This window comes from Sander vitreus, chromosome 8 (genome assembly GCF_031162955.1).
Source record: "Sander vitreus isolate 19-12246 chromosome 8, sanVit1, whole genome shotgun sequence".
Classification (NCBI taxonomy): domain Eukaryota; kingdom Metazoa; phylum Chordata; class Actinopteri; order Perciformes; family Percidae; genus Sander; species Sander vitreus.
In genome coordinates this window covers 33,427,333-33,541,842 of record NC_135862.1, presented here as the reverse complement: position 1 = coordinate 33,541,842, position 114,510 = coordinate 33,427,333, and the positions used below count along the sequence as shown (strand labels likewise).

General features: G+C 40.7%; 4 protein-coding genes across 5 annotated transcripts; all 4 read right to left on the bottom strand.

Moving 5' to 3' along the window:
- Nucleotides 1–8,384: 8,384 nt before the first annotated feature.
- Nucleotides 8,385–16,682, bottom strand: ndufa9a (NADH:ubiquinone oxidoreductase subunit A9a). The gene is made up of 11 exons (XM_078257881.1): nt 16,576–16,682; nt 15,340–15,513; nt 13,830–13,927; nt 13,268–13,359; nt 12,955–13,096; nt 12,701–12,803; nt 12,407–12,477; nt 10,096–10,172; nt 8,931–9,026; nt 8,761–8,827; nt 8,385–8,661 (listed from the first exon to the last, which is right to left on the bottom strand). The coding sequence occupies exons 1-11, from the start codon at nt 16,628–16,630 to the stop codon at nt 8,491–8,493; spliced, it is 1,146 nt and encodes a 381-aa protein (XP_078114007.1). The 5' UTR covers nt 16,631–16,682; the 3' UTR covers nt 8,385–8,490.
- A 942-nt stretch (nt 16,683–17,624) lies between these two features.
- Nucleotides 17,625–37,751, bottom strand: dyrk4 (dual-specificity tyrosine-(Y)-phosphorylation regulated kinase 4). The gene is made up of 15 exons (XM_078258069.1): nt 37,641–37,751; nt 37,063–37,371; nt 28,396–28,479; nt 26,658–26,810; nt 26,141–26,291; nt 25,740–25,903; nt 23,726–23,862; nt 22,638–22,778; nt 21,685–21,823; nt 21,361–21,442; nt 20,581–20,753; nt 20,385–20,445; nt 20,041–20,170; nt 19,779–19,915; nt 17,625–19,492 (listed from the first exon to the last, which is right to left on the bottom strand). Exons 1-15 carry the CDS (start codon nt 37,749–37,751, stop codon nt 19,230–19,232), a joined length of 2,235 nt encoding a protein of 744 aa, XP_078114195.1. The 3' UTR covers nt 17,625–19,229.
- A 19,718-nt stretch (nt 37,752–57,469) lies between these two features.
- On the bottom strand, nt 57,470–72,125 carry wfdc1 (WAP four-disulfide core domain 1). Of its 2 annotated transcripts, none has more exons than XR_013502424.1 (7): nt 71,604–72,125; nt 60,751–60,946; nt 60,496–60,579; nt 59,577–59,717; nt 59,001–59,060; nt 58,857–58,916; nt 57,470–58,755 (listed from the first exon to the last, which is right to left on the bottom strand). XR_013502424.1 is itself a non-coding variant. In XM_078257880.1 (7 exons), the coding sequence occupies exons 1-6, from the start codon at nt 71,697–71,699 to the stop codon at nt 58,858–58,860; spliced, it is 627 nt and encodes a 208-aa protein (XP_078114006.1). In that variant the 5' UTR covers nt 71,700–72,124; the 3' UTR covers nt 57,470–58,755; nt 58,857. The 2 variants fall into 2 exon arrangements, 1 of the variants encoding a protein (XP_078114006.1); XM_078257880.1 differs by having other exon boundaries at nt 59,010–59,060; nt 71,604–72,124.
- Nucleotides 72,126–83,279: 11,154 nt separating this feature from the next.
- LOC144521618 (monocarboxylate transporter 2) lies at nt 83,280–106,990 on the bottom strand. Its single transcript, XM_078256178.1, has 7 exons — nt 106,907–106,990; nt 93,185–93,326; nt 90,934–91,191; nt 88,842–88,985; nt 88,036–88,754; nt 86,803–87,043; nt 83,280–83,587 (listed from the first exon to the last, which is right to left on the bottom strand). Exons 3-7 carry the CDS (start codon nt 91,181–91,183, stop codon nt 83,385–83,387), a joined length of 1,557 nt encoding a protein of 518 aa, XP_078112304.1. The 5' UTR covers nt 91,184–91,191; nt 93,185–93,326; nt 106,907–106,990; the 3' UTR covers nt 83,280–83,384.
- Nucleotides 106,991–114,510: the final 7,520 nt, after the last annotated feature.

The following is a 114,510-nucleotide window of genomic DNA, read 5'->3' as shown; positions in this document are numbered from 1 at the left end:
TTTTCATGCCACTTTCTACTTCTACTCCGCTACATTTCAGAGGGAAAACGTGTACTTTTTACTCCACTACATTCATCTGACAGCTTTAGTTACTAGTTACTTTACAAATTAAGATTTTTACCCACAAAACACATGTAGCTTCTAAAATATGATGCTTTATTATAAATTTAACTACACAAAAATATATAGGCCTACAAGTAGAGTTGAAATGATTAGCCGATTAAACACAGAACAGTTTGGATCGTTTCCTGTTTCTGAAATGTGAGGATTGAGTACTTTTACTTTTAATACATTAAGTACATTTTCCTGATGATACTTACATACTTTTACTTAAGTACCATTTTCAATGCAGGACTTTTACTTGTAATAGAGTATTTCTACAGTGTGGTATTAGTACTTTTACTTAAAGGTGCTGTAGGTAAGCCTTATAAAACTATCTTTCTGTCATATCTGCTGAAACTGACCCTATGTTCCAGTAGAACTACATGAAGCAGGTCATTTAAAAATAAATCCAGCTCCTCTGGCTCCACCTACAGCCTGTAGTGAGATTTGCAAAAATCCACCGCTCCCTGTTCAGATGCACCAATCAGGGCCGGGGGGGGTGTCTAACTGTGTGTCAGTCACTGCTCATGCACACACATTCATTCTCCCTTGTGGGGGGAGGGGCTTAGGAGACCGTTTTGGGCTTCAGCGGAAAGGGGGGGGGGAGGGACTGAGAAGTTGTCGATGTTCAAATTTTTTGGCTAAGTCCTGGATCTTCACAATCCTACCTACAGCACCTTTAAGTAAGGTGCCATAGGTAAGGATCTGGATACTTCTTCCACCACTGAATATAGGCTATATATATTAGCAACAAGTCAATGTAATATTTGTGACATTAACAACACAGTACTTAGTAAATGAATGCTCAAATACTAACACAAGCAATTGTTTAAGCAGGCTTGACATCAAGTATGAACGCTAACAAAGAAATAGAGGTTAGATCTTGTATTTGTCGCAGTCTGTGCTATGGGTTTGTGGTTCTGTGTCTTATTCTGGATAAAGGGTGCTATTATGTGACAGTTATCATGTCATGTTGAATACGTGTATTTCTGGCTAAATATTGCATTGGCACAGTTATTTACATAATTCGAAATGCAACTAAATTCAAATTTCACAATATTGTTTATGATTTATTAGATTTGCTGCATGTTAAACACTGGTAGTCAGTTCATAGTAACATCCGTAGGACAGAGAAGACATTAAATTGGGGTACATACAAGGCAAAGGTCACAAAATAATCAAACCCTCTTTCAAAATAGTTAAACCCATATGAACAAAAGTTCAAAAGAAATGGAAACTTAATACAATACATTATTAACATAAACAATATACACAAATCTAAACTATTTTAATGTTGCTATGGGACAAAGTGAGACTAGCCTCCAATCAAATGCCATGTATGTAGATATTATGTTTATATAGTGGATCGATACAAATAACACAACACCTCAACAGGCCACAACTGGGCAAAAATTAAATGATGCTTGTTAATCACTATACCAAAAATAAATAACAAATATATACACTCTTTGTAGTGCAAAAAAACGTAAGTGGCCTGATCTTTATACTTGTGCGCTGGTGTGCGCGTTGAGCCAGCATGTGTGTGTGTGTGTGTGTGTAGTAGGTGATAGAGCGAGGAAAAGTGAGAGAGTGACGGCGATTAGCTTTCGAACGAGTACCGACTAGAGTCATATAGTGAGAGAAACAAAGTGTCTCACAGACCCTAAAGCTAATGCTCGTCATGCTGACTCTGCCAAGTCCCTCTGAAAATCTCAGATTTTCATTAAAGACAAAGCCAATTAGAAATATACGTATGTATTATAAATATAAATTGCTCCAGTGCTTAAATTGCTTTCTAACATGTATTATCTGTGCTTTTTATGGCAAGTATTTACTACACCATAAACTAATAATGTTTAGCAATTCTTGTAAATGAACCTCTTTCTCTGCAACCAACACAACGCCATCAGCATACAACAACAACATGTATGTGGTCTTTCAGCTACACTCTTGCGTGTGCATGAGTTTGCAATAAAAATGTCTTCCTCTTCAATTACTTTCGATTACAGATCTTTAATATAATAAGTTTACTTCATTACCAATCCGTTGTTATGCGATTACAAAGCCAGAACTTTACACTCGTCGTTTAACTCTTTTTTTAAATTGCTTCTGAATTGATACTCATCCGGCTTATTTAGGATCTTTTGAATCCTGTCCAGTTTCCTCCTCACAATCTCTCGATCTGTGACTCGCTCTGTAAAAGATATGCCTGTTCTCCAACTCACGATCATGTAAATTATGATGTAGATTAAAAGGTCTTCAGTTATTATAGCTCCTCACACTGTCTTCATTGTGCTTTCACAAAAAGGATTACATAAGTTATTCTGTCTCTTCTCTATAGGCAGCAGCTTTACAGATACGTTGTACAATAAAGCAGATCTTAGCTTAAAGATACCATTGGGTGATTCTCGTGAAATTAGACTTATGAGGTGTCATGAAGCATTTTGATGATAAAAGTAAATGCTATCAAAATAAGAAGAATACAGTTAGAAACATCTCTTCATGTACTATTTTGCACATGCTTTCAAATTACATCATAAATTCCAATTATTTTTTTTTTCTTCCCACATTTAAGGGGAAATTTGTCATTACCGCAACGTGTCCATGACTGGATTTGGGTTCTTTGAGATGAAAATATTAATAATTAAAAAATATAAAAAAGAAAAAGCTTCAGTGCATGTTAAACTATAAAGATTTACAATAAAGAAACATGTGGTATTTGGTGATCATTGGTAAATGTATTGACAATAATAAGGAATATAAATGTGTCCAAGACCAATTTTCTCATCCTCCACAACAATTTTCAATCATTGTTTAAGTCCTCAAGGAACTAACATTTTTAAGGAATTTTGTTGGAAGGGACATAATTGACTGTGGCACTCAAGATGGCTACCAGGTAAGCAGTTCTTATTTTTTCTCTCCAAGTAAAAGTTAAAATTTTGTTTGTCATAGTACCGACACGACTTTTTAGTTCTCATTACTGAAACATGAGTTTGTGAAGTTTTAAAAAATGTTACCATTTTAATTTTTTTATTACTATATACCCCATAATGGTTTAAATATAAAAAGTGCGGGAAAGTTTAGCTAACCCTCATTTAGCTTTCACAGTTAGCAAGAATGTTTAAGGTCACTCATCCTCCGCAACACCATTATCATTCACCGCAACAATTGAAGGCCTGTTGCGGTGGAGAGACACAATGTTTCGGTAATGAGAAACAGACTTATGAAGGAGGGACATGCACTATAACTTTTGCTCATTTCAATATAACTTGATATTTGCCTTAAACACTTCTTGAACAGAGTGCGTAAACAAAATAGCTATTACAACCCCCCCAGCAGGGGTCACTAATTTTTCATTTTTATGTAGTGCTTCCACAAAAAGCAGTATGAATGCAGTATAGGCCACCTACTATACATGGAATATTATTTAATATTAAATAGTTTTACTGTGAAACAATGTATTTCTATGTCTTTTTACAAAATGTTACATTCAAGATGGCTATTGTGTATTTTGTTACAGGCAAGCATCAGTTGAAAAGAAAAGGGCATCAGCGAAAGACAGGCTGGCAAAGCATAGAGAGAAAATATACAGCAATCCAGTGTTACTTGAGGAGTACAGAAGAAAGGAGAGAGAGAGGTCAGGGGACAGGGTGATAATAGGGAAAAAATATAACTTGGAATTCATTGATCTGACCAACACTTGCACTCCCACTCCCATACAGACACGCGCACAGAAACACAAGTACACACACAGACATACATGCATGTGCGTACATGCGCGCGCACACACACACACACACACACACACACACACACACACACACGCAAACGTGAAGGCTGACCTAATTGTACATTATATATTGTATACACACGCACTCTTTCACACACAGACATGCATGCCCATGTGTGTGCGTACATACATACACACAAACACACGCACACTGATGCTGACATGCAAACACTCACACACACTCTTTCACACACATCACACACACAGACATGCATGCATGTGCGTGCGTACATACACACACACACACACACACACACACACACACACACACACACACACACACACACACACACACACACACACACACACACACACCATTCCTAAATGAACAATTGTGTGCAATTATGATCATAGTCCAAAGTTTGTATATATCAGTGCTTACTTATTTCTCCTTTCATTAATTTTTCCTTTTCCAGGTATCGGAAACGTAAGGAAAATGGTCAAATTAAGACTACTCAGGACCTCACAAGTAGACAGCATGAGAGAAAAAAAAATAAAATGGAGGAAAAATTCAGCAAAATATTACAGAAAAAAAAAGCAAGAGCAAGCACTTCTAGATCTAACCCCAGCATCTTCATTAAGTGAGGCAGAAAATTCCTTTGCAAATGAAGAAAATAACAGACAGGAACTGGACATAAATAATGAAAATCTGAACAGAACACCAACAGAAGAAAGTTTAGACCTGACAGGGCCAATGGAGGCATCCACCCCCCAGAGAACACGGCCATTCATTAGAAAAAGAGAGCGGGCATCAAAGACTGTGGCCAAATTAAGAGCAAAGCTAAGGTATGCTGAAGAGAAACTTGGGGCAAAGACAACACAACTGCTGACACTAAACAGAAAAATTAGAAGGCTGGCGGCTAATAGACCAAAAAGTGCAATGCCAAGGCTACCAGCAAATATTTCACAGAGGATCAGGATCAGAGAGGCTAAAAAGGGACTGCCGATCAATAGCAAGCGGCAACAACTTGGCAAGGTTGTCACCATGTTCCTACATCGGGATGATGTCTCAACTGTCATAAATGGCAAGGCTGGAGAGATTCGTCGCAAGGGACAAATTTATAGAAAAAGAGCACTCACAGACACCTTGGCAAAACTCCATCGACGCTTCCTTGCTGAACATCCTGAGCAAACCGTGTCCAAAGCTCAGTTCTTTAGATTGAGGCCATTTTGGATTATTAGGCCTAAAGTTAAAGACAGAGAGACGTGTGCATGTAAAATGCACGAGAACATTGACTTTAAAATAAAAAGAATGCAACAACTGGGAATCATTGAAACATCAAGCCCAGAGGACCTTGTGCAGTCCAGTGTGTGTGACACTGGCAACATGTCCTGCATGTATGCCAGATGTCAAAAATGCATTGAAAAGACCTTTCCCACATCCTTAGATCATCTCACTCAGGGGAACACTGTCATCTGGCAAGAGTGGATCACAATGTCTGTCACTGTAACAAAGACCCTCAAGGATGGATCTACAGAGGAAAGGCAGACGAAGAAAACAGTCCTCGAAAAGCGTACCTCATCCATTGAGCGTTTGCTGGCCCTAACAACAGAACACCTCCCAGATTTTGCCATTCACATGTTTAATGTCAAGCACCAATATTTGACATTGAAAGCAATGAAAGATACCCTGACAGATGATGCTGTTGCTGTGCATGTGGATTACAGCGAAAATTACAGCTGCAAATATGCCAAAAAAATCAAGGACACCCATTTTGGAACTGGGAATGATCAGGTAACCCTCCATACCGGGGTACTCTATCTCAGTAGGGGCAGAGTGGAAGCCTTTGCATCCCTCTCAGTCTGCCTACAGCACGATGCAGTGGCAACCTGGGCTCATCTTGACCCAGTGCTGAGATACATACGAGGAAAGTATCCTGAAGCCCACAACCTACATTTCATTTCAGATGGCCCAACTTCCCAGTATAGAAACAAAACATCTTTCTATCTAGCCTCCACTGTGCCCTTTATGCATGGATTTCAATGGGTGACCTGGAACTATACTGAGGCAATCAATGTGTGATACTCCAATTCATCTTTGTCTTTTTGAATTCCACCCTAAAAGCTGACATCAACAAAACCGGGAGTCATAAACACACGGGAGGTGTCATGCTTTTGTGGAAAAAATTGCCAGTGCTTTTCTGCAAATTGCCACATGTTCTCTGAGGGAAGAGATGAGGACCCTGACAGAACCGAAGCCACCAATTCTGATGCTGGACACCTTCTAAACCTGGATTTCGTGAGAATCACCCCATTGCTTACCATATGCAAGTCAAGTTAATTTATTTATAGAGCACATTTAAAACCAACCTATGCTGAACAAAGTGCAGCTTAAATGACTATCAGTTTACAGTTTAATGCCTATAATTAAAATCAACAAAATAGCATGATTTAATGAGGCTGACATAAGAACAGAGTCAACACACTGCTTTTAAGGGGAACTACAACATCTACATATAGCCTAATAGTACCTTGCTGACTTGAGGGTGGACAAAGTATACCAGTATTTACTTTGCCTACAAGCATGTTCAACTTCCTTGATTTTAATAATGTTTGGTTTTACAACATGAAAATATCTAATCAATGATAACCTGGAGCATATGTGGGTCAGTCTTTATTACCTGCAATACTTATATACAGTACTTTACTGGAACTATCATTGTACACATATTACACTTAAGATTATGGTCCTCTCGGCAGTCACTGTTCCACTTATGTATTATTTTTAAAGTATAGTTTTTATTTTATTGTGCATTATTTAGCTTTTTACTTGTATTGTTTGCTCATTTTTGTGATTGATGTGACTTGGCTGCTGTTGCACTGCAATTTTCTTTAGGGATGAATTAAGTACTTTATTAGCTTTATACATCTGAACACTTAATTTCTTAACTGATCAGGCTCTGTCAGCTACTTGTAAGTACTGTTACATTTACTAATTGTATTCAAGTCTAAACCTAAATTTGACCTCTCCAGGAAATGTTAAAGTGCGAGAGCACGATTTTCTCCCATCCTGGAATTCTGTGTGGATTAGCCAGACCCTCCTCCGCTGCGCAGCGTGTGGATGGTCTGGCAAAGCGAGACTATGCTTTATGTTATCTATTATCAAATGTCGGCATTGGCTCTACTCCGAGGCCCAGAGTTTCAAACTAAGTTATTTCATTGATGACCACCTACCCAACTAATGCATATGTCATCCCATTAGCATCAGGGTCTCTGACACTGTAAAAACTACTGAAAAACTGGCTACTGAAATACTGGCCCGCTGTAGGGTGTCCGGTAAGAACTTGAACCAGAGATGTTTGACTTTGAGATCCAGGAAGATTTATTTATGACTTCAACATGAAGTTAACGATGAAGCGTTGCATGTGAAGTTGGATGTGGTTCTGAGATATAAGCAAATAATAATACACATTAGTAAGCATTTGACTTACTATGAACATTATTTACCAAACTAAATGTTATAGCCACCAGCATATAACAAGAAACAATACTAAGAATTACATTCATTTCTCAGTAATAATTAACATAAATGTAACATATTGCTCAGTAACACAGACTGAGAATAAGCCACATCTATTATCCATGACGGAGCAAACAGTGTAATATACCTTTAATGGTTATGCACGTGGCTCTACAACGCTAGTGACGAATGATTAGTTACTTCAGGACATGGGCAGATTTTTTTTTTTACAGTTGGCACTGTATTGGTCTTGCAACATTCCTGGTGTCAAATGCAGACACTACCTTCAGTTAGGCACCTTACACAGATTCAGCTACTTAGCTTCACTTTAGGTTGTACTGGCAAGGATGGCTTCATTGTAAACAACCTCACAAAGTGAGACTGTTACTGTCATGAACACACACATGGCCTCAGGATTATGTCATACCTCGCGAGCGCGATAAAACATGCTCAAGAGCAAATTATATAATTTCATACGTGCAGATATTACTCTTTGCACACCAATTCAACAATTGAGAGAAGGTTGAGAACAGGCAGCTGCGAGCGTGAAACAAAACAAACGGAGAGGGAAAGAACGGCACCTGCACGTATAAAACGAAGCAGCAAGCGTACAGAGCAGCCACCGTGTATGCCCTCCAGAGCGATTTCTCTTAATACATCCATGATCTACCCCAGTTCATGGAAATTAAAAATTTCAAGCCAAAAGTAATACTTGGAATTGATGGTGGTGGTAAATATTATTTTGATAATGAACTAAACACGTTACACACTGGACCTTTAAGGATTCACTGTTCCACATGTATGTTTAACATTAAAACATGTTTAAATAATGTAATAACATCCATTCATGTATATACATCTGACTCAGTTTAATATGCAACTCAATTTTATACAGTACACTGCATGTAGTAGGGTCCCTACTCCATTCAACAAAAAAATGTTGAAGACCCCTGCTCTAGAGGGACTGTAATGGTAAAGTTCATTTCTAATAAAAACAATATGCAACAAACAAGAAAAACCCTCAAGACAAACCTTAGAGGATATCTTTTTTTAATATATGTACAGAATATAGTTAAAGACCAATTAAGGACAATCAGAGGTACCGACATCCTCTGGCTGCCCTGGTGTTGTTGGTAGTTTAATAGTTGACGGTCTTGGCTGGCTTTGTCTCATCCAGGTCAGCTTCCAGGTAACGGAATCGGCGATGGCGACGCAGAATCTCAATTGCCTTTTGTTCTACAGTGGAAGGAGTGATACCAAGATCCTCCAGACCAGGAAGTCCTGGGTACTTCAGGTCGGTTGTGTGAAACTGGAAAATAAAAGTGCAGCACAGAATTAGTGTGCAACAGCTGGTGGCACAAACCCTCAAGTTTCAAGTGACAGTATATCAAGATCTTGGTTGTCTTACCCTGTCAACTTTGTCTGCAGTTGTCCAGGGCTCAAATGGGTTCATTGCGAAAAACTTAGCAGCAAGGCTGAAAGTAAAAATCAGACACTATCACGTGATTGTACAGTCACGAGACCTAGTGGCTCTGTAGGGGAGATTTTGTAAAATAAACCCAACCCTGACGCACTTACTGATAGAGTGGGCGGGGCAGGGGGTAGGGCATAAAAGGTCTGTGTGCCACTGCGTAGATGTACTCTACCAGGTCATGAAGGAGGTAACGGTTGGGACTAGACGACAAGGGAAAAGAGGACAAAAACAATTTAAGAAGGAGAGCCCTCATCAAGAAAATCTGTGCTCAAACGCCCACAAATACAGGGCATGGACAACATATGTTGACACAAGGTTTCCTATCCTTTAATAGGCCATTTCTGTGCAGGCACTGCATGCAAACAAGGTAATCTCTAGCTTTCACTTACATGCATCCTTGTCTAAAGTTAACACCTCTCTTTCCAAACTTAAAACTTTTACTAATGAAAAGGATTCCAATATTTGTTTTGTAAAATTAAAATAGTACGACTGTTAAATACACATTTCTGAACATGTCTTTTTTAGTGCACTGCTGCCATTCAGGTAGCCTGGCTGACACCAGACCCTTCTCAGTTGTAACTGAGAGTGGGTCTGGGGACGGTTCATTCACAGCTCATTTCCAAAGGGGCGTCACCAACGGACGCCGCTCAAATGCCTCTGGGCGCAATTGGATAGTCCTTCAACCAATCAGACCAACGATCCCGGTGACGTAGCAGCGACAGCGGCATCAACGGGTTGCTGCGCTTCGGTGGCCGTCATGTTGAATGTAAACAAAAAGCTGCTCGCCGTCGCTGCTATAGCGCAGCCTCAACGGTTGTGATTGGTGCCTCGATTTGGAAGAATTGGAAATGGGCTTGAATGGGCTCTTGGCCAGACGGACTTGCAGAGCAAATCTCAAATTTGCCGGAAGTTGGTCAGGGTTTTCCCAGGCTGCTATTTAGGCCCTGGCCGTGTTTTTTTTTGCACTATACACCAAAGACAAAACCCTTAACCTTTCTTGTAAGTTGACTTAAATTACAACTTTTTTTCTTGTGGACAAACTTTTAAGACTGCAAATGAAGCGCAATGCTTTGCCCTGTAATGTACTTCTGTAATTCAGTAAATTGCACCCAGGACTTCTTGCTGAGTATAAATTATGGTGATTATGGCTGATTGAGCTATACATTTAAATGTATACATGATTTGTGTTACCCATTTTCAAATGTCAGCATTTGCTCTACTCCAAGGCACAGCATTTCAAACAAAGTTATTTCATTGCTGACCACATACCCAACTAATGCATACGTCTTTCCATTAGCATCAGGGTCTCTGACAGCATTGATAATGGCCTTGGCCACATCCACCACCTGAGGGAGAAAAGAAATGGTTTAGTTGGCTTCATGTGATAAGCACATTCATTGAGTAGTTATTCAGCGTGCATTGTTTCCTTTAGACAAACACCAAAAGAATTAAAATAATGTATTGCCATTTGTCCAACTATGTCCGTCTGCTTGGTGCATTCACTTATTCTAAATATATACTTGAAACTATTAGCATAGAAAACATGCACATTGTGGCAGACTTTCCTTTGCGGTTTTGTTGAGTATTTATTAAAACTATTAAACAATTGCGTAATGGAAATAAGATAAATTGGTAAGTCTGGTATAGTCAGAGTTGTGTTAATATATTTAGTGTTTTTTTTAAATTACATATAAATAATTATTTGGGTTCATGTGATAAGCACATTCAGTGAGTAGAGTTATTCAGCGTGCATTGTTTCCTTTAGACAAATTGGAAACTGGAGTTAATCAGACAACCAGTTTGTTTTAAAGTACTAGGTTTGTCACTATTCTCCAAATTCACGATTCGGTTTGACTTGATTTAAGGTCACGATTTGATTCAATAAACATTTTTTTTTATAAAAAAAATCAGCAGTGACGGCAATGCCACATCAATAGCGACTAGATGGCAGAAGGGTGCTTTACAACAACAGTTTGAGTTTATCCGAGTTTACAAGGTGCACTTAAATGCACCATGAGTTTAACGAGGTGCATCTGAACACACCATGAAGTCCCTTCAGAGCCCACATGCTTTACCGTTTGTCGTCGGGGCTTGGCAAAATGTCACACCAGTTACTTCAGGACATGGGCGGATTTTTTTCTTCAAAAAAAGTTGGCACTGTATTTGGTCTTGCAACATTCCTGATGGATGGAAAATTCCTGGTGTCAAATGCAGACGCTACCTTCAGTTAGGCACCTTACACAGATTCAGCTACTTAGCTTCACTTTAGGTTGTACTGGCAAGGATGGCTTCATGTAAACAACCTCACAAAGTGAGAGAATGTTACGGTCATATCACGTGAGCGCAATAAAACAAGCTAACGAGCGAAATTATATCATTTCATACATGCAGATGTTACTCTTTGCGCACCAATTCAACAATTGAGAGTTGAACAGGCAGCTGTGAGCGTGAAACAAAACAGGGAGAGGGAAAGAATGGCACCTGCTAGGGGTGGGGGAAATCGATACAGCATAGTATCGTGATCATTTCCATTGCAATACTGTATCGATTCACTGAGCGCTAAGTATCAATCTTTTATTATTATATGTGTTGGTCAGTTTGTCTGCTCTACAATCCCATTTTTGCAGCAATACAATTGAAGTGAGATGAACAAACAGAGAAATTTATCTTTTAGATAAAACTGATGTTGACAATGTTTTCAAATGGAAAAATTTGAAGTTGGAAAAAGTGCAGTGCACGCCCGGCACACAGAGAGAGAGAGAGAGAGAGAGAGAGAGAGAGAGAGAGAGAGAGAGTCCCTACCAGCTCCTACCGCAGAAAGTTTTTCTTGGTTTGTGTGAAGTGAGTGGTGATGAACAAAAGACTCAGCAGCCATTGCCTTGAGTTTACAGCTAATTAGCCGAAAGACAAAACAAATAGTTATCTTCTGTCTGTTGCTAACATGCATGAGCTACTAGCTTATGTAATAAGTTACGTTAGCTAAGGTTTAGCTGAGGCATCATGGCCCTACAGACTAATGTAGCTACTGTACTTAATGGACACTCCAGGTGAACAGCTACAGTAAAATCGGTGTCTAATAACATCTTCGTGCCTGCGCTTCTCTCTGATGCTCCAAAACGGATGTTGCAGGCAACAGAAGCATCGCTGCACGTGATGCTAGTAAACATTTCACTTCACAGCAGGTAACGTTAGCCTACCGTTGGCTAGTAGCTGGATTAAACACGGTTAAAACGCTGACAGCTAACGTTAAACGGTGTAAATTGTGACTGTATTTCACTGTAGAGGCTTCCAACACCGGGACGTAACAGTCTGCTGTGCAGCTGCTGTTGTCAGAAAAACAACACAAAACAAAACAACAGTGCGTTAACTTACTTACAGTACTAACTGGTAATTTAAGCCTTGTGGTGCGACTGTGTGTTTTGTGTTTTTTTTTTTCTCTCCAAGTAGCGGTTCAGGCACCGGCACCGTTTTAAAAGCATCAATTTAGCACTGGTATCGGAACACTAAGTTTCAGAAAATATTTCTGGAAGTTTCAAGTTATTATAATATTAGAATAGTTGCCTCCTTTCAACAAACTTACATGAACAGGCTGCTTCACAGTCTTCTTCCCCAGGGATATGAGTGGAACAGCATTGCCAAACCAGCGCATGTCTGACAAAAGGATTAAAGCCACACATTATCAAAGGGAACATTTTCCTTACTGTGGAACAAGTCAGTTGGAGCGTCCACTTAATGCACATCACCAAACCACTGAAAAGGGTTGCAGTAACATTCACCTACGTGTCACATTCTTATCAGCCAGAGACCGACACGTTGGCATACTCGTTGATTACAGTCTGTAACTGGTTTTAACGGACAAAAACAACTGTCTTACTTGCATAATAGTTGAAGAATCTGTCCTCACGCCCAAAGATCTCAGAGGGCTTCATGATAATTGCATCAGGAAACTCATCTCTCACTGCTGCCTCTCCTACAGCCTATGGTAAAGGGACATTTTACACAATGATCAACTACAATAATACAGGTTAACGTTCACTGGCTTAAACAGTATACCGTCCAACAGAAACACTGATACACTAGTTTGACTAGAGTAAGAGAGATGTGCAGTGTGGGAAAGCAGCTTTCTACCTTGTTCCTCAGGTATTTGGACGGGCTGCGTATGTCAGCATTGAGGTGAGACATGTGGACAAACTTTGTGATGCCGGCCTCTCTGGCTGCCTTGGCAATCTGCTGAGGGATGGTCACGAAGACGTCGTCATAGCGATAGTTGCTGTAAACAAAAAGAGGAGAAATACTTGCATGTCAATGCTTGCTTACAATTTACATGCCCATTCGGCAAAGTCACCTATACCTCATCTCCAAGCAAGCTTCAAATTCTATTCCAATATCATTTAACATGTAATCAGATGCTTTAGGACATTGTTTCAGCATACATGTGTACCTTGTCTCCCACTCTCTGCCCACTAGGTTAATGACAACATTAGAGTGCTCCAAAGCCCGTTTGATGGATTCTTTGTTCCTGGCATCCCACTCCTGCAACAAGACAGAACAGAGACAACACATTTGCATTTCACTTAAAAGGTAGGATTTGTAACGTTTTCTAATATACTTTTTGAAATGGTCTTTACAACCCGACAGCTATAAATACCTTATAGGCTCTGAAAAAGGAATGAAAAAGATCCATCATCTGTAGCTACTGTAATCCTGTAAAAACTCTGACCAATCAAACCGAATGGGCCGTTCGTGCTCCACTCTGCTCTAAAACTAAGCAGAGCCTTGCTTTGAAGTGGCGAGGCAGTGGCGCTCGTGCATGTCCGAGTATGTGTGTGGGGGGGGGGAGCACCCAGGGGAGGGGTTAGACGGAGCCCAGAGGAGATGCTACTTTCAAATCTTGCTAGCTTCTCAACCTTAACAACCCTGCCTTTAAGGCTCTGAATTGATTATTTATATTAGGTATGCGGTTTAAAGATTCTAACATTGCAAGATCTCTGCATGCATCTTACCATGAAAATGATCTGTCCAAGATCACCCATGGGCCTGAGGTACATGATGTCATACTGATCACAGCGGTGAGGGAGTACAATCTGAGAACCAATCCGACCTGCAAATGATCAGTTAATAAACACATACCATCACATCTTTGTGTCATGAGTTTACAAAAGGAGCACACATGGGTCACTTGTATAGGTAACTTATTTGATAGCAATAATACATTAAACAAATTTCAACTTATAAATGAACTGCAGTGATGGACCCCAGAACATTTGCATGTGTCTTAGAGGCTATATTTGTGTTTAAATGTTTGGCTGGGTATCAATAAGTAAAATAAAACCTTGTGGGGGGAAAAATACCAAGCAGCTCATGTCAGCTATTGAGTTTTAAAACCACTATCTTCACATACCCATCCTGTTCTGGATACTGTCTCCTACATTTACTGTCATGATTTAAACAGGCTGTTCAGATTCCCCTTGGGTAACCTGCTCATAAATATCATTGTATTTCTGTACCCCATCATTTACTGAATGCAAGTCAAACAACTCTAGAGTAGGACCTCCTTAATGGAATAACATGTTGACATCTCAGGCCCTGTTTACACGATGACGCTCGCGGGTGAAACCGAAAAAATATTTTATCAGATGTGCCTTTCGTTTATACAGCGACGGCGTTTTTGGGGCTTAAAAAATGCAAAAAAGTGAAACCACCCTCCAGAGTGGAAATCTTAAAAACGCTCCACCGTCGCGTTCCCGACTAAAGGGTAAAAACGCAAAAGTCTGAAGACAGCGTTGTGGAGAGAGACGTGAAAAAAAGGCGTCCAGGTAGTCTGATGTTATGGAGTAGGCTACAGAAATGATAGGCTCTTGTTATCTATAAGATTTTCAATGTAATGGCTCAATATTTAAATGATTTTGACAATGTGGATAAGGTTGTTATAGTTCGATGACCATATGTAGGCTGTTCATTTGAGCCAGAGGAGGCTACAATGTTGAGGAGGATCTGCTTCACCCTCCTCTGCCCGCTGCCTCTCGCTCTCGAGCCGCGGCTGAAGGGCTGCGAGGCTCAGGATATTGGTAGTGCTCCCGTGGGTGCTGTGCTGTGGCTTTTCACCGTCGACTGTGCCGGTCATCATCAGACAAACATGCAACTCCACCTCCTCGTCTTTCCAGACAAGCTTTTGTTGTTCGCTTCGACTTGTTTTGGTTTGGTGCTACTAAAGAGAGAAGTAGAAGGAAGGTGTTGTGTGGCAGTGCCACCTAGCCGCCTGGCATGCATACGCAACGCCACTTTTGCATTTTCTCTTCAGATCGTTTCCGTCTAAACATAGCCTCAGACAACATTACAATATATAATTGTTTTCATTGCTGAGATGAGATCTTATGTGGGATATCGGGACACAGGATGTGATGTTTACAAGCACAAACTAAAAAAAAAACAACACAGGTTTGCTGAATGTTAAGTCAATATTAGTGTGCATATAACTTTACATCAGTATTTACGCTATCTTTTTCAACTCACCCAGCCTGTTGACCACGTATCGACCCAGAAAACCTGTGGCACCAAACACTGTTGCCGCTATTCCACTGGAGGACGAGCGTCCTCCTTTCCCTTTGGGGATGACAGCATGGTGGAGCTTCCTCTGCGGGACTGTGGTGATGGAGGCAGCTGACAGTACAGCAGAGGAGCAGCTACCTATTAAGATGAGAGGAACAAGACGGCCTTAGATTCACATCAAGCGGTTTGATTGCCTAAAACTAATTCAAGCAATAAAACCTGTCTTCATGATGGCTATAATAGTCGTTGAAACTGTTTTATAGAGGTTTGTGGAGCTCTTTAATTGTATGGCATTACACTTAGCGGTGTTACTAATGCCCACTGTAATGTAACCTAATAGGTATAAATAAATGGGGTGGACAGGTATTAGAAATCTTTCAGCGTAACAGTGCATTGTACTGTAGTGGTACTTTATATTTCTTGCTTTGCACACATTGTGTGTTTCTCTCTCTCTCTAGCTGTAGACTGGGAAACTACTGTATGCACTGACCAGATAAAAATCAACAACACATAAGCAAGAAAGCCTCTTGAAAGGCTGCATGTTTCCTTAGAATAATAACATTATTAACAGGAACTTTAGACTGTTGTGGACGAATACTAAGTTATATAATAAAGAAAATCAGTTGATGTGAACCATATAGCCGAAAGGAACTAACGCTAGCTCAGTGTCACTGTGTCAGCCGTATATTATTGTCAGCATCTTCGCTGTAAAACAACAGGTCAGTTAGCTACTCATCCAAAGCCGTTGATGTAGCTATTTCCTGAGTAACAACCTATCGTGACGTTAAGGTAACGTTACCAATGTTTATAAAAACAGCAAAAAAAATTTTTTGAGCCACTAGCTAACGTTATAACAGACGTCAGGTCAATGCAACGTAAGCCAACTGGAAACTGGAAAGCTCATCCTATTGTCCTTCATTTATTAACGCTAATCCACAAAGTGATGCGGGGGGTTATATGGCCAGGTAACTTAGCTGGTAATATTTTAATTATTCAAATATCCAAACGTGAGCTAACTTACTAGCTAGCTAGCTAGCTAGCTAAAGCCCCGAGCCTGTTAGCAAGGTCACTCGAGCCGAGTGTGTGGTCTAACTGTGAGCCCGGGTTAGCATGACACATATGTAAAGATCTGAAATCACAACATTATACTCTAAGATGGTAGAGTCATTATCAAATTCTTACTGTTTTGACAGTACTCACTTGAAATCTTTGGAAGGACACTCACAGGACGGCTAACCAGCGCTAAGGTCGCCATCTTTCCGACTACGGCATACCGTTCGGGTCAAAATACTCAAACGTCATTTTCGTTTTACGGCAGTGGTACGCTGACAATCATCGTTGAGCTGTAGCGTAGCGCACACTTAACAAAAAAAGCTCGTGGTCCTGACAATACAAAACGTATCCAAAAAAATGATGTCAACATGCAGACACAAGTCTAAGAAATACAACCTCAAGTTTAACAATGAAAAAGGTTTTCAAATAAAAATGTCTAATTATCATAGTCAATGGGCAACATACATGTTATAGAAGTCCTCAGAGGACGTCTGGAATTTAGGTATTTCTATCACACATGAAGTTGTTAGGAGATCATACACTGTAAAAATAATGATTTCTGTCTCCCAGTCTCTTTTTCAGCCAAAATTGTATCTGACTGACCCCACACTATGGAGTCTGGAGTGTGCCACTTGAGGCTATGTATAAGCCATAGCAATAGAAGGCCTACCATTGCAATCATATCTTCTTATCTTATATAAATTATAATAAATAGATGTATTGATTTTAAATAAGCATTCATGATGCACCGAATAACTCAAAGTAATAAGGGCTCAAGCCACTCCTGCCACTACCTGTCCCAGGGACAGTGTCCCTGCACAAAGCAGTCAGTGGTAGCACTGTGCCACATAGGTAACAACCGGCCAACCAGAGCTCCTGTTGCTGGCACACAAAAACAGTTATGTTTAATTGTGTTTATAAAATTCATAGTCGAAATCATTTTACAATTCTAACTTAGAATGAAATGATCTATTTATCAGTTACTTACTGTATGTAGCAACAGGATGTTAAAACGATTAGCCTACTACTGTACACCTTACAACTAAAGGGTACGGTTTTAAACTGCATGTAGTCTGTGGTCTGATTCAGAATTGAACAATGTGCCAACGATGCCTCAGTATCATTTCAAGTAGAATCATGAAAACACAAACACAAAAACGAGGATACAAATTATGAAATATGAAAGCATATGCTCTTTGAAACAACCTTTTATTTAATCATAAAAACTACAGTACAGTAACTTTTCTTATTTCAGCTACAATCCCCCCTCTCGGGATCTCTTGTTGCTTAGCTGATAGATAGTAAGGGCACAGGTCTATATTAGATTAAAATTCGATCTCTGTTGACGACTAAAGACCTAAATCATTTAAAAAAAGATGTTTAATAATGAAACAATTGTTTCATCATGTTCTGTCACATCAGATAAGACATCATTTTGTCAAATAAAAGGGAACCTGGCAGGGTAGTATGTTTGACAGGTAAGAAGAATCCAGTGGTTTCTAATTCAGGTGTACACACACAATAGTAAAGTGCAAGATGTTTAATACTGCAAGGCACAAACTATCAATAACAGGATTGTCTTTTTGTTTCTAATATATAAAAAAATGTTTTGAATACCACAGACATACAAAATATTTTCAACAAGTAAAACCTTGTCTAAACCCTCAACAAATATCTGAAATATTTTCTTAAAATATGTTCTGTATTACACATACTTAGGAAATGACAGCAGAAATATATACAATACATTCTATTACAAATACATATTTTATGATTGTTGAATTAAATTGTGAAACAAATATGCAACAGGATCAAACATATTCCACAATAAATACGCGAAACCATTAATAATCTATATTTCATCAACTACATTCTACGATTAAAAAGAACATGACAATTATTTCTTTAACATGATTAAAAAAAACCATCTTTTTGGCTCAGCCTTTATTGCACACACTTCTTAAATATATTTTACCATTATGAAAGAAATGCTAAATTGTGTAAAAGAATAAAATGCAAAAACAAAGATTGATCAATGTTATACACATGCACTCTTTAAAGTCACCTACTTTGGTTTTTAACATGAAGACTGAGAAAAGTAAAAGTATTTATGGTCTTACCTGTTTATTAAAGATTTCAATGCCCAGCAAAGATTGGGTTCAATAACTAAAACAGGAGACAGCGACTTGCAAAAAGTTGATGCTGTACTATGAATTAGGTTTCCAACCATTTGATCTAAATGCAACATGTGCATTCCTATGTGGCAGACAGCTTGGTGTCTTAATCGTGACGCATTTAAACAGAATGCCTGCAACTGCACCTTAAGTCCTTTATAAAAAAAAAAAGAACAACTGGTTGATGGACTTAACTGTCATACAAACTCAAAGTTCCACAGAATAAAAGAAAACACTATGACTGTATACTTAAAACAATAAATAGAAGATGTCCCTCTTTGCAGCAGTGTATCTCCTCCATACATCCATATATTCTGTTCAGAGAATGTGGGAACGGGTTGGTTTCCTACCTGTCCGTAGAAAACATCAACTCGGACTATTCTCGGACTTCTCTAACATGTTGTTTTATGACATCATGTCGACACAGAAGCAACACGGCAGTGTTTGTAATAAATGAGAACATGAAGGATCTTTACATTTATTGTGTGTGCAGGGACAAACAAATGCGACTTTCTCTCAGTGGTCCATTCACTTCTACTTCCACCAACTCAATCTCTCTCAGGTGGGGAGTGGGACACTGAGCCGGAACACTTGCCACTTGAACGCAGCACGATTCCCTTTTGACTGTTACATGATGGGGGGCAAACACTGAGACGGCCCCTGGCTGTCTTTCCTCTCTGTGCCCACTTCCTCTTGAGGCTTGATGATGATGTGAACAGGCCTCTCTCTACCTCCTTCTTGCTGCTTGGTATCCTCATTCTCACACACCTCCTTCTCCGCGGAGGCCCCGATGGGCCGCAAACGCTCGGTAGGGGCCATCGTTGTTCCTGTGGCTGAACCCTCTCTCTCCAGCTTGTCAGTTGTGCTGCTCTCTGAGCTTACTTTCTCCACTGTACCATGGAAACAAACAACATTACATGTCAGCTCAAGATGAATACAAAACAACTCTGCCGATACGTCTGCTGCTATAGCATCAGATCATAGTTGCTGAGTGTGAGCAGAATGTACCCATTCAATCTGAACTGTACAGATTTGTAAGGCAAGTCTTTGCTCTATTTTAGCTGTTTGCTGTATTCATAATTCTTACTTTTCCTTCAAAATGCTGTGGGTATTGTGGATAATGTGGGTATTATCTGAAGTATATAGTGTGGCTGATGAATCGGACAGTACTCTTACCAGGCTTGCTGGTCAAACTGTCGGAGGCCTTCTTCACTGTGGGCCTGGCTCTCGGCCGGACTTTATTGAAATTCCCCTCCAGGATCCACTCATGCTGTAACCCCTCATCTGGAGTCATACGTTTGGTTGGATCCCAACTGAAAACACACACAGAAAAAAAATGTAAGTCTGCAAATGCAGATTTTGTATTTGATCTTTAATTAAGTACCACTGAAGCATACTTGATAAAAAGTCGTTTGAAAGATGTTTAGGGTGAACATACGTGAGGCAGCGTTTGATGAAGTCTAAGAACAAAGCATCATTCGTTTTCAAAGCAGCTGACAGCTCCTTGGAGTTGGGTCTCCTCTTCTTCCCCTTACTGTTAGTGATGTTCCTGGGATTTCCTTTTGAGTCTGCACACAATGGTCAAACAGTACTGATTTACTGTCTTAGCACATTGTTCCTATAGCGTATAACACCGTCTGCAACGTACTGGCCTAGTTATTCATTTATCTTACGATACCATTGAGAAAATGCTATAGTCTACATTGTTTGTTGTGCAACATATCAAATATCCACCAAAATAAGATATAAAAAAAACGTCTGAAACTGAAGATAAATTCTCACCAAAGAACAACCTCCTCCTCGATGCTGATTGAACAAAATCATTAGGAGGCATCCCAAGAACCTGTGAATCAAAAACACCAGGACACCTTAACACACAGAAGCAACTCAACATCCCATATTGGAAAATTGTTATGCCTTCACATTTTGTGAGATTTTCAAAAATATATGTGGACACACAATTATTTCCATGTCACACCTCCATTATGCAGGAGATCTGCTCCACTTCGCTCTCTCCTGGAAAGAGAGGATAGCCTGTGTAGAGTTCAGCAAGGATGCAACCCAGACTCCACATGTCGATGGCCATGCTGTAGGGGTGACCCAGGATAACCTCTGGAGAGCGGTAGAAGCGACTCTGGATGTAGGTGTACACTAATGGAAAAGACAGAAGAGACCGTGAGGGAGGTCTCAGGATAGAATATGGAAGACAGAAGTTCTGTGGACCATTTCTATCAATATCCCAACATGGTTAAAAGAAGGACTGGGACAATATGCTGTTGTCCCGATTCAATTCCTTCACTCTACATGGGTGCCGATTCCATTTGTATTGCTATTTTCATTCATTGTGATTCTAGAAGTATTGCGATGCAAAAGTATTGAGTATTGCGATTTTCTTTTTCTTCTTTACCAAAAACAAATGGAGACAATATATCATGAGACAATCCTAAAAATTAATTGTTTTCTAAAAATAATACACATCACATGTCAGTCAGTGAGTCTGACATTTATGTCATTTGTAAATAAGCACATAACATGCATTTTCTGCTTTCTGTCTGTTTTGCTGGAAATGGAAATGATGTAGTCGCCGTTGACGGTACCGTATAAACAGAAAATACTGAGGCGAATCATTGGTATAAAAAAAATAAGATTTTAAAAATCGTCGTGAAAAAATCACGATACATACATGACGCAGTTTTCCCCCCACCCATAGTAAAAGGTATAGTTACATTATTCATTTTGTTGAGTTTCATTCTCTTACCTCTTTGTTGTTCATAACAGCTTGATCCAAAGTCAACCACCTTGATGTTCCCTGGCCCTCTCTGAGACAGAAGGATGTTTTCCTGTTCACAAGTAGAAGCACAAACACTTTTATATAATGCTGCTGCAATACTATACTGCTCCACAAGGTGGAGCAAAATTCACACTGTTGTTCTGGGGACTTCTTTTTTTTGCAGTTCAATTCATCAGCAGCAGGACAGTGATTCAGTCGAAAGGTGTTGCCCACGTCAGGTTTTGTTGACTATATTTTAAATCGTTTTTCATATTCTATATCACAAGAATAAGTATAAGAATAAGTCAGTACCGGTTTGAGGTCACAGTGGATTATCTTTTCCCTGTGCAGCATCTGCAGGCACCTGAGAAGAGCGTGGGTGAAGCGGCGGATGAGAGCGAGACTGAAGCCCTGGAAGTTGTTTTTTTTGATGAGCTCGTACAAGTTCACCCTAACGAGAGAAAAATAAAATGGGATGTGTGTTTTTTTTTTCACCTTTACAATACTGTTACATTTTTCTTTTTCTATTTACAGTATGTACTTTGCCCGTTACATAGCACAGTGAGCTCAATGCGGATTCACTTATAAAAAGATGCACCACATGAAGAACTTCTTCCTGTTCCACAAATAAATGCTCTGGGAAAAAAAGGCGGCTAAGTTTGATGTCACTCTACACTACCCTTAATAAAACATCCACTGACTGTCAAGCGCACACTCAAATAATCTGTGACAGCCATTCAGAGGGAGACAGAGACGCAGAATGTGTCCTCCTGCTATTTCGTGCTACTTGTAATAAGCATAAACTTCTTTAGACTGTGTAACGGGAGCTTTCACACCATGAAGCAAGAAGGGGTAAGAGATAGGGCCCCAATCAAGGCCTTAACTAAAGGATTCAGTGTCTGTAATGTTAGACAAGGTGGCAGTCCAAGACGGCCTTGAAAGGTCATTCAGCCTGAGTGATACATAGAACTATCTCCCTTCAAATATATAAGATATCAGTGGCCATACACGCTAAAACATAGATAGCTTTAAGGTACACAGGTGATCACTTAACTCCTAATTGATTGCGGTCACGCAGTGTCAGAATGAATAGAGACAATGATCTAACCGTGCTGTTGTACCTTGGGGAAGGTGGCTAACCTTGAATACCTTTGATTAAGAGATGAATTATTCAGTAATGTCTTTATAGTCTCCTGTCAAACTAACTTCTGAACATGCAGGGCAGCTTGCTTGCCTGCATGCAGAATGCGATTGAGCGTACTTACCCGAGAAGCTCAAAGGAGATGCAGAGGTGATTCCGGAAGTAAAAGTACTCCTTCATGTGGATGACATTGTGGAGGTTGTCTTTGTCTTTCCTCTTTATCACATCCAGGATCTTCAGCTCAACCAGAGCTTGGTGATGAAACCTACAAACACATGACATAACAGGAGGTGTTAGATTGAACTGAAATTCAGAAAATAGCACCTGTGATTTCAACACCATGCATTTCTGATTTTCCAGGTATTGCAGGGCTAGAATAAATATGTGTACAGTATGTATTCCCTTTCTGATTTCTGACATGCCGCAATGGCGATAAATAGGACTCCTTGGTCATTTTTGATTTATTATATGAACATTTTCTGCTGTTGATTTGTTTTTTGTCACATCAATCCCTCGTATCATCTTCCTGTCGACCATGCACTTGTTGTCCTCCGGTTTGGTTTGCCTGTTTATAAAGTAGCCTATTAATCAATTAGCGTATGGAACCATCCATGTTATTTTTGGGAAATTTGGTTAAAAGAAACCCCTATTTCTGATATAGAATCTTTGAAAACGGGTAAATCCTTGGATATTTCTTCATGTCAACCATACACAATCCTCCCCAGGGACAGATAAGATCGGCTAACGCAGTGCAGAGTTCTCCTGGGGCATTGCTCTGGCAGTTTGCACCATTTGTTTTCTGCATTATTGAAGTGCTCCTGCATCTAACCTACGGGACCCGGACAGACGCTGCCACACTGTGATCTTTAGTGACTAAGAACAGGTAAGATAACACCACGGGGTGCCGACTTCTATCAAGCTAAATCAGGAACTCAGCGGTTTGGCAGACTTCTAAAATGTAAAGTGATCATGACGCAGGCATGTGGGAAAACCTCACAACAGGGAATCAGATCTCAAATAATTGCCAAAAATGGACTCCTCCAATGTGAGAAATAACTTGTTCTATAAAGTATTTTAGTGAGGTACAGTGTTGTCTAAATGAAAGAGTAATACAGGATGTATTTTATAAAATATTTAAGATATTTTCCAGGAAAGGTTCAATCGCAGGTGACTTGGACAGAGTGAAATGCAATGTGTTTTGTGCAATTGTACCTTTTCTTATTGCGTATCATCTTAATGGCTACGAGTTCGTTGTTCTTGTGGTCCAGACATTTCAGGACTTGCCCAAAGGAGCCTTTCCCAATCACTTCAAGCACTTCAAACCTGTAGCCAATGTGGTCATGCAGCACCTGGAAAAGCAAGAGGAAGAGCACTGTGGATATTAAAGCAGACTTCACGTATGCTTTTACTGAAATAAAAATGTCCATCACTCAGCAAAATTAACTATATTATGAATACATCCACACATTGCGATTTTGTAATTTACAGAATTGTAATCTATAATTGCTACTTAATGATTATAGATGTTATTTACTCAATGACACTACAGTTGTTAGGCTAATCCTAACCCTGTACTTTGCTGTAACTGGCAGTTCAAGCCTGTGACAATGAGCCTCAACAGAGACATTCAAGTCTAAACAATGGTCAGTCACTCAGCCTTAATCAGCTCTGCCTGTCAGTCGCCTGACAGTTCAGCCTGTTGACACAGGCTTTGATGACCTCAGTTCAGTTTATTGTGTACAGTATTAAACAATGAAGTCAAACCGGGAGCGTGCCTATGTTCCCACGGCCCTATGTTCCCTACATTTCTAAGAAGTCTTTTTTTCACTGAAAATTAGGCCCTATGTTCCCACAGTCTTATGTTGCCACATTTCTAAGATTTTTTTCAAAATTAGGCCCTATGTTCCCACAGTTCCCACATTTCTAAGATTTTTTTTCCAAAATTAGGCCCTATGTTCCCACATTTCCTTTTTCATAAAATTGTATCAGATTTGACCCCCCTTTCTCCCAATTTGGTAGCCAATTACACCCAACCTATTATCCAGTTACAATGGACTACAGATGGAATGTAACCCTAACCCTCACCCTAACAGAGGGCCTAATCTTAGAAAAGAAAAGGAACATAGGGCTGACCCCATCAACCAACAGATGGCGGGTTCACGTCTGCAGCTGCTGGATTAAGGTCATATGAAGGCAGCTCAGGCAGCTTGAAAGCCTGCGTATGTGTGTGTGTGTGTGTGTCTGTCTTCACACATTTTCAGGTCACGTTCTTACTTTTTTTTCAATTATTTCATTTATATGTCTCTGCACAATTGCACACATGTAGATGTGCATTTAAATTGGGCTGACATGAACTCTGAATTACCATGGGGGCTTTTATAGAACTATCAGGGTTTTTTTTATGATAAACAAAAATGTTCTCATGATTGACAGCACTGCTGACCACATTACGAATGATACCCTACATTTTAAGATTTCATTCTTCCATACCTGTAGCTACAGTGTGAGTGTGCGTTTTTTTTTTCTAGCACTTACTTAACCAACTTTCTTCAAATTAGCTAGAGTACAAAATTATAGTAAAGACTTAGTCAGCTTTATTTTTCATAAATAAACTAAAAAATATAAAGTTTTAATAATGGACAATGTTTCGGTACTGGACCATCTTCAGGCAAATGGTTTTACATCCTGAGATGCCATAATTTTGTAGGGGCACCAATCAAAAACTTCCACATAAAATCAGGCATAAATACACAACATTCATTCACATACCCATTACTATAGACAGAGCTTAAATATCAATACAGCCCCTCTATAGTAACCTGTATCCTACTCACCTGTCTCAAGTATTTTTCTGTACTGATCAAAGCTGACTTCAGCAACTGTTTAGCAAACTCTTTGTCGGTGCGTTTAAGTGCCTCTGGGACATGTTAACATCTAAGACGTTGTAGATGTTAGGAGTTGCAAAACAGCAAACTTTTTCAGTCGAAGATGCTTACATATATCTCTTACATATATCTTTTCCATGATGTTTGATTGAAATGTGTGTGCCAGGCTTGGGTTTCAACCAGAAAGCTTGTATATGTACTGCTTTTTGGCTTCAATAAATAAAAAAATAAAAAAAGCACCTGCCATAAGTAATGAGGAAGACTTTTCTAAAAGGTCTCTGCTTGTTACTGCTTACAAAAAAACAGACTTCATTTTCATAGTGACAAGCCACCCGTCTTACCCTGACGTAGCTTCCATGCTCGTCATCGTATCCAGAGTTCTGCGGTGTTCCTTGGGAACCCTCGATCTTCTGAGAGCCCTGACCAAGGAACCAGATCTCTGCGTAGTCCATGATTTCCTCCTGCTCAAACTCCGTCAGCCGGTCCTGGAAGTTCTTCAGTGCCTCTGCAGCAGGAAGTAAGAGGAGGAGGGTGGGATGAGTCACGATCATATTGATTACACCCCTGCCAAGAGCAGAGGATTGTGAACGATCGACTTAAATGTCAGAACGCTATTTTTACCGCATCAAAATTGTTACTTAGTTACATGCCTTGTCTTGAAAAAACGCCCTTTAAAGATTCAAAATGTGAAATAACATCACTGTTATCCTGTTGTATTGTATTGTTATCCAGGATTACATACCTAGGGGAGACATGGGTAACCTTTGCCCCTCATAGGCCTTCTCTTTCTCCAGCTTGTTGCTGATAATCTTGCTGTTGCGGGAGACAGACACTTTATCCATTGTTGCACCAAACCGCATGCTGAACTGCTGGGCGGGCTTCGGCCTCTCATCCTGTACAACACACACACACACACACACACACACACACACACACACACACACACACACACACACACACACACACACACACACACACACACACACACACACACACACACACACAGAGGAAGCAGAGTCCCTTTGTAATTATAAGCAAAGAAAAGATAAAGTAACACAACAAAGTACAGCTTGGCCTTCATAATGTTTTCACAGTGGGCCGTGTCCCTGGAACTACTAGTTTTGAGTTAAATAAGCTACTGTTGAGAAATATAGATGCTTACATTTTTTTCCTCCCATCAGAAACATCACAAAGCATTATGATTCAGAACTAGCTGCCACTGTAGGATATTACAGGCTGCTGGTGTACAAGAGCCTCACCGGGTGTGTCTGATAGTTGTTTTGGACCCCTTTGTTGGCGATTTGGGGCAGGATGTTGTCTGACGGCTGATGTTGGTTTTTGGCATTGCTGACCACCACCTGGACCACCGGTGGCTCAAGCTGAGGTAGGGTCCCTACACCAGGGCCAAACTTCTGTAAATCAGAGGGATTGTTTTAGTTTTCCAGCCTTGATTAAATAAATGAATGTTAGAAACACCAAAACATACTTTTTTTTTTTAACAGTGACAAAAATAAGATAGAGTCGGATGATGGAGGAAGATATTTCTGTCTGGTTTTTTAAACTCCAAAATGTATAGCAATGTGACTAAAGACTTCGATGAAGGCAAACTGCAGTATATTTGGCAAAAAAAGAGACTATTCAGAAACATCAACAAAGACATTGTCCACCTTCCACAGCTAGAAGGCTTTTAAGATCTTTATTTCTGCTGGGAATAACCCACTGTGCAGCACATCCACAAAAACAAAAGCATCTGTAGAGAGTGGGCCAGTACTGTAAGTGTGAAGTCTAAAGGGATTATTCTTTTTACAGTGCAGCTACAAGCTTGTTACATCCCCTTTTCATTTTTTCATGAGTATGTGTCTGTGTCGGGCTGCAGCTCCTCCTGCAGTTTTGGTTTTATGTTCTCAGCTAGCGGTCTACATCCCTTCCACATGCATTTCATCTGCAGAGGCTCAGGTGACCAGGACCCCCAGCAGGTAGTGGCTGGAATTACTGATCAGGTTGAGAATGAAATGGGGACAAAGCCTGTGACGCTGGGTCCTGACAGAGTCTGTCTGCCTGGTTCTGTGGGGGAGGTGAAGAACAGCAACCTGCTTTTCACTGGCTGCCATCCTGCTTGCTCTGAGAGCACGTTTACATGTGTCGCTACCTTGCAAGGCTCTGCCCTGGCAATGATGGGCAAAGTTAGACCTCTGTCCTATGCCAAGCTCTCTGGGAAAAATGAGATATCCTACGGACGTGTATCAGCATCAAGAGGGGTATTATAGAGTATATTTAGGACACATTTTCACTTACTGGGCTGCAGTTTCACCCAAATTTCATGGAAGAAATTCAAAACAGAGCTGCCCCTACACCTTGCATGCTATCATGTAGCCCTCCGAAATGTACTGTATTGGCAACATAATAAATTCTTTGATATTAATTATTAACAGCATTCCAGGAAAAAAAGCTTTCCTATCCACGCCGTAGATATTTCTGATATTTCATCTCACGTGTTTAGAGCTGCAGCAGGATCTGCCAACTTGGTTATGACGCATAGAGATAGGGCTAAATATAGTTGCAGGCACTTGCCACAAAAGGGCAAAGGAAGTAAACGCAGCTAGGTGACTGTACATAACCATGCTGCTTTAATAAGATGCACTTGTATAAATGAAAATCAGTGATGCGTTACACATGACCACATGTGCAGACAGATGTGTACAGTCACATCCATGTTTTTCTAACTAGGAAATACATGTCAATATAGATGACTTGAATTGGGAAGCTTGCCACAGTCTCTATGATGCATGTCACAGCCTTGTATGTCTAATAGGATTCTGGTGTAGCTCACTGCATGTGTGAAAAGAGAAAAAAAAGAAGAAAAGGATGAATAATGTCACTCAAGCAATGATTCCAGTACACCTCAAATAACTCAAACACTAAGGGAAAAGATGCCAGTTGATACATGTGGGTAAAGGGCTCAGCTGCTGCAGCATCTAGCAGGGGGGAAGCGCTGACCTGTGAGCAAGGTCGGTTTGTTCCAAGACGGTTGCCTTCTGCTGGGAGTCTGTGAGGGTGAGGGAAGGCCTCCGGTCGTGATGTCTGTGGAAGGAATGACAGCAATTCATAAAATGCGCTAAAAGATGAGAAAAAAAAAGCTTTGGTCACAAATGCACATTTTTATGCATAACAACATGATCTCCGATGTGAGATTTAGGAATCCTTTGACACCATGAGAGATGGATTAAAGCAGTCATAAATAATAACAAATAATTCCAATTGAGTAGCTTCCTGTGTTCATGCTGCCTGGACCCCCAATCTCAAAAACACACAGCCTGTGGACAGCTGAGCGAGATTGCAGCGAGACAACCAGAAATAAGGCACCTTAGGTACCAAAAATAGCTTACTTCTGCAAAAAAAAACAGCAACAGTAATTTCTGTATACCTGCTGGGTTGTGCAGGTGTGTGAACATGTGCACATCCATGTGCCTGGCAGCGGTTGTACACACGCATCCCAGACTGTGCACACTGGAAATCCACTTGCCCCAATGTGTTAAAGGGAATCTTTAAATGTTGTAATAAAGCAAACGTTCCTGATTTCTAAAAAAAAAGTGTCACATGCATTTGGAATGATTGTGCACGATTCTCTCTGACCCCAAGCCAGCTTACACGTGTCTTAGTAATTAGCGGGTAAGAGTGCAGCTGTGTTGGGCGACAACATATGGGTGAAATAAAGCTTAGCCCCGTGTGGGTATACGTGCTAAACTCCCTCTGTCAGCCTGGCAGTCAGAGAGGGAGGGAGGGAGTGGGTGGTTGAGACAGGATGGGTGGGGTGTTGTCCACAGGTGCTGGATAGGAAACAGCTTCCCAATCATAACCTTGCACTAAAACTTTTAATTGAGAAGCAAAAGCAACATCAGCTGTCACGACAGCATCGTCTGCAGGAGGAGGATGAGGAGGATGACACACTGAACTGACTTCGTAAAATTGTACTGGTCACTGGATACAAGTAAACACATCCTGCATACACTCACTGGCTTTGCCATTCACAATACAGTTGATATAATTCTTCAGTAAGACAGGCACACAAGACATAGCCAAAGAACGGTATGACACAATAATGTGGTCATGTTACAATCTCAGGAGCACAGTGAGTGACACCAGGAGCCATAGGTCACTGTGACAGATTGGCTTCTAAAACATCACCTGTAAAGGTCTGCTCTAAGCCTGACTAATGAACACTTAGCCCAGTTGAAACCAGGTGACATCATTGCACGTGCCCAAGTGCACACTTTTCTGTATGTTGCACATCTCCTATTATTGATGATTCAAAACAGCAGGGGTAAAATAGTTGTCAATTTCGCTATATGTGCCTAAAAACCAGGTTTGCACAAGAAAGTGAAAGACATATTGTAATACTTCAAACACAGTGTTGGATATAATTTCACTGTATGATAAATTGTCTTTCCTGTGTAGACATAATTGCACACTCAAATGAAACACACATAAAAGAGGGCATTTGCTCCTAACGTGCCAACGAGTTTAAATGACGTTACAGAAATAGATGAATGGAAGTGAAGACGAGAAACAGAAGTCAGGAGCAATGCCGACTCTGTTTCTGCGTGACTGGGGGTCTTTGCTGGAGATCACGGTCATCACAGCAGGGGTGTGAGAGCAGCTTTGGGTCCTCAAGGGTCAGTTGGTCAGAGTGTCAGCAAAGCAATAAAACTGAGGAGTAACTGAGGGTAAACATCAACAGGCTGTAAAACTGGGCCTACTCACACTGTCAGCTATCAGACATTTACAGTCCTTTTCCAAAGGATAATCACGCTGCCCTGTCGTTTTCATTGCACAAAACAGGCTGGCATCAAATGTGACAGGAAGATCACTGATCAATCCATGTGATCAAAATGACTGTTATATGTTAGGATAATTGGTTTGTCAAAGCAAACAATCAATTATTATTAATTGTTGTTACTAAAAACAGTAAAAAAAAAGAAGGAAAAAACGGAAAACAAAAAAGACGGTGAGGGTTAAATTTACAACACTTTCCATGTAAGGTGTGAAAAAATACACCAGAACGCATATAGACTTACAGAATCTGTCAGCACAACAAACACTGAAGTAAGTAGGCTAAACAACGACTGAAATAGAAATGGATCAGATCTTTCACCAGAACTTGGCATGCGGTCTGGAGACAGGGGCCGGATTACAAAATAAGCATTCAAGTGGGATAGAGGAGAAATGGAAATAATTCCAAAGTGAGAATGACTTCACATTCTTGGCATGGATCAATACACATACATAAACAAATGTACAGTAAATGGTAGACTTTCATTTGAGTTTATCATTGTAAATGGATACCTGTGAAATGGGTTTTCCCAAAATGGAATTAGCCTGGAATGAAGCCCTGTATCTGGGCAAAAGAAATTCTTATTCCATAGAAAAGCATTTCCGCAAGTTCACTATAGAGGAATATTAAAGTGATACTATGGGAGATAAAGTATGATAATAACAATATTAAAACTCTCTTGTTGATTGGATAAGCAGACCAGCCCTGCCATTATTAGAAAATCATAGATACACTCTGATTGACCATACATTGCTTTCAAATGGACAAGAGTATACATACAGTACAATTACCCACGGGAAATAGCTATTTAACCAACCGACCAACTTGCCAACAAATCAAAGCGCCTCACCTTGTTATTTATTTCTGGCAACATGCTGTGTTGTAAGTGTCAGCCTTTACAGCTGCTTGGCAATGCAAAGACAAACACAGAGGAGAGATTACAAAATCCAAGAAAGAGTCATTGTATCCAACTCTGTTAGTCCAGCTTCAAAACCAAGACGCACTTTCCACAACTTCGTGAAGAGGACTGAATCAACACTGATGAGTACAATCCTGATGACTGATCAGATCCACCGAGCCAAACCTGCCGTACTCCTGGTTTTGTTTGCTTTTACGCGCACAAGCTGTCGTCAGAGAGGAGATTAGTGAGCGAGACAAGCTGGTGAGGGTCTGTGCGTCTTGACGCGTACACCGCTAAGACATGAGGCAGCCACCTGTTCAGGTTTCTGCCGCTGACAGCCGGGGCTTTCCCGATATAGATTTGTTTATTATCCGTTTGCTGTCGTCCACCTACACCACGCTGTGTGACTGATGCGCTCTCCAACACCGACGCTGTACACAGAAAGGGTTCACATATAGGCTACACCGACGCACGCATGTCGTGGCCACACTCAATTTACAGTAACTGTTATGTAGACTGCTCTCTCTCTCAAACGGAGATCCAGAGATCCTCTGCTATGTATAAATGGTGTCATGGCCCATGCAGTCTCACTGTCGTTCTGGAAATCTAATCTTTTTTTCCGTCATTGGAAAAAAATCGGACAATTTCGTTTCCAGCGAAGCTCACTTGTTTCAATTGTTTTATATCGAAAGATCCGCAATGTATACTATCAAAGGGAAACAGAATATAAGATGGGCCACTCAACAAAATATCGAAGATGTATTAAGTTGGACTGCATTGGAAACAAGTTACATTATATCACTTGATTACAGTTTTTGCCCATTGCTTAGGCTACACACTAAAACGCTTAGACCAAAGCCTCAATACCTAAACTTCTTGTAGCATTCCTTAAACACAGTGTAACCACAGCTTTAACACATTGTCAAATTTACACTTTGTTTGCAATTCTTTAACACACTTACACACGTTTTCTTACATTAGAACCTTTGTTCAAAAACGAAATCCCCTGTTGTCATTGGGAAAACACTCTGTTCAAAATGCAAAACTCATCTGGCAATTGTAGGCACTTACATACAGACCTGAAAACACTTGTACAGAAAACAGAACACCAATTGAGTCTGAGCCTTAGGACTACAGATAGGCCTCAGGGAAACCATTTTGAGAACTTTGCAAGCATGGACGCAATGGGAGTCAGAGTAAGAGGAGGACAAAGAGAGAGAGAGGAGTCAGACGTGGAAGAGACATCGCCTCTGATGTTGACGAGGTCTTGTGGTCAGATCCCCACCACACACACACACACACACACACACACACACACACACACACACACACACACACACACACACACACACACACACACACAAAACAAGTATATGTATTTTTTTCCAAATAGCAATTTACAGTATCCAGTAATAGTTGCTAATAGTGCTAAATTTGATGATTTGTGATTCTATTTTTCTTTATTTCTGTAAGAATGTTTGGTTTTTTGTAAAACTCTTGTTTGATTACTGCAGAAATTCTACTTTTGAGTTTTACAGAAGACTGAGTCTGAGAAAATGACAATAAAAATAGAACCCCAAAGACTGCAGTGTTTTCTATAAAGCCCATCAGTGTGTTGCTGGTGATATGAAAGAGTAATTCAAATGGTGCTTGTGTGTATGGTTTTGTTGCAAGAATTTCATTTTTAGAAAGGAGTGTTAAGTTTTGATTCATTTTGGCAGAGATGTGAGTTGTTAATCTCCAAGTGCTGTCTGATTGGCTTGTGTGTAGAGTTCTGACGTAATGAGCCAAATTCTGCAAAAAGTGTGTAAGCAATAGGCAAAAACTGTAACAGATTTTATTTGTTAGGCTTTCCTTTCTACGGTGGCCCTGAAGTGCAAATCACAACAGTAAATAGAAAAACGCAACAGCAAATCATAAAACACAACGGCAAATAGGAAAACAAAACGGCAAATAGGAAAACACGACAGCAAATAGGAAAACATTTCAACAAATCATAAAACACAACAGCAAATAGGAAAACACGACAGCATATATGAAACAATTTGCTAGATAGGCCCTACCTTTTCCGGTAGAAGTTAACGCCGTTGTGTTTTATGATTTGTTGAAGTGTTTTCCTATTTGCTGTCGTGTTTTCCTATTTGCTGTCATGTTTTCCTATTTGCTGTCGTGTTTTCCTATTTGCTGTCATGTTTTATGATTTGCTGTCATGTTTTATGATTTGCTGTTGCGTTTTTCTATTTGTCATTGTGATTTGCACTTCAGGGCCACCGTACCTTTCTCTTATAGAATTCCTTATAGCTCCATTTTAGTAAACTATGTGCCAGGGCTCCCAAACTTAGGCTATTATTGTCAAAGAAAATAGATTTCTTTCACTCCCCTTTTGCTAAGATGTTGTGCTTATATAATAATAATGAAATAGAATAATTCCTAATTAAAAAAGAGAGATGGCAGCTTCCCTTGTTTCACAATGACTAATCACTAAACCACTGCAGGCAACAGCTCAGTTGCTCCATGCCTTGAGGAGCAAAGGTAGCCTACTGTCCAGGAGCTGAATATGATTAGATGTCAGCTGTTATGCAACAGTAATCAGCCTCAGCACAGGATGAATTGCTATCGTAGAAGCTGCACCTGCCCTCTTTATTCCACTGTCCCAAGGGCTTAATTTGGAGATCTCCACTTCTGAGCAAAATGGAAATTTTGAGCATTTCAAACACTTCATTTTCTGCATTCTGGTGAATTTGCCAGACAGTTTCTGTAACAATTTGTGCCTTTTCTGCACCAAGTGTAAATGTAAATGGTGCAAATGTCTTTATTTATGTAAAGGAAATTATAATAGGTTTTTTTGGGGGGTTGCATTGGCCACTTTTGATTATTGGCCAGTGCAACCCCCCCTGTAAATTACACAAAAGGTGGAAAGAGTACACACATATTCTCCTTAAGTAATAGTACTATTACTTTGCTGACATTTTAATTAGCCTACAAGTAAAATTACTGGTATAAAAATCTACTCAAGTAAAAGAAAAAAGTAGCTCATTTAAAATGTACTCAGAGTAAAAGTTACTTAATTATTTTTTAACAGCGATTGGGAAGGTATACTTTTTTAATTTATACTTATTACATATCTTATTTATACGTATGCTTACTTAATTAAATCCCAGTCTTTCGTGATTTGAAAAGTTTGTTGACAGATCCTTTGCCAAAGCAACATTAGAGACCTTTTTAATTAATTTTTTTTTTTTACTCAGTAAGGAATGTGATTTCAAATGGAGCAAAGTTCAATACTTCAAACAAAACAAAAGTAACAGTAAAGGTACAGAATTTAAAAAGTACATTAAGAAGCAGGGATGCACCAAATCCAGGATTCAGCTTCTGATTGGGCTGAATATTGGGCTTTTTGACGGGGTTGGGTTTCTGCTGAACCGTAGAATTCTTTTCCACCGAACCGAACCCTACGCTTGCACTACGCGCGCTACGCTGGTCGACGTAATGACGCCGCCGTTGATTACGGGAAGGTGTTTACGTAGGTGGAGCGTTCAATGCAGTAGGCTGTGAGAAAGTGAAAATGGAACTGGTGAGCAGAAAAAGTGTTGTTTGGCAGTACTTTCAGTCAAAAGAAGGCCATTCAAGTCCAGCTACGTGTTCAATCTGCAATACTGATTTGTCTCGTGGTGGCGAGGACCCTAAACAATACACAACATCACCGCTGTTACAACATCTGGTATGAAACATCCGAAAGTATATGAGTTGTGCATGAAGGAATCTACAGACAGCAGCCAGAATGCAGCAACTTCAGGTACGGCAAAGGAAGGACAGAAAAGGACAAACATACACTGCTGTGGACGTTGTTTACTTCATTAATGTGTTTACTGTGTTAATGGACTGAGGATGGGAGGAGGATTCGGTATTCGGTTTCGGATTCGGCAGAATCTTAACCAGTGGATTCGGTATTCGTACTTAATAAAAAGTAAACAAGTAAACAAACATGGTAATTCATTACGTTCCATCTCTGCTCCTAATCTATTCCCTTATTCCCTAACCTGTTGTTGCATTTAACAAGTTAACCATACAATAAAAACACAGTTAAATCACTGGAGCTAGATTAGACATCTGCAGCTAACAAGAATGCAAGATTCTATGATTGTAGGACTGTGATCGGCCCCTGCTGGTGGAGTGGCCCTTCTGGAGAATGGGGGAACAGGGGGATGCAAGATGGGTACAGGGTCAGAGATGGGAGGCTCCTTTAAATCTGGCCTCATTAATAACAACAAGGGCTGCAGCAGGAGGCATTCATCTTATACAACCTAGATTACAACCGAAGCTGATTAACTTCATCAATACATAGTTGTTGTTGTTGTTATTGTTGTTGTTGTTGTTGTTGTTACCGCCCTCACCGTGTCAGCCATTGTAATATGTGTTTAGCAGCACGGACAGCAGGATCTACATGTGAACAAATGAACAACACACCACCGTGTTTGTGTGTGTGTGTGTGTGTGTGTGTGTGAGCAGAGAAAACTGTTCTGTTTAACACCCTAACAATAAGATAAATAATCCAGAACAAAAACTTTTTAAAAATAGCACCATTAATAAAAAGCAGTCCTAAATCATTTGTCTTAAACGGATCTTTACCATGTCATGTGATATGCTACTTCAGTACACAACAAACACATATTACTGGGACCACTACAGATGAACATTAAATATCTATATTCACATTTTAGACACCACCGTTGACTATCGCTGTAACAATTTAGCCACAATTAAGCACAGTGACCATACTTGGCCCAGCCATATACTAGGTTTTGACCTAGTATTGTTAACCTTTAGACAGAGCCAGGCTAACAGTTTCCAGTCTTCATGCTAAACTAAGCAGACCAGCCGCTGGCTGTAGCTTCACATTTAGCATTTAGATATGAGAGTGGTATCAATGTTAACAGGAAAACGAATAAGCATATCTCCCAAAACTGTCAAACTATTCCTTTAATATCGAAAAATGCAAATGAAAAGTGCAAGTCATCCTCAAGCTCTAAACTGTTATACAGTATCTTCAGTATAGGAGCGATCAAATAGCCCTACATCATCAAACCGCAGGCAAGTCAGCCACTGTAAACCTCGCCATAGTTCACCTGGGGGAGTCATTATGCAGTGCATATTTTGTCACCCAGGTGACAACGCAATGGTAAGCAAAACAATGCAGCTACAGTATATCTCTATGGCAATCAAAAAGAAAGCGCCACACTTACCCTAAAACATCAACCCTAACCCTGACAAAACCTAAAAACAGGAGGACTGTGCTACCAGTAAGCCATTCTGAAAATAGAGACTTAAGTGCTCTGAACAGGAAATAAAAAAGAGGAAGAAAGACAGAGTGCTGGCATGTAGATATGTTTTGGGTGTGGGTGGTTGCCTGACGTCCCGTCTTGACTCTGTTGCTTCCGAACCTACCTCCGGTTGGACCCTCCTGTTTCTGCCCCAGCAGCAGCCCAGGAGGAGGCTAAAACAACAGCAGGCAGGTGAGGTCCCGTCTTCCCTCATAACACATCTCCCCCATGCTGCCACAACCACACCCTGAAGCCCACCTCAGCCTGTAGACACCATTTCCAGCTGGAGGGGAGGAAGTTTTTCAGCAGGTCAGAGATCAGATAGAAATCCTCAGAAGCAAAATGAAGGATGATGATGATGATGCCAGGCCTGCATTCCCTCCTGCTTTTAGTCTAGAAACTATAAGTCATGGTGTTCCTCCTTAACTCCATATGACAAAATAACAGAGCTTTGATACTGCAAAGTTCAGTAACGCTCACTTTCCATTGTCTTCTGTAGGTGTGTACAAAATCCTGAACATATGAATGACGTCTTAACTTCCTGTGGTTCTTCACAACTCTCCCACACACACACACTCTGGACTCTGCATCTCATATTCATATAAAGTTACGTTCTGGTTGGTTGAGACCTTGGCGCCCTCGTTGTTTTCCTCCTTGTCAGCTTCCTCCAAACTATTTATCTTTGCTCCGGGATACAGGCAGAGTAGAGAGGCAGGCTGCAGACAGACAGTGAGAGGATGCTGTTGCTTTGTGCTGTTGATATAATCGAGGAGGGAGTGCTCTCTGTCTTTGCAGCTACCAGTGACGTATGGATGGGACTCCACAAGGGACCCATCTTGAGCCGGAGACACAGCAGCAGGGGCCCGGCACTTTGCTTCCTGTAAAGGAGGCCTCTGGGAGTGCAGGTTGGGGGGAGGCTCCTGTAGATGCAGATCCCATCATCCTCAGACAGGGAGGAGGTGTAATAATGGGCCTCCCATGTGGTTCAACATACGTCTGAAACTTTCCTCCGCCTTCTCACTTGCTTCTGTATCTTAGAGACATCGCCACAGGGGCTGTCAATCCCCCCTCCCCCTCCCCATCCATCTCCTCTACAGTTCTCCACCTGCTTTGTGCTGCCACCAGCCCCTGTGGGCTGCTACAGTCTTGCTGACAAATAGTGTGTAGGTGAAATCTTATCCCACCACACCCTGGCTGCCCCTAGCCTCCTGCCTTCTGCACACAGCAGCTGGGAACTGCAGAGTCCACCGCGGGACAGGACACAGTGGCTGAGTATGAGCTTTATACTGCAGGTAGTCATAGGGGAGCAAAGTGTTGTAATTACCTCTCTGCATCTCTTTGTTCATTTTTAATGATTAAATGATTTACTGGAGGAGTTAAAGGGTGATTAAGTACCAACTCTCTACCTCAAGTAAGTTCACTTTAAATGTTGTCAAACCAAAGGGCATGTCCTCTTAGTGACCAGAACATAAATTCTGCCCCTCTACCAAAAATAAAATCTGTTCATCGCCTTGTTTTGGTGACAGGAAAAATGTTGCTATTTCTGTAGCATGAAGCACCAGGCTACTGTATTCCATTACTGCACTGTCAGCCATTCTTGATGCTTATATTGAGAGTGCTAGCTGCTGTATCTCTTTCTTCCTACATTTCTTTGGGTTATTCATTTTCAACATTTATTTTTTTGGCTCTAATCCCAATGGTAGCAGAATCTGTTGGCCTCCTGGCCAACACCTTTCTCACGTGTTTGAACCATCAGGTCAGATCCGGGTAGAGTGGACAGCCGGTGGTTGGACAAGCTACACCAGGCCAGATGAGACCAAGTCAAAACAGGGCCAAATGACCTCCGCTTAGAGGACCATAACCTGGTGCCTTACAATCTGTTGGGCCAGGCTAATTGCTGCCAGGTGCCAGACGAGGCAAAGTAAAGCGAGGTGAGCTGCCAGCCAAAACAGACAGTATCAGCGTCTCCTTCCATTTGGCAGAGAGGAGCGTGGGTTTGACCTGTCTGGCAGGTGCACTGCAGCATCTGCAGTTTTAGCTTCTCAGTGACAGCCTGTCACCATGTGAGATATGGGTCGAGTTCACAAGTTGACACAAGCGCACACACATAGACACACTCTCAGATGCACAGACACTTATAGGCTCAATGTGGCTTACATATGACATGGTAATGGTGCTTGGCAATAGAAATCGGCCAGGAAGGGCCGATTAACAACAGTGTTTTCAGCTAATGTTTCTGCTATTTATGAATGATAATTAAGTGGGCAAAGACTTGAAGGACCCTTTAATCACATGTGACATAAAGTCATGTTTGAGGTCAATTCTCTGTCTGTTTAACAAATTGTGCAAATGTATATACCACATAAATCCAAAACTTAAACCTTTTGCTATAAATTGGTTATTATATGAAGACTAGGGAGTTTCAATGCCACATGGATTCATATTTGCACAGGGACGAATGACAGTGTATTAAAAGAACATCCGATGAGCTGTTGTTATTACAAAGTAATTACAATCAAGTCAAGTTCTGAATGTTTGTCTGATTATTATCCTCATTCTCTATCAAAAGGACTGAGGGATTTTTTGATTTAGAGTTTGTGTGTGTGTGTGCATCCGTGCGTGCGTGCGATTGTAATGGACACAGCTGAAAATTAAGCGGGGCTTAGGCCAAGCCAAATCCCATTAGTGATTTGGAGAGGCTCACTCCACCTTGATGAAGAGGGTGAGTCAAAAAACAAACTCCTTAATTCATTTTGTGTCCAGCAACAGTAGCACAAGCCACTGTTTGATTGTAGCAAAGCTCTGTCAAGGTCTAAATGGGCTAATGTTTGCTGGGTATAGCTTCAGCAAGGAACATTCTATATATATACACTTTGTGGGGTGTCGGCTTTTCAGTGATATGTAAATGTAGCCACCGTGTTAGAGCAGAGGGTGACAGCAAGTTGCTATACCTGCATGGTTATTATGATGGCTCACTACACCCCTTGATAAAATGTAGATTGCAAACAATCAAAATGCCATTATAAAATCATACAATTATCACCTCTATAGTTATTTTGTACCATTGCTACTAGCAACCAAGTAGGGCTGGGCTATAAAGGTGATCTCAATCAGGTAGTTGAAATGATTTGTCGGACAACGGAACATTAATTGACAACTATTTTGATAGTCAAGTAATTGTTTCAGTCCTTTTTAAAACATTTTTTTTTTCTGTTTTATATATTGTGGTAAACTGAATATCTTTGTATTTTAGTTTGAGTTAGTCGGACAAAATGTATTACATGTAAGAAACTCTATGTGTGTTAAAGAAAGAAATCATAACTAATTTAGCATGTATCCTTAATTTGGAAAACAGAAATTTGCGGACAAATAACATCATTATTCATTATCTCAATATGATACTGTTCAAGTCAATAAGTAACACAGCATTATTGCATAGTCTTGATTACATTAAAAACGATTTGTTTGTACTTCTTACTTAGAACCTTTGCCTGCAATGACATTGTTTCTGTCACATATACTGACATGAATACTTTTCCCCATAATATATAACCACTTTTGTGTATTTGTGTGTTTGGGTGGGGGGGGTTGATGGAGGTTAAGTTTGACCTAATATTTCATATTTGTGTCAACTGTGCCAGCCCGTAGACACCACTTTCATACAGAGTACACATAATCCTCCCGTGCTTCAAAAAACATGACACATCACTTCAGGCACTGTAATAACCACAAACAGACAGATACAAGAGCTTCCTGTCTGTTTTCTTTGTCAGACAGAGACCCAGACTGTCACAAACATTGCTAGAATTATAGCTCACCACAGGCCTCGTTCCCTGGCCTAGTTCAGCAGATGATTGGACCGTGGTGATATTTTAAACAATAGCCTTTGTTAAAGGTGCTGTAGGTAGGATTGTGAAGATCCAGGACTTAGCCCAAAAATTTTAACATTGACAACTTCTCAGTCCCTCCCCCCTTTCCGCTGAAGCCCAAAACGGTCTCCTAAGCGCCTCCCACCATAAGGGAGAATGAATGCGTGTGCATGAGCAGTGATTGACACGCAGTTAGACACCCCCCCGGCCCTGATTGGTGCATCTGAACAGGGAGCGGTGGATTTTTGCAAATCTCACTACAGGCTATAGGTGGTGTCAGAGGAGCTGGATTTTTTTTTAAGTTACCTGCTTCATGTAGTTCTACTGGAACATAGGGGCAGTTTCAGCAAATATAACAGAAAGTTAGTTTTATAAGTCTTACCTACTGCACCTTTAAATGTCCCCAACTGTGAGTGACTCTGACAAATGAATCCCTTACTTTTGAGACTTATCTTAAAGTGGCTATGTGTAACTTTCAGACTGTGTTGATTCTAGCGGCCGCTTTGGACAAAAGCAGCAGTGTTTTTACCACACCTGCTGAGCTTTACGCTGCTTTATTGCCACTGTAGATTACTGAGTTAGCATTACCGGGAGGTCATATAGTCGCAATGAATGTTTTGCTCAACCAGAAAATAATTCATTTAGAGAATAAGTTTCAGATGCATGGTTGCATTTCAAGTGTTGCATACGGTAACTTAGCCAACTTCGGATGTCTCATGAGCTAAACCGGGTAACGTTATCACTGTCACTGTGTCAGGAGCCTAAGCATTAGGAGTTTGTTGAAGCAACCAATAATCTTAATAATAACTTATTTTAATGAAACCCACAGATGCTAACAAGTAACAGTACGGGGGGACAAGGGAAAAGAAAATAGTAAGCCAACACAAACACGGACTAAAAGGACTAAAACGTTCGCGCTTAATGGAAGGGGGATGTAATTATATGTCGGCTACTGACGTACAACCACATTGCGCATTGTAAAGTTATTTATTAATGAAATAGACATGTTACATATCTGAGGGCCAATTTGGGGTCGGTTTTGAATAATTTACAATCCCGTAATTGTCTCCATCTGTTAAAAGCCTAACCGAGTAGGACTCACGTTATCGCCATTGTCTTTCACTTTCCCTTTTATCTTTTAGTTGTTCATTAGTCATTGTTCATCAGTCTTCATTTAATTTCCTTCTTTTCTGTGATGGTCCTGCCCCAGTATTAGCCATAACTACAACAGATAACTTTTAAAATAAGATTAAAATATAATTAGGCCTATATAAAGAAATCTCCTGCTTCCTTTTACCTGGCTCAGCTGGCTGGATACGCTAACACAGGCTTTTCCGGTGTTACAAAGAAATCTGTAACCCATCAGAATGTGTTACTGTAGCGCCATCTACCTGCTGTAAATCATTCTGTGACTCGCGGAACAAATCAGACCCGGGCGGAGGCCTTACTAAAAACTATATAAAAATAGCATTCTTTTCACTGTTAGTCGTGTTTGCTGTTACAGGTCATTTAAGATCATTGTATGAAAAATGACATACATTACATATAGTCACTTTAAATACAGACAAACCTAATCCTGTGCTCCATAACTATAATATATACAAACAAACCTCTTTCACACAGCCACTGTATTCATAGTTCTGTCCTCAAATCAGTCAGTACTCTGGAAACTCTATTCGTACCGTTTGCAATCTCTCCATCCAAGACGCAGCCATCAAAGAAACATGACCTGAAAAAATGTCACTGATACAGCGTTTTCTTTTGCCCTTGTCTTGATTGAATTTGTTTTTGCAAAGCATTTCTCCAATATAAAGTGAGAGCTTTCTGTGTGTATGACCCTGGCATTAACATTTGAAATTAGAGCATGCAGGTAAGGCAATGGCTTTACGGTGTTGTATATAGATAGAATGGCTGTTATAAGAAAAGTCCAAACTTCCTAAAACTCTTTTGTATAAGGATTCAGTAAAGTAACACAGGAATGTACACACTTGGTACAAGAGGACATGCAATTCTTACTTTCATTATTCCCATATATCCATATATTCTGTTAATTCCACAAGCATGGCAATACATAGAAATGTCTACATAGTAATACCGTGAGGAGTTCACTGATGTCCTGACCATAACAATTGTTGGCATCCCAGTTTTGCATAGTTGCAATTGTTCTGTTCAAATCCCAAGAGAAAATATAAAAAAAGTGTCAATAATCATCATCTCATAAACGTGTTAACAGGCAAGAGGCGGCTTCAACTGCTCCCAATACAACCTCTACTTGAAACAGCATCGTCTATACTTTTCAGAGCAACATAATCAGCTGTCGTTCTCTCCAAATTTCTCAGCTATGGAATCCTTACCTCATTTATCATTCTTTCATCTAAGATCTGCTGCTTCCCATTCCTGGAATGAGACCCGACCCAGGGCCCCATATTCTGGCTCTGCTCTCCCCACAGAACCTTACTGTTATTTCAATACAGCCGATCAGGTGAAATAACTGGCACACTTGCTAGACAGCTGAGACAGGTGTGGCGTTAAACTTGCACAGGTGCAGGTGTGTATGAGATTTCTCAAGCCTGTGCGTTTACCTTCATAATCAAAATGTGTGTGTGTGTGTGTGTGTCACACAGGTTTTTAGTGCTTGATATGCTTACAACACTGCAGGCTTTAGCCCCTATCATGTGCAGTGCAGGTGTTGACCTGAATGCCCCAGACTCTGCCCTGCCAGGTCTGAGAACCTGAGGATGTGACCTGTGTGAGTGATGATGGCCTGGCATCTCTGGGGCCAAAACCAAAACCTCTCGGCAACACAAGTCACCACATCTCATTTTCCATTTATAACTTTTCAAGAATCTGCCCCCTCTCTTTTTACTTTCTTCAAATCTTCCTGCCATTGCTAAAACCAGCTAAAACAGCCAGTCCCTGCCTGTACCCCACCCTTCTGCCCTCTGAAACTGTTTGCCCTACAGGGGTGATGGGCAGAGGTGAGCTTTGTCACCCAGGTAACATGAGCGTTGTCCAGCCTTCTTTTGACCCCATAAGCACTGACTCTCCTGTCACCTTCCACAGCAACCTTGCAAGGTGATCCGCTTTTGTCACCACCTGAATACAACAGACCACATACAGGTCCGAGCAAGACTGACACAGACAATACACTGCCTTCAAACTGTAACAATTAGCGCAAATTGCAGGATTTAATCTGATGACATGTTTGGCAAAAACTCTTGTTGTCTTTGGGTGCCAAATACACCAGGCTATTTGATTCCACGCAGTGTCATCAAAACACAGTGGACAGGTAGAGTCTGTAAAAGAGATCCCGTCTAAGATTCTAATGGCTTTATTATCCAAGGCTCAGGTGTAATCTTCCCAGCTGGCATTCAGGCCTTTCTCATTTAACAGATGCTACAGGTATATACTGACACACTCTGGCCTGTGAGACCGACACAGCCATGACTACAAGGTGAATTCATTTGGGATCACCTTTATGTAAGACAATTATCAGTCTTTATGATTGAAGAATCATTTTAGAATAATTGTTTATACAACACACTTTAAACACCACAAGCTCTGGTGGATGTAACATTACAGATCTCAACAAGTCTAATATAATATGAATAGATATCAAATATGATTACATAAGGTTAATTGTGCAGTCACAGTCAATATTAAATCAAACTGCTTCTGGATTTGATTCATCTACAATTGTCTGACAGCCGGCAAATTGATTGATTGTTTATCCTTCTATTCCTTTTTCTAAACAATATATATTTCACAAAACAACAGGGCTCATTGTATTTATGCTATTATTGTTTCTGGTATTACTGGTCATTTTAGTTGCAGCATTTGCTGGTTTAGACACAGTGCTGGTAATGTTCGCAAATTGACTGCAACATAATCATGTATGAAGGAATCAGCGAGCCTAACAAGGTACCAACAACCAATCCTCTTATATAACAATATTTAATATATATAGACTTCACACATTATTACACAACAATGCTCCAGAGCCTGTGGAGATGGAAGGAGAGGGTGTGACGGGGGAGGACGTTGGCATACCCTGTTTAGCAGCTCTGCACTGCATGACTCACCGTTAAAGGAAAACAGACGCTTCATGCAACCAAGCCAGGCACTCATTAACAAAACTCCCCGGGTGGCTGTTTACCCAACATTCTTTGTAAATCAAATTAATGTTTATCAGACTTGGGGAGTGTCTCAGTCAAGCTGTCCTCTTTGGAGCACACGATCACCATGGAAACCTGCAGCTGTTACTTGGCAGCACAAGTAGGCTCAGCCTTGATAGTTTAAAGGCGAAATGCAGCCCAGGCTTTCACAGTCCTGTGTGCACCTGTGGGAGGGATAACAGTCATCCACAGCAGAGAGGATGCTGCTCTGCCTGGCTCTATTATGATGCTACATGGAGATAGAGAAGCATGAGCCACGTGACGGCCCTGACAAACAAGCCAGAAGCCTTTCTGTTGGTACACGTGAATGCTTGCAAACACGCAACTTAAACTGCACACACGACATATACAGACATAGACACATATAGTAAACTAAAACGGAAATGAGCAGTGAAAAATAGTTTTAGTAAACTGAAACTAAATAAAAACTAAAACCTTCAAGAAAACTAAACTGAAGCTATTAAAAAAACCTAATAAAAATAAAATAAAAATGAATGTAAATCATTCGGGTTTTTTTTTTAAGCTATAATATATGACTACTGAAAAAAGTAAAGAGCATGAATTTCCATCCCTCTCTGAACCACAGAAATAGAATGGACTTGACATGAGATGGCGCTGTGTGTGAAGATTAAACATTAAACACTATGGCTGTCCTCCAACCATGTATATTTTTTTATGCATATGTACAGTGCTCAGCATAATTGAATACACCCATGCTCAAGTTGACTAAAAAGAGGAATTAAAAAAATCATCTTTTGGAAATTGATCTTAATGCCTTAATTAAAAAAATGAGGAAAAATCCAACCTTTAAGGACACCAATTTTCTTTGTGAATGAATAATGTATCATAAATAAATAAATGTTCTTCCTTAAAATACAGGGGGCATAAGTATAGACACCCCTATGTTAAATTCCCATAGAGGCAGGCAGATGTTTATTTTTAAAGGCCAGTTATTTCATGGATCCAGGATACTATGATCCTGATAATGTTCCTTTGGCCCCCACATCATCACATACCCTTCACCATACCCCCACATCATCACATACCCTTCACCATACCTAGAGATTGGCATGGTTTTATTTCAGTTAGCCTAATAGCTGGTTTGATTTGCATTGAGAGATGATTTTATGGAAAGTACCCCATGCCAATCTCTAGGTATGGTGAAGGGTATGTGATGATGTGGGGGGGGCTATTTTAATTCCAAAGGCCAAGGGAACTTTATCAGGATGCATAGTATCCTGGACCCATGAAATAACTGGCCTTTAAAAATAAAAATCTGCCTGCCTCTATGGGAATTTAACATAGGGGTGTACTGACTTATGCCCCCTGTATTTTAAGGAAGAACATTTATTTATTTACGATACATTATTCATTCACAAAGAAAATTGGTGTCCTTAAAGATTGGATTTTTCCTCATTTTTTTAAATTAAGGCATTAAGATCAATTTCCAAAAGATGATTATTGTATTCCTCTTTTTAGTCAACTTAGCATGGGTGTATTCACTTATGCTGAGCACTGTAGCTACATACTTCTGAGACATTATACCTGGCCCTAACAAAAACAAACTAAAACTAAAACTAAATATATAAAAACTAAAAGTTTCTGAAAAACTGAAACTAAACTAAAACTAGCAAACACACTCTGAAAACTAACTAAAACAAAACGAAAATGAAATCTAAAAGTCAAAACTAAAATCATATAACAACTGAAGTGAACATTCTTAAAGTATTATAATCTCGATGCACACACATGCAGAGTAAGTAAGAATATGTAAAGAGGAGATTAGAAAGGATAGCATCATATTGGTTATAATATAATTCATACATAGCGTGTGGCAGTGTGAACCCTGTGCTCGGTGACACCGATATCAGCGTGTAATTCAGCTCTAAATGGCCGCCTTTAATTCAGAGGGTCCGGTGTCAACACAGGACAAAGATGTGATGAAAAACCCTATCAGGGGCAGGGTTCATCAGAATAATGGGATGGCACACTCCCTATTTCACAGTCGGTGGGGGTAAAGGCTAGGTCAGGTGCACGGGTCTGCCCTGATAAACAATACTCTAAAGCAAGTCATGAAGTTAGTGCAAAAAAAATAATCAAAGTCATGATCTGAGTGTGGTGACATTGTTTTTATATACAGTAGGGCTCCAAGTAGAGCTTGATTAAAAGATTAGTCGGTCGACAGCAAATGAATGTGCAGCTTTTATGATTATCAATTCATTCATTTTTTAAAGCAAAAACACCAACCCTCCTCTGGTTCCATCTTCTCCAGTGTACTTCTCTTTGTAAACTGAACATATTTGGGGTTTTGGACTGTTGAAGACATCACCTTGTGTTCTGAAAAAATGTGATAGACATTTTTCACTATATGCTAACATTTTACATACCAAACTATTGATAGATGAAAGAAATTGAGATTGAGAAAAATAATCAGCAGATTAAAAACTTTGGTAACACTTTACTTGAAGGTATCGACATAAGAGTGACATGACACTGTCATGACACATGACACAATCATGACACATGAACCCTAACCCCTCTAACCCTTCCCAAACCTTTTCTGCAGGGCCCCCCTTTTGCAGATGAAAATATTTTCAAGCCCCCTGCACAGGGATGGTCAATGAGAAACAATGTGATTTGGCTGGGATATTAGCAGTTGGCTCCTATATACCAATTGTGGCCACCACTACTATTTTCTTGCCTTTTGGTAATTGTGGTAAGGCTTCATCGTCTGCTTTACATTTACCTGGCAGTCCTTTCACAAACCTGTCGATTCTTTGCTAGCAGTGCAGCAAACCATGAATTATTTATCTATAATTAGTTTAGCCCAGTTTGGGAACCACTGCACTACAGTATTAATATTATGGCATTAAATCTTCGAGATTAGTCTTCAGCGAGTTGATGAATACCCAAAAATAAGTCCCAATACCCCAAAATAAGTCATGTATGTCCAGACAGTATAATGTACCACTTTATTGGAAGGATCTGAAAGCATTTTCTGATATAAAAGAAGGCTTAAATGTCAAAGGTGGACTTCAGTAGTGAGTCATATCGTGTAAAAGCTACAAAACATTAAAAAACACACTGCCTACTACAGTCTCAGGCCATTTCACATCTTAAAGGGGTGCGGTGCATCTGCTGAGAGCAGCTGCTTGCGTCTGTATTTTGCAATGACGCAAATGCTCTCTTTTGATATCCTAAATAAAAAAAGAGAAAATCTTTTGAACTGACACTCACAGTGTAAACCCTAATAGCTTCAAATGATGCCTCAGACACAGGTCTTTCCAATTTCTCACTGATGTTCAGAGATTTTCAGCGTTCTTATCTTGAGTGTCTTTTGGCTTAACAATCTGTTGGCAGTGCCATTGCTAATCAATAATGATATCTATGTGTGTGTGTGTGTGTGTGTGTGTGTATGGGGGGGATTTTTTAAAGTGCTGTGATAAAAGCAAATACAAGGACAATGATGGAATTAGGCATTCAAAAGTTGGCCAACGCACCCTGCAGTATATGCAATACTCTACATGTGAGACAGAACAATAAACTTGTTTTAGATTCTATATTTTACTGACAATGGCTATGATGCATATTAGTGCTGTGACTCATCCTCTTCACACACACACACACACACACACGTATACACACACACACACACACACACACACACACACACACACACACACACACACACACACACTCACACGTATACACACACACACACACACACACACAAAAACGCACGCACGCATGCACGCACGCACGCATGCACGCACGCACACACACAAATGGAAGCTATTCATTAATTTCTGTTATTTGAATCTGATGTCCCTCATGCAGCATATTCATATGTTATCGACATTGTGTTTCCTCCCAATTCATCTATTTCCTCAGAGCCTCTAGTTTAAGGTTCCTGGGCACTCACATTTCAGAGGATATCACATGGGCAACAAACACAAACTCACTGGTTAACTGTTACAGTAATCTGTCACAACAGCTTCTGGTGTCTTTCTACTGTTGTTCCGTTGAGAGTGTCCTGACCTATGGGATACTCGTATGGTATGGCAACAGCTCTGCAGCTGACAAAAAAGCTTTGCAAAGAGTCATAAAAACGGCAGAGAAAATCCCCAACACACATTTGCCCACTTTGGAAGACATCTACACCTCCCGAAGCCTGCGTAAGGACTCACATCACCCAGCACATGAACTGTTTGAATCCTCCCCTCAGGGAAGAGATAGAGGTCCATCGGACCACAAGATTGATGAGCAGTTTTCATCCAAAAGCCATTACCACACTGAACTCTGCTCTGAAACGTATAGACACAACTGTGCAATATGCAAAAGTATTACATTTGTATTTATTATTACAACTGGTGCAATACATACAACTGTTTTACTCTTAACTTTTTACGTAATGCATATGCATATGTTGACAATTGTGTATGTGAGTTGCATGTGACATAAAGGTATATGTTTTAGCACTGTCTCAGGTAGTGCACCTGAATCACACTGTATGTATCATGCAATGAAAATAAAATTATCTTATCTTATCTTATCTTATAAACATAGCTTGAATAAACCCTAAGCCCAGGAAGCTTTGGAGTGAGACGACCAGCAGGGCCCTGTAAAATGTTCAACATCGGAGAGATTTAGTCATTTCTGCTCCACTGGCTCGTCCGCCCTCAAGGCAAAGAGGTCCACACTGTATTGAAAGTTGAATCAAGAGTAAGTGGAAAGGTGTCCTGTGGGAGCTCAGTGAGGGAGGTCCTATCTAAACCAATGGTTCCCCCACAGCCTTGTTAGATGAACTCAGGTGCCCCTTCACCAATTCCTAGTGTGTTCCAAATGTATAACACTGTTCATTATATAAAAGTGGATATTGTTGACAACTGAACTGTCAATATTTAGGTTGGTTTGGTCAGCAATCGTACTACTACTACTACTACTACTTGGGAGTAAAGCTCAATGTTTAAACTGTTTAGTCAGCAGTTTTAGCTAAATATATTTCAGCCACTTACGCAATACTTTTAGCTATTTATTTCCACCATTTATTCCTTACTTTTAGCTGACTATTTGAACTGTTTGGTCAATACTTTTGGCTAACCATTGTAGCCGCTTATGCGTTACTTTTAGCTTTCTATTGATTTATTTCTTCATTTGTGTATTCATTACATTCAGCTACCTGTTTAAGGGGACTACGGGTGGAAAATAGCAATTGTGCTACAGCCTGGTTCAATGCATCTCTCCTTGTTCTTATACAAGGTTAATGTTTAATTGTGCATTGTCCCTGCTTAAATAAACATTACATTACATTAGAAGCAGAAGTACTCCCTGGGATACAAGTACCCCTGGTTGGGAATCACTGCTACTAAACCCTCCACGCAGGAAGGGAGGGGGTGAATCAGTCCACTGCTGCGTGAATGCGTCCTTATATAGGGCAGAGCTAAAAGTTGTGGAACTCTCCAGGAAGAGGAGCTGACGTGCTGTCAGCGCAGATGACCTCATACATAAAGTTACATACGATACAGTATTTGACCTTATAATGACTCAGGGTTGGGTCGTTTTGCTCTCCAAACATTTGCGAATAAACAGGGCTCCTGGGTCAGATGGCTCAGTGGTGCAGGCCAAGAACATCACAAGGCAGAGTATGTTCCCTAATAAATCACTTTTGCTGAGTGCACACAATCACCTAAATAACATTTATTTAATGGGCTGCAGATCAACACAGGGTGTAGAATTGTTGGGAGGCACACACACGGCCACCACAATAATTTATAGCGATATACTGAAGTGGTCAGGCTTGCAAGAAGAAAAAAAACACAAGCATATCAACGACTTAGTAAGCACATGATACATCTATCAGGAATGAATCGCTATCCTCCTACCTTGATCAGCAGTGGAAAGGTGCCTTTTCTCTCCTTTAATAGCTTCCCCAGCTTATTTTTGGAGCCAATTCTGTCCAAAGGAAAAATCTAAGTTTAATATAATGGCACATACTGTAAGGCCTGAATGCATGCACGGAAAGTATTCTTTAATGATGTCAATACTCATTGCTTCAGAGTTCAAAAATAAAATCTCTTGTAAAAAAGCAGCTAATGTTGTCCTTGCTGCCCTTGACCCTGACTGAGATGAGAAGCGTATCAAAAAGCACAATGTTTAGATGACATGAATTTGTGAGCTGTTTTCACTTATAGACAGTCACAGCTGTAAGGCCAAGAGCCGTTTCAATTGGTGCAGCCTTTTGCATAAGCTACACTGACACCTTCTGGGCACATGCTTGATTTGTATAATATTAAAAACATTGAGCTGGGCCTGTTTTAAGGAGGTGTCAAGTCAGTCAGACAGTTTCCGGCGCTCAACTACCAATAGGGTCAAGTGTCTCAACAAGTAAGCCAACACCCGAAGATAAATAACTTTTAATTTCATTTCCTTTATTTTATTAATAAAAGACAACGCACATGAATCAACATTTCTGTAAATGTGCCAGTGTCAGCCAGCCGGCTAATTTTCAACTGTAGTCCTTTGGGCAGATGCTTTGAGACCAGAGCAACAGAAAACAGCAAGCCATTAGCACAGGTTAAAATGTACAGACAGAAGTCTATTAGATGCCATAAAGACAGCTAGAGCAATAAAAATAAGCTTTCTCAAGAAGCCATGCAGAGCGACAGGAAGCAGCAAGACATTAGTAAACATATAAAGTTACACATCAACAGTATCCACATTCAGGACATGAAGCCATGTAAGTAACAAAACACAGACAAGCAACACAGATTATAGCCATTTTCTTGACCCATGCAACCATGCAAAGCATGAGCAATGACACAAAAAAAAAGAAAATACATCACTGAGATGCATAATGGAGATCTTGATACAATAGCCTATTAAAAGTTGCAGTGCAGGTAATAAGATGGTGAAATAGTTAAAGTACAAGTTGTAGTGAATGGAAAGCTACCTGACGAAAAGTAAACACATCTAACTAATAGACATATTAGGCTACATGAATTTGACTACCAGTGGTGTAGTCTACGTGATACGCAGGTATACGCAGTAGACCCACTAAGAAAGCTCCAGGATTTCCATATACCCACTTAAAAATGCGCAATGACACACAACAACACACTTTCCATTATATATTTGATGTATTTAGAATTGTCATCTGTGGTTGTTTTTTTATTTTTATCTTTGCATAGGCTAAATAAAGGTATTTCCACAGTAAATTGGTTCATAAAATGCATCACAATGCAGGAAATGAAGTCTTTGACGCTCGAAATGTACCTGGTGGAGGGCACCCAGACCCCCCCAATATGATATGCACCCCCCCCAAAAAGTCTCATTCTGGCCCATATATATACATATACGGTACAGTATACCCACTACTACACATTACACTACACCACTGTTGACTACTAAATGAATATTAGAATAAAGACTATAGAGAATACTGCAAAGATATTGTGTGTAACAAAAACTAAAATACGAACATTTGACTTGTCCACAAACTTACAGGACAACGTCGCACTTACCTTTTTTCTGATGATTTGTTCGGCGCGCTCATGGTGAAATAAATAAAGGTTGCAGCGATGAAGCGCTCACGCGCGACATGCCCAATACGTAGTTTGAAGTCCCCGACCCGGTGCTGACACACAGCTGACACTGACAGCCTGTGTGCTGCGGTACGTTACTACCCCCGGCTTATCCAAAACACAATGGCTGTTTTCGCCACACTAAATAGACTACTCACTGACTATTTGATTCTCCCTTATTTATTTTTTCTGACGCAGCTTTTTAGGCAGGTGCGCGTGTAAGAGAGAGGGGAGAGAACGCGAGACAAAGGGAGAGACAGACACCCACTGGGCTATACATTTCCCACATACTGTAGGTGTAGCATTGCATTAACATTAACCCTCCTGTTGGTCAAATGGAACCTATTTTTAAAAAGTTTCAGAAATTTGGGTTTCTTGCCACCAAATTGTCAAAGAAACTAACGTGGATGATTCCATACAACCATTACTCTTCACAGGTAAAATAAATGACCAGTTCACTACTTTGATTGAATATGGGTGTTTTATTTAATTTGATAGCATTTAAAAAAAAAAACTGGAAAAAAATCGACAAAACATAAAAAAAATCGTTGAAAGAAATCGACAAAAACGTCGGAAAAAGGTGACAAAAAACTTGGAAAAAAAATCGACAAAAACATCGGGGAAAGTGACAAGTGTCAAAAGAACAACAAAAGGTTGAAAAAAAGTTTTCATTTAAAATTTTGACCGGAAAAAAAGAAAAGTTGCGTGGTCTACGGGAAGACAACACAAGGGTTAACAAACCATTATCTGACTGAATCAAGCTTCATTTTACATCTGGAATGCGAACTTCTAGATATAATAGATGCTCAAACATATAGCCTAGGCTACGAGATGTTCTCTTAAAAAGGTAATGTCAAAAAATATATATAAGTTCATGTAGATGTTGAAAATGTTGCCATTTTGTCTTTTGTTTTCAAATGTATTTCCTGTACTGCAGGGGATAAAGTAAGAAATAGAAAACTGAAGGTCCCATGGCATGAAAATTTCACTTTATGAGGTTTTTTTTAACATTAATATGAGTTCCCCCAGCCTGCCTATGGTCCCCCAGTGGCTAGAAATGGTGATAGGTGTAAACCGAGCCCTGGGTATCCTGCTCTGCCTTTGAGAAAATGAAAGCTCAGATGGGCCGATCTGGAATCTTCTCCTTATGACGTCATAAGGGGCAAAGTTACCTCCCCTTTCTCTGCTTTGCCCGCCCAGAGAATTTGGCCCCCCCATGAGAAAGAGAGAGACACCATGGCTTGAAAACAAGCAGTTGGTCAAGGCCAAACCCCCACCCTCCACCTTGCCCCCCTCTCTTCTCCTCAATAGCATTTAAAGCTACAGACACAGAAATGGCACATACTAAGGAAAGCTCATTGTGGGACTGGCTCTAGTGGCTGAAATTCTGCACCAAGGCTGAATTTCGGGAAAGAGACTTCAGATACAGTATTAGGGGACCACTAAGGCCTATATAAAAGAGACTTCAGATACAGTATTAGGGGACCACTAAGGTCTATATAAAAGAGACTTCAGATACAGTATTAGGGGACCACTAAGGCCTATATAAAAGAGACTTCAGATACAATATTAGAGGACCACTAAGACCTATATAAAAGAGACTTCAGATACAGTATTAGGGGACCACTAAGGTCTATATAAAAGAGACTTCAGATACAGTATTAGGGGACCACTAAGGTCTATATAAAAGAGACTTCAGATACAGTATTAGGGGACCACTAAGGCCTATATAAAAGAGACTTCAGATACAGTATTAGGGGACCACTAAGGCCTATATAAAAGAGACTTCAGATACAGTATTAGGGGACCACTAAGGCAGCATGTCATATGACCTTTAAAATGGAATGGAAAGGGTTTGTCATGTTTTCTCTGTCTATTGGATATATCTAGCCAGACATAAATGCTACAAAGTGGGAAAATGTATGTTAAAAAGACTAATTAAAAACGACAAAGTCCCAGTCTGCCTGTGATTTGAAGCTAAAAAAAAAAAAACATTAGATGGGAAAGCACTCAGTCAAACACCTGTAATGGATACAGTGTGCATCTTTTATAAGGGATTTGTCTCTGTATTGTGAAATAAAACGCTGCTTTATCCTTGGAAAGCTATAAGGCAAAACAGAGCTCTTCTAATGACTCAGAGGATACTACATACTGTGACTGACACTGTCTAGGTAAATGATCCTCTCGAAATGAGCTAGTCTGTACTGCAAGTTTTCATGTAGCATCCACAAGACTAGCTCATTTGATGTTGTGTTCCTAATTGGTGCAAGCCTCACAATCTTCAATCAAACAATCAAAGAACAGCAGTTATTGCCTCACAGCCTAAACCTTATATTTCATCTATAGATCTTTTTTTCACAGCAGGCATTTTGACTTGTCACAGTAAAAAAGATGGTGTTACCAATAACATTAACAATAATATACTGAGAGGAGAGGTTTAGGTCCAGGGTTTGAATCTGCCCTGTGACCATTTCCTGCATGTTTTTCCCCTTTCTCACCTAGCTGTCCTATCAATAAAGGCGGAAAAACCCAAAAAATAATCTTTAACAATGAAACTGAATCAGTTAAATAGAATTCATCAATCATTAATTTACCTGTGCTTTTGCTACTGTGACATGTCAAAACGTTGTATGTGAGAAAGGCCTATAGTTCTATAATGATGTATCTCTGATAAATTGTTAAATTGAACCTCAGTCTGATGTAAACCAGAATTGTCAGTCCTTGGGGGGCCAGAGTTCTCTACACAGTTTGGACTCTTTTATCTGTGTTTTAAGCCCCCAATGTCTCCTCCACTAGGATTAGGCAATTATTATGGTTAGGGTTAAGGTTAGGGTTAGGTGCCTTGAAGTCAGCGGTCGCAGCGCTGCCTGGAAGGAGACGTTGGGGGCTTAAAACACCATCGAGCTTTGGACTCCTGAAGAGATACACAACTTGCACTCATAGTTTAAATGTCACGGAGCAACAGTGGACCCAAATGCAGGACTCAGAGCAGAGAGTAAAAGATAAGAGTACAGAGTACAAATCCAGGCGAAGGTACAAAATCGGCAGGCAAAAGACATAGTCAAAAATACAAGCTAGAGGTCTACAAAAACACTGGGAAACAAACACTAGGGTAACGCTGGAGAGTGTGACACATACAAGGTACTACAACAATCTTGCAACTGATAAATGACACAAGGTGAGTATATATATAGACTGGGACAGGGGAAGATGATTACTCACAGGTGACGCACATTAGGGAAGGCAGACAAAGATGGGAAGACAAGTGACCTGAAACAGAGACAGACGGTAAGTTAACAAAATGAAACAGGAAGTCAGGGAAACAAACAAAACATGAACTGAGAGCGAGAACTGGATGTGACATTAAACATAGGAAAATTCCATAGAATGGGAAAAGCTGCAACTCCCCAGAATCAACTGTAACAATATATTGTTTTGATAAACTTGAATAAGCTCGACAAAGTTTATTACAGTGGCTTTGTAAAAACCTAACTCTAGCCCTATAATGTGAACCATCTGTGTCCCATTGTCTTCTACTTCGGTGTGGTTGACCAAAACTTGCATGTCTGATATGCTCAGTGCTGGGATGCTGAATTTATGATTGTGTACACATAAATGTATCATATAGTTCTTAAAGGTCCAATGTGTAGGAATTTGTCCCATCTAACGTTGAGATCATATGTCACAATCAACTCTCTCGCACCACGCAGTTCAAAGTACGTATTACAGCTACGGTAGCCTTCACGCTTCAAAAAGCCGGTCTCTCTTTTCAATATCCTTTTTCTTTTTCTGGGCGAAGAAGAAGACTCCTGTTCCTGACATTTGGATTTTGAATACGTGTGGTCCTCCATGTTTCCTTCTTCAAACTTGCCGGGGCCGGGAAGTTACGATACCCATTAGCAGCATTAGCAGCGCCTTTGAGTTTATCATGTGACAGCGAAAACACGAAAGGCGGAGCAGTATGTCCTATATGTCCCTTACCGGCTAACGTATTTCAAGATGGCGCATGAATATGGAGCGTCTACCCCAAGGGGGTAAGCGTCTGTCAACAACCCATAGATCCTATGGTGCCATTTTGATGCTAACAAGCACTCACCCGCCATTAGCATTACATTGACTGCCAGTCACTTTGACAGCAAATAACTTTACATCTGAAGCATTTAAAGACTCTATTTGTCCATTGTTCATTTCTAAAGAAACACGACAATGTATAAAAGTCTCCATTACCTTGTACCTCACGTTACGGCTCCATAGCAGACGTTTTTATAAAAATAGGCTAACGATTGTGTCATAACCACGAGACTTAATGTCGCACAGTAGAGGAATTACCGTATAGTACAGGAGAAGCTCGCAGGCAGTTTCATCTCACATTAGCTGTTTAAGTTTAATTACTAATGTTAACTATCATTTTAGTGATCAATAATTAGCCTGTGTCCATGTTATCTCCTTAAATATACCTACGCTCTCCGTCTCTGCAAGATTGGGAATGATTGAGATTTCTCCTGGCACAGCTACCAGAAGACGTACAACTTTCAGACAGGTTGCTCACGTCACATTTACGTCGTCTCTCTCAGTTGGAGGCTGCGTAGTAACGCTCAGCCATCACCGGAAAAGTGCTTCTAATATCCTTCACTGGTCTCCGTCCAGAGCAACGGGATCTGTTGGTCCAGTTTATATACTGTCTATGGTCTACCCCCAGTTCATGCAAATATTTCAAGCCAAAAGGAATACTTGGAATTGATGGTGGTGTTAAATATTCATGAAAAAGGACAAGTTAGTGAACGGGCAACACAGATTTTGATAATAAACAACTAAACACGTTACACACTGGACCTTTAACTAAGCAACTCTGTCCTGAAAGAAGACATAAACTGTACAGCCACGTCACGTTACTGATAATAGCAATACAAGTGATAACATTTTATTCATAGAGCCCTTTTCAAGATACCCAAAGATGCTTTACACAATGGATCATAAATACAACTGGATCCATATGATATGTTTTTGGAATACAATTTAAAGGACAATATTGATTAAAAGAGTCATTCTTGCACATTTTGCTTCGTGCTTATTTCTAGGCAGTGAAATAATATATGTCTTTAGGTATTATTTTAGAAGCTACTGCAATTGGAAACTAAAACACTGTACTTATCTAATTTATGTTTCACCTAAATCTACTGATAACGCATTATGAAGAATAATGGCATACTGATAGGATCAGGAACACTATTAAAACACTTTACAAGACCCAAGGAGAAGTTTGTGGTGTACTCATAAATAGCAATAGCATTATGATTTGTCATTTTCACAGATGGTGAAATACTCATTTCACCATCTGTAAATTGAATCCTAAAATCACTTGCAGAAAACAGAAAAACAACGTAAACGACCAACTTCAACAATGTGGTTTATTCAGAATAAACAAGGCAATGTTACAGCACCATTCAGATTGCAATATTCAGACATCACTTTAGCTCTGCACATAGAGAATGGTTACAGCTCACTGTTTGACACCTTCAGCTTATTATGTGAACAGTTTATTCTCCTGTTATTATAGGCAGCAATGAAGCTGAGCAGCATTTGAATTGATAACAGACACAACCTAAGTTTAAACAGCTGACTGCAGCAAGTTATGCTCTAGAATAACACATATCTGCTCGGTGAAAAAGCCCTTTTTATTATCATGGCTGCACTGCATAGTGGGAAGTTTAATAGAAGGACCAGTATTTTGAAATAACGCAGTATGATTATTGAAAATTAGGAGATGTGTGCACAACCATACTGCACTAGTAGATAGTTGTATGACTAGGAAAGTAATCACATATATAATATATACAGAGTTTAATATTGAAGGGAAAACATTTCAGTGTGAAAATTGTTATTTTGTATCTTATTAAATCTTCATCTCTCTCAAATTAAATATTTTTTCCTTATTTTGCTTTTGATTTTCACAGCAATGAAGTCATGGTCAGCATCTGTTGGCTGGAACTAATCTACAGCTGTTCCAAATCCTTTAAAACTGACACAATCCACACACTCATACAGTATGGCATTTCTTCTTTTAATCATGTGGATTTAATTCAGAGTCCACTGCAGCTGGATTTTGTTTTCTATTTGTCTATGAAACCTTCCAGATTTCAGATCTGGAAATGTGAGCACCATCCTTTCTGAGAACAAGAGAGACAGAATAAGTAACACACGGTCTGGATTTTCTCCGCTGACCAGCCTTAAGGTTAAAAGATGTGTTGGTGAGAATAGTAATGAGTTGCAGGGAGGGAGAGGGGTTGTAAAGAAAAAAGAAAAACATTGGCTGGGGTTTCTTATTTCCTTTTTGAGACATTTGATGAACAGCTTTGGTGCATGCCCTGCTCTCCTCTCCTCTGCTTCACCATCAACGCCCTCTGCTCCATCTTTTCTTACAGACATCAGAGAGAGAGACAAAAAAGCACTTATTTCTTTGGCTGTGTATGTAGTATGTACATCATACTTGTCTCCGAAAAGGACTTTGTGACTGAGGACAGGCTGCAATACGGGGCTTTGCAAAGAGGAGTTAGCAGCTGTAGTTTTGGTGAAAAGGGAAGATCTGATCCTGGTTCAGGTGTGATAAGAGCAGATCGAACAGGACTGGCTGATGTCTGGAGTTGTGTCGTGGTCGTAGCTGAGGCGGAGTTCTGGTTGATCTGAGAGCAGATACAGCAGAAAACATAAGGCTTTGTCTAAAGTGAGATAAAGGTGCACAGGTCTTTGGTTTTACATGGTTTCAGAGTGGCTGAAAACCTACTTCATCCCAGGTGTTTGTGAGGATGTTTTTCGTAGGCCACTGCATTGTTCGTACTGGTACCTGTCAGTGACAGAGCCGTGTCAGGCAGATTGCTGCTGATTTCTCATTCAGTGATAGTGATTTTTTTCAGGTTGTCCACATTACCTCACTTACCTAAGTAGTCCTTGTAGTCCTTGAAGTATTTGTGCCTCAGACCACGCCCATCTTTCAAAAACAAAATGGCCAGAATGAAAAAAATAAAATAAAATAAAGATTGACATCTGATATCAATATCATACACATGGCACTGTGAGTTCTTGCTTATAAAGTAAAGAACTAATATTCTTTTGATTAAATCATAACAATAATATTTCTGCCCACATCTTAAGCCATAGATCATAAATTGAGGCCATCTAGTGAGTTGCCAGGTCATTCCAATTTGTATATTTTTTAGATCTATTTAATAAACTTAAGAAACTTGGCACCTAACAGCATGAAATCTGCCAAGAGATACCAGCCCAAACTCAAAGACTGCTGGCACACTGCCCCTGTCCTTTGGTGATTTAAAGGAGCACACACTTCCATTAGAAAGGTTCCATTAGATCAGATAAGCAGGAGATTAGTTGTAAAAATAAGATTAGGTTGGATATGATGTGTGTCAACGCTGGCTTCAAAGCCAAATCCCAATCACATGGCCAATCGTTGCAGCTATTTTAGTTATCAGAAGTACTCTAGCCATACCGGAGTTGCCACGTTGCTTGATGCATTGTCCCCGGTTAGGAATGCCAGCGGCAGGGTTTCCTGGATTGATGATGTGGCACTCGTAGCCCGTAGGACAATGAAGAGGCTCGTCTCCATCCTCAGTTGTGCTGCAGGCCTCAGCTAGTGGGCAGAAAACACACCATGTGCATCAGAAGAAATCGCAAACATGAAATACACCAGGGTCATTTTGTGGTTATGTGGTTAGTACATTTTCTTTTGTTTTGTTTACTTACCCTCCCTTAACTTCAAAGTCATGTCTATGTCTACATTTCCCGCTCAGAATGCCAGCATGCCAATTGTGCAAACTTGAGAAAAACCTGCAAGAACCTTCTATATTCACTGAGGAATAGCAGATGACAGTTTTTTCAGTCAAGGGGAACACAAAAATGATGCCCAGCTGTAATGCATCTTGTGGATGCGTTTTATTGGACACTACTGACAGTGGAGACATTGGTCTCTTTGCCTCTTCTTATGAAATATCTTTTCCCCTTTTGTATGATGGCTTGCTTCATTTCTAAAGGATGGACAAAATGTGAAGTTTACTGCTGCTGCACTGACAACATCTTCTGGTTTATGTACTGCAAAAGTTAAATCAACGGCAAAAAAAGAGAGAGATGGTAGAACTATGGTGAAATCAAACCAACATGTGCTGAATAAAATAGTTTGGTCTCACTGAGCAAAGGCTGGATTGCATTAGCATTTTAGGGATTTTTGAGGGCTAAGATGATGGAGGATTAGAGTTAGGTGAGAGGTATTTTTATGCAAGCTGACCATCTGGCACTACAACTGTTTTATCCTGTCCTTTCCTGTATATGTGTGTGTGTGTGTGTGTGTGTGTGTGTGTGTGTGTGTGTGTGTGTGTGCATGCGTGTGTTCGTGTGTGTGTGTGTGCACCCACCCTGCAGAACCTCCTCAGGGCCGTCTAACAGCCAGCCGTTGCCGCCCAACCACCGAGGCTTGGGCTGCACCAGCCAGTCCAACACTGTTTGGAAAACACACAGAACCACAGCCATCAAAATACTAATTAACAATATTTTAAAGAGAGAAACAAAAACGACAATTTCCAAGTAGTTTGAGGCCCAATTTGACTCTCTCTGCTATGCGACCTTAAAACCCAAACACTACTGTGTGTCCGTCCTTTGGTGCTGCTGACCTGGTGGTGGCTGGACAGACTCCAGGCAGGCGTAGATGCATCCATTGTAGCAGCAGCGTTTATGGCGCTCGCACTCTGAGTCTGAGCGGCAGCCCGGCACCTCACAGGCTCTCTCTGGCAACATCTGGGGTGGCGGTGGACAACGGTCATTCTTCTGGTGCTGTGTGGACTGGGGGTGGTTGGGGTACTCGTAGTCCTGAGGGACAGAAAACGAGAAATAAATAAATAAAAATGTAGATGTGGTTTGTTCTGGTAGACGTTAAAGATATTTGACTGGATCCGTGGACATTTTAGCAACAATTGTAGAACCAGCATGGCTAAAAATCCAAATCTATACATAGTTACAACTGTTGCTTCCTGACTAGGCAACGTCATAGGTGCACATATAAGCATGGGTCATTTTGGAAGGCAACAACATAAAATGTTAGTGTTTTGTTAAAAGCCATGAATGATTTTTGTGAATGCCCCTTGATAAGAAATAAAACTTCTCATTTAGTTCCAAACTAAGACTCTTCATTGGATGTTCACACAGTGTGGTTGTAAAATTGCACATACATTGTACTTTCTAGCCACCAGAGGGCAGCCACGGGTCTGAGTGAGCACTTTTCAGCACAAGACAGGAGGTTTTGGCTTCAGTATGCATGCCTGCCTGCTAGCGTCTGTCTTCACCTGGCTTGGGAGGTGATTCACTGTGGGAACAAACACTTGATTCTGAGAGGGAGAAAGTAGGCCACAGGATCCTGAGCCAAGCAAAGACACACTTCACACACTTCGACGGCTTTGGCAACGTACAGTGTAGGCCTGCGAGCACACATGCGTGTGTACCCAAACAGCAAGGCACAATCCACTGTTGCTGTGAAGATGCATGCATCGCAGAGGCTAACATTACGAGATCTGTAACACAGCCATGGTCTCTGTGGTTTAATAGTTTTTACAAAGCTGCTACTCTTGATTCCTGCTCATTGGTTTGGACATGTCCAGGACAGAATTTGTGGGTTTATATGCTTTCACACTGCTGGTATCAAATATCACAAGTTTTGTGCGACAATATAAGCAGCTATTTTTTGTTCTGGGTTATCGACACATGGGAAATATTACAACAATATCCCAAGAAGTACTCCTGCCCTTGACCAAACATTAACTCTCATTAAAATGGAGTATAACAAACTCCAGTGAATCAAGTGTACATACAGTTCATTCCACTCCTTTCTTCTTACTGCTGTGAAAAGCAATGAGCAAAAATGTGCTGTTTACTGGCTGGTCTAACATCACTGTTAAAGTACCCACTGAAGAACATAAAAAGGAACAATTAAATGATATTAGGCCATTGGTGGGGTGCAAGGTGGTTACCTTTGAACTCTCTGAACTGCACAGGAAGTTATGTAGCTGGTTGGTTATCTAATTCTTTGTTACACTGTCATTATGTTTGTGCCTCAAAATTTACATTCCCAGAGTTGAGTCATAACACATGCATGTGTAAATGAAAAGCAGGCACAAGTTTCAGTTTTTCAGAATTTATGTCTTTTCAGTTGTGTAAGTAAATTCCTCTGACTTTCCAGCAGCCTCAGCCATTCATTTGGGAGGGTGTTCCAGAGAGAGAGAGAGAGGGAGAGAGAGAGAGAAAGAGAGAGGGAGTGAGAGAGAGAGAGGAGTGAGAGAGAGAGAGAGAAAGAGAGAGAGAGAGAGAGAGAGAGAGAGAGAGAGAGAGAGAGAGAGAGAGAGAGAGAGAGAGAGAGAGAGAGGGAGAGAGAGAAATATCTCTACACTAGATTAGTAATTAGATAATCAGCTTGTGGGTTGCACACGGTCATTAAAACTGTGCTGTTTGTTTGGCAGGCTTACTGAACGCTCTTACAAACCAACCGGAAAAACGAAAGCAAATGTTTGGCCCTGACGGTGGTATCACACACACAGTATCTGTGTTCACTTTAAACACACATTAATTTGTTCTGGCAGCTGAGAGCTTAGTGGGTGGATGGTTCTTTGGGGAGGGGGGGGTGGATTCACACCGTGGAGGGAGCAGGAATTCTCCTGCATATAACTGTAAGTAGTTACAGATTTGATTGTACATCACTTCTAGGACTGGTTTTCAAATTTCAATACTTTCTGGATCCTGGCTGAAATGTGTCTTGAAAATTGTATTGGCAGAAAGTTGGCACTGAAGCCTTGGTCAGACTCTTAGCCTTGTTTACTTATTCTTTGATTAGATACTTCCTAATCAATATATTTGTATTAAAAACAGATCAAATGACTATGTGTAAGGTAAAAGGTGCCACTCAAAGTAAGAAATCTACAAAGAATTATCACCTGACAGACACTACAGTTCCTCTCAGCTCTACATAGAGTTTAAGCGTTGTTTAGCAGAAACACATTTTAGTGTACTGTTTAGATGTATTAAAAAATATTTTCTTTAGTGAGTTATTGAAAAAGTGTCGTGACACCAGTCTCCAAAACTTTAAAACAATACCCAGCCCTTATGGCTTATATGCCATTTTTACAGTTACCTCTGCTTGTACATAGTCACACTGTACTCTACGGGTCCTCAGACTCATCATTCATGGCTCTCAGGAGGGAAGTGGAGCCACAGTGGTTCACAATGTCTCCTGGTACAATTAGTTCTATGAATGAAGACTACCAAGTCTGCTGTGATTGGATAATGACATAATGGCTACTGCCCTTATTCCACTTGTCTCATATCCGATCTGCTCCTAAAGTCTCCTGCGTACGTCTCCTACAAAAGGTCAAGTGTGCCCTTCCTGTTTATGTGACTGCGTGTGTAGTTTAAGGGTGAGTTTGCTTGTACACATGAATACTGTAGACCAGTGATTCCCAACCAGGGGTACTTTAGGGGGGTACGTGGAAAGATTGTGGAGCAGCTCAACTTATTTGAAAATCGAATGTAAATAAATCAAAATTATGATTGAATTAAATGAATATATATATATATATATATATATGCTGTAACACCTGAACACTACATGTTGCAGCTTTGTAAACGAGTTAGCAAGTGAGCACAGAAGTTTTAAACAGGTAGCTTAAAGTAATGAATAAATGGTATAAATAAATGGCTAAAGGTAATAGCTAAATGGATGAAACATTCAGCTTCACTGCCAGTAGTAGCCTACTAATAGTATGATTGCTGATCAAACCAAACCAGCCTAAATATTGACAGTTCAACAAGAACGAAAACATTAACAATATAATGAAAAGTGTTGTTTGTATTTGGAAGATACATTGGGAATTGATGAAGGGGTACATGAGTTCATCTGGCAGGGCTGTGGGGGTACCTCAGACCAAAAAGTCTGGTACCACTGCTGTACACTGCAGAAGCCATTCATTCTTTAAAGGCGCTGACACACCAACCCGATAATCGGCCGTCGGACAGTCTGGCGAGGTCAGTGACTCGAGTCTGTTCGGTGTGTTCCGTGCCGTCGTCTGTCGGAGGGGCCGTCGGCCTTCATTTTGGCGACCTGACTTGCTGGGTCGGAGGGCGGGCAGTCATACTCAATGACCAATCTGACTGGTGGAGTTCTAGCCCTTGACTACCGAATCAGTGCACCAGTGTTGGGGGTAAACGCGCTACTACTGAAAATTTGGTAACCAAACGTAGTTCCTTTGTCAATTCGGCACAACGTTACTTTTCCCAGGGACAGATTTGACAGCGACACTGCCTTCTCAGCTGCGCGCTCACAAGCTCCACACGGGACGTGACAGAGGCTGGTAGCAGAGTGATCATGGCAAGCGAGAAGCAGCCAAAGCTAACTTTTGAGAGTGTTTTAAGCTTCGTGGCTTTTTGCTGGAGGGCGCTCTGAGCCAGGCAGACACAAAGCTGACAACCTCACAGATGGATGCTGTGGAGACGGGCTCATACATACACGCAGCGGACCGCTGTGGACTTGTGTCGGTTGCACGGACACGCAAGGATTTCCAGAAAAGAGTGTCCGTGCATGTGTCTACGACAATGCACGGACCATCGTGGCTGCGCGACCGGTACAAGTCGATACAGACATTACATAGTATACACTAACACCGTGTAACGCCAATGACCTGCTGATGGGCATTCAACCTGCGCTGGACTCGTTCATAATGACTCAGACGTCACTCTGTGAGGAGAGAATCCAGCCTGCAGTGGAGTTCAGACACTTCACTGATAAACCAGAGATTGGCTTTATGGTCAAAGATAGTTTTTGTATAATTAACTTCAGTCTCTGCCAGAGACGCCTGCTTTTAAAAGTAATGTAAACTTCCCCAACACTGCAGTGCATTTATGTTAGCGTGACGAACGGCTCTCAAAATCTGATGAAAATCATTTAAACTGACCTTTGTCGATCTGAAATTATGACGGCCTATTTCTCGCTTAAAATGTTTTCACTATCTTCGTAAAATATAAGATCGTATTCCGAACGAGCCGCCATTATGCTCGGTTGTAAAATCCGGGAGGAGCCAGACCCACGTGACGGTTTTAATTTTTTGGGCAACAATACATATTAGCGCCGCCTGCTGTTATGGAGATGTATTACGTCTCACGCACGTGCAGAACTTGCGCTCAAGTCGGCGTCGCTTCGTTGTGTTCCGAGGCACTTTTTTGACCAACTCAGGGAGACTGATCAGTCTGACTGCCTTTCCTCCTGACGGTCGGGTTGGTGTGTCAGGGCTTTATTCACTGTATTGATCCCTGAGCCTCAGACTCACTTTTTTTACTGTACTATTTCCTTGCTGTCATTCAGCTCTTACTGTAACTGCTTCACTCTCAGGGCTCCTCTTGTGTCTTTTCCCCTGCCTTCATATCTTTATGTGCCAGAAGAGCCGTCATGGTCTACATCCTGTGCTCTTTCACACAATCCTGGGCACATCTCTCTGATGTTCCACAATGTTTATTTACACTCCTGTCTGCTTTGCTGCTCTCCTATAGAGACACTGCCAGCGGGCCTGTGTGGGATGTTCATGTCTATCTGTGGGCATGTTTTCCCCCTCTCTGTCTGTCTCTGTCTGAAACTCTCTCACTGTCTCTCTTTCTCTTGGTTTTCTTCTTGATCTCTTTTGTGTTGAAAAGCATGATGGTAGCTGTAACGATTGATCTCAAACGATGGCGCTCGTTCCATCTCTCTTTCCCTGTCTCTCTTTTTAGCGCTCTTGCTCTGTGGTTTATGGGGTGTTTGTGGGGAGAAGCCACTGGAGACCTTGTCTGGCTCCATAACTGTACTGAGATCAGGCCGTTCATGGTTCCACGCAGAGATCTCAGACAGATACTGAGAGTTTTCTGCAAGGATGCATACACACAGACACACACACACACACACACACACACACACACACACACACACACACACACACACACACACACACACACACACAAGGTTGTAGGTCAAGGTTGTGCACAAGGAAAAGCTGTGTTATTTCGTTGTGTCAACTCAAATGTGCCAGATCTCCCATGTCTACTAAATGAAGTAGCCCACAGCACACATCTGGTTAGCTTTTGGGTTGTCAGGACTCATTTCCTGTCTCTATACCAGCAGTCAGTTTAACATAAAGATACACAGACGTGCAAATAGATAGAGACACATCAAGGCTAAACTGTGAGGCAAACAGACTGTAAATCAGTCGGAGATGAGCGTTTTAATGATGGGGAACACATGCTGATAGTCAAACAGGTTGATGCACAGCTGGGCAAAGCAGTCCTTGAACTTCGAACAGACTGGCAGAGTGGGGATTTCTAACCCTGAAATGCAGACGAACAGACTGCAACTTTTTGAGGCCTGGTTTACTCGACAGGAGGGAGGTAAACCAACTGTGACTGCAGCTAATTAGTGTTGGTAAAACAGTCTGAAATAGCGTCTGCTACCTGTCAGTCAAAGTCTGAGGTAGCAGGGATGGCCATGATAGAGGTCCCCCTAAACTCATTTACTGTCTTACTCCTCTATACTCCATTTGTAGTGCAGCTGTATGCAGAGTTATGGATACGAACACGTCTGTGGTCTCACATACTCAGACTCAGATTTGCTATGATTGTTCTCTCTGTTGTTGGTGATGATCCAAAATAAAAGAAATGTCTGGAACATCAGAGGCCCCATGTGAAAAAACGTTAAGCGGTAGTTGTAGTAGTAGTTGAATTGTTTGTCTTTTTGGTTTGAGTGTGCGTCTGTTGTACTGATCGGTGATCTGCTCCACTGTCTCCACAGTCCAGTAATGTGCTTCTGACCAGCAGGCTCACATCCTCTGACTGGGATGAGTCCTGTTTACAGCCGCACACACCAGTCCAGGATAACTACTTGTAAGACGGATGACTGACTAACTACAATAACTATGGCGTCAGGATTATGTCATATATCACGAGCGCGATAAAACATGCATCCTAGCGCAAGACATCACTGTAAATAAAGGACTATATAAATGTCTCTCATCCGTTCTGTTGTTGGGATATGTGGTTACGCAATGTACCCTTATCTCTAACATTAGAGGTAGATCCATAACAGAAATGTACAGCCAACTAAGCAAATACTTATATTATGTTTGCCATGTTTAACTTACTGTATTAGTAGAATGCGATCACACATTATTTGATGAAACATTATTTGGCAAGCCAGTCTGATTAATCCAGAAAAAGAAATAATGTTTCATGACGTGGTGCATGACGTAACATTAACTTGTGTGATTGTGTTCTACTAATAAGTTAAATTACCACAGACAAACTTTAACATTGAAAAGAGTAAACTTGACCATACTTTTTCTTGACAGAGATAACGCAGGACATTGAGGCAGGGCTGTGTGTCAGTAAGTAATTCTGCAATTCATTTATATTATATTAAATAGATGCTGATTCTCAACCATTAAAATGAAAATGTTCCTTTTAAGTCAATCTGTGATAGGAACCTCTTGCTTTACTCTCACTTGATAGCATGAGTGGCCATCACAGTAAATTACATTTGGTAAAGTTATCTTATCTTTACAAAATATCACTTCCTTAAAAGCTACAAATTTCCATTAGTGAAAAAGCAGTGTGTGGATCTGTTTTGTTTTACAAAGCAGCCCCAGGTCAAGTCAAAAAGCCGGCCAGCCAGGAAGTACACATGTTTCTGAACATCTGTAGGGCCCCTGTCTTACAGTAATACCAGGTGCTGTCAGAATGGCCCACATCACATCAAATAAATGAAACTGTAAAGATTTATGGTGGTAGCCTCAGACACGCTCAGTGACATGCCCAGGCAGATGTCTGAGCCAGACTGTGTGATGGCTGTATGAGACTAAATAATCTTGTCTGTGTGTGTGTGTGTGTGTGTGTGTGTGTGTGTGTGTGTGTGTGTGTGTGTGTGTGTGTGTGGGGGGGGGGTCCAGTATACTTGTGGGGTCCCGACAGCTTTATGGGGCCAAAATGCTGGACCCCACAAGTGGCTGTTTGAGGGTTAAGACTTGGTTTTAGGATTAGGGTTAGAATTAGGTTCTGGTTAGGGTGAGGGTAAGGGTTAAGGTTAGGCATTTAGTTGTGATGGTTAAGGTTAGGGTAAGGGGCAAGAATGCATTATGTCAATGGTGGGTCCCCACAAAGATAGTGCCACAAACCTGTGTGTGTGTGTGTGTGTGTGTTTGTGTGTGTGTGTGTGTGTGTGTGTGTGTGTGTGTGTGAGTGAGACTTCTGCTGCCCACACCATTCCACCTGTTTTCCCATCAAACGCTTTTCTCTTGATTGTAAGTTACCTCTACACCCTTATTAAATGCCATGTATTATTAGGCAGGCATTCCATCTGTTAAACACAAAGAGAAAATTAGGAAAGTGCTACTGGTGACCTTTGACCCTTGTACCAGGGGGAGGTCTACTTAAAAGAGGGTGGACATGACTCTGATCTCCAAGACCGTCTCACCCACAGGTCAAACAGACCTTCTGGTCAGAGCGTTACATATGTAAGTCAGATAAATGAAGTCAAGGCCAAGCCTGCAAACAGTAACAGACAGTAAGATAAAGAAGCATAGAAAACATCATTTTAAATCATTTTGATATGAATTGAATTGAATTGAGATGAAGCATGCATAATGAAATGTAAAGATTGGCTGCTTATGTTTTGATAATACCTGTCCTATTTGAAAATAACAAGACATAAAATAAGACATGCAAGTGATCATAGTGTTTTTTTGGGATAAATAAATCATTCAGATGAATGCATGACAAGTACTGAGCCTGCTGGTGGTCTTGGGTTTGTTAAACATTTTTACCAATTTTCCTTTCAAGACACACTATTCCATAGCACAGTGCCTACGTGAAATACTCAGTGACTATAATTTGTCTTTCTGCACAGTCCCGGTGTTATGAATGAGGCGGGCTGTGTGTGTGTGTGTGTGTGTGTGTGTGTGTGTGTAAGAGCGGGGGAGGTGGTTAAAAAAAATGAAAGATTGAAAGATATAGAGATGAAAAGGTTCAGAGGGAAAGAGACAAACTCGGTCTGCTCAGCCGTCTCAGCATGTTCCAATTACAGCAGCTTTGAAGCAGAGTCCAGCAAGACAGTGCTTTTGGCCCATCCTAAGAGCACGAAGAGACGAGAGAAAGAGACTTGAAAGAGGGAAAATAGGGGGTGGTTTGCTGAGAGATGCATATGGGCGAGGGGAATGAGAAAGCTGGGCAGAGAGAGGGCGAAAGGGTAACTGATTCATATGAGAGAAGGGAAAAGAGATAAAGGCAGAGAACGAGAGAGAGAGAAAAGGGCCAACGAGGGCATAAACCAGTTAGAAAGTGAGAACATTGAAGCACGAGAGGGAAAAAGAAAGAGAAGGCAGCACGCTACAGTGAGCCCTTGTTAGAGATGATCAATCAGTTACACTGAGCTGAGTTAACAAGCAGGGGCCCAGTCTGCAAATTCAGTTCCTGCCCTAATAATCCACTAGAAACACACACACACACACACACACACACACACACACACACACACACACACACACACACACACACAACACACAGAGACAGACGTTAAACATCCGGTGTGCCCTTCAATTACTCATATGGAAACTTGAAAATCAGCAACTGCACCAACCTGCTGCACACTCCACTTTCTGCTCCTCATCAAAACTGATGCATGTCCAAACTGTTTTTTTTTTTCCCAGTGGTGGAAGACATTTTCAGATCCTCTACTAGAAGCAATATCACAATGAAGTAATGCTCCATTGCAAGTTAAGGTCCTGCGTTCAAATTTGACATAAAAGCACAGAAGCATTGCCAGTAAAATGTATTATAGCATCAAAAGGACTCAGCAGAATATCCTCTTCAAGTGGTCAGCATTTTTTATTTTGTAGCTGAAATGGTGTTCATTTTGCATACTTTATATAGTTTATGGTGGTGTGGTCTCTAGCGATGCATCATACCTTAAAAGATGACCATATACTTTGTTTGTTAAATCTTAATCTGTAAACCAGCTATAGCTGTCAAATACACAAAGCTGAAAAAAATAATATTTTACCCTATACTTAAAAAGTTAACATTATCATAAAGTGGATGTAAAGTGCACGCTATTCAATATCACACTTAATTACACATATCTGTTCAGTAAATTAAGGCTAAAGCCAGCAGCCACTTAGCTTAAAGACTTGAAACAGTGGAAAACAGCTAGCCTGCTTTTTTTTTTTTAATCCATACAAATACCAAAGTAGCCATAAGACATGTACATTGTATCTTGTTTGTTTAATCCACGCATAAACCAAAAAGTTGCAGTTATGTTCTGGATGTCACTGCAGAGTCCGGCAAAATATTAAACAACAAAATCTGAATTTTTTTTTTTTTTACAACTGAAATTACGTTTTTGTTATTACAGAGACACTGACGTACAAAAAAAAGACTACCATTGCATATCGGTACCGAATTCCAGGTTTAAATGTGACAATCCTATTAATTAATAAACTCGAGCCAGCTAGCTGTTTTGCTTCCAGTCTTTATGCTAAGCTTAGCCAGTCAGCTGTTGGCTGGAGCCTTAAACGCAGAGTACACTGGCTGTTCCCAACCTGCCGAGCGCAAATGTGACATCATAGGATTGCCGTAACTGTTTATGCTCGCGCGTGGTGGTCGCGACACTAGTTGCAGTCTTCTCCTGAACAGAGGTGGCGCTAATGAGGAAACACTAACGACTTTGCTCTTTCTACGGACTAGAAGAAGAAGAAAAAGGTAAACAACGGCAGAACTGGCAGCAGCATGCTGTCAATGCTTCGATTTGATTCGATGACCTACTTCGTCGGATCAAGCCTTTCATTCACCATAAAAGAAGTCATCTTAACCCAGTAAGTTTACAAGAGAGACATGCAGTCACTCTGAGAGTCCTGGCATCCGGTTGTCAGCGAACTTGTTCAGGCCTCCCATTTGTTGCGCGCCGCTGAAAAAAATGGAGTGGTGCGCGCCCTCTGCTCACGCACTCAAACCCTGGCGCGCCAGCGAGATCTACGTCATTTTGACGTCACATTGGCGTGTGCAAGCTTGGATGTGGCTACTGTAAAATGGACTTTATATTTAGACAGACTGGTACTGATCTTCTCATCTATGCAACGAATAATAATAATATTTCCCTAAATGTCAAATTATTTCTTTAAGTACAGTACTTGATTAAAGGGAATTAGTTCATGAACACCACTGCTCTTTTCTTTTCTACTGGATTATAGCACTTGGGTCAACTTGACCACCTCTCACCTCCACCACAAAACTGCTGTGACTGTGTGAAACCAGCTCTCTGCAACAGAGCCAGTATTGTGCTGTAATGCCATGAGCTTTCACCTACTTCCACTTTGGAGCATATTCTGAAGGAAGTCAAAAGATAGATGTAGCGAAAAAAGCATCACACTCATACGTGCACAAATACAAAAGTCAAAGGTGAGGTTAGCAGTCCCACCTTATGGTTGAGTCCTCTTTTCCTGATTCTCCTGGCATCACTTCCTGTGGCCAGGGCCAACAGGGACAGCAGTAGCAGCACCACAGAGCCCGGCATGGTCTGTGTCCTGCACCCCAGTTCCAAACTCTTTCTGTGTCTCCCTCCCTTCTCCTCCCTTCCTGTCTCAGAGGTATTCCTTCTTCCTCTCCTTATTCCAAAGTTTGTCCTTTACACGTCCGTGGTGCCTTTTCAGCTGAAGCAATAACTCATTGGTGCTCATGTGCAGCCAGAGATTACACAAGCCCTCTCCCTCCAACGAGACCTGCCTTTATGTCCGCCTGAGGAAAAGTGCAGGGCAGAATGACAAAGTAGAGGGTAGGAAGGGGAAAGTACAGAGGGGCAAATGAAGGCAGTGTAGGGAAGAAATGAAAGAAGAAGAATAGTAAGGGGAGCAGGGGAAGGGAGAAACAGCAGCTGTCTGTGCATCAGTTGTTGAGAGCTGAAACTGTCTGCTGGCACAGCTTGCGCACATGTCTCTGGGAAAGAGGAGGGGTGAAGTAGGGAGGTGGGTAAAGGGAGGGGAGAGCATTAGATAGGGTAGTGTGTTTGAGACCTCCCCCTTTGCCCCCTAGTTGCATCTCGCTGCACATCTGGTGATCTTTATGCGAGTTTGACAATTGTGTCAATGTGCGGTTGGGCATATTTTATATTCTGTGGTTGTGCTTCACATGTTTTTCTCGCTTGCGGTATTGTAGGAGGGGGAATAAATTGCTTTGCTAAGTATGGGGGTTAGGGTTAGGGTTAGGGTTTGAAAATACTTGTTGACTGCTAGCTTAGAGTTCAAGCATGAATCGTAACTATTAACTGTCCAACATCCGTGTTTACATTCCTGACTTTTTACTTACAGGACAGGATATGCATGATTAATATGCTATATATATATGTGTGGGAGGGACTACTTGAACACACCTAAATGTATATGAACATATCCATGTATGTACACTGCTGTAAAAATTTGGAGAGGATGAAGTGTGATTTTAGTGGCATTGACCCATAAAAATAATGAAAGGATGTGGTGTGATTCAGGGAAAGGGGCCTCTCTGTCTTCCTTTTTCACAAATTCCCAAGTTGCACCCTCTCAAACTAGGACATCTCCCCCTTATCTCACCCGCCACCTTACCACTAGACCTTTCTCCCCTTGTCGCCCCCTCCCCTCACTCCATTCTCAGTGTCTTGCACTGAAAGGGAGAAAGAATGCTAAGCCCGCACAAATCTCAGTCTTTATTAGTTTTACAGGAGCGGGGCTCATGTCACTGGGAGGCCCCGGCTTCACTTACACAAAAGACTGAGTAAAGAGTTAGAGTGAGAGCAAAACGAGAGAACAGAAAAGGGGGAGATATAGAGATAGTGGAAAAGACCTCATGAATAAATATGTGAGACAGCCAGAGAGGTGAGCCTGTCCATCGGTAGCAACATTATTATGGTGCAGAGGTGCATTTAAGATATTTTGGAAATGTTTGCTAAGATCTGTCCCCCTTCGTTACTAGGGTTGGGTACCAAAACCTGTTTCCACTACTTTTAAAATGCCATATTTTCCCTCTGGGCTCACCAAAACGGATGTAAAAGCATATTAACCATTCACTGACTGCACGTGATCGCTAGTAAACATATTACACTTACACAGCCTCCCCATATTGTCTGCCCTTTCAAACTCATACCTGTGTGTCCAGGCCTCTTGGACACCATCTGAGAGAGGTTTCTCCTGTGCAGGACATGCCATAAGTCAGGAGAGGTGTAGTATCTTGCCAGAGAAGGCAAATATGGTCAAAAAGAACTGCTAAAGTTTGAAGCTGGTTGGCATACCAACTCAACAACATTTATTTTGTTGTTACTTGTTAATAGTGTAACTGTTATTTGTTAAATTATTGTAGTTATGTGTTAGGTGACTTAGGTTTACTTATTATATATTTAAGTACTTTAAAATGTTAATATATTGATCAATTTCAATAATTATCAATTTTAAAAAAAATCCATAAAAAAGCCTTTCTTTTATGTAATTTTTCAGTTTTTCAAGAATCAGTTTAGGAATCGGTTAGGAATCGGAATCGTTTTAAAAGTACCGGTTTGGCATGGGAATCGTTAAAAAATCCAAACGGTACCCAGCCCTATTCGTTACTCGCGCTACGTCTGTCTTGCTTCTGTTCTTGCACGAGAAATAATGCAAATTACCACGATAACTGCGAACCATTCAAAATTGACAGAGGTAGACAACAGCAGGCTTTTCCTTTCTAGCTGCCGACTGCCAAAGTTACAACTGTAGCCAGCAGATTGCGAATTAAGCTAACGTTAGCTCAATGAGTTGGCTAAAATGTTGTCTCCATCGGACGTTGATGTTTTAAGCTGAATCTCTTTAAAATGAAAGAACAAACGTGGAAGATCAATTTAAAGCATTTGTAGTACCAACAATATTGGCTACAGAGGCAAAAATGTGTGTTCGATTTTAGATAGGCCTGGTGGAGTGGAATGAAATTCAGCTCTGTGTTGTATTATCTTATCATTATATTTGGAAAACTGTACTGTACTGTACCACACCCTCAGTTATCTTAAGTTCTTCCACAATTAATAGGGAAAAACTGCAGCTGCACAGTTTCCAGTAGTAGACAGCGTGCTAATATTCCTAGACATGTTCTCACGTACATCATCCATATCCTGCCTCCTTCCTAATTCTGGAATGTATACATGAATATTAAGTAAACTAAACAATTACATTCATGGACAGGATAAGGGGTGAAACATTCACACATTCCAGCTTACGGATACAACAACTTTAAGTACTTACACAAACACACACACACACACACACACACACACACACACACACACACACACACACACACACACACACACACACACACACACACACACACACACACACACACACACACACCCACACACACACACACACACACACACACACACACACACACACACACACACACACACACACACACACACACACACACACACACACACACACTGTATTGTAACTCCATACACATAACTTTTCCCATAACTAACCCAGACTTGGCATTCAGTCTGGACAGGGCATCCATTAGTACAGTTGTGAATGAGAGCAGAATGCAAATTCGGAAAGTTGAATGACAGAAATGAGAGAGAGAGGAAGGAAGAGATAGAGTCTGCCGATGGACGATCAGTGTGTTCAGAGACAGAGAGAATTCCTTTTATCTTAGAGGCCTTCTCTGGAGGCAAAGACACATTATTGCTCAGTTTCTGCAGGGTGGAGCGTCTCAGGGGGCTTCACATCACATGCTTCTACTCTCCGATCGTAAGGATTCATTCCAGTCTGATTCATGGCGTAATAGTTGGTAGCTGTCCAGAGATGAATCTGGCTCAGTGTTCAGGGCAACTCCTCAGCCACATGTGACGATTATACGAACAGTATGTATGATTTTATACAAACCAAATGGGAATTTGTGGGGCATATGTCACATAATGAAGTCCAGTTTGTGCATCTGGATGGAATATGTGAGCTTTGTAAATTAACAGAGGTTTTGGCACATGCGTTGGTAGTGTGTGGTTTCTGTGTCTGTGTACTTGAAACATTTACAAGGTGTAATATGTATATACAGTATGCATTTATTGTATCTACTGTATGTCTGAGTGTATACACCTGGGATTGATAATGATTGCTTCTGTTATTCACCACCTTTTTGGCTGAAAGGTTTCAAATTCATTCATGCTTCATATAAATCCTCAGCTATATTAATTGTGGACTATTTCCTATGAATACATATTTTGTCATGGTGAAGGTTGTTGTTAGGGTGAAGTAGCAGACTCTACAGTCATGCAAGCAGCACTGTCAGGTTGTACTTATGCACAGTGATGCTTTGATCTAAATGCTAATGTCAGCCTGCAAACATGTTAGCGTGTTAGCATGCTGATATAATTAGCACAAAACACCAAGTACAGCTGAAGCAGATGTGAATGTCATTATTTTTGCAAGGATTTGGTCATAAAGCAAAGTATTGGAGAAATTTAAAATGTTGATGATGGTGCTCAATGAAACGTCAGGTGATCACCAAAAACGTTAGGCTTTATCCTCTGGGGATCATGCATGTCCACAAAATTTCACGGAAATCCATTTGATAGTGATGGAGACATTTCACCAAAAAAAAGCAAACCTCATGATGGCGCTCAAGGAAAAGTCAGGGGATCAACAAAGTAAATTAGAATTCCTCCTCTGGGGACACTGAATGTCTGTACAAGATGTTATTACCTCCGCCAAGAAGGTTGTGTTTTCAGTTCAGTTTGTCGGATTGTTGGTTTGTTTGCCGATTTTCATGAAACTTGGTAGAAGTGTGATACATGGGCCATGGAAGAAGAACCCATACAATGTGGGTGTGGAGTGGATCCTAATCCGATACCCAAATATTTTTTTATTTCGTTAACATTACGAGATAGAGCGTTGAGTTCCATTTAACATTGTGAGCGCATGCCTAGGTCTGCGTTCTCCGAGTGCCATTATGGTTCATTCAATAGTTCAGTTAGGACCAACAGAGCACCAGTTGCCCTCCACAGAGACATGCCGCTTTTTTGGCTAACAATAACATTTTATTGTCTTGGCATTTTCAAGTAAGTCTATGCAACAAAGCAAGCTAACAAGGTGAACGGGGCATTTGTCATTTTCATGTCACTTTAATGTTTATGGGCACGCTACTCTGGTGGGCTGACATGCTGAAGCATGAAGCAGAATCCTGTCAAAGCCATTCATTCCAAATCAGGGCTGTCAGACAGGGTCAGAGGTTAGTCTGAGCGGTCAGGTGTCGGCTGTGATTGGTTGGCTGAACTAGCTGCTGGATTTGGAGAGGATTTACAGGCTGTAACCTCTCAACACATGCAGTATGATACATTTAAAATACTGAATACAATCAGTCATTAAGTCAGAGATTTATCTGCCCAAATGCCGGGATGCAGTTGTTGATACTACATCTGTATTTATTCTCCTATGTCAGTGGTTCCAAACCTTTTTTCCTTGGCGCCCCCCCCCCTACTTATGTCTAAGAAAAGCTGAGCCCCCCCTCCGAAACCGAAGTTGAGGTAACTCTTGAGATAGAGCCTTACTTTCTTTTTTGATACAAAGGAGTCATCAGAACTTTTACGTTTCTCCGCCATGTTTCATTCATAAAATAGTGATGCTGTGGCGGCAGGAAAAACGAGGATGCTAGCAGCTAGCAGCTGACCTGATGACAGCAAGGTCCCAGGTTAAGAGGTTTGGCCTACTAAGGAGACTGCCTACAATTTTAAGCGAGAACAAAAATATATAGTTTTTATACAGACTTTTGTATACATTATATATTCTAGTGTATTATCATAATTTGTTTAACATGTACAAATATTTTTTTTACCTCAAACCAGATAAAGACATGCACACCCCCTGTGATCTTTGCCGCCCCCCTGAGGGGTGCCCGGACCCCAGGTTGGGAACCACTGTCCTATGTGATTTCATCCTGCACTGTTGTACCAAGTCTTTACAGCACTTTGGCTCACGCAGTTCAATCAAAACTGATTTTGTCCCTTTGATGTGCAGTATATCTGCTGATATGTTGTTGCTTTTTCATACTTTTGTATGCTGCCATTTCTCAACACAATGACCTAGATGAGTCAAAGTGGGACAGCTGTTTAAAGATGCGGGCTGGCACCAGCTGATGGAAAAATAAGAGAAGATCAAGGGGGAAAGGGAATCAAACAAAAAGCTGGAGAACAGAAGTAATGCAGATGGGTCGATAAAAGGAGAAAGAGGGGTATAAGAAATGATTGACAGCAGACAAAGAGGAGTTCAGGTGATTGCTGTGCCGTCTCTTTGCCTCTCACGTCTGGAGTCTTTTTAAGGTTGTATGGCTTACATTTCCAAAATCTTGCAAACTGAAAATATTACAGTAGTTGAACTTAGATGGGGAGCCACCCCAAATAAAAAACAGTAAACCTGTGAAATATTCATCTCTGCCCATTATTTAGTGGCAATGTTTTGGAGGCTGAAGCTGTGGACTTTTTGATTATGAATTCCAATCTGTAAAGTCATCTAAAACATATTTTTCAAAATGAGGATCACCTCAGGACATCTCAGATCAGCCACAGGCCACCAAACTGTCCATGTGTGATGCAGTAACCTAGCCTGGATGCCAGCCGAACTTAGCCCCGCCCACAACATTTGAGGTCGGGAAGTTCGGTCTGGTCTGGTGGAGCAACTATGCTCGAACCAGAGCTGTTTGGACCAATCAAATTGTCAGGGCGGGCTTTATACGATGATGGATAGATGATCAACAGTAACGTAATCAACCACGTCATCGAGTTCTAATCCTAAACGGAAAACTTGTTGGTATATGCATTCACCTTTACTATTTCTCTCAAAAATGATGATCGTGTTGGTAAGTACTCCGTGTATCCTTAAATTCTTTTTAAAACACCGACAAAGATCATTTACACTCATCTTCTTCTTCTACTTCTTCCAGCGTGCGTGCAGTTGAGTTCTGTTGACAACTATGTGTTGCTCAACATACGTCACATACTCCGTTGCTCTGATTGGTTGGAGGTCTATCCAATTGAGTGCAGAGGCATTTTCTTTCCTAGTTGGGTTGAAACATGCCCCATAATCACAGCCCAATGGAGCAGTATCAGACTCATATTCTGACTAGAATCTGAGTATGACCACATCAGGCTAGCAGTAACATGTTTCAGCATGCATTTCTACCTTCGTTGGAGGTGGTGTGGGGGTCTGGTCTCTAAAAAAGCTCATTAAGCTAAACGCCCTGTAGATAATCATTAGTCATTACCCCCACATCTGTCTCTTCTTCTAATCAGTGAGAAGGTAAGAGCCATGCCCGAGCTTGACTGCTTGCCCTCCATGACTATTTTATTCCTGTATCATTATCCTTTATCCTCTAATGGTCCTAACCAGCACACAGTTCTTTCTTTCTTTCTTTAAATCCAGCTCTTATTATTTTCCCTTGCCTTTTTTCATCTGGAGCCTGTCTGCTGTTCCTTCCTCTTCATGTTTTTCAACCATCTACAACTTTCTTCCAGCCACACATTTGACCTCTTTCTCGTCCCACTACTGAGCGCTTTGAACTCAGGTAGCTGTGCAGCATTCCTCAATATGACCCCCGGGAGCAAGTTTGGCAAAAAAAAAAAAAAGAACTAAAAACTGTTTCAGCTGTTTGTATAGTGACCCTGAGCCCAGGGGTTCCAGTGCGGGGTCAAAGTGACCAGGAGGCGCTTATATAAGTCCAGTTAGACTTCAAAGCTCTCTGTGTTTTCTCTTTATTGGAGTTGATGTTGAAAGGATCAGGGGGGCTCACAACAGAAAGGAAAAAAACTTGTCAAAATCAAAGCAGAGGCTAATATATCTTGACTTTTAGGTGGCTTTCACACCTACCTTATTTGGTCCAGACTTTCGGACTTTTCAGTTTGATCCGAACCAAAATTACAAGTGTGAAACCACGGTCCGGACAAAGAGGCCGAAATTTGGTCCGACCAAATGAGGTGGTCTCGGTCCGGATCAAACCATGATCCGGTTCGTTTATAGTATGAAAGCATTTTTTGGATGGTTCGGACTTTCTGACCAAATACAGGAACCTCTGGCAGGATATCGTGGTGTTATAAGACCGGGGAAGCTCCTTTAAGGAACAGCTCAGTGCTTAGTTTGTAGCCTACGTGAGAGAGAGAGAGAGAGAGTGAGCAGACAGCTGTTGGCTATCAGAGCAGAATATAAATCAACAGTTTACTTGTTAAGTGGTAGGCCTTGTAAATGTACAGTGTAGGTTTCCGTTTGTCTCTGAATAAATGCTCCAGAAAGAAAGTTCCCGTGTCTTTGCTTCTCAACATCACAACAAAACAAAAAGAGCCGCGGCAGTAAGGGAGAGCAGCAGTCAGTTGAAAAAACTCAGACACAGAGAGAGGATACGAGAGGAGGATTCGAGAGGAAGCCCGTCTACAAACCAATCAATTATAAGTATCTGGAGACGCAGCTCACGTATGTGATGACGGCACGTATAGATCTTTAGTGCGCTTGCATAACTGCAGTGTGAAACCAAGACTTACTGGATCAAATGTATACAATGTAACAAAAACATGAACCTTGGTCCGGACCTTGGTTCGGACTTTCAGGTGTGAAAGCCCCCTTAGTCCCTTGTGTAGGTCAAGCTCCAAATATGCTGAATCCTACATTTCCCTAACCTGACGCGCTAGATCAGGGGTGTCAAACTCAGTTTCCCTAAGGGCCACACTGGAAAATGAGAATCACATCAAGGGCCAGACATAGAATTTATTGCTGTTATGTCATGGGAAAAGTCAAATATCTTTGACTGTATTATTGCATGTCTCATATAGGCTTCTCACTTACAGTTGGGTCGACAAAAATGTTTGGAAAAAGCATCAAAAATGTCGAAAAAAACGTTGTGAAAAGTGACAAAAAGTAGGTGGGCCAAAATGTATTGTGAACCTAAATGTATATAGGGGCCGGATCAAAATTAGCAAGGGGCCGGATTTGGCCCGCGGGCCTTGAGTTTGACACGTGTGCGCTAGATAGTTTGTTACACAGAACCATCTCAGAAGCCTGCATTAGAAACTGTGAAAGGGCAGGCACTTAAAAAAAAAAAATATCTGGCTGGTGATTGGATGATCCATCTGTCCATCAACGTGATAGACAGATGGTTCATCCAATCACCACGAACGTCGCCATTGTTGTTTTGAACTAACAGTCGCGGCCGTCACACACACCTAGTGTAAACCACGCCCACAGCTGCCAGTAGTTCCTCACCGGACTCTGATTGTTTTGGTTCACTGCTGTTCAGGCACAAACGCATTACTTGAAGCCTGACAAGGTGGATTTTCGTGTGATATGTGATCCTCCATTCTCGCGTGATCTAGTGATATCGCAAGAATCCAGCTGCCTGCAAGGTAAACATTTCTCATGATGCAACTCGATAGCAGCTTTCATAAGACCCTCCTGGCGTCCTAAACGGCCACTTCTTTTAAAACCTGCACATCCAGTTTTTAATTCAGGCTTTCTGTTAAAATTGATAAGACCTTGATGACATCACAGTGACATCATCAGGTTTGTTTTTAAACTTTGAAAAGCTCCCTCCGGAAAAAAAAAAAGTATTGAAAAAGAAAAGATCCCTCCAGAGCCATTTAACACATTATACTGTCATTATGCTCACATTTGGCCCCTTTAAGTTTACTTTACACATAATGCAAGGTCAAAAAGGAACTTTTTGTGACATCGTAGTCAGTATTTAAGGACTTTTATTCTTTTATCAGCTCCATCAATAAACATATCTTAATATATCACAGGAAATGGTCTTAACTCCTCACTGTTTAAAGATCAGTCAGACATGTTAGTGCTAATATGTGCCATACAGACAGTGTGTAAAAAGGGGTTTTGCAATTGAAAGATTATATTAAAGATATTTTAGGTTCACTGGATAATAACTGATCGTTTTCAACCGAGAGTCTTCCTTTCCCTGATAATAGGTGGCCTCTCTCTCTTGGCAGTCAACCATGGCATACAGTGTGTGTGTGTTTGTGTGTGTGTGTGTGTGTGTGTGTGTGTGTGTGTGTGTGTGAGTGTCTTTGTGTTTGGTTTTCATGTAGAGTTTCTATGAAACATGGATTATGTCTTTGTTCCTGTCTGGCAGATCAAAGGCTTGTGGTATTTTGTGACCAGCTCTCTTGTTGTGGCAGTTTCTGCAGTCTCTTTCCTCTGGTGTGTGTGTGTGTGTGTGTGTGTGTGTGTGTGTGTGTGTGTGTGTGTGTGTGTGTGTGTTTGTGTGTGAGATTCCAGTGTGGGCCACTGTTTGTAAACCTTGGTTTGGAGTTTGTTATTGCAGGTTTATGCAAAGTGACATGTTTATTGATGTGTTATATTGCATTATACCAGTTTGAAGATGTTTATCTGGTGCCTCTTGGTTGGTTTTGGGTTAGGAAAGCTAGTTTTCTTGATGGTTGCACATACCAAACATTCTGCAGCAGTGGAAGAAAATAAAGAAAAGCTTTTCTCATCTGGTTTCAGGCTGCTTCAGGATTAAACTTTGAGAGAATTAGAATTTGGAATTTTTTGTTTTTTTCCACCAATGCAATTTAGCAATTGCTTGCTTGTAAGTTACTGGAAGCATGCTTCACATATTTTACTTGCAGCAGCAAAGGATACTACATTCCGTTGAGCACTGAACCGAAAACTGATGCTATTTACTGTAATTTGGTTGGTTGGTCTAAATCTGTAAAATCCCACAATTTCCCCTATATTATAATGTCTGGGTATATCTGCACTTTTCAGTTAAGTTATTCAGTTGTGAAGATTGCAAATGCAATATTAGTAGTTTCTCACTGGAGGGTGCCACAGTCACATTTTCACTCTGCAACCCGGCATTCATCCACACATGACACTACTGCAATAAAGGACAAACACATTCAATAACAAAGTATGACTTTAAGACAGTATAATGTATGCAAAACACATGCTTTTGCTTTTTGAATCATCTTGTGAACTTGTGACTTTGATCGAAATCAATTAAAATTCATAAGAATCTATGATTGACACATTCCTGACATAAATAAACCGTATCTGCAGTTTGTTATGTTACTACAGTTTAGTGCATTTCAGAAAGTGAATTCAATATTCAATATGAACCCTGTAGGGACTGTACAGAAATTACTGGGGTAGGGAGGAGTAACCTGACGTGTCAGATGGTTTGTTACACAGAAGCATCTTATGGCGTTTTTCCATTACATGGTACCTGCTCACCTCACTTCGCCTCGACTCGACGCTCTGTGCGTCCGTTTTCCATTGCAGATTTTAGTACCACCTCAGCGTGGCTGGTCGTCATAGCGGCGCCGCAGTAAACTGCCATGACCTAACGCGACGCACACACAGAACGTGGAAGGTGTGTTGTTGTTGCCACATCCAGAAGACACATTTAGTTTCAAATGAAGCTGGAGGCAGCAAAAATACTATTTACTAAATTAACTATTTAAAAATGGCGCATTTGTTCAGGACACCCCCGTCTGACGCTTTCACGTCACCTTTTGGTATCGCCTCAGCTCGCTTGGAACCTGGACTGAGGTAGTACTAAATAAAGTAGATAGATAGAAAGATATTTGAGAATCCAGTTGCCGTGCAAGGTAAAGGGAGGAGGGTTAAACTTTATGTTTCACGTTTTAAAAAAAACTCAAGACCCTTCACCTGCATTATTATTATTATTATTATTATTATTATTATTATTATTATTATTATTATTATTAAGATGAAGTACCCTAATACTTTGAATATCTTAATAAAACATTGATTTTCACAGTGTAAAACCAACCAATAACACATTAAACATAAAATGAGTAATAGTCATATTTGTGGAAAAATAACCGATACATTACATATGCAATAATGTACATTTTGTATAAAAGATCAGGGAGGTGGGAACTGCTGTGATTCTCTTAAGGAGGAATTTCATAATTTAAAACTTCTTTTCTAAAGTTTAAAGTTCAGAAAGAACGTAGAGAGTGTTCCAGCCACTCTATACGTTTAAAACAAGACTGCTACACCACTAATAATAATACTAATAATAATGCCTGCTTTGACATCCCCCCCCTTTACACCAGCCTCTAATCATTTTTGTACAGTCCCTTAGGCTTGTAAAATGTGAGTCACGCAACATTTCTTTTCTCTTCAGTGCTTGGCCATTGATAATAAACAGGACCATTGAGCGACAGAAACCATTTTGCTTTTATTCATGTCATGTTTAGCTCTTTGGCTTCAGCTCTGTCGCTTTGTCCCATATTGTCTGTATGCATATGGTGGTTGTTGGTAGATGAGCCCTGACCCCTGCGGTTCATCTGATGGAGGAGGAGCAGGAACAGAGCAGAGATGATGAGAGACACTCCTGCCATGAGGAAACCTGTTCCGTAATCACTCATCTTGTCAATAAAGAACCCTAAAGGAAGAAGTGTGTGTGAGTGATTTGCAGCTTTCACACAGCCATTTTTTTTTTTATCATAATATTTTTGTCAAATGTCAACATTCATTCCTGATTGGAATGCACCCATGCTGGCCAAACACTGCAAACTTATAATTATGGAATCATTTTGGCTTTATTTAATGACAGTTCTGAAAGGATCAAAAGACTGAAGCAGAGATAAGGAAGAGAGGATTGCATGAAGATTCATGTTATCCTAAGGCGGCAATGCCAGCGCCTTCATCCCGTGAAGGAAACTTTTATAAATAGAGCACTTTGATGAATCCTCAACATCCATCAACTCCCTGGTCTTCAAAGTGCTCAAAGTACTGAACGGTGCAGTAAATAACTTAGAAATAGCCTCTCTGACAGAAGGACCATGTTAATTTAAAAATAGGACACCACCTTCACTTTAATTAGCTCTTTTACTTTATTTGAGGTTAGTGTCAGCCTTTAGCATTATCTTAAATGTAACATTTACATGTGGTTTCCTAGAAGGCTATAAGGAATAAAATGTATGCTGAATTGTCTACTTCATAAATATAAGTTATCCTCTATGTGCTTTATGTGCTTGACGTTAGAAGGTTATAGCATGTGGCTATTAGTCGCTCATCAGGGTCGGGAAATCAACTTTCAACTTCTGCCGACTCTGCTAACCTAATGCCGATTCCGCTAGCCTGGGCTAGCTAGACAGCTGGCAGGCCAAGTTTACAAATGTAAACATCAGGTAAACACTGAGGAAAAGGTGTAGACCATCTCTGCGTTCTACTCATGACTACAAGTCGCTCATCAGAATGAGGGAAACCAACTCAGCAGTGTCCAGTTTTTCAAAGGTAAACAGAGTAAACACAGAGTAAAAGGACCTATGGCTACAATCCTGACTACGTGGACAAGCAAGACCATTTCTGGATCCATTTCCATCTGCACAGAGAGGGGGCACAGATGAAAGCATGGAGGAATTGAACATCGGCTGTGATCTTCTCTGCTGGGCATCCTGCTAGCCAGCGTGCAGGCGTCGGACGGTGAGCTGAGTGGCCTCCGTGCCCTCACACATCGGGCCAGTGAAAATGGACACACTTAATTTATAATTACAAAATAATAGCAGCCTGTCTCGCTTTAATTATCAAATCACTCTCAATCCATGTTTTTGCTACACTAACAACCTTCTTGAAAAATCCATAAATACCATCAGATGAATCCAAAATACAATTATGTGACTGTGTTTTTACCACTCTGTTTGAGAGGTTTCTCCCATCTGATTTACTGCTGGCTGTGCTCAGAGGCAGGACACTTTCTGGCAGGGGTTGCTGTGCCTGGGTGCCAAAGCCAAGCAAGGTGTTTTTCAGGCCGTATTAACTGCTATTGTTTAGAGTTGTGTATGAAAATGGATAATAAGCTCAGTAATCGGGTTCAAATGCTCACTGGTTTGTAGGACAGCGTTGTGGGTGGGCTGCAGTACGTGTTAGTTTGCACAGAGAGAGGAATTCTGCCTATTTGTGTAAATTCAAAGTTTTATAGTTGCTACTTGCTTGGCTAACTATAGCATGGTTGTGCATAACGCTAGAACGACGTCTAGGGTACTTTTTCTCGCGTCAACGATGAAAAAGGATTGTCTACCTTGTAACATAAACGTAATCATATGTGTCGTGATTTCCCTAGCAGACAACTCACGTAATGGAGTTGTAACACAGACTAGCTCCAGCTAGAACAGCTGCGTGTAAACGATGGAGATACTAAGAGCTAATTTCGGTTTCATTGACATTGTTCATACTGTTCAGAGAAATCTATTAAAAACACAAACCTCCGTTGTTTCTCTCCTACGCTGTAAACATTGCCTTACGCTATTAATCTCGTACAATATACAGAATAATGATAGCACTGATACTTTACTAACATTAGCTTGCATATGTTTGGGAACCTGATAGCTGATTTTAGCAATGAAATGGTACCATTCCCTGGGATCCTTTACCGTCCTCGTTCCCTTCTCCCCCTCCACCGGTAAGCCTCAGCCCTAATTATTATCATTTCTCCCCCTTTTTGGTGTGAATGTGTTTTAAATTGATTGTTCTTAACTTTGATTATTCTTATTGAAATAAAAATGTACTTTTTGTGAAAGTTGAACTTTGTCTTTGGCGCTTTTGTAAACTGACCTGTGTGTCCTTAAAAATGATACTGATAGCATTACACGTAGTGATTCAAACAAATTCTCTGGGCGAAATTCCCAGGGTGGCGTTGTCGGTGTTGTCAGCTCTTGTGCCGCCACACTTAGCAACAAGCTGATGAACATAGTGGAGTATTAAGCAGCTGAAGAGCCAGATATTTCCTTCAGGGGTAGATGGAAACCAAAACGGAGCTAAAAGGAGAGTGAATATTAGACCTGTGGCCGGAAACACGTTTTCAAATGAATGCCTGCTGTCTGCTGCTGTGCTAACTGTTGGTTAGTTTGGATTACAAATATTGTTATATGCGTCAGTTATTGCTTTAGTCACAGTTTTGAACAAGTCTGATAAAAAAAAAAAAAAATCCTTTTTGGCAATAACAAGACGTTTTGGTTTTCTCTACTCCTTGTTATGCCATTTCACTATTACAGTTGTTCTCATGTCCTGTAGGACACACTGTATGAATCTGGACAAATGTCACAAGTAACAGAATGGAAAGTCAATGGGGAAGAAACTCCATTTAAAGGGGGAAAAAAGAATCTTTGAGAAGCAATCATCCACAAAATTAACACAACCATAAAGTATCATGATATTGTAATTTTTGCACAGTTGCTCTCTGAATGAAAACCTCAGGTCCTGTGGGATGGACCGGACGACAAAATTGCTGATTACCTGAAGGGTGGTGCTGCATGTCATGAAGGTATAAAAATCTCATTTTGGATGAATAGGCTCACTGGGCTGTGGTTACAATGCAGAATGGTGTATAAGCACATCCATTGTGTGAGATTTAATGTGTTGGAAGAATAGGCTCAGCAAAATGACAGACACTGTAACCTTGACTTAATGATTAGAGTTTTTTCCTGAGGTAACAGAAATGTTAACATACAGTGAATGAAGTACAATTCTATTCTACTCTGTGCAGCTTCTTGTTTATATCGAGCTGGAAGCCAGTTAGCATGGTGGAACAGATCACAGGGAATTTTACAGCAACAACAATAACTTGCAGTTATCTATTAAAGGATATTTTTCACTCACCAGCAATGGGTGGTCCAAGCAGGCCTCCGCTACTGCGTATGAGCAAGAAGAAGCCCAACGCACTTCCAAGCCTATTGACGCCCACAATCTCAGCCAGCATGGTGATGTGGATGGCGACTGCAGCACCGTACATCAGGCCATATGCTGCGCTGAAAGCAGCCAGTTCTAAGTAAGAAGAGGCCAGCGGGCAGAAGAGCAACACAGTACCCAGCAGAATCATAGTTGCTGTCAGCTGCAGCACCTGGTAGGAACAGAGACACAGGAGACAGATATGTGCATCAGCGTTTGCACGTACAGTGGCCTCCACATTATGCACTTTTTTTATAAAGGCAGGACATTGCTTCTTTACAGGAATAGTTCGACATTTTGGGAAACTCTTTTGCTTTCTAGAGTTAGATTATAAGATTGATACCACTCTCATGTGTTTATGCTAAATGTTAGCTTAGCTAAGCAAAAGAACTGGAAGCAGGGAAAGCAGCTAGCCTGGCTCGTTCCAAAGTTTAAAAAAAAAAAATCAGCCTACTGCGTAGGTACTGGACTATTTCTTGGAGTCCTGGAGTTTTGTCAGTGCCATGTCATTTCTCAGACGCTCCGTTGTTCCAGCTGCTGCCCCTGCCCGCGGCCGCTGCCCCTGCCAACTGTTATGGGAGGTGATCCACAAGAGCCTATATGGTCGGAACAATGGGATGTTGGAGCAGAGGGTTTATTTTTTTGAAACAAAGGGACGTCGGACTAGTGGGCTGTAGGACCAAAGGGAATTTTTCGGGTTATTGAGAGGTCGGAAAAAAAGGAGAGGGAGAAATGGGCAGTCCCCGTTTTGTCATCACTGTAAGGTTGCAAGACAGAGTCTCTCGGAAGTTACTGCTGCAGGCCAGGAATTACTCCAACATAACCCCATGTGAAACTACAAATGGTCATTTTTAACTTTTGAACAGATGAAACAAAAAGGATATAACTTAGTTAATCAGTGACCCCCCTGCTTCTGGTCTTTATGCTAAGCTAAGCTAATTGGCAGTTGGCTGTAGCTTCATATTACTGTACAGACATGGTTGTGGTATTAATCTTCTCATCTAACTCACGCCAAGAAAGCAGATAAAGCTTATGCCCCAAAATGTCAAACTGTTTCTTTAATATTTTCACATGTATGATGCTACACGCTTGGCCATACCATTGCTTTCAAATGTGTGATTTTAAAAATGTTATTACTCTGGTTAACTACCAGACTGAACGTACCATCTCCACCAGTCTCAAGTTTGCCAACCAGCCAAAGAACACCCTTCCAAACAGGTCCAACACTGCAGAGATGGACATGAGTGCAGCTGCCTGGTACTCCTCAATCCCCTTACTACGAGCATATGGAATAAGGAACAGACCTGGGGCAAAGAAACCCAGTGCAGCAAATACCCCAAACATTGAGTAAACCATGAATTTCGCATTGGTGATGAGGGTATAGTCTACGTAGCGAAGGATTTTGGACCTTAGTTCAGCCCTCTTAGTCCTGTTGTTTGAGTCTTGTACTTTCATGGTTGAATTAGGTATTTCTTCAGGGTCCTCAAGAAATGCCTTGATTGTCCCGTGATCAGAACCATCAGATACTCTCAGCTCCTCTGCATCTAGAAAGCTTGGTTTGCTCTGCTCCGAGTCGTCTTTTGGTAGCAATTCCTGGGACAAGCCTTCCTCCTCTGCTTTGACCTCACAAGTCACGTATCTGGTGGCTTTTAGGGGCCTCAGCAGCATCCCACACACACAGAGGTTAAGTTGCAGACCCCCCAGGATTAGCAAAGCACCCCTCCAGGAGTAGCTGTCAATCAACAGCTGTAATAGGGGTGTGAGGACAAAGGTAAGGACGCACTCTCCAGAGCTGGCCAAGGCGTTTGCCATTGGGCGCCTCTTCTCAAAGTACAAGCCCAGCATGGTCACTGTGGGAGGCCAAGTCATTGCATAGCCAAAACCTGCAGCAAAAGATACCAGTGAATATCATGTTTTGTGTGTTTTTTTGAGTTTGCGTTGTATGTGTGTATTTGCTTCAAATCACTAACCATTCAGGAACCCCATTGTCAAGTAGAGTTCATTCAGGTTACGAGCGAAAGACCCAAACACGACTCCTACACCGCACATCAGTCCTCCCATTATTACTACAGAGCGATGGCTGTAGCGAGCACTCAAAGCAGATGCTACAGGAGCTGCAGAGGGAAACAGGAACAATTATATATAATAATTTTACGACACATGCAGTAATTGTTTGGGGGAAGTGTACAGTGTACAGTACTGAATGTTTATGTACTTCACAGCAGGTAAAAGGTCCTTTTTATTTTTAAGATCTATAAATAAAGATGTTCTCTTGAAATATAATCCTATTTGAATAATATTCTCAGTGAAAATAAACATTAAACTAAACCATAAAAGAGCTTTAAAGGGAACATTCCGCACCTTTACCGTGAATGTACAATCAGTCTAATAGTATATGTAGTCCACTGAAGAAATAAGTTCCCCAGTGTGTGCTATTTTGACTGAGAAAGCGAGTTCCTCTACTTGCGAAGCCGTGGCAGCTGTGCCTACATGCACCAGGATGCATTGACCGCGAGCGGCGACTTGGTTTAGCTCTCCTAGCTTTTTAGTTGACAAAATATATTTTGTATATCTTACACCTAAACAGAAACAGAAAAATACAACCATCCACTTTTTGTCTTGGAGTTTGTCGCTTTTACCGAACCAAGACGAGATGAATTAACTGTTAATTTATCTTAAAACACACTTCATTCAAACGGGACAGAAAACAAATAAAACTCACCAAATCCGCCTCAGTTTGTCTTTTCACTGTTCCAACAATCATCGCTTCTTTGTTTTTTGTCTAAATAAATCCTAATTAATTCACAATTACACTTTACTTGAAGGTATCTACATAAGAGTGACATGACACTGTCATGAACGTGTCATAAACATTATAAACGTTTAGGACGTTTATGACATAATGCTTCTTTTAGTAAGTGTCATTCGGTTTTTGTCATGACAAGTTATGGTTATGGTTAGGGTTAGGGTTCATGTGTCATGACTGTGTCATGACAGTGTCATGTGTTCATAACAGTGTCTACTGGCCTTGGTTGTCGTTTTCAGTTTATCTTTGGGATCCTAAAGAAGGTATCCAGCAAAACATCTGTCCATGTAAACATGCAATAACGCATACATCCCCATGATCATGGCAACAGTATCCAGCGAAAACATGGCGAAAACTGCCAATGCTGACTTTCATTGCGGAATTATTCCGTGTCTGTTGGTTCGAAGGGCAGTTTGAGCAATGGCACCACCAGTCTGTGTTTGCTCTGTGTGGCTCAGGTTCCGCAGGTTCCATCCTCTTGCTGGGCAGATGCAGCAGCCTCGGCCTTTCTCTGCTGCACTTCTTTGGCCGTGTACTCTGGTTCGCATAAATGCAGCTGAATATCTGAATCTGAATGCTGTAAAATGTATCCTTGTCCACAATACCCTTGCACTCATATTTTGGGATGCCATTTTCCACTTTTAGCAACTGTAGCAAGTTTGCAATACAAGATGCTTGAAGACAACAAGAAGCTTCTCTTTCTGAGTGGCATCTTGTAGTTCTTCCGTCCTCCAGTGACATAATTGGAGGATGGAAGTAGAGGAGATTTTGTGGCTGCGGCCAGCTGAGCCCCAGACACACAGAGACCATCGAAAATAACAGCATGCTTTTTTCAAAAAACATCTCCCATATTCAGATAGATAGAGATATGTTTGAAAATCGCTAAACCTTCCCTTTAAGATTTTTTTGCAGCAAATAAATGTACCTACTATAAATATATTTGACACACACACACACACACACACACACACACACACACACACACACACACACACACACACACACACACACACACACACACACACACACACACACACACACACACACACACACAGACACACTTATTTTGAAAACCAAACATTGTATTTTCCTATTAGTTACTGGTGGTCAGAACCTTATAAAGTCTGTGTTTATTCAGTCATCTAGGTATCAATCATCAAGGTCAAAAAGAAGATGGAATCTTGAAATCCTACAGTGTACACAGAGATTTCAAATCAATATGCACTTGTAGTAAAAAAAAAGATTGTGATAATTACCCAAGAAGTGAAGGGTAGCCACAGCAATAGAGGTAATCCAAGATGTTCCTGTTGCTGTGGTTTCAAAGTGTCTGTGTATCTCAACGTAGAATACACCAAAGGCCTTAATGACCCCATAGGTCAGGCCAAAGACCAGGAAGCAGGAGAGCAGGATAAACCGAGCGTAGCCACCATCAGGGGCTTCCGCTGGTGCCACAAATACCCTCGCCTTCTGAGCCATGACTGGGGAGTCCATGTTGATCTGCCACATTCAAATGTCTGGGAAAAAGAACACATGGGTGTTATTTTTCAGTCCTCTGTACACAGGTTTTTATTTGAGTATTGTACGCTACCTTTAAAGTTGCATCCGTTATGCAGTGAAAAAATAAGTCACATAAAAAAGTAATGATGAACAGCAAAGGGCTAAAAGAAAGGAACCAAAGGCCACAGACACACCAGCAGCTACTTCTCTGCTGCTGGAACGTCTGCTGCTGCTGCTGCTGCTGCTGCTGGAGCGTCTGCTGCTGCAGAAGCGCTGAGCTCCATGTGAGTGTAACAGTCTGCACTCAGCTGAAACCGTGGAAAATAAACATTCAGTCATGTGAAAAAATTAGGACACCCATGCTAAAGTTGAATAAAAAGAGTTAAAATCATCTTTTGGAAATTGATCTTAATGCCTTAATTACAAAAATGAGTCTTGGTGAATGAATAATGTATCGTACATAAATAAATGTTCTTCCTTAAAATACAGGGGGCATAAGTCAGTACACCCCTATGTTAAATTCCCATAGAGGCAGGCAGATGTTTATTTTTAAAGGCCAGTTATTTCATGAATCCAGGATACTATGATCCTGATAAAGTTCCCTTGGCCTTTGGAATTAAAATAGCCCCCCCACATCATCACATCCCCTTCACCATACCTAGAGACTGGCATGGTTTTATATCAGTTAGCCTAATAGCTGGTTTGATTTGCATTGAGAGATGATTTTATAGAAAGTACCCATGCCAATCTCTAGGTATGGTGAAGGGTATGTGATGATGTGGGGGGGCTATTTTAATTCCAAAGGCCAAGGGAACTTTATCAGGATGCATAGTATCCTGGACCCATGAAATAACTGGCCTTTAAAAATAAAAGTCTGCCTGCCTCTATGGGATTTAACATAGGGATGTACTGACTTATGCCCCCTGTAGTTTAAGGAAGAACATTTATTTATTTACGATACATTATTCATTCACAAAGAAAATAGGTGCCCTTAAAGATTGGATTTTTCGTCATTTTTTTAATTAAGGCATAAAGATCAATTTCCTAAAGATGATTTTTTTATTCCTCTTTTTAGTCAACTTTAGCATGGGTGTCCTAATTTGTTCACGTGACTGTACATGTTGAATGTGTGCGTTCACTGGCCAAGTGTCAGGGGGTTTGGGGGATGCGGTCGTACCTGGGCCGGGGCTCTGAGTTTGTGAATGGTACAAAAATGCACAAAATAATTTTTTATGGAAAAAGTTAGCATTATTGAACCTTGGCATAAGCAAAAGAAAGATTGCATCTACATTAATCTGTGATTTTATTGACCGGTAGTCTCCCATTGCCAGACCTTCCTCCACAGCGCTGCAGGGGGTCTCGCTAGGGACATCCAGTGGAATTTCTGGTGGCACCTGAACAATCCCGGAAACGAAACGTTGTCAATATAGACTAATTGACCAGGAAGTTGATTGCTAAGTGACACACCCACGACGTGGCGTCACCAACACGTTCACGTGGGGTCAGACTGAGTGTTAAATGCTAAAATGCTCATTGTGCCCACAGTGACTTCTACATTCACTGAGGAAGTTGTACCAAAGTGGAGCGGTGCTCAAGACTCACATAATGCCGTCCAAAGTGAGTACAACAACAAACTTATTGTGTGTGTGTGTGTGTGTGTGTGTGTGTGTGTGTGTGTGTGTGTGTGTTGTGCAAGCAGATTAGATTTAGCATGCATGCATGATAGGATTTAGCAAAACATTTTTTCGTTGATTAAAAATACATAAACCACATAATGATAATAATAATAATGGAGCTTCATAGACTGCATAAGAAGGATTTCTAAGCATTCTAATTATAGATTCCCTACCTCATGTGCAATTGGACTGAAAGAGGTCTGGACCCAAATCTGGATCATGACCCCAAAAGCTCACAATACAAGCCAAGTTGGATTACAACAAAATTCACTATACAATTCACACTTTACACACATGACATTATACTGTATGTAATATTACATTTCTACCATACCTGCTGTGGTCAAAGTGAAGCCATCACGCTGCAGGCCACCCGAGGATTTGTGTGGTTTCATAACCTGATAGCTTGGCCTTCTTTCCTTGTCACATGCAGCAGTGGTGGCGGTGTCACTTACACAGCATAAAGTGCAACATGCCTAACAGGCAGAAAAAGCACGTTCCCAGTTAAAGGGTGCTAGGTTTAAAAATTAACCTTTGAGTAAAACATTGATCGTGCCTTGTTATGTGAAATCTACGGCTGAAGTTATGGTTAATACACACACATTCAATCGCCTGATAATGTTTGAAGCGGATGCAAATAGTCAGCATCCTCAGCAGCTAATGATCCATGGAGAAGACATAACAGAGCAGCATTGTTTTTGTACTACAAGGGAGAGTTAGCCCTAGTATTTCACTGATCGTATTAAGTGGGAAAATTTTAAATCAGTTATTTTCTTCGAACAGACTGTAATGACATTTATGCTTAAGTGTTTATATCTATAAAACTGTAATTTTCATTTTTTCACCCTATGTTCCAGTACATGAAGCAGGTAATTTAAAAAAAACTTAAAGAAAATCACAATCACTGCCCATGCTCACGCATTATTCTCCCTTGTGGTGGGAGGGGCTTAGGAGACCGTTTTGGGCTTTAGCGGAAAGGGGGGGGGGAGGGACTGAGAAGTTGTCGATGGAGTCCTGGATAAACAACAAACTTCGAGCTAGCAAGCTACACGCTGGAAATGGCAAGTTTTGAAGACAAATTGGATTATGCAATACGGCAGGGCTGCTTGGTTCTTTCGGGAAATGACTGTAAAGATTTACAAAGAATATGTTGACGGCATTTACTATCTAACTGGGACTTTTTGGAACCAATTTGTGGGGATTGCTATGGACGAAGTACACAGACATGACGATACACTGATGAGAGCAAATTATGTTTAACCATGTATCCAGCTAATTTAAATAGCTCACACAACTGTATTGTGTACTGTATTGGTTACTTGGCCCAGAGTAGTTTTATTCTTCCTGAAACAAGTTAGTTTCCTTTTACTTAAAAAAAAATACTCAAAAAAATAGCAACTTTCTTTTATTTATACTGTCTAGTGCAAATTCATCGCAACAGAAATACAGAAGACTTTGAAATTTGTCTCGCAATTGTTTACAAAAGCTGCCACAAAATCAGTCATTTTGGGCCGCAACAATCCCCCCAAAAAAGGCAGCGAAATCCTGGAGGGACTGCCTGAATAGCATGATACAATGACAGGCTATATTCTGTTCACTGTGGCATTGTTCTCTGCATTCAGAAATGCAAGATTTTCAAAATAATAATTTGTTGTGCAGCAGTGCAACATTCGGGCCGTGATGATTTAAAAATGAGAACAGTTGCAATCGTTGCATCTGTAATGTCCCAGCATGAAGTACCAGCATTTCCATAAAAATAAAGAATTAAATCAGACAATATTAATTGGCACATGATAAACACCTTCATGCGGAGATCAATCTACAGGCTCAGACAACCGGGACAATGTTCTGCATGGGGCAAGTCAACACAGTGGGGTGCCCAGCAAGTCCTTTCATATGTGATAAGCTTCCCCATGTTCCCATTAACCCAATGCCTCACAGGCAGCTAACATGAATCCTCTGATGATTAATGTGTCAGAATGTGTCATAAACCAAAGCAAAACCAGCGAGGTGCTCAGTGTATGCTTTCGATGAGCACATTTTTTTTTTTAAATGGGACGAAGCCCAGACATGATGCTGTCTAATGGTCATGAAATAACTAAGAAATGCTATTAAAGTCGTTTTAACTCTGACGTTCCTGTGCTTTGAGAGACATGAGATGCATTTGAAATATTTTCAAATGGCTGTAAATTGGCATACTCGTATTCATTACTCTTTAACATTGACTCAATAACAAACAGAGAAAGATGGACGTTATCTAAAATCTGACAAGACTTTTTACAGTCAGATGGCTTCATTTTCCCACACTAACAGCTCAGACAAATGTCAGCCTGCCAATAAACTCTTGCAAACTATTAATTCAGCTTTTTGTGGGCCAAGGCTTGGGGTGTGTCAGAGCGTTACAGGGGACAAGCATCTTTACAAAGTCAAGTGCACAGCTGCTTAGGCCAAGTTTCTGTGGGCTCCTGAGTCAGCAGTCTCTGTCTAGCAGACAGTGGCAAAATGATTTTTTTAGTCTTGCTTTAATAGGGCAACAAATTCATTGATCACATTAGATCTTCTGGAACTGCCCGCACAACACTAACCCATTTAACTGAGGATAATTGTTATTTTTGTTATTTTGTTATATTTCCTATCATACGATACAATCATCAACATCATGAATTCATTTTCTATTCAGCACATTTTTATGTTGGTCCACTCACACTTTTAGTTTTAATAATTAGTTTGGACAGGCTCACACACACACACACACACACACACACACACACACACACACACACACACACACACACACACACACACACACAGACAGAAACATCAGACAGACAGACAGACACACCGACGGAGGAACAAAAGAATAAATCTTCTCCCTCTGCACACCCGGTCCAGTCCAACATCCAGACCATAATTCAGAAGGGGCTAGATCTCCAGGATAGTTTTGTGTGACATGGTATCAGGGGGAGAATTGTCCATGCCTTTTGCAGAAGAGCTACTGTAATTTTACTTTCATGGAAAAAGCTTGCTTTTGGTACACAGATCATTGAATTATACATCCCCAACGGGTGTTCTAAAAACAATTAAAGATTTATAGGCATGGGTGATAAAATATAAATCTATGGTGGGGATGACTGGGAAGGGTAGAGCAATGGTATAGGTGGAGAGGAACACCCTATGAATAATAAATATAAATGCTGGAGAGGCCTGACATAGTGGGGACAGAGGGAAGTGTTAGCTGTGTTTCCAGAGGAAACTGAATTTATTTTGTTCGTCTTATTGACTTGTTTCTGGTTTCATGTCTGAATTGTTCCTGCAGCAGGGACTTGTTTGTCTGTACAGGCTGCTCCTAAAGGTCACCACACAAGCCTGAAAGAAATACTGTTACACTGCCTGTCTTTCATACACATGTCTCAGCTCTTTATGCATGCAAGTGTTGTCCATAGTAACCCTGCAGCGTGTGAAGAAAAGACAGCATAGTGCTGGTCTTACCCAAGATCATTACATTTGTATCAGGGTTCATGTTGCACAACCACATTGGCAGTATTGCCTTCATTAATGAGTATTTTTCAAGGATATACTATACAACTAAGAAGACAAAAAAGCAATGCTATTTCTGAGAATTTCAGCATACCAATTTTTGAGGAAACATTGCTTACTAAACCTTTGTTGTTGTTTATTACATGTTTTTTGAAATTCTGAAAAAACTTCAGCAATTCAGCAAGTTAGTGATGCAATAACTGTATGAAATACATACTCCATGTCTTTGAAGGAAAACAGAGCTGGCTCAATATTTGTAGTTATCAAGTGCTGATTATGTGCTTCAACTCCTTATAAGGTCCATATGGGGCTCAAAATAAGCCCCATTTTGAAAGAAAATGAAAATAAACGGCTTGTATTCATAACAAATAGCCACCCAATTGAAGAAACACTGGCCTCTAGTCGTGCGAATAGTAGTGAGCAGTGACTAATGAGGTGTCAGATTTGTGTTCACGACAAGACCGATTTGTGGATGTAACCAGCACAAAGCAACAGAAGTGTTACACAAGACAGAACTTCTCTCATTACCAATCGATTTTATTGTCACATGAAATTGTACAAGGTCAAACGTTATCAGCTCCTACAACCTGTGCATGATTCATCATAAAGCAGAATGGGGCCGGCAGATCGGCACACAGAAAAAGAGTCACCTGGTTGAATGACTCAGAAAAAGGACACACAGCTCCTGCACACTGGCTAGCAGGATGCCCAGCAGAGAAGATCCCAGTCAGTGTTCAATTCCTCCACGCTTGCCAAGGGGGTAGCGAGCATCCGGAAAGCGGAGTTTCAAAGGCTAACAAGCCATCACCTGGCGCTAGCATCCCATTGACTGCCATTCATTTTGGCGTCACTTTGACAGTGAATATCTTTACATCTGAAGCGTTTAAAGACTCTATTTGTCCATTGTTTATTTCTAAAGAAACACGACAATGTATAAAAGGCTCCATTACCTTGTATCTCACGTTATTGGCCCCGTAGTAGGCGTTTTCGTAAAAACAGGCTAACGATTGTATAATAACCACGCAACTTTCTGTCGCACAGTAGAGAAATTACCGTATTGTCAGGAGAAGCTCACAGGCAATCGGGGGGGACCTGGAGGCATACAATTAAGGGAGAAGCCCATAGAGAGTCCATGAAAGCATCGGAACAAAAGATTTCAGCAACGTTTGTATGTGGCAAGTGAATTCATATGAAGTAACATTTAGATTTCTCTTGGATGCTACCAGAAGACTTACAACTTTCAGACAGGTTTCTCACGTCACGTCCTCACGCTCAGTTTGAGGCTGCACAGTACGCTCAGCCATCACCGGAAAAGTGCTTCCAATTGACTTCAGCGGTCTCCGTCAAAGTCTACGGCGTCGCTGTGTCCATTATTTTTACTGTCTATGACGCTTGCCTGTGCCCCCTCTCTGTAGAGATGGACGCAGAGATGGTCTTGGTTGTCTACGTAGTTCCCAATGCTGATGAGGGACTCATTGCCACATCACTGTCCATGGTCAAACAAATAAGGCACAACTACAATTTGTAAATTAGATAAATCTGCATAAACGTTGCAGAGCTGATGGAGAGGTGACTACAGAGTGATGCACCCTAAATGTGTCCAACAGCTACTCACACACTAACCAGTAATTGCTGCAAAAGCAAACAAGCCTGTGTGTGTGTGTGTGTGTGTGTGTGTGTGTGTGTGTGTGTGTGTGTGTGATTCAATCAGACGCATGATTGTGTGATAAGCCAAGGTCATTATAAAAGAACAATGCAGTAGCATCGACTGGCCGGCTTTCTAATTAGTGGGGGAGCCAAAGGTCTGGCAACAGTTTATAACAAGTCATTTTTTATGTGTTTGCCTGTGATAAAAGACAAGTCTTATCTCAGATCCTACAGGAATCATAGCACACACACACACACACACACACACACACACACACACACACACACACACACACACACACACACACACACACACTATGGGGCCCATAGAAAATGCCTTTCAAATATTTGATTCTTAGTATTTCAAAGCTGTGGTAGGCACTTTACCTTTGCGTCGTTGGGCAAAACTTTCACAATATAATAACAATACATCTTTCAGCATAAGTGGTCTGAGAGAAAACTAGACTTACAGTTTTTTTCCAATTGCTAACACACTAAAATGACATGCATAGCACAATTATTTAAACTGACACACAGAGAGCAAAACCTCTTCTCAAGTCTCCAACAGTTTTGCAATTCAAAATAGCACTTTTTAAATGCAGTGAACACGGTTCGCTGCATAAGACACAACAACCTGACATAAAGTCACGTGTTTGCTATCTCAAAACACTGCCATTCAAAATGACACTACATATTCCACCTGACCAAACACCTCAATGGTTAAATGTTACCACTTCAATCAGGAAGTAAGCACTATGAAAAGACCACAGGTGAGCACCTTTTGTTATTACACTTTTTTTTTTTTGCACATTTTTTCTGCAATTTTCTTTTTCAGTTTACTGTTTTTCGTGAGCATATTTTTGTTCAGTGCAATGTAAATATATCTGCTGTGCATATGTTGCACTGACTTGTTTGGTGAAAAATGAAATAAATAAATGTTTCAACAGCATGTGTGTGTCTGCAAATATTTCTTCTATGTGAACAATCTGAAGACTTTTCTACAATTTGAACTATTTTAGTATTATGGCAAAGCATACCAAAGATGAGAGTGCTTTTCATTATGCCCAGCAGTGTGTAGATGGTTAGACAAAAATCTGGTAATATGAATGAAGTGTGTGCCATTTGGTGCAAACGTTTGATTTTGATAATGCTATATGTAGTTTTGGTTGCAGTGCTTCATTTTGCAGGATATAGGAGGTATTTTGCAGTTTGGGTGTGTGGTTTTTGTGAATTATGTTAAGTATTTTGATAAAACCACTACAAAAACTGTAATCACCTCCTCTTGCCTCTGTTACCAGGCTTTGGATAATCTAGCCATGAAGGGAGACTTTGGTCAATCACAGGTCATCTCAGAGAGAGACAGCGTTCCTATTGGCTGTTCTGTGTATGTATTGCCTGTGCAACTGCAGCTTTAATTCAGTTTGGTGCTTTGTTTTTCCCATCAGGTTGCATACAATGACTACTTCATTTTAGCTATCCAGAAACAGTAAGAAATGTGATTTTAAATCCATAATACAAATTCATATATGCAACATGACGGATTGATTGGCCTCTCATGATTTAATCAGAAGAACTGTGAGGTTGTAAACCCTGCATAGCTGACTCTGAGCTAGGGAATGTTTAAAGATGTTTTTGTGAGCTAATTCTTAGGCTAGTCAGGTTCTGTTAAACTGGCCCCCGGCACCTTTCCCATTCTGTCTTCTCCGAAAAACGGCTTAGTCAATAATCATTCAGGATTCAACCCTGCTTTAAAACCAAAGCATGTACGTTACATCACTCACACACAAACTCTGTTGCTCCTGTGCTGCAGCACACACTCCACATCTGCACACCCACTCCACATCTGCACACCCCTGTAGCTTGCAGCTATCCTTTCATCCATCTCTACACTTTCCTCAGCCCCCAAGCATGTTCGGCGGTCAGCTTTGTTTTTAGCTGAGTGTGAATAATTCTGGTGAATGAATAGGAGAGCAGAGAAGAGTGATGTGGCGCAGGCTTCCTCCGGAGGGCAACTAACAGCCTTGTCAGAAATTCTGCAGACACAAGCAAACTCAGCCAACACTTGCTGCAAGCCCGGGGGGAAATAGATTTGACCTTTTTGACATACATAACCATTAATCCATGGATCAGGTTGCATTGTGTGTGTGGCGAGGGAACAGGTGCGTCGCTAACCCCTTCTCTTTTCTCCAAGCTACATTTGTAAAAACTGATGCAGACAAAATGCATAAATGTGTGACATCACTTTCTCCTGTAAAAAGTATGTTTCCCTCTAATTATCCAAGGGAATTAAATGTACTGTTCGAGTGAGGAGGAATTTGCACTACTTGGGGAAAGCAGCATATTTCCATCTATTTTTTTGCTAATCACTCTATATTTAACCTATTTGTATACAGACAGGCAGGCATTCACCACTGAGCCACTGTGCTGCGGTGGCTCAGTGGTTAGCACTTCTGCCTCACAGCAAGTTGGCACTACAGAGTTCGAGCACCTATCTGGGCCGATTCTGTGGGGAGTTTACATGTTCTAGAGGTTTAGAGGCAGAGGAAGAGGAAGACAGTAAGAGAGAGGAGGACGTGGTCGAAGAGGCCACGCAAGGACCAGTATTTCGGATGACATAAGAGCAACTTTGGTGGACCATGTCATAAACCATGGCCTGACTATGACGGAAGCTGGGCAGAGAGTCCATCCTAATCTAAGCCGTTTCACAGTTTCATCCATAATAAGGACATTCCGACTGGAAAACAGGTATGTCTTCAACTCTCTACTCTACTCAGACTGTATCTAGAGTATTTACAGTACTGTACCATATGACGTTACTGTATCACATGTATTCCAGGGTGGCTAATGCTCCTTTTCCAACAAAAGTGGGAGTTTTGTGAAACATACCGTGATAACGTGTTGAGATGTTTCAGTACTGTGTATGGTAAATACAGTAAAGTTCAGTATACACAGTACTGTAAAAAAAGAAGCAAACGAGAACAATTTGTGGTTGCATTTTTTCTACAGAATGGCTAGAAGACCTACTGGGGGTGTACGCCAACGCCTGTTCACCCAACAGCAGGAACTTGCCATAGTGAACCTAGTCAGAGCAAACAATGCAATCTGTCTCCACCAGCTACAGCAACAAATACTTGCAGATAGGCAAGTATTCAACAACATAAATCGAGTAAGCATTACAACTATCAGACGCATCTTGGTAAAGCACAACATGACCATGAAGCAATTGTACAGGGTCCCATTTGAGAGGAACAGTGTCAGGGTCAAAGAACTTCGACATGAATATGTACCGGTAAGTGTTTCAGTCCTTTACATTTACAATAAAGAATGGGTGCAGTCCAGTAACAGATGAATATGACATGGATGGAGCTGCCCAGCCGCATGAATGTATTTACATTGACGAGGCTGGATTCAACCTTAGCAAAAACAGACGACGGGGACGTAATATAATTGGCCAAAAGGGCAATTGTGCACGTCCTAGGGCAGCGCGGGGGAAATATCACATTGTGTGCTGCCATAAGTCTTCGAGGGCTACTGCACCATCATGCCAAACTGGGTCCCTATAATGCGCAACACATAATCACATTTCTAGATGCACTAGATGCTGGACCAGAGCAGCCCAGGTTTGTTGTTGTCTGGGATAATGTTAGTTTCCATCGGGCTGCTCTGGTCCAGAACTGGTTCACCAACCATGATCAATTTGAAGTTGTGTACTTGCCCCCTTACTCGCCATTTCTAAATCCTGTAGAGGATTTCTTTTTCGCTTGGAGATGGCTCATATATGACCGCCAACCACATGCCCGTATGCCTCTTCTGCAGGCAATGGAACAGGCCTGCAGAGACATTGAGGTGAGGTCAATCCAGGGATGGATTCGGCACACAAGGTGATATTTTCCCCGATGCTTAGCGAGAGAAGACATTGCTTGTGATGTTGATGAGATCCTGTGGCCAGATCCCAACAGACGGCAGGATCCATAAGCCCACTTGCGCACAATTGTGTTTTTCTGTGTTTACAGTAGTGTATCGTTTGTTTTATTTTTGATTTAACTGAATTTACTGTACTGTAAAATATACTACTGTAATGTAATGATTTTGAATTCAGTATTTCATTTTTTGGTTGTTGTGAAAACATGCCCTGTGTGGAACTGAATAAAAACATTGAAAACAAAAGACTGCAGTTTATATATATTATATAAAGTAGACTAGTGTGTTGCTGCTGATCTGAAAGTGTATTCATATGATGCAAGTGGGTATCATTTTGTCATCAGAAAGACATTTTGACAAAGGATTGTTAGGTTTTGATAGCAGAGTTTCAATTTGACATAGATGTGAATGGTTTATTTCCCAGCATTGTGTCTTATTTGTTTGTGTGTAGAGTTTTGACACCGTGAGCCAAGTTTTGTAAAACGTGTTCAAGCAACGGGCAAAAACTGTAAGACAAGTATTGTTTGCATTTCAAGTTCTCTAATATTTTATGTTTAAATATGCAAATGAGGCATTATCTTGTTAAATATGTGCAAATCTGCATACATTTCCAGAACAGAAATCTGAACATTGTAAATGTAGTTTGGTTGTTTTCTTTTGACTAGTCTGAAAGAAGATATGATATGGAAGCACACATACACACACGCACACATGCACACACACACACACACACACACACAAAACCTTTTTTTCCTAATAGCAATTTACAGTATCCAGTAACAGTATGTTGCTAAATTTGATGATTTGTGATTCTATTTTTCTTTATTTCTGTAAGAATGTTTGTTTTTTGTAAAACTCTTGTTTGATTACTGCAGAAATTCTACTTTTGAGTTTTACAGAAGACTGAGTCTGAGAAAATGACAATAAAAATAGAACCCCAAAGACTGCAGTGTTTTCTATAAAGCCCATCAGTGTGTTGCTGGTGATATGAAAGAGTAATTCAAATGGTGCTTGTGTGTATGATTTTGTTGCAAGAATTTCATTTTTAGAAAGGAGTGTTAAGTTTTGATTGCAGTGTTTCATTTTGGCAGAGATGTGAGTTGTTAATCTCCAAGTGCTGTCTGATTGGCTTGTGTGTAGAGTTCTGACATAATGAGCCAAATTCTGCAAAAAGTGTGTAAGCAATAGGCAAAAACTGTAAACACCCTATTTTTGTTCTCCTCTTTTCACCCTGTGTGTTGAGCTCTCTGTTTTAGCTACAGAGTGAGACATCTCACTTCTGTCCCATCTTTGTTGGGAGTCGCTAGGTAAGGACTACTAGCCAGTCAGAAGCAGAGTATGAGGGCGTGCCCTGACAGTACCTAGGTAAGGACTACTAGCCAGTCAGAAGCAGAGTATGAGGGCGTGCCCTGACAGTACCTAGGTAAGGACTACTAGCCAGTCAGAAGCAGAGTATGAGGGTGTGCCCTGACAGTACCTAGGTAAGGACTACTAGCCAGTCAGAAGCAGAGTATGAGGGCGTGCCCTGACAGTACCTAGGTAAGGACTACTAGCCAGTCAGAAGCAGAGTATGAGGGCGTGCCCTGACAGTACCTAGGTAAGGACTACTAGCCAGTCAGAAGCAGAGTATGAGGGCGTGCCCTGACAGTACCTAGGTAAGGACTACTAGCCAGTCAGAAGCAGAGTATGAGGGCGTGTCCTGACAGTACCTAGGTAAGGACTACTAGCCAGTCAGAAGCAGAGTATGAGGGCGTGTCCTGACAGTACCTAGGTAAGGACTACTAGCCAGTCAGAAGCAGAGTATGAGGGCATGTCCTGACAGTACCTAGGTAAGGACTACTAGCCAGTCAGAAGCAGAGTATGAGGGCGTGTCCTGACAGTACCTAGGTAAGGACTACTAGCCAGTCAGAAGCAGAGTATGAGGGCGTGCCACGCTAGCAGCTAGGCGAGCATTATAACGTGTGTTCCAAAGTGACCACGTTTGTCTCTGAAGTAAAGGCTGGACTACAATAGAGCTGTTTGGAGCAGTTTGTGAACAGTGTTTTCTGTTGGAGATGGTAAGTCCCTTTGGGGGGGACTTTGGGCTTTTTCACTTTGTAAACCTATAACGTGCACAAAAAGATATATAACACAATAAAGGCAAGGGAAAAAGCCAAAAAGCATAATATGAGCACTTTAAACTCTATAAGGATAATTTGATGTTCAGTTTCTCTTTGCATGACCTCTGCTTCAGTGCTTCAGACTTTGCTTGCCTCACTGTGGCACACTCCCAGAAAGCACAGGTGCGTGTGGGCTTACCCAGATGGCAGTGGTGCTGATGCAGAGGGGAGGCAGCCAACTAGCTGATTGAATGTGGGCCATCCACCGGCAATGCGAAACATTTTCTAACACTAGCTAAAAAAAAATTACATCAATCAGTGTTTCCATGAACAAATCTTTACTAGTGAGGATGAGAAACCAACCCATCTGAGCTGTACCTCACAGAGTAGAATCATATCAGGGACAATAATTGCCATGGGATTTATTGTGCATTTAAACATTTAAAGTAATGAAAAACAAGTAAGATTGTTAGATGAGAAGGTCATACCTCTCTCTATCTCTCTCTCATACCTGTACGTTACGTACGGCTGTGGAGTAGGGCTGAACGATTTTTGAAAAGAATCTAATTGCGATTTTCTTTTTTGAATATTGCGATTGCAATTCAATATGCGATTGTTTTTTAAGCTCTTTGTCTTCTGTATTATTCAACAAAGACAAGCAATAAATCATTGTATAGTATGACCAACACAAGATTAGATAGATTTAACAAACTGTTCTTTCCTGGAGGCCAGGCCTGGATGTGATGATGAAATCAGGTGATGCATGAATTTATATGAATGACATCTTTTATTTAACTACTTCAGTCCCAGTAGTATATTGAGCACTGACCGCCTGGTGTAAACATTCATATGAAAGTCAGAAACAAATCACACTAAAGTGCTGATTGCAGAAATATAAAAACAAATATGTGGCTTTACCACACTTAGTAGTATTTAGATGATTTAGTTGATTGCACATTTTAAATACTGTTTTTGAACTAGACAATTAAATAAGTAAAAAATATATATGAAACGGTGTATTTTTTTTTTTTACAGCCCCTCCCTCCCCTCATGAAGTTACGTGCCGTGTGCATGACAGCGTCACAACGTTGCATTTTCTCAGAGAGGCTATCGTTACGTTAGCAGTAGCATGTTGCTGATGGTCTTGCCGTGGGATAAACTGTACTAATAAAACTGTTGAAACAACGCGGCCACGCTGCTGTGAAAGCTCCCCGAACGTCATTTATCAGAGTCTGGTTGTTACCCCTCTCCTCCACTCCATAACGGAGCTAGCTAACTGGAGCTAACCGCTAATCAGAGCTAATTGTTGCTAACCAAGCCTTCAGTTCTGCGTGCCTGTATCCATTAACTGCATGTATGGACTCAAGTCTGAATAAAACCCTTCATTTTATTAAAATGGCTGTAAATGTTTTAAACTACAACTAAAAGTTGTTTGAATGACAGAAATCTGCTCAAGGTACGGCGTAGCGTTGCTTCTCTGCGGAGTGCAGACTGATTTGCTCTCGCGAGTCCAGTGTTGCCAACTCTTTTCCAATGAAAGTCACTAGCACCAGCTCCAAAAGTCGATAAAAGTCGCTAGATGACGTCATACGCTCATTTGCATATTTTTGACGTCATTACGCAATCATTTGTATAAAGCTTAGTGGTTGTGTCAGCAAAGTAGATGGAACGAAATAGAACTCTTTAGCCAAATAATCACAAATTCAATACAGGGATTTATTTTACCTTATAATTATTACTTAGGTAGCCTATCTTTGAAGTAAAAAAAAGAAATTCTACAAAGGGAGGGAAAAAGATCGATAAAGAATTCTCAAAGAAGGATGGCTTGCCCAGGTCCAGGCCAGTTCTGCGGCGTCTTTCTCCCGTCGCGTCCCGCTGTTTCTCCTACCTACACCAGCCCCCGCACACCCTGTCCCCCTCCCCTTCTAACTGCCTGTACACTGTGCGCAGTGCTACTGCACATGAGGAGAGAGGGGAGAGGCTGCTCCGCTGCGCCTCAGTCACAGAACAGAAGACTGTTTTGTCGGCTACAGGAGAGAAATACCTTGCATGGTTGCTGGACAATACTGACAACTTTTCTACAGAAAGTCGCCAGATTTGTCGCTAATGCAATTGCAAATGCAATTAATCGTTCAGCCCTACTGTGGAGCCATGGGGGTAATTTGCTTAGCTTAGCATAAAGACTACAGCAGAGGGAACCCAGCCCCAGCACCCAGCCACAAAACCACACATGTTTACATTCCTCTCTGTGGAACATATACGATACAACACGTTCATTAGTGCATGCGCAATATGAAGCTAGAGCAGGTGGTCATCATAGCTTAGCATGAAGACTGGAAAGAGAGAGAAACAGATAGCCGTGCACCTTTAAAGCTCACATATTAACACATTTTATTTTGTTTGTTTAATCCGTACAAAACCAAAGTGTGAAAGTGTGCCATTGTTTTTACAGTGGGTTATGTGCTGGACTTTTTGTTCAGGCACAGTGACTTTCTGGAATCTCCGGTTTTGTAACCAGCAGCGATCTCCTTTGCTCAGTCATCTAAATCAGCAATAATTAAAGGAATACACAAGTGCTGATATTGCTGGATGTCTAATGTCCTTGTTAAACACTGACAGACACAATATTGGTTCCAGATCAATGGCTGCCAAATTGAGATATATCCCTGTTTGGTCCTCCAGTCACGGTAACACTAGCAAACAAGAGCAACACTAGTGAAACCATTACAGCCTCTCTTTGCTCAAAACCACACACACACAATTATAGACATTTGTGTTTCCCTGTGAAGAGAAAATAGTGTAGAACATACAGCACAAACAGGCTATGCGTAGGTGTAAATGATTTATCTCACCTTTTGATGTTGAACTCTGGTCTCCAGGTGAAAGGTGTGTTGAGTCAGGAGGCTGTTTTCTGGAAATGCGAAGGTGTTTACAGGTAGATCCAAGAGGGAGGAAGAGCTGGGGCTTAATGAGTGGGCTCAGCTGCTGTTGGAGCATTTCTTTGAAACCAAAGATCTCACAAGGGAATAACTCTGTTGAGTTTGTTAGCATCCCCCCTTTCCCGAATTGGCAAACACAGATAGTGTAGTAAAAAATGGTTCATATTGATGATGAAGGGTGTAGGAGCCACATAGTGTATGTTGTTTATGGTCTCATTTATATTATTTATTGATTATTATATTGTGCACTTATTGTTATTATTATTGTAGGTGGTGGGCGTGTTGAGCGGAAGTGATAGCATTATATTTGTTTGCTTCACCTGTTCACCTGGGTTTTTTGGGCTTTGACAGAGCCTTGGAGTGACACACTTTCTGTTGACCGCCGCATTAACGCACTTATTTTGACTCACAAAGTAACTTTACATTTGGTAACTACAGTGCTAGTTGTATTTTACGTGTGGAGGAATAAATCATTGCAATACAATCTTGAAACAGTGTGTTTATGCATCTCTTAGTGTTTAGTCCCTCGCAGCAGCACTTTGTTGGACTGCTTACAGCCACAACAAAGGGTTTTGTATTATCAACAGCAGGATATGCTGCATCTGACAGATGTCACCTCAGTCTTTATATAACAATATCAAGATGCTGTTATTCCTTCATGAATCAGCAAGCAATTCTAGAACACTGAGTTTGGTCTCATATTATTTTCGGTGTGTGCATAATAGCTGATGAACGTTGCATTAAAAGGAACTGAGAGAAAGGAACAAGGAGGACAGAAGGGAAAGACAGTAAGAGCGGGAAAAGTCTGAGTGTTGGCTTCATCAACAGAAACATCAAATGTATAAGATAAAGAAACCAATTTGGTTTTTATTGACTATCTTTAGATTTAAATTAGATTAATTTTCATGGATTACCTGAAATGTATTTCATGGTTAGGGTTACAACATGTGTTACAATGTATAAACATGTCATCTGACTGTATCACTGCACCATCACCTAAATAACATCACAAGAATGCTCATGTGTTTATCCTTACTTAATTGGGTGTTGTAATTGTAATTGGGGTTCAAGTGAAACAAAGAAAACATTTTTGAATCTAAAAGATCATGAAAAACACAACAAACTGATCATCATTACACAACGGCAGAGAAAAGAGCAAAATTGCTAATTGCAGTCTGAGCAAGAAGTGACTCTTGGCTAATATTAATGTAGAAATTGGTATATCTGCATCTGCTGCAAAATCGTTTAATGTCCGGGCAAATTCATGACTCAGTAGAGAAGATATTTTATTCCTGTGGACTGAAACCAAAAGCTGATTAAGTTAGCTGATATGGTGTTTTAAGATCTCTTAATTTAATATTAGTAAACACTGCAGTGTATCTGATAGAATACACTAAAGGACTTTTTGTCCTTACAAGAAGGATATGGAGGTTTACACTTGGAGTCTATGTGGTTTCTAGAATAGCAGGGAATAACAGACATACCACTAAAAATGTACCGTAATATAACCAGGGCTTTAAATTGACACCCGCCAACCCGCCAAATGCGGCAGGCTGCAGAAACGTTTCCAGATTGGTCCACTAAGAAGTTTGGGCGGTTGTGTGTGCGTTTTGCTCGAAAACTTAATCTTTATCTGGCAGCACTGCTTGTAGTACTAATCCTACATTTCCCATGAACGCTATGTTGTGACGTTTCGTATAACTGTGGGCTACATGCCTAGCGTGTGGTATCAATTACGAGCTACGCCGAACCGGAGAAGACTTTAATGTATATTAAACAGGGCTGTCAAACGATTTAATAATCGCGATTAATCGCCAAATGTCTATAGTTAATCATGATTAATTGCATGTTTTATCACATGAATAAAATTCTATTATTTTGCATTTCAGAACAGTTTTTAAGTACATATTAACAATGGAAAGCCATTCTTACCAGTGGATCTTGATTGGGAATGAAATGAATGCAAAGAAAGTGACTTTATGAACTTGACTTTAAGATTTGTAATTGTTTATTATTTATTTACTGTAAACAAAAGAAAAATGTGTGAATCTGTCATTATTGCACAATTCCTACAAGTACCTAACCTAACTGAGATGTAACACTAACACTTTGCTTATACAGTACAAACAAAATGGTCCAAAAACCAGATGCCACAGCAGGACATTTGTAACCTTTACATTTTTCTAATAAGGAATGTAACAATTCTCTTGGACAGAAAAGGGGGTGGACAAAAAAAACGATACAAACAACACAGTCCTAAAACCTTATGCTGATATACATAGTCAATATAGTGTGCAGTAACTTCTAAATAATTTAGATTACTCACTGACATTTCGGCGTCCACTCAAAACGTAACGTTAGCCTACTACTCTTTGGCCGGCTCGCAAGCCCAAACAAGTGTGTGCGGCGTGTCTGTTGTTTGTTTCCGGTCTAGCTAGATCGGGTGTGGTGTTGTAGTTTCTCTAACGTTACTAGTTACTAAAATAACGTTAATCTTGCGATAAAAAAATGTACGCCGTTAAAATGGGTTTGCGTTAACGCCGTTAATAACACTTTTAACTGACAGAACTCATATTTAATAATAATAAAATAAAAATAATAATAAAATCTTCTAGCCATGTTCGCTGGTGATCAAAAAAGTTAATTTAAAGCCCTGAATATTAATCACAATAAAAGTCCTATAAAGATTTGTCCACAGGTTGTCAATACAACATCGGATGGATATAAATAATCTAAAAAGAGAATAAAGTGGACAGCCAAAATATGAACAAAGAAAGCCTGTATTTCCTTGTAGTAAAGTATGAACTTGTGAGATTCCACAACTTTATCAAATTCTCACACAACTATATGTAGTTATCACACTACGAAACAAAGAACAAGACTGCAAATACATGTTAATGCCAAGTTACAATGAGAAATTAAATGTTTCAAGGTGCAGGTCAGTTAACCTCCTACTGGCACTGTCTGCTAAGCCATACGTTGCAGTCTAGCAAGTCAAGCCACACATTTTAAAACACAGAACACTTACTCGTCCTATATTTACAAAGAAGGCACAGTGATTACAGAATATGAGCGGCGCAAATGGGGTATTCCACCATGTAGTATTCCGCCATAGACAGATTATTTGGACCAATCCATCTACCAAGTCCATCAGATGATGGGAAAGGTTACCAAGACAATCTCCAATGAAGCTGCTGCATTTCATTCTGGAGTGATACAGTACAGTACCCTATAGTGACTGTGGACAATTAGGCAACATGACCTGGTCGAACACAAAAGTGTATGTGACAAAACATTGATCAGAAATGATCCTCATGAACTTTGGCTACTCCAGTCCAGGCAGAGTTTTCAAACCATTACATTCCATTAATATAATTTGCGTCTCCCTTGTTTCTAACTGTGTTATTTCTCCCACTTTTTTGGTAGTCATTATTTATAACTGAAGCAAACCTTGTGGAGTACGGCTCCGGAATAGTGATTCGGAATGAAGAGCTTCCTGTAGGATGTTGTCTTGAGCTGTCCTGCTGCTGTAGCTTTAGGTAGTTTCTGAGTGTGCGTATCCCTTAGGCCAGAGATCTTCAACAGGGGGTCCTCAGAGTCACTGCAGGGGGGCCTCCAAATTATTGTAAAATTTTTGAAGTTCTTCAAAAATAAAATGATGATAGGCTTACTGGCCTACAGGTAAGGTATTACTAAGATAGACATCCAAACAGGGGCGATTCCAGGATTTTTTAAGTGGGGTGGCACTATAGGAAATATTGGTTAGGACTCAATGTAATTCTGCTACATAAAACATCAAATTCAATATTAATTTCGATGTGTATTTCAAATTTAATACACATTTTCTAAAGGCTCATCTGACACTTTAAAAAACAAAACAAATCCAGTGCTGGTTCCATGGTATCAGATTTTTGGATAATCACTATGGAAACATTAATTTGTCATGTGACAAGGGCTGGGAAGATTGGCTGCATCCAAAGATCAGTTAATCCTAAGGATTCACTGTGCTACATGTATGTTTAACATTAAAAGATAATATTTAAAACCATGCCAACAATTATTATTTTAATAGCTATATATATACACAACAAGTAGATCCAACTAGACAATCTGATTGGTCAACTAGACATTTAAAACATGGTCAAATCAGCATGACAGCACACCCAGAGCCATTTGAGCACACCTGGTGCATCACTTAAAATATCACTCCGCCATTTCTCTATCAACATTATGGAATTGAATTACAAAACTGTTTAAAAACATTTATGTAAGTAATGCAGGAACCACAGTGGAACACACAAAAGCTCTCTAACTAGTATATAAAGTGATTCATCGGATTAAACAACTTATTTGTTAAAACGCTCTGAAGTTAACTTGCACTGGATATGTTTGGATCAGCTGTGCACGTGACGGCGCTATCTAGAAAATAGCCGCTAAATGTGATTTCCGCGGACGTACAGGACCTGTATCGGTCGATTTTTTTGCAGATATCTTAGTTACAACAAGATTGAGCTAGCAAAGCAGTTTGGTGTTTATATTTGCGGTAATTATTCAGTTTGGGAAATCCCACAATCTCTACAAAGCTAACGTTAGCTTAAGTTAGCTGGCTGACTAAACAGGGAGGGACTAGAAATCGTCTCTCTTGCTTTTTTTTATTATTTTGAGAGCGAATTGCCACACAATATGAATACAGTTTGATTATAACTTTTATTTTGTTGGTAACCGTTGTTGTACAATCGCAATATTACACTCGAGGGTTTGATGCTTACGAACCTCGGCACCGTACTACAGTACAACGCCAATAATGACGGTAAATCCAACCCTCTAGTGTAATATTGCTTAAGAAGGCAACTTCATTTTATACAATATATGTAGTAGGGGTCCCTGCTCCATCTCTCTTTCAGTTAAGGGATCCTTGGTTTAAAAAACATTCAGGACCCTTGCGTTAGGGTGTTACTATTTTTGTGCTGTTTATTTTATTAGATAGTGCAGATACAGAGGAAAGGGTGGAGAGAGAGAGGGGATGACAGGTCGGATTCGAACCTAGGCCGCTGCTAGGACTAGCCTACATGGGGCGCACACTCTACCGGGTGAGCCTGCGGTCGCCCCATATAAGTTTTTTTCTAAGGAGGAGTGTGCTCATCCGAGTGAAGTTGACACCAAATAAAGGGCTGATTCCGAGTCCAAGCACATAGTCCTGCTCATTATGAAGCTGAAAAATGTGCTCGCCTTCAGCTAAAAAGGCAGATCAAGAGACTCTCTCTCTCCGTCCGCCCCCTTTCTCTTTTTGATATCTTACCACTTGCTGTTAATCTGTCTCTCGTCATTTTTGTCACCCAAAAAGGTTTCTGTTTTCTAGAAGTTTCTAGTTTTTACATCAATTACCCCACACTCTTTGGATTTCTCCTCTCCACTCTGCTAAACTAACTTCCACATTTCTTATGAGAAAGAAATCTATCAAAACAAGTTTTCTTTCCCTTTTCATTGACATACAAATGTTATGTTGTTTAATAAATTGGTTCCAGTGTCCCTACAGTGAGGCAGTCTTGGCAGTACAGATTTCCTTCACCTTTCTATTTCAGTCTTTTAAATTAAGGAGAGAAGACACTCCGGGACTACTTCACAACTCGTTCAGCTGATTAAATTCTACATTTGCAGTCTGAGCCATGGTCTCTCAATCTAGATGGTGGGATACGGCCTCTATAGGGGTTTTCAATCCTGATATTCTCCGTCTGTGTGGTGTAATTAGATCCATGTCTTATCAGAAATCTTGTGGTGTGCATCCACCTTGACGTGAGCAGCGGGGATCAAACACAGACTCATCAAATCTAATGAAGAAGAAGGAATTCATGACGATATTTGTTATAACAAAGGAGGAAATGCTATATAGTGGTATTTTCCAGTATGCCCTTCAACACAAGACATGCAGTAATGGGACAGAGTGCAAAAAGATAATAATTTCACATGGACTGGCAATCTATGGTGACCTAACATGAGCATGTAGGCCAAAATCGAACGCTCCTCTTTACTTCTCCCTATACGCACACACACACACACACACACACACACTCCTTTATCAGTTAATGGTTGAACACTGAAAGTCAAGTGGTGGCTTGACTATAAAATTACAGGACTTCTTGCAAACCAGCCCTCGGCTGGGATGACCCCACAGCACTTAACTGTGCTATCATCAGTGGACTATATGAATATAGGATGAAACTAAAGCTGGCTATGAATTTTGAATAACCCTCCTCCATTTCTTCTTTCCAGCTGCTTCTTATGTCTTCTTCTTCTTAGGGCTCACCAGTAGTGGCCAAATTTCCAAGAACATTTACAATACAGTATACTGTATATATATTTTTTTTCTCAGGTCTTTTCGTTTAACAGTAGGATTGCTGATTATTTTTATTAATACATGCAGCATTGCTCGTCTGTATTAAGCGTATTATGTCTCTGACTCACATCAGTCTTTCTGTGGCCCCAGGAATCCTCAAAGATGGACATTTTTTATAATATTGAAATCCTTTTTTTTTTTAAATGTGAGACAACAGAACTGAGTCACTTAGTGACTCTTAAAAACTTTCTCCAAAGCTGGATTGTTTAGTGTGGAATCAGAGAAGTGTGGAGTTAAGAGAGAAGGAGAATTTAAGAATCAATCTGTCTGTTTTCCCCCTTTTTCCAACTGTAATAAGCATATGCCAGGATTTAAACATCACAGTGCAAGGAGGGAATCAGATGACACACATGACATTCTGTACATCTGCTGCGTCTGAGTCCCCAATATCCCCTCACTCCATCAAAACACCTCGCACTCTTCCACGCCAGCCCCCGGCACCTCCATCCTTACTTACCAGCAAGAGACACGCATTTGCAAGTTAAGTATATGTGTGCAGCTTTCTAAATCACAGTTACAGTCTCAAAGAGCTTCCCAACGCCCACATTATGGGAACAATGAATGCATACGGTGACCTCTTCAACCTATAGACTCTCAATGAGCGAGAAAAACTCCCACTAAAACCTCAGTCTCTATGTGAGTAGGTGTGTGCGAGAGAGCATTTGTCTGTGTATGTGGAAGAGAGAGAGAGAGAGAGAGAGAGAGAGAGAGAGAGGCTTTTACAAACTTTTGATGGTTAGTTTACATGTTTTAACTCTTGAATAAATTAGATATTGACTTTCTGAATAATTCAATTACATTTTATTTATAGTATCAAATCATAACAAGCGTTATCTCAAGACACTTTACAGATAGAGTAGGTCTAGACCACACTCTATAATTTACAAAGACCCAACAATTCCAGTAATTCCCCCAAGAGCAAGCATTAAGTGGCAAGGAAAAACTCCCTTTTAGGGAGAAACCTCAGACAGACCCAGGCTCTTGGTAGGCTGTGTGTGCCAGTTGGGGGTGTGATGAACAGTGGCAATAATAGACACAATGAAGATAATAAAACTATGACTAGAAATAGTTGTTGTAGTAGTTCATGGCGTAGTAGGGCACTGCAGAGCGTAGTAGGGCACTG

What these genes read in the sequence shown, in the direction of transcription:
- ndufa9a (XM_078257881.1), bottom strand. Translation starts at nt 16,630, where the DNA reads ATGGCGACCTTAGCGCTGGTTAGCCGTCCTGTGAGTGTCCTTCCAAAG. An exon ending in TGTCCTTCCAAAGATTTCAA is followed by an intron (nt 15,514 to 16,575) that starts GTGAGTACTGTC and finishes TCATCTTAATAG; the next exon opens with GTAGCTGCTCCTCTGCTGTA. An exon ending in ATACGTGGTCAACAGGCTGG is followed by an intron (nt 13,928 to 15,339) that starts GTGAGTTGAAAA and finishes GATCATTTGCAG; the next exon opens with GTCGGATTGGTTCTCAGATT.
- LOC144521618 (XM_078256178.1), bottom strand. Translation starts at nt 91,183, where the DNA reads ATGTGGCAGATCAACATGGACTCCCCAGTCATGGCTCAGAAGGCGAGG. An exon ending in ACTTGAGACTGGTGGAGATG is followed by an intron (nt 87,044 to 88,035) that starts GTACGTTCAGTC and finishes TGTTCCTACCAG; the next exon opens with GTGCTGCAGCTGACAGCAAC. An exon ending in GCTTGGACCACCCATTGCTG is followed by an intron (nt 83,588 to 86,802) that starts GTGAGTGAAAAA and finishes TTCTTCCTTTAG; the next exon opens with GGTTCTTTATTGACAAGATG.
- dyrk4 (XM_078258069.1), bottom strand. Translation starts at nt 37,751, where the DNA reads ATGACTACCTGCAGTATAAAGCTCATACTCAGCCACTGTGTCCTGTCC. An exon ending in CAAACCGACCTTGCTCACAG is followed by an intron (nt 26,811 to 28,395) that starts GTCAGCGCTTCC and finishes TCTGATTTACAG; the next exon opens with AAGTTTGGCCCTGGTGTAGG. An exon ending in ATGATACGCAATAAGAAAAG is followed by an intron (nt 22,779 to 23,725) that starts GTACAATTGCAC and finishes ATGTGTTTGTAG; the next exon opens with GTTTCATCACCAAGCTCTGG.
- wfdc1 (XM_078257880.1), bottom strand. Translation starts at nt 71,699, where the DNA reads ATGCCGGGCTCTGTGGTGCTGCTACTGCTGTCCCTGTTGGCCCTGGCC. An exon ending in CAAGCAACGTGGCAACTCCG is followed by an intron (nt 59,061 to 59,576) that starts GTATGGCTAGAG and finishes TGTTTTTGAAAG; the next exon opens with ATGGGCGTGGTCTGAGGCAC. An exon ending in GGACTACAAGGACTACTTAG is followed by an intron (nt 58,917 to 59,009) that starts GTAAGTGAGGTA and finishes TGTCACTGACAG; the next exon opens with GTACCAGTACGAACAATGCA.